This window comes from Rhynchophorus ferrugineus, unplaced genomic scaffold (assembly GCF_030347505.1).
Source record: "Rhynchophorus ferrugineus isolate W39M unplaced genomic scaffold, kcgeb_rfMv2 rfM7, whole genome shotgun sequence".
NCBI lineage: Eukaryota > Metazoa > Arthropoda > Insecta > Coleoptera > Curculionidae > Rhynchophorus > Rhynchophorus ferrugineus.
In genome coordinates, this window is record NW_027472586.1 from 19716268 (window position 1) to 19860446 (window position 144179).

The 144179-nt window shown below is 33.1% G+C and overlaps 1 protein-coding gene, 2 non-coding genes and 1 pseudogene across 4 annotated transcripts; 3 read left to right on the top strand and 1 right to left on the bottom strand.

The window, feature by feature from the left end:
• The first annotated feature begins 14736 nt into the window (after positions 1-14736).
• LOC143199560 (uncharacterized) lies at positions 14737-17564 on the top strand. Of its 2 annotated transcripts, XM_076409445.1 has the most exons (4): positions 14737-15186; positions 15247-15365; positions 15650-16145; positions 16248-17564. In XM_076409445.1, the coding sequence occupies exons 1-4, from the start codon at positions 14865-14867 to the stop codon at positions 17111-17113; spliced, it is 1803 nt and encodes a 600-aa protein (XP_076265560.1). In that variant the 5' UTR covers positions 14737-14864; the 3' UTR covers positions 17114-17564. The 2 variants fall into 2 exon arrangements, with proteins under 2 accessions (XP_076265560.1, XP_076265559.1); XM_076409444.1 differs by having other exon boundaries at positions 14737-15365.
• Positions 17565-35479: 17915 nt separating this feature from the next.
• Positions 35480-36147, bottom strand: LOC143200206 (uncharacterized; annotated as a pseudogene).
• A 3379-nt stretch (positions 36148-39526) lies between these two features.
• On the top strand, positions 39527-39628 carry LOC143200379 (U6 spliceosomal RNA). Its single transcript, XR_013006708.1, has one exon. It is a non-coding gene; the product is annotated as a U6 spliceosomal RNA (small nuclear RNA).
• A 19721-nt stretch (positions 39629-59349) lies between these two features.
• LOC143200382 (U6 spliceosomal RNA) lies at positions 59350-59451 on the top strand. The gene has a single exon (XR_013006711.1). It is a non-coding gene; the product is annotated as a U6 spliceosomal RNA (small nuclear RNA).
• The last annotated feature ends 84728 nt before the right edge of the window (positions 59452-144179 follow it).

A 144179-nucleotide genomic window follows, 5' to 3' on the forward strand; every position in this document is an offset into this window, starting at 1 on the left:
ACACTAACAATAATGGATGTGCAATGAGATCAAGGAAAGCAGATGCACGAGATCTTGTCCTTAAGGTTGGTAGTACTCGCTAGGGTAAAGCTAAAATCTCCAGTATATAAATAAGCAAATATATACTCGTCGGGATTGTGCACTCACTTCTCCTAATTCCGACAACGATAAACGTGCAATACGTACAAGGGAAAAAGCCAGAGGCAAACACGTTTGATACACCGTCATCAAGAGCCGACAGGAACCACATGTGGTGGAGTTTATGTATACTTCAGATTGTCCATAAAATACACATAATGGATAATACCGAAAATAGTGATAATTGATAGTAGTGATAAACTGTACTTTGATGAAGTATTACATATGCACACGCCACGAAGGGAAAGTAACGCATGACATACCAGCTTATATCCTAACACTAACAATAATGGATGTGCAATGAGATCAAGGGAAGTAATGCGTGAGATCTGCTGCCACTAAGGTTAGTAGGTCTCGCTAGGATTAAACTAAATTCTCAAATAAATAAATAAATAAATGAACAGTACTGTTGCTGGTGCACTCACTTCTCCAGCTCCAGCTATGATGAACGTGCAATGCGATAAGAGAGAAAGCTAAAGGCCACATGCTTGATATGCTGCCACCAAGAGCCGGCAGAAACCACTTTCGGTGGCTTTTATGTGTGCTTCATGTTATCCATAGATCATAACTAAACATCAGTAACTCTAGCCACTTTGTCGTTAGTTCCTTACTTAATAAAATTATTATCTTTGATTTGCCATAATTTAAGAAATATGGGGAACATATGACAATTTGAAGAAATAATAAAATTGAGCAGAATAATATAGATAACGATAAATCGATAAATAAATAAATAAGTAGAGGACAATGAATAGAGAATAACAAATAGAACATAATAAATAGATAATAATAAATGATTAATAATAAATGTAAAAAAAAGTAAATAGAATATAATAAGTGAATATATAATAATATATATATAATAATAATAAATAGAAAATAATAAATGTAGATTTAATAAATAATAAATGGGCATTAAAAAGAGAAAACTGAAATATTCTTTGAAAAAATAAATGAATAAGAAGAGCGTAGTGACTGGCCGTCGCATCTTTAGAAATGAACTCTTATGAAGTTCTATGATCTCTAGTACAGTAGTGCCATTCATGGTAATTATTTCTTTTGCTAAGTATTCGCACAGGCGACAAATTCTACAATTATCTATATAGTCGTTGAAACGTTAAAAAAATACTTAAACGACCCAAAGTTAAAAGTTCTAAAATATCGAACTGCCAGATGGAATTCCAGGTACCATATATTCGGAACGATTCATGATTCTCTTGAATGGTATATTCTATTGAAAGTTTTTTATATATATGCGTCATCGAAATGTGTGACGTCAAAACTTTGCAATGATGCTGCATCAACTCTGAGTTTTAGTTCAGTTTGGCTTTAACATACAAAAAAATTCTAATCTAAATAAAATAATTAAACGAAAATACTGTTTTCAAATATAATTTACTTTAACATTATAGTACATCTAATGCATATATTATCGAAGGACTTAAAACGACAATTAAATACAAATGTATAATATTTTGTAGGTTAGAGATATTATATTTACATTGGACTCTTTCCACACCACCCATGAAACAGAGTTCTAAACACATATTTTTAAGTAATGTTATCCCCTGGAGGCATAATCCACCTATATAATAATTATATATCAAAGTTATGTATTTTACTTTCATTCGAGAGCATATTTTTCTTGTTTCTTTCGATGGTCTGTTTACTTGTCAAGTCATCTTGATATCAGTGTATTTTTTTATTTCTTCTGTTACTATCTATGTACACCATTCTTGATAAAATTAATCACTAAATTTTTCCTAATGCATTTACCATATCTACAAAACAGTTAGTATTCATTCTCTCCTCACACATTCAAACCTAATGCTCATGTTTCATTCTGAACAACTACAATCATATCTGTGCATACAAATCTTTCACGCTCTACAATTCCATTTTCTACATTTGTATTCTATTAATTATGTGCATACCTTTAGTTGTTTCCACTCTCATCATTCTGTATCAGGAATTTCCAGCATTATTATATATCCTGAAAGTTTCCTTTAATCACTTTCACTTTCCGAGTCATTGTCCAAGGCAATCATTAAACTGTTAATTTCCAATCTGTCTGAAACACGATCACGATCCACCATTTATCAATTACTTCCTCTGTATGTCTTATCGAGTTTAAAATAATAATTCATGGTACCTCCAGATATTTTAACAATTGATTTTCAATAACAAAAACATGTTACGGTTCATTTCTCCATAGTAGTTGTTATTACTATTGTAACTTCTATCTCTTTCCATCAATTTTTGTTGTCTTTACAGTTTTTTTGTTACTGTCTTTCCAAAAGTGCCCCAATGAATCATTTTGAAATATCCAAGTTTCATCAAGATACACAAATTCAATTTCTCCTTGGTCTTATTGTTTGCCTTTAAAAATTGAATTCTTTTTAAGGCAATCTCTGGAAGTTCCATTAGACTTCTTCGAGGGTTATCATTACATCATTTAAATCCTATGCCCTGTAAGAGTGTATGAAGGGATGTCTTATATCCCTCAAAAGGCTGCATATCCCTAACTGTGTTATGTATACTTTTCAAACTAACAATTTTCTCTAAATTAACTTCAATAAATTATATTTATATCGATAAAATAGTTTGTCTACTTACATATACATTTTACATATTTTATCTCGAATAAAGTCAATATCAAGATGGTCAAGTTTTCTTGGTTTATTCGTATTGTTCTTCATTTTGTAAGAGATGTTATTCACAGTACCTATACTAATATTCGGCGCAGCAGCAATACGCTAAAAACATTTTCAATAAAATTGCAGGAAGTTATAGAATTTAATATCATTAATAATTACCTCTCTAACGGAATTTACAGGCAAAAGGGGGCTTTCGTTATCCCGTTTCTTTTCAAAATAACCTATTAAAGCAGCTAAAATGCCGGTTTATAACCTGTGGTAATTATAACTAATATTTTGAATAATTTAGCGTACATCTAACAACCGGACGGCGTTCAGCTGTAGGACCTATCCAAAATTCTTGAAACCAATAGTGATAAGAATTTTTAACTCTTACCTATAAATTATTCTGGTATAATAATCTGTAGTTTTTAGATCTACTCTAATGTTAAAATAAATTATTTTTGATATCATTTTTGTTCAATTATTTTATTTAGATTAGAATTTTCTTTATGTTAAAGCTAAACTGAACTAATATTCAGCGTTGATGCGGCAACATTGCGATGTTTTAACGTCACAAATATCCATGACGCATTATAAAGAACTTTGAATAGACTACACATGTCTTGTCTGTCTTTTATGAAAAAAAATCGAGAATATATAAACAAATGAAACTCGCATTTACACCAAGGATGCATTTATCGTTTCTAACGGCGCAAAAGGTGCTGTTTGAAGGAAGAAGTCATATGTCGGCTTTGCTCTATTCCAATGTCAATCCAGTACATAAATGGATACAAATCGCCACGTTTAATCCATAGAGAAATAGAGATTTAACTTCATAGGAAATTTTGGAGAAATGTTTTGTAACGTCCAACATGTAGATGTCGCTATCTTTAACATATTACTTGTTTTATGCGCTAAGATAAGAGCCGCGACGGGATCTGATTGGTTCATTTCGTCCTATGATTATTTTGTACGCCATTTTCAATGTGTCCTATATAGAGAACAATGTGGTTAGATTTTTATAACGTTTATATATTAAATTATTATTTTATTAGTATATACAAGTCGGTAGTTGAAATGCATTCTAAGTACCCGGCGATCTTTAAGAAATGAGTCGCAAAACATTAAAAATTCTAAACTGGTTGCATTAAACATGAAACAGATTTTGGATCGTTACCGCGTGTGTCATAGACATTTTTGTAATACATTTACACTTTTCTTTGAGTACTTATGAACAATTTAGTGATGGTGAAAATAATACCACGATAATACCCAGAATATGTACAAATAGAAGTGGATTAAAATGAAATTGATATAGAAGGGAAATTGAAGGAGTCAGTCACATTTCTGTTAATGATTGTTACCATTTATTTCTAAACTTTCTATATTTGTAGTGCCTATTTCCATCGTTCCAGGCTTACAACCAGGGTCTTCGAAGTAAATATCATCGACACTTGAACAAACCCTAGAATTTTTTAATTGAATTTTATTTAATATATGTATTTCAGAAAAAAATGTTTTTTATTAAATTACATTGGTCAATTAAATATGACGTCAAGGCTGTCACCTGCCAAACATTACTAATAAGCCAATCAAAAGTCTTCACAGTAAAATATTTACTTACAGGTGCCTATAATGGAGATTTAAATTGACTAATCAAATTACTTGAATGGTCTATTATGGCGCCCTCTGGATGTTGGGCAAAGCAAAACTTTGCGCCAGAGTCCCCTATTGAGTTGCATATCTATTACTCTATGGTTTAAACTAAACGTCGAGTCCAGCGCGGTACTATCGTCAGAAAACGGGAGTGTATCGTAGCAATATCTCCGCGTCCGAGTCAATCGGGAGGCAATTTGCCGGTCCATTTGCGGGAGCGGCCGTAAAAACGTCGCCCGCTTAAAGGAGCCCCGTTTACGCATTCCTAATGGGCGGTGCGGCGGCGCTTTGTCACCGTGGCGGCGTTCATTTTCCGGTTGGACGGGCGGCCGATAAAAAAACGCGCGCTCGAACAGCGTGAAACGGCCCGCCGCCTCCGCCACCACCGCCGACGCCGCCGTCGGCTGTAGTCGTGGCCCATTTGCCGGATAAGCAGGGTGAGGTCTGCCAAGCCCTCCTCCCCCACGTCTCCAGATCATAGGAATTAATATGTACTAGTGATCGCCCAACCTCTCACGTAATAGAGTAAAGAGAATTATTTAAAAACTAGTGATCCCTGGGTCGAGATTCGTCCACAATTTATTAAATTAATCATGTTTCTCTTATAATAAGGCACTAATTTAAAAAATACATTGTTTTCTAAAACTGTATAATAAAAGATATTGAAATATATGCAAACTATATCAAGAACTGAGTATTAGATAACTTACTAAATTTTTTAATTTACATTTAATTAAATCTAAATTCTATTGACTTTCAATAATTCAACAAATTATTGCATAAGTGTAAATTACTACGCCACTGAACATTGTAATAAAGTATCATAAGTGACATTATTTTTAGAATTGTAACAATTTCAGAGCATCAAATATAAGTATACATGATACGAGGGTCACTATTTATATTTCGGGAATTGGCAACACTGTTGTTATGTGAGTCCATCTGACGCTTCCATCGTAAAGTTTGACATTTTTGACGATATACGTACTGTCATTTTGTCGCACGGACGCTATTTGTTTATTTTATATTTAGTTGCAAGTTTCCTCTCGGCAAAAAATGGAACTGAATCGTGAACATTTTCGTGTGATGATTTTTTACGATTTTCGACGTGGATTATCACAAGAGTACATCAATCAACTTAATTTGACTTTTGGCGATGAAGCTCCATCAACAACCACCATGTATCGCTGGTTTAGTGAATTCAATCGTGGTCGTAGTTCGCGGTCTGACGAGTTTCGTGAAGGTCGTTAATGATCGGTTGTTGTGCCAGAAAACAACGATGCTGTGTGCGAAATGATTAAGCAAGATCGTCATGTTACCTATTGTGAGATTGAGGCATCCCTAAGCATTAGTTCCACCAGCATATTTATTTTATTCAGATTTTACATGAACACTTAGCTGTGCGAAAGTTATGTTCGCGTTGGATCCCACCCAATCTGACAATCGCTCAAAAAGGCTCGTGTCGATTGGTGCAAAGGAATTCTTAAGAAATTTAATGGCAGTGCTTCGAAAGACGTTTATAAAATCGCGACAGGTGACGAATCATGGTTACATTTGAATGAGCCCGAAAATAAGCAGCAGTCGACGGTATGGGTGTTCCAAGATGAACCAAATCCAACAAAAGTTGTTTGCGCACGAACCACTTCAAAGAAAATGGTGGTCTGTTTCTTCGGGAAAACTGGTCATGTTGTAACAGTGCCTCTAGAGGATCGTAGAACAGTAAATTCTGATTGGTACACAACCATTTGTTTGCCAGAAGTCCTCGGTGAAATAAGGAAAATAAACAAGAGAAAATTTTTCTTCATCATGACAATGCGAGTTCTCAAACAAGAGACCATTTGAGCACTCAAAACATCGAATTGATGGGTCATCCGCCGTACAGCCCTGATTTGGCATCCAATGACTTCTTTTTGTTCCCTTCCGTGAAGAACAAACTGCGTGATCAACGAATTGAAGCGTTCAAAAATCATGTTTTGAAGAAACCTTATTCGGAATGGAATAAATGCTTTGAAAATTGGTTTAAGCGTATACAAAAGTGTATCGATCATCGTGGCGAGTACTTTGAAAAACAATAAAAATATATTCGCAGCTTAACTATTTGTTATTTTCCTATTCCCGAAATTTGAGGTAATTTATTTTTACAATTAGGAAATGTTTATTAAAGGAATGTATTTACTATCATTAAATTAACTATAAATTTTTCAAAACTTGGGTCGTTAAAGTAAATAATCAAACTAATCGAAAGTTCAAATAATAAAATGTCATATAGTCACATTTCTTATAATTTTTTAATTATAATCTTATTATGTTCTTTATATTTATCAATGCTTTAAAATGGTTATAATTTTACTGCTAATAATTCATAATTTCTTCTATTTGTCCTGTGTTCCATCTCTGCAAATTATGTTTCATTTCAACTGTTGTATAATTTCATAAATTTCATTATATTTTCATATAGTGTTCATATTTTATCCATATTTCTCACCTAAAATACACCTTTGCAGATAGCTTGTGGCTTTCGTTTATCTGCTGTTTTTTACCTTGTCTTATGTCCCACGCGAGAACTAACAACTCCCTGACAAATGAGGAATTAAAATTCTATGTAGCTATTTTTATATATAGATTATAGTAACAACGTCTGTATAATAAAATACACGCAAACTATCTCAAGAACTAACAGTTACTAACCGTTTTAAAAAGGCAATTAATTAAATCTAATTACCGTTAAGTTTCAATAATCAACAAAATATTGATAAATAAATATAGTATGAATAATTTAAAAATTAATTACAGTAACACCATCTGTATATTAAAATGCATGAAAACTATCTCAAGAACTCACTAAATTTTTTTAAATGGCACTTAATTAAAATTGATTTTCAGTAAGTTTTAATAATCAACAAAGCATTAATACGTTTAAATTACTACATCACTGAATATTATAACAAAAGTATCATGAGTAAGGTTATTTTCAGAACTGCAACAACTTCAAAACATCAAATATATATGATATTTATTTACTTCTTTTATATTATAATCATAAACATGGAATATTAAATGAAGTAATACATATTTGTATATTAATTAGAACAATAACGAACACAATTACACAGGTATTTTAATTATTTATATTAAAGTAAATTAATTTCTCAAAATTTAGGTCTATAAAGTAAATAATGTCTAAAATTGTTACATATTTTATTGCATTCATTGTTAAACATCTTAATATTTATCAGCGGTTTAAAATATTTATCAAATTAATGTTAATAATTCACAATTTCTTTTAATTGTCCCATGTGTTCCATTAGGCAAATTTTGTAGTTAGTTTCACTTTATCTATAAATTTTCTAAAATTTTAAAAACTCACCAACAAATGAGTAATTAAAACACTCATTTTAATTCTTGATACACAAATTAATGTATTTATTACTTGCAATATTTGGTTGTAACCATTTGTTACGAAGTGCATTTTAAATAAACCTGATATGGATTAGAATTTGATACCAATAAAATTTTCAGAAAATCTTAATAAATTTTACAATGACTTCTGATACAATGTTATGCCGTGTCTCCAGAATCAATTACTATTAGTTTTTAATCAAGAATAATTTTCCTTGGCTACTTTGAGCTCGCCAGATATCAAATTAATTAAAATTTTTAAATTTTAAAATGGATTGATTGATGTTTATATTATAAATATAAAAGCGCTGCTTGCGAAAATATAAATACGTTCTAAACCGAGAACAGACGATTTTTGTTATTTTAATTTTTTAAATCTATATTAAGGATTAAATTTAATATTAATTTGTTGTACCTACAAATAATATATTGTATAACTTTATGTAATTATACTCTTCTTAATCGTTAAATCGTAACTACAATAACTCTTTATAGCAAATAGCTCCAACAATATGGGAATCAGCATAAGTAATACAAAATCTTAAACTAAATAAAACCATTTAATAATATATTAACTTGATTCAAATACAAAACGTAAGGAAATCGTAAAGACTTGTTTTCCAAGTTAAAATTGCTCTGCCGACAATTTGCGGTACGTTACGTGTCTGTTATTGATTTACATAAAAGGTCAATTGAAAAGTCCCCGGCCTACCATAGTAAAACACATTTCTTTGGCAAAATTAGTTTTTTTATTCAACATAAATCCCTTCAAGGGTGATACACTGATAATAGCGACCCTTCAACTTTTCGATACGATTTTTGTAGTACGATTTGTGCTTTGCTTCAAAATACGACTCAGTTTCGGCGATCACCTCTTCATTCGACGAAAATTTCTTGCCAGCGAGCATTCTTTTGAGATCTGTGAACAGGAAATAATCGCTGGGGGCCAGATCTGGAGAATACGGTGGATGAGGAAGCAATTTGTAGCCCAATTCATGGATTTTTGCCATCGTTTTTACTGACTTGAGGCACGGTGCAATATCTTGGTGAAGCAGCACTTTTTTTTCTTCAAATGCGGCCGTTTTTCGGCGATTTCGTCATTTAAACGGTCCAATAACGCTATGTAATAGTCGCTGCTGATGGTCCTCCCTTTTTCAAGGTCGTCGAAGAAAATTATTCCATGCGCATCCCAATATACAGACGCCATAACCTTGCCAGCCGAATGTTACGTTTTCCCGCGTTTTGGAGCAGGTTCGCAATCCACTCGGATGACTGTCAATTGGACTTCATAGTGAAATGATGCACCCATGTTTCATCCATTGTCACATATTGATGGAAAAATTCGGGTTTATTACGCTTGATCATCTTCAAACGCTGCTCCGAATCATCAACTCGTCGTGGTCAAAAGTGTGCCCGCGTGGCACCCACTTTACACAGAGCTTTCCCATACCCAAATATCCGTGAATGATATGATGTACACGTTCAGTTGATATCTTTAGAGTGTCTACTATTTCATTCAATTTACGGCCATTCAAAATCATTTTGTGGATTTTTTAAATGTTTTCCTCGGTAACAACCTCTTTTGGGCGTCCACTGTGTTCACCGTCTTTGGTGCTCATTTCACCACGTCTAAACTTAGCATACCAATCCTTGACGATTGATTTTCCTGAGGCACTGTCCGGAAATTCGGCATCAAGCCAAGTTTTTGCTTCAACTTTATTTTTTTCCTTCAAAAAGCAATATTTTATCAACACGCGAAATTCCTTTTTATTCATTTCTTTCACAATAACAAAAGTTGCTTTACTCAGAATGCTATAATTCACAAACTAATGATCCGACAGCTGTCAAATTTATACACGCATCTTTTAAGGGTTAGGGCTAACTAAATAACCTATGGATTTAGAATTAAATCCAATTCTAGTAGCGCCATCTATGTGTCAAGCCGGGCACTTTTCATTTGACTCGATGAGACTCGATGAAAACAGAGCCTAAAATATTTGTTTATATGACCGATCTGACGGCTATTCTGGTTCATAATTTGGGCGTATTTCGTATATTGGAATTTACTTATATATACACACAAATTTTAAGCCTAAAAATTCTTCCTCAATATAGGCTTTAACCATGCCAAATTTCACGCCTCCAGGTGCCCGCGTTTTCCTGAAAAAGGGCAACGTTTTTGCAAAATCGATTAATATACAGGTAGATGGATTAGGAATTCACTGAATCGATTGTAGTAACATGTTAAACTTGATCGTTGTTGCTATAGGGTGGACCACGAACTGTAGGGTTTCCAATAAGGGCGGGTTGAGCTAGTTTGTTATGGCGGCACCTGTTTAGCCTATTTTTTATGATTCATTTACTGATGCCAGCCACAACGACAATTTGATGTAAATTTACTATGAATGTAGTTTATGGACGATGAACGATAAACTACTAAATAAACTACTTTTCTTTACTTTTTCAACAGGACTGCGTAATCGATGCTGTAGGATTCGTTGTATCGATGACGTGGTAGCTCATTTATTTCGATGGTGAGAATTGACAATTCTGCAGCCGCGAGGAAGACATGACCTGTCTACGATGATTGCAATCGGTACCTAACTTCCGGGACTGGTTTGTGACCAATTCATAGCCACATATGTTACGGCACTCGAGGAAAACAAGTAACGATGGTATCCGATCGAAGCTGCCCAAAGCCTTTTAAACCAAAGTGTCTGCCGATAAAACTGAGACTGCGAGCGAAGCAAGACATTCTGATTTAAACATAGGACAAAAATAAATGTGTAGTCGAAATGCTGGTAGTTAATTGGAATTTGGAAAATAAATGAAAAATTTAAATAAAGTTCATGAAATACTTTTGCTGCAGCATTAAAACTGAGTTTAATGAGTAACGAAATCTTATAAGAGAGACAAAATGTATTAAAATGCGAGAAAATTTTGGATCGGAGTAAATATATATATCGGTCATTTATTAACACATCCCGAGACCAAACGCTATTTTATGAAAGATCATGTCGGGATGCCACCACTTTGGGAATTATGTGGCTCGTTGAATGGAGGTAGGATGAAATTAAGCATTGATCGTTGAGATTGAATGATCCAAAGTACTCTTCAATGATACCCGAGATTAACGTCTCGGGGTTGCCAGCTCTTCGTTGTCGTTTACTGGTCATCGTATTTTGTAGACCCTTATCATAAGATGTAAAATTGGGCATGCCTCAACGTCGTTACAGGCGTACTTCAATGAGACAACAATAAAATGACAAGAACGTGCGTGTTGATTTTCCAGAACTGCGCATGCTCATTTATTTTAAACTAGTTTGACATATTTCATAGCTGTTATCATGGTAAAATACGTATCTCATTGTAAGGCTGTAGAAAACGTACAAGTAGCGGTCAACATGATCTACAAATGGACTAGGAACTGGAAAATACAGCTTAATAGCTCCAAATCTGTCCATGTTAGTGTTGCGTTGCGGCGAAATGACAAAAACGTAATTATATAACTTGACAGATGCCCAATTCATCAAGCATAATCAGCTAAATACCTCGGATTATATCTCGATGGTAGGTTAAATTGGAAACATCATGTTGGACAAAAAGCAGAGCGCTTTGGACTCAAAGTCAAGTAACTGAACTGGTTAGTTGGAAGATACTTGACCTAAAATCAAAGATATTGGTTTATCAGTCAGATATAACCAATTTGGACCTATGGGGTGCAAATATGGGGTTGCACTAAGAGACTAAATCAACTAGTAATCCAACATTCCCAAAACAAAGTTCATCGATTAATTACCAATACTTATCGCTACGTAACCAATGAAGAGCTGCACGATGATCTCGAAAACAAATAGATACATGAAGTGATGCAATATATCGCCTTAAAACGTGAAATAAGGTGGCTAAATCACTTGTTGGACTGGTTGGGAAATCAAGAGATTCTGGGATTCTATATAAAGGCAAGTACAACAGAACAGTAGTAATAAATTAATTGTACTAAGCATATCTAATGCAACATGTAATTCATTTAAAAAAAGTTTTCATAGATATGCGTTGTTGTTTATAAAAGTTGTGGTTAGGAAGTATTTTTTAGGTTAATTTTATTTTTACAAAAGTTTGTTAACCCTTTCGCTGCGACCCACTTATTTAAGAGTACCGCGTGGTCCAGCACGCTTAAAGTATACAAAAACATGAATACTTGCTAGTTTTTAAAATGATAACGCATTCAGCGAGGTATTGACTGCGGTGCTGACTCGGACCTTTCGTCTTTTGTTCTTTTATTTCAAAATTGTAGCGTAAAGTAAGCGCACAAAATGAAAATATAACTTAATATAAATTCTGCAAAAAATTATAAAAAAATGATAATATATAAAAAATTAAAATGAAATATGATTCTGAAAACATACATTTACAACAGAAAATAAGAAACAAATTACGCTTACAGGGTGAGAATATCTTGGTTATTATCGTCATAGTTTTTTTCTCACTGGTGATTAACAAGGGCTTAAAATAATCGCCATTACCCTTATTCGACAGCATATCATCTAAGTCAGAGTCTGAACCTTGTAGAACAGCTAACAATTCGGGATCTATTAGCGCACTATTTTCTATCATTGGTTTTCTAATTTTAATTTTCACGTATTTAATATAACAAAAACCAAAAACGGATGGCAATTTTATGTGGTTAGATACCTTTTCAGCACGCTGTAGCAGATACATCCAATTTACAGCGACGCGCACATTGGGCGTGCTATGTGTACATTTGGCTCCATTTATTACATAGTTTAGATCAAATCAAGCGAATATAGTTAAGACCAAACAAAAAAGCCACCAGCATTATTATTTATGATGCCTACTTCATTTTTTGCTACTATTAGCTCCATCATGAGGCTGCAACATTTCCCGGAGTCTTCACAAAATCATCTCCATCTGACTACAGACTTTCAGTCTTCTCAGTGCCATTTCGAAGCTTGCCCAGTGGGCAATACTCTATGCTCTCAACCCTTTTACAAAGAAAAACAATATTATTCCTGATGAATAATTCGGCTTTCGAGCTCATCACTCATCCGTCCATTAGGCTACCCGCCTGGCCGCACACAACCATCACGCTCTTGACCAACGTAAAAAGCTTGGAGTAGTCCTTCTGGACCTAAGCAAAGCTTTCGACAAGGTTTGGCACGACGGTTTGATCGTAAAAAGCGTGCGGTTAGGCCTCCCAGAAGACCCAACCCCTCTCATTAAGTCCTATCTATCGGACAGACCCTTCCAGGTAAAGATCAGGAAAACACTTTCCAGTCGAAAACAAATCGATGCTGGCGTACCTCAAGGTTCTTCGCTGGTTCCAGCTTTAGTTAACCTCTTTATTTTAGGTCTGCCGAAAAAAGAGCACATTGACGTTGCGTTTTACGCTGACGACACTGCTTTCTTCACGGTCGCCAGGTTCAAAGTTACAATTCATGAACATGCGGTCAGGTAGTTCAAATTCTGGAAGTTGCAAATCAACCCCCTGAAAACCCAGGCTATCATTTTCCATAAGAAGCGTTACGCACTGCGCGTTTTGCAACTTAAGATCGATACCGCAACAATCCCATGGCTGGATAACGTCACGTACTTAGGTTTCCACTTCAATCGACCGTTCGGTTGGCATTCCCAAATCCAGAAAGCAATCCAGAAATATTAGGGGATAGCAAATCTGCTATCTTCCCTGGTCTGCCCTTCTAGCAGACTTCAAAAATGCTTATTTTACAAGATGTTAATTTGCTCAGCATTTCTCTACGGATCTAATGTCTTGTATTGCCAGGTCCTCGTGCCTAATAACGGGTTCCCGATCAGCGGGTGCCCTATCCCGAAATTTATGCAGTAGCAATAACGATTCACAGGGGCCAACTGTGAGGCGGTTTCGGTTTATTGTATTGGTAAGCCCAGAGGCAGTCCCAAAAAAAAATTGCTACTATTCTTGATCGGCAAACCCCATTAATGAATTGACTACCTCGAGCTTTTGCTTTACATATTTGTATATTTACTTGTCGAAAACTAATGATTGATCCTACTTTTCAGCTGAAAGAAGTATCCAGTCAATACATCATTATTTTTACAAAACAATAATTTATTTACCTATACTCTTATATAAAAATGCGTTATCTTTTCCTTGTTTGTCATTAGATCATTAGTCACTCTGTCTTAGGAATTTCTAGCATTGTACAGCATTATCACATATCCTGAAAGTTTATTTCAGTCACTTTGACTTTCTGACTCACTGTCCAATTCAATTATTAAACTGTTAATTTCTAATATGTCTAAAACATGTTCACGATTCCACTATTTATTAGTTACTTCCTCTGTATGTCTTATCGAGTTCATCCAAACCGAAGGTGTTATGGTTGACAATTATCCAAACAGTCCACATATACCAACAGTTTTTGATGGAATATCTTTCTCGACCACTAATATATCTGCAACTAATCTTATATATAAAAATGAATCGCAAAATATGTTCCTAAGCGCATAACTCAACAACGCCTGGACCAATTTGGCCAAATCTTTTTTTAAAATGTTCGTTGAAGTTCAGGGATGGTTTTTACGGCGAGAAAAATTAGAATTATTGCTGGAAAAACCCTAAAAATAGCCCTTTTTGTTTGAATTTGTTTCGTGTATCAGTTGACAATTCATCTGTCATCTGTCAAAAGTCATCTGTAACAGACAACTTTTTTTTTTTAAATTTGATATGACTTGAACTCAAATCCTTTTAATCCGTACGAATTGTTTTATTTATTTAAAATTTTTTATTTGTTTAAAATTTAATTCAAATTTTAAATAAATAAAACAATTCGTACGGATTAAAAGGATTTGAGTTCAAGTCATATCAAATTTAAAAAAAAAAGTTGTCTGTTACAGATGACTTTTGACAGATGACAGATGAATTGTCAAGTGATACACGAAACAAATTCGTATATCGTGTTTTGTGCAGAGTGTTTAGTTAGTTAGTGTTTGTTTAGTTCGTGATTAGTGAAAAAATAATTTATATTTGATATGCCTCCTATAAGACGAAGCAATTTAGGTAGAAGAACCAGAAATGCTATAAACCAAGCTAATTACCGATCTAATCGTACTGCACAAGAACGTGACGACGGAAATGAACGTGAAAGAATTCGGATATCACAAACGCGTGAAGCGCGAGCGCGACATTCAACTAATAATCGCGCAAGTTTGAATCCAGCTGCTTTCAGTTACGATGTGTCAATTGACTACAGTAACTACCAATGTGTGGTTATTGGTTCTATGAACTTGGTTTGCTCACACTATAAGGCATTAAAATACAAAAACGAAGCCAATGGATTGTGTTGCGCAAATGGTAAAGTGAAATTGATACAATTGGATCCACCACCAGAACCATTGTACTCATTGGTTTCAGGAATAGGAACAGATTCTATACACTTTTTGACACATATTCAACAATATAACAATTGCTTTCAAATGACTTCATTTGGGGCAACAAATGCAGTTCGGGAAAATTTTATGCCAACTTTCAAGGTATGTATTATAGCAGTTACTCATAATTATTTTAGCGAACAAAATTTTCTGTCACCAAAGTTAAGATGTGTTACTAATCTTCAATTTCTTAATCATTACGAAATATATCACTTAGTCATCATATTATATGGTGATTCAGTTTCAGTGACACTTTTATTATATTTTATATTTGATAGATATTAGTTAAAACTAAATATATACTTTTTAAGATCAAATATTATTTAAGTTTGATCATTGACAATCCATTAATTTATACCACACCATAATATTTTTTTTATTTACAGATACAAGGGCAAATATATCACAGAGCAGGTTCACTGTTACCAGTGTCAGATAGCGACAACAAATTCCTGCAAATTTATTTTATGGGCAATTCACCACAAGAAATTGATCTGCGTTGTGCACATAACAATTTAGTAAAAAGGTCTATTGTAGAACAATTACAAACTTTATTTCATCAACACAATCAATTGATTATATTGTTTAAAACTGCCCTGGATCTGATGCCATCCGATAATCACAAAATTGTAATCAGAGCTGATAAAACACCTGCAGGTCAACATACAAGACGTTTTAATGCACCAACTATTGATGAAGTTGCTATCGTTGTAGTTGGAGAAAACTTGGAATCCCGTGATATTGTTTTACATCGTCGGAATTTTCAATTACAACCTATAAAGGAAACACACCGCTCATATGATGCACTGCAATATCCCATTATATTTTGGCAAGGTGAAGATGGCTACGATTTATCAATAAAAATGATAAATCCCATTACAGGTAACTAAAATATTAGTTTAGCTATGGCGATAATATCTCAGTCACTATATTATGTATTTTAATTTTATATTTGAATGTTATTAAAACAAAATCTGTTTACAGGTTCTGAAACCAACAAAAAAGTCAGTTCAATGAACTATTATTCATACCGCCTAATGATTCGGGAAAATGCAGATAATCACATATTGAAATGTCGGCGATTATATCACAAATATGTTGATGACATGTATGTTAAAATTGAAACGGAGAGATTAACATTCATCAGGTTGAATCAAACCAAACTCCGATCTGAAGAGTATATTCACCTTCGAGATGCGATTAATACTGATGGAAATGCACAGAATGTCGGTCGGATGACTATTCTTCCAGCAACATACATCGGAAGCCCTCGGCATATGCACGAATATGCTCAAGATGCCATGTCGTATGTTCGTCATTATGGTACAGCAGATTTGTTCATCACATTTACATGCAATCCGCAATGGATAGAAATTAAGCAGGAGTTATTACCTGGGAAATCATCCATTGATCGTCATGATATTACAGCCAGAGTCTTTAGACAAAAGTTGAAATCTTTAATGAATTTCATCGTAAAACATAATGTGTTTGGTGAGACACGCTGCTGGATGTATTCTGTGGAGTGGCAGAAACGAGGATTGCCACATGCACACATTTTGATTTGGTTGGTTGAAAAGATAAGGCCAAATGAAGTTGATGCAGTGATATCAGCTGAAATCCCTAATGTACAAGTAGATCCTGGATTGCATGAGGTAGTTATCAAAAACATGATACATGGTCCCTGTGGAACTCTTAATCAAAATTCACCGTGTATGATGGATGGTAAATGTTCAAAACGATATCCACGGACATTAATATCGGAAACAATTACTGGTAATGACGGTTATCCATTGTATCGTCGCAGATCGACAGCAGACAATGGAAAATCAACAATTGTCAAATTAAATTAACAAGATATTGAAATAGATAATCGTTGGATTGTTCCATATTCACCCATTTTATCAAAGACATTCAAAGCACACATCAACGTTGAATCTTGCCATTCAGTGAAATCGATTAAATACATTTGCAAATATGTAACCAAAGGGAGTGATATGGCTGTGATTGGAATTGGTGCAGAGAATTCTAATGATGAAGTTATCCAATACCAAATGGGCCGCTATGTCAGTAGTAATGAAGCAGTTTGGCGAATATTTTCTTTTCCTATTCATGAGAGACACCCTTCTGTTGTTCACTTAGCTGTGCATTTAGAAAATGGACAAAGAGTGTATTTTACAGCACAGAACGCAGTACAAAGAGCTGCTCAGCCACCATCTACTACATTAACCAGTTTTTTTTGAGACATGCCAAAACGATGATTTCGCACAAACATTGCTATATTCTGAAATGCCGAAATATTATACCTGGAATCAATCCTCAAGGAGATTTATACGACGGAAACAAGGAAAACCAGTTCCAGGATATACAGATGTATATTCCACCGATGCGATTGGCCGGATTTATTCAGTACATCCAAGCAATGATGAATGTTTTTATTTACGACTGCTATTAGTCAATGTACGTGGCCCAACATCATTCCAACAGTTACGAACTGTTGATGGTGAATTGTGTGGATCCTACAGAGAAGCCTGTCAACGTTTGCAATTGCTTGAAAATGACGCTCATTGGGATCAAACTCTCAATGATGCTGTAATATCATCACACGCTCATCAAATACGAACATTGTTTTCTATAATCATATCTACATGCTTCCCATCAAACCCAATTGATTTGTGGATGAAGTACAAAGATTATATGTGTGATGATATTTTGTATCAAATACGGAATAGAATGGGTAATCCAAATATACAAATCAGTGAAGAAATTTACAATGAAGCATTGATTTCAATTGAGGACATGTGCTTGATAATGTCAAACAAACTATTAATTCAATTAGGCCTGACCGCGCCCAATCGTCCAATGCATGACGCTTTTAACCAAGAGTTGCATCGAGAAAGACTGTATGATCTCAACGCTTTGAAAGAATAAATTCAAACAAATCTTCCACTGTTAAATGAACAACAGAAGTATGTATTTGAAACTCTTATGAAAGTAACAAATGATGAAACTGGAGGGATTTATTTCTTAGATGCACCTGGTGGTACAGGAAAAACTTTTTTTATTTCATTAATATTAGCAACAATTCGCTCACAAAATAAAATTGCACTTGCACTCGCTTCGTCGGGAATCGCAGCAACTTTGCTTGAAGGTGGTCGAACAGCCCATTCAGCACTAAAATTGCCATTAAATATGCAAAGCAATGAAACTCCAACCTGCAACGTTTCGAAGAACTCTGCAATGGCAAAGGTTTTGCAGCAATGTAAATTGATTGTTTGGGATGAATGCACGATGGCACATAAAAAATCTTTGGAGGCTTTAGACAGAACCTTAAAAGATCTACGTAGCAATAATAACCGATTTGGTGGTGCAATGATTTTATTAGCAGGAGATTTTCGTCAAACATTGCCAGTGATTCCACGATCAACGCCAGCTGATGAACTCAATGCATGTCTAAAGTCCTCCAATTTGTGGAAACATGTTAAAGTACTTCATTTAAGCAAGAATATGCGTGTCGAGTTGCAAAATGACCAATCTGGAAACATATTCTCTAAACAACTCATTGACATTGGTAATGGCAAATTTCCTATAGACATGTTGACGGCTTGCTTTTGCTATGACTATAAACAAGTCCCAGGGGCAATCATTAAGTGTTTGTGGTATTAATCTAGAAAACCCATGTTTCTCACATGGTCAATTGTATGTTGCCTGTTCCCGTGTTGGAAAACCATCAGATTTGTTTATCTATGCGCCAGGTAATCAAACAAAAAACATCGTATACCACAAAGCAATATAATGATAATAATAATAATAATTATGATTCACATGATTAACAATAAAGCGATTACTTACTTTTCAATCCTTATATATGTTTTATTTAATTATTTTTTATTCACAACGCCCTATCACCAGGGTGATGGTTCTGTTCAGGAGAATTTTTTAAAATACGTAGGCACAAAAACTGCCACATTACAAATCTTTTTGACAGGACGAAGTCTGTCGGGTCAGCTAGTTATTAATAAATACAATGACCAACAAAACCTAATCGAAAACTATTGTAACTTTTACTTTTTTCCATCACTTTTTGTTGTCTTTACATTTTTTTTGTTACTGTCTTGCCAAGTGTGCCACAATGAACCATTTTGAAATATTCAAGTTTCACCAAGATACACAAATTCAAATAGTTTATCTTCCTTGGTTTTATTTTATGTTTGGTCTTATAAAATTGAATTCTTTTTAAGGTAATGTTTGGAAGTTCTATTAAACCTCTCCGAGGGTTATCTTTACACCATTTAAACCCTATGCCCTGTAAGAGTGTACGAAAGGATGTCTTAAATAACTTAAATAGTTGCATGTTCCTAATATTTTATGTATACTTTCCAGACATACAATTTTCTCTAAAATAATTTTATTAAATTATGTTTATATCGATAAAATAGTTTGTGTACGTACTGTTCTTATATATTTCATATATTTGGTCTCGAATAGAGCCAATATCAAGATGGTCAAGATCGGGTTTTCTTGGGTGAATCTAACGTATTATTCTTCATTTTGTAAGCGATGTTTTCACAGTATCCACACTAATATTTAGCGCCACAGCAACCTGCTAATAAACATTTTCAATAAAATTGCAGGGACTTATATTATTTAATATCCTCAATAATTACCTCTTTAACGGAATTTACCGGCAAAAGGGGGCCTCCATTATCGTTCTTTTCGAAATAACCTATTAAAGCCGCAATCAATTTGTGACCCTGAATATCTATTGTTTTCGGAATTTTCAAACAAAGTAATATGATATATTACGTAGCGACTTAAAATTTATCAAAATAATCAACGGGCTAAAACAATGTTTGCCGGTTTATAACCTGTAGTAATTATCACTACATAGTATAAAACAAAGTCGCCTTTTCTGTCCCTATATCCCTATGTGCGCTTAAATCTCTAAAACTACGCAACGGATTTTGATGCGGTTTTTTTCAATAGATAGAGTGATTCAAGAGGAAGGTTTATATGTATAATACATGCATAATATACTAAGGCAACATTGCTAATTTTAGAGGTTTCTAACGTGATGTCGTAAATTAACCTATTTTTTTAGGCTTATTTAGCAATTAGCAAAAACGCTGCCTAACCCTACGAGTTAGATCAAATTAATGTACTACAGTATTGTACACCATAAAAAGGTCTACAAAAAAGTCCGCGATGGTATATGTTTATCTTTTAGGGATAACCCACATTAACCATTTTTATTGTTTACTTTTTACGTGAGAAAATGGCTTATTTACGAAGCTATTTTAAGCAATACGGCATTAATCCTTATCGAATTAAGTACCTTAAATACAGTGTGCAATTAATATAGATCAATATGGTTCCTTACAGCATGTAAATTAAACAAATATTTTCGGAGATATTACAAATTTAAAATTTGCGTTTAAAAATGTGTAATGTAATAAAAATTGTATGAATTTAGATATTCCAAAGATAGCAGGAAATCTTCATAGTAAGTATAGGGGAAGAGGAATTGTTTTACTCCAAATTTAATGCGTGCAGGCCAAGGGCAGTAATGAATGAACCAAAAATACTGGATCGATTTTAATCATGTTTTCATTGAGTGACATAGGCATATATATTTTATGCCCGTGCAAAGTCGGAGCGGGCCGCTATGTTTTTATATACAACGTTCATATTTTTTCTGTAGTGTATTTAATTTAGTATCAGCATTGCACCCGTGCGAAGCCGGGGCGGGTCGCTAGTAACTAATATTTTGAAAAATTTAGCGTACATCTGACCACCGGACGGCGACCAGCTCTCAGACGTATGCAAAATTCTTGAAAGCAATAGTGATAAGAGGTTTTAACTCTTACCTATAAATTATTTATCTGTGTAATTAACTGTAGTTTTTAGATATACTATATTTTTAAAATGAATTATATTTCATAACATTTTTGTTCAATTTTATTTAGATTAGAGTTTTCTTGTACGTCAAAGTCAAACTGAACTAAAACTCAGACAACATTACTCAACAACAACTCAGAACTCTTGGCAACATTGCAATGTCTGGACAAAATCACGAATATCATGACGCATTACTAAAAAAACTTTGAATATACTATATAGTCTTAAGAACCAGAACAAACACGTCGCAGGTGTATACATTTTCATTGATCTCGTTACTGAGATTTATGGCGCAACGTATACGATGTAGAAGTGTAGTCCATGCCATTTCGTCCGTTCCTTCACCGTCTTCCGTAGCGATAAGCGACCGATAAGAGCGATAAGAAAAGACCCGGACTTTTTCCGGTTAATGAGGGCCTAGGACGGACGGTCGGACGGGACCCCCTCCCGATAAGGAGACGTCGAATGAGAGACAATTCAATTTGCCGGTTCCGTGGTCACCGACGCGGCGGCGAACTGCTCATTAAACGGTCCATTACGTTCCCGGAAACAACTTCCTTTAAACGTCTTATTTGAAAAATGGTCGTCGGATAATGTCGCTCGGGCCAATCGGCGCCCTCCTGACCAGATACGCTCGATTTTAAATCGATTCCGATCGCACCACCCCCCACCCGCACACACACGTTCAACTTTTAAAAGCCACATTTAACTTTTTTATCACGTATATCTTTATGGAGTTATGTACCGTGACTAACCGGAGGTCTATTGTCTGGATGCAGTTTATTTATTTACAGTGCGGCGAGATAATATGGACTCGTATACTACTAGTTAATGTACTAAAATACTTACCATAGAAAAGTTTTGGTTTTTGTTTAGATCAAGAAATCTTCCTTTACGTTGTACACATTTTCTGTTTCACAAGTTATGGAGTAATAATATAAAAATTGATGACAATGCGTCAGTGTACTAAAAGATGTAGTGTACCGGGGTAAAAATCTACTACGGAAATTAAACATCGTTTCCCAAAGAATGATCTCGCTCCTTTCCAAAAATTGGTTGATCAAGTAAATAGTAGTAAGTTACCTGGATAAACCACAATGCAAATATATCAACATCATGGTGTCTGTCACGTACATTTTAGTGAAAAATTTAGAATTACTCTTCCTTCACGAACAGGTATTAGGGTAAATGCATATCCAACATTGTTTTTATCAGGTATATGTCTGTCTGTTTATATATTGTTTGTTTACAGAAAATCAAAACCTACTTATGAAGATGTTAGTAGTAATAAAATTCAATTAATCTACCAAGTTGTTCGTATGCTGTCAGTGTGATGTCTCTACATAAAGAAGTCTTACAAGAAGGTAATAATTAAGATAAATGGATAATTAGTAGTATTAAATACTACTTTTAATTGTAAAATATCCCTAAAATATTTGTAATACCTTAACTTTTTAGAACAATCAGTGTTCAATAATTTTATAGTAGAGCTATTGTATATTTAAATTTGATTGCCTTGTTAAGAAAATATTTGTTACGGTGCCATCAATTAAAAATTTAATTGCTACTTTTAGGGGATTTATTACCTTAAAGAAATCTATTTTGTCTAAATTTACAAATAACTACATTTGTTTAAGAAATCTTAACCAAGATTGCTTAAAGAATTTTGTTGGATCTATTAGAGGTCATGGAGGTAGGAACAGCATCCTTCACCTAGTATGTTCGAGAAATCTTTAAAAGGCCACATTATCACTTCAATTTTTTCACATCATCCTCCCGGAGAAAATTGTGAAGAAAATGAACATGTTATATAACTTATATTCTTTTTTAACGGGAGATATAGTACCTCTTGAGGTTGTTAAATCACCAGTTGAGTCTATATTTTCAGTTCCAGAGAACTTTGCTCTGAGAAAAACAAGAGTCTAATATTGTATTTTAGTCTTATTTCAGGTTATTTAACAAAACTTCTGAAAAAGAGACAACATGCAATATTTGTCTACATTCTATATTAAATAGTTCCACAGACTAAATACTCTAAAATCTAAATATGTTTAAAAAACACCCAAAAATTTTTAGTGTTTCAACTGTCCAATCCACAATGATTTTCAAGACCAAATTTCAAAAATTATTATGAGGTGTGATTGTATTTTTGGTTTAAAGAACTTAATGCAATATCAACAAGGAAGGATTTAAAGTTTACCTTCAATATATCAAGATAAGTTAGAACTCTAAAGATCCCATAAAATTGATGACTATAAACAAATATGGGAAGGCGTTATAGAAGAATTATAGATATTTTAATTTTGCCTAGAATAGAGTTCATAATTATTTTTTCTTTTTGTTTTTATACATTTATATCATTTACACTTATGTATATTTGTATAGGATTTTATTTTAATAAATTAATTTTAATAATTAAATTTGATTTTCATTTAAATACTATTAACCAATAAATGTGACGTCACAAAGTAATCGGGTGAAATGGCAGACCAATAAAAGCAAAGTATTTTCCTTACAGGTTTCTACATAACTATTTTAAACTCACCAATCAAATTCACGTTGTCAGTGCCGCCACTGATTGGACTAAGCAAAACTTTGCCCCATTACTTACCATTGGAGTTGCACACCCCTGATACTTAATACTAAAGTAAAAAAATAAGGGTTAAAAATTAATTTGATTTACAGGATTGGCAACAGATGGTGTTATTGGCTATTAATCGCATTGGGTACATTTGTAACCAATTTCACGTTGAAGCCCTAATGACAGCAATCGTTATTCTGCAGACACTGCGCGTTCGGGTATAATCGGAATTGCCCTTCGGATATAATCTTGTATTCCTGACCATAGAGTAATAGAGATGCAACTCAATGGGGGACTCTGGCGCAAAATCTTGTTTTTCCCAACATCCAGAGGGCGCCAATACATCTAATGGGCTATTCAAGTAATTTGATTGGTCAATTTAAATCTCTATTATAGGCACCTGTAAGAAATATATTTTACTGTGAAGACATTTGATTGGCTCATTAGTAATGTTTGACCAATGAAATTTTAATAAAAAACATTTTTTTATCTGAAATAAATTTAATAAATAAAATTCAATTAAATATAAATATAACATTTAAAAATAAATAAATATAAATGTAATATAAAAATAAATATATCTCAAAAAACTTTGTTGCATTGTAAATCAAAATTATCTCTTCCGTCTATTTTCTTTTTTATATTTGTTTAGTGTCTTTAATTTAATAGGATCTATGAGAGTCCTGTCTTTTTGTTTTCTTATACTGAAAGCAAACTTTGAGTCTTTCTCTCTTAATATTCTGTTCACTTGTTTTATTCAAAGTTATATAGCACACCTTGTTAGTACTTTTAATATTTCATCCGCGGAGAACATGGGAATGATCCAACAGCTTGGATATTTTGTGCCATTTGAAATGAAGTCAGGATTCATTGAAAGGCATATGGTCATGTGTGAAATGTCGTTTCCAGGGTAGAATCGGAAAAGTATTTTGCATGTTACTGGCAATGGTCATGGTCATTAATCATCGTCAAAGGCAAAATCGAATATTCATGACCCAAAGGTCTTTATGCTATTCAATGTTAAAATGGGAAGTGCTACCCCATCTACCGTATTCTGCATACCTTGCTCCTGATTACTATTTGTTCTGACATATGAGTCGATTCGTGGATAACCACAAAAGATATATCCTTTTTTTCGAGATTGAAAACGAGATCATTCGAGATCCGTAAACTGTCTGGAAGATAGAAAAATGTAGCGGCTTTCGATGGACAATATTATGAATAAAATATATTGTAGCGATTTTTGACAATAAAGCGTCAAATAAAAACTACTTTAAAAACTAATTTATAGGCCTATAATATATGAAATAAATATTAGGTGCTTGCATGTACTGACTATTTTCCAGTTTGAAAAGACATTTAACCAGTACGCATGTATGTATCTCATCTTCATTCTTCGAAAAACATTCTTCCCTAATTCTCTCCACGGTTGGCGGTTGGCGGCGACTGCTCTGGACTCAGACAATGTCAGTCTCATATTTTTCTTGCATCTTCTTGAATGAACAAGTTTCATGCATTACTGCATTGGATACATGCATTAGAATAATAATTGAGAGATGACATCTTCTTGGTCAATTGTGATTCGGGTGTTAAATGGATTTGATAAATCATTTTGTACTCGCACACAGCCAACGGGACCGTTGTAAGAGGCATCTCAGTTTCTAAAGCTATTCAAAGTAATGGCAAATCTGTAATATAATCGAAAGCAGTACGTTTTTTAACACAATCAGCTGGCGTAGCACGAAAATCTTATAGACTATTCAAAATAACAGTGAACTAACGTCATCAAAATATTTAAATACCTGCCGCAATTTGTAAATTTGTTTTAGAATAAGACATTTTATGATTTTATTTTAGTTAAAAAGAGATATCTATATGATACGTTTGAACATGTAACGGTTGTCAAACGTCTGTAAAATTCTTCAAAATAGTAATTATAATATAATTCATATAATACTACAGATTTTAAATGACCAGACGTTGCTTTAACGCTTTGCTTGTTTTTGATACATTTCAAATCGGTGCTTATTATTACTCTGATTGAAAATGCCGCAGTTAGAATAGATTGAGACTCTAATCAGTTGCAGAATAGGAAAGAGATAATGGAGGCCATGTCTTACCAGTAAAATTAGTTAGGGAGGTAAGCATTTTTACTGTTAAATATTAAGTTTCTGCGGTTTTAATTGAAAATATTTATTGGCGTGTTGCAGCTGAACTAAATATTAGTATGGGTACGGCCATTGATATATCTTAAAAAATAAAAAATATCATCTTGGATTCACGGAAAAGACAGTGTCTTCATACGAAGCGGATAATGAATCAAGATTAGTTTGAATTAGCTCTATAGTTAGTCTCAGAACTAATCTCTAATAAGAATATAATTTAATACAACCATCTCACTGGAAACTGAGTCGTAGAACATTCCTTCATTACACCACAATTTTCACTCATGGCAAAATGAAAATACAAATAATGTTAAGACAACAAAAGTTGATAGAAAAACGTTGTATTAACAATTAATTGGGTTTAATTAGTCATAAAATATATAAAACTTCATCAGACGCATCGAGGAAATTGACAAATAATGGAATTGCGAACAAATGTTAGATAGATTAAAAATTAATAGCTTAGTTATTCGCTTGAATTGGCATTTCTTAATATGGAATTATCATGCAATGCTGACAATTTCTATGACAGAGTGATGAGAGTGGAAACAACTGAAGGTGAGTATATAATTAATATAAAATATAGAAAAACTCTAGGAAATCGTATTGTCGAGGATGAAATATTTATGTGTACAGATATGTGTGTAATTGTTCAGAATATACATGAGAATTTGTTTAAAATGTGAGAGAAGAGAAAAAATAATTACTGTTTTGCAGATATGGCAAATGAATTCTAAGTTTTATCAAAAAATATCAAAAAATATGTATACACATAGTAACAGAACAAACTAAGGAGAGATAGAGTGTTATCAAACTGACTCTACAAGGAACTGTACCAAAGCAAACAAAAACTAAGCGTGAAAGATAAGTATGTTCTCTAATGAAAGTAAAATATATTACTTGCATATATAATTGTTAATTAGGTGGATTAGGCCGCTAAGAGATACCATTACATAAATATCGCGCTCAGAACTCTAATTCATAGGTGGTGGGAAAAAATGTTGTTTAATTATTTTATTTATATTAAAATTTTGTTGTATGTTAAAGCTAAAAGGAACTAAGGCTCAGAGTTGATGAGGCAACATTGCAACGATTTAACGTCATCAGTTTAGATGACGTGAGTTTACTGTTTTATTGAATGGACCATACCTACACAACCTCGATTGGGTCTAAATCGTCTGTTCTTCTTGGTTTGTCTCTTCGCAAGCTCTCTCAATTCCCATTTGCATGGTCTTCATAAACACCTTGCCACTGTTGCGGTTACATGTACAATTATCGCTTTCATCCATGCTGACGGTACACTCTCCGTTCTCCAAATGTGTGTTAGCGGCATGCGAAGCCCTTGAATCAATGTTTTCCTACCGGCCTTGATTACATCTTTCATAACTTGGTCGATTATATTTTTAAATAGAAAAAATAGCTGGACTAGACTAACAAACTAACTAGTTCTCTTTTCGTCTACCACTTCTTCGATAGCTCCCATAGCGAACTGCCGTTATTGTTGCTATTCACTCTGCGCCCTGGTTCCTCACAGTTGACAATTTCAGCTAGACTTTTTTGCGAATTAATAAAACACTTTACATTACTTAATTTATTAGCTTTAATTATAATTTAAGTGAACTAAGGCGATCTTTCATATGGATCTTTCTATCTAGAGTTCTCTGCTCTGACTTTAGACTGATAATACATCCCCGTTAATGTAAATTAACATGACATCATGTTCATGCTTTGCATAATTTCCTAAAGCAGAATAAAATGAAAAAAATAACATAAGATGAGCACTTTAAATAATTTTCAAACATGCTTGTTGAGCGATGAATATTTCAGAATCCATAAGCTCTAATTACTTAGTCTAAATATTTTTCTTTAAATAAATCAACTCACTCAAAGTAGTTATTAAATTGTTTAATTGACGGCACTAATAAATTTGTTTTGTTTGGACCATAAAATTGTACTATTTGCACTATTTGATGTATTGAACTTACGGTTAATTCTTCTTTAAATAAAATTTTAAAAAAATCCTCCTTTAAAGGGTTTTCATTTAGGAGCTATTCTTTTAGTGCAGTTGCAACTATCAAACAGTTGATCCAAGTTGGATCCTGTTGGATAGGTCCATTCAGAAAGGGACTAATTTATGGAAAATAATATTTGAAGGATCATTAATATGAATAAACTTACCTCAACTTATAACAATAAAACATGCATTAAAGATCATATATTTCTTTCATACTTGATCCAGTCAGTATCTCTTTACTGTATTTGTATTGAGATGTTGTATTTTTTACTATGCAATTATGCTTTTTACTGTGCATCGAGTTACACAGCACTTCCTAAATTGGTGATGCATATAATATTGTACTATCGACTAATATACTAATGAACTAATGATTAATAATTTAATCACAAAACAGTTTAAGAAACTAAACACACTCTTCCATATGTAAGTCACCCTGAAAATGACCAATGAAATCGAATGCCTTCGCTGCTCTTAGCATAGCGATTAAAACAAATAACAAGTTAGTAACATTTAGATATTGGGCGTCGTGAAACATTTCTCCAAAATTGTCTATAAATCTTTATTTTGTCTGTGACTAAAATTTGCCGACCTATGACTATTCAGCTTGATGGTAAATCCGCCACAGCTAAAAATAATTAATATCCTTAAACATAAGGGGGTCTATAAATGTTGGGGGTACAAACGAGCGGTTTTAGTTTGTCCGTATCGAACTATACATGAGTAGTTTACATAAATATTAACTCCGAACATGGCGGTAAGCATCTGAGCAAGGATTTATTAATTGTCCGCGTCTCGGGACCAGTTCCTTCCTCGCTTACCGACTCTCCAGATAAATCCCGACCTCGACCGCAAATAAATGGCGCTTTTCTTCGGCCCGAAACGGAATAGTAGATCCTCCTAATGGGCCAATAAGTTAGGGACGGCCCCTCTGGGCGGAATAGTTACGGAGAACCCGGCCGATACGAAAATAGAGCACGGGCCGACGCCCCCTTCCCGCCCCCGCGGCTCCGCTCGTCTTCCGACGGCAGCCGCCTCCCCCGCCGCGGCGAAACCGTCGCCATCCGCTCGCCGCCCCCTTCCCCTCCCGCGCGCACGCCGCGTCGGGCTAATTCTCGACCGCCCTAAACGCAAGAAGCAATTAATTCAGTTTTAAAGTTAATTTATTTGTGTACACAAGCTCGGTAGCGCCGCTACACGAAATCACCTTAATTAAAACGCTCTCTCTCCCGCCGACAAAGACGTATGCAAATATAGAGAGAACGGGAGTTCCGGTCCGGATTGTAATCTAATTATAAATTGCAATTAATTAATTCGGGACGTTGTTTTAATTGCTTCGGGTTTTCGATTTATCTCCAAACAATTACTTATATTATTAGGTCGTTCCGGAATTAATGGGGGGGTTTCGGATTGTGTTCTTTCTGCTGAAAATAATAGCAGAATCTATATAAGATATAAAATTTGAAACGGTTTAGAAAACAAAAACTATTGATTGACTTTAAAAAACTGTTTTATTTTACGGGAAGAAGAGGCGACTGATTGAACGGTTTGAAAGCGACATTGAGGGTAAAAACGGACCAATCCGCCTCACGGTTAAGAAAGTGAGCTATTTCAATCCACATTTGGTGAACCTGAACTACAAGCTTCTGTTCAAATACCAGTAGATTTTGTTAATTAACAGTCTTCTTCAGCCTTTGGTGGCCTTACACCTTCAACTGTGGTGTATGTGCCAGGAATCCACGGACTAGGTATTTTTCAAAGCTTGACTGTTTCTTACTTGGAATAGAGTAATAATCAGTTCGTACGGTAGTTTGAGCCTATGCACTACACTGTCATCGCGCACATTTAACTGTTTGGCGAGTGCATTGGGATGCACTAATAGTCTTTCAGAGTACTTCGCACTAACACTTTGAATCACACTCGTTATGTGCTCTAAGGGGATATCGCGCTGAATCATTTTGCTGGAGACGTAATATGGGGCATCGACGATGACTCGCAATACTTTATTCTGAAACCTCTGGAGGATAGCTACGTTAGATTTGCTAGTTGTACCCCAGAGTTCAATATCATAGGTCCAAATAGACATATTGACTTATTCAGCAAAACCTTGTTATCTAATGATAATTTAGATTTACGCCCTATTAGCCAATAAATTTAGTTTAGTTTAAACCCAAGCTGTTTGCGTTTGCTGTCACTATATGCTTTTTTCATGTCAAATGTCGATCAGAATGTATTCCCAGATATTTAACGTTGCCTGCTTGCGAAAGTTCATGATTATTTCATTTTAGTTACAAGTTCTTCTACAAAGGGTGAATATTATATTGGTAGTTTTTGTCTCATTTGCTTTGATACACTACGTTTTCAACTACAATTCGACTTAGTTAAGATGAAGTTGGAGGTTTTTGTGGCTGATATTGATATATGCTGTCGGCAGCGTATATTGCAACTGTAGTGTTTCTTGAGGTCGGTAAGTAAGCTCTAAGATATAAGTCCTTAAATAATATAGTCCTTAAATTCGATATTCTTCAAGGTTCCTACAGTGTTAAATGCTTCGAAAACCTGTCATTGTATTTTAACTTACTTGCTAATCACCTAAATGTGAGTGTTGTTTAATGGACAGATATACAGAATTCTTTTTCAGGGGATCACTTACTGAAGTAATTTACTACATGTTATCTATATAATAATGAGCATAAAAATATTTATAGGTTCCCGGACAGATTTTAGAACCACTAAGGGAAATAATAAAAAGTTAGTCTAATTTAATTTTAATTTGTAATACATAAGTGTACAAAGTTAAATAAAAACTAGTAATTTATTAATTTATAATTCAGATCGTACTAAGCGTATATAATAAATGATGTTACATAAAATGAAGTCACTTCGAACAATACCTACATATAGACAATGTATGAGCTCAAATATTGTCACTGAAGTCAAGCAAATTAAAAGAAAAGAAAAAGAGATTTAGTTTAAGAATTCATAGGATAATTGAATATGTTAAAGCATGTCTAAAGTTAAGTTATTCAAGTTCGCAAAGTTATTACTAAACTAAAATCCAAAATTAAACTTTGTGCATTTTATCCACAGAGCTGCTAAAAGTTTACGAAAATTAACATTTTGGTATCTGTATCTTCAAATTATCATCATTAAATTTTTCAGTAGGTTTACCATTCACCCAATGATTTGTTGTAGCAAATATGGGAGACTTGATTTCAATAATACTATTCTCACAATTCCCAACCATGTTATTGTGCTATTATTGGGTACTCTTTAGAGTTATTACCTGCACTTATTAATATTCTTGCTAAACGTTATAGAGATAGTATTTTTACTTAATGTTCTTCAATATTCTACCGCATTTCATGGTTAGTGTGTCTCGAATATTCACACATTTCAATTCTATAAAAATTCCAGTATTCATTACAAAATTATTATTTCAGTTATAGTCACATAATACAGTAACCACCCAAGTATCGTTTTTGGTAATTTAAATATTTGCCATAATAGATCCTAGTTCAATTTTTTCGTTTATTTTATCTTTGTGATAGTAGCACAAAACCAATTAACCAAATGAAATATAAATAAATACTCAAAATAAAATAGAAGCGCGCTAAAAAGTTTTAACATTGGAATGCGGAAATAATAATTAGGAAACTTTGAGTGCTTTTGTGTGAAGTTTTCGACTATTATTTCTATTAAAATCTTTGTAATAACACTTGTATTTTTTATTATTTATTATATCAAACTAATAATTAACACTAATAAATTATTTGTTTTTTTCTTAATTTGCTACGGTTTAATTGCACTTAATTACTTTTCCACGATAAATAGTTTGGGCTTAATATGTCACTGTTTTCAATGTGCACCGAGTTTTACTTATAACTTCACCGTACCAGATCATTGTTTTACTCTCTTTAATCTTCTCACTAAGCCATCATTATCTAGGAGCTGTAGAACCTCGATATTGTTGTGCCGATGGAGCCTCTGTTCATGTCTTTGACCATAATCCTTGATAACTAATTAATGTAAGTAATGATATTGGCAATTAACGTTAATAGTTGAGTATCAACAATATATCGCAGTACCTTGTTTTGGAATTTTTATAACCTCAGAGCCTTTACAACCACCATAAATCCACATTTGCTGCAAGACTTTTTGGTAAATTAAAATTTATTATATACTGACATGGCTACCGGTACTTTTTTTGTATTTCAGCTTGAGTTCTTCGTATTTTTTCTTAACTGGCTTCCATTTGAGTTTAATATCAAGGGTCATGCCAATATATTTGGCTCTATTTCCATACGGGACCACTTGCTGATTTATATATACTGGCTTGGGCTTGATTATTTTGTTGGTAAGATCAATATATACTAATTTATTTTGATACGCTATCTTGCTGACCAGCATTACTTGTAATTTAAAAATAGATTCGGTTGGATTTTCTACCCTTCTACTGTAGCGATAGTCGCGGGTTCGAATCCTACTGGGGCATGGGTGTACTTTATGTTTGTGATTGTAATTGTAAATGTTTTTATCCTACAAGGAATAAACATCCCAGTCACGTCAGTAACCAGACTGGGTAAGACCGGATGTCATCTGGGACGGTCTCTAAGTTGGTCACTGGCCAGTCGGTAGGCTTAATGATTACTGTCAAGATAAATAATTGTCGGTAAAAAATAGACTTATTATTATACATATAAATATTAAAAAAAATCTTTCTTCCAGATATATAGCGACATCTGTCTATCATATATTATTATAAATCAGTATATTTTGATTATGTTATTACAGTCACCATGCCTACTACCTAATATCGATGTTCTACCCCCATCAAATTACAATTGTTCGCTAGCACAAGTGGAGCATTAAAAATGATAATGGATTGTGTTTAGCAATCGATTACGATACCCGAAAACAACCGGGCAGGGGGTGCCTCGAAACAAACAAATCCTCGGTCGACCGAGCCACTTATTCAATTCAATTAAAAATAAATCTTGTCGCTGGGATCGGAGCGCGGGTCTCTCGGGATAGCGTCCCGGTCCCGGCGGCTCGTGGGCTCGACCATCATTTATCCAACAGCTGTTCACATATCGTCGGATTGCGTCATTACACACCTTGCATCAGTCAGGTCCCAGGATACATTAAAAATCATCGTGGTCTGGAGATTCGGCTGCTTTCGGAACTATTCGTCGGCGCAACATATCTCGCGGCAAACCAAAATGATGGAAGTCGATGACTCCAAATATACCGCTAGGCTACTTGCTTTATGGATTTAATTTATTTCAGAAAACTATCTGAATCTTCAGATTGTCTGAATTTAACATATATTTTGTTTTCGAATAAAAAAGAATAATAGAGTAGATAAAAGGTTTTATTATATAGTATTTTTTATTATAAGTTTATATTTGGCAATACTACAGAGTACTGCAAGCTAAGCAACTCTTCAAAAAAAAGTGACATCTCTCTGTTTTAATGTTAGTCATTTATTTGGTTAATTATTAAAGGGTTTGCTACGAATTTTTATAGTCTTTTTTACGTTCATTTTTATTTAAAAGAACGCCTTTTAATAATATTTAGCATTTCAGCGTTTTAGCGTGATTGCAATGATATGGAGGGTCAAAGGAAAATATAGTGTCAGTTATTAGAAATAGGATAAATTAATTAAATGACTTTGCAGTGAAAGTAAATTAATATGTCAAGTTTGTAATAAGACTTACTCAGCAGCAAGAGAAAGAAACTGATGCGATGAAATTTTTTCCTGGGCTTATTGTACAATCAAAGCCGATGACAAAAATGGTCATATACCCTCTGTGTCCTCAAATTAATGATTGTACTAACCATACTGAATTTCGGCGGCATAATTGTTAGATTCATAATATAGATGTTAAACAATTTGATCTATATTTTCAGAATTAGGAAGAATTTAGGAAGTCGATATAGAAAAAAGACATATTGTCTAAAGAATTTTTCAGAAGACAATGTTGGAAGTTTAGTATAGCTGTATAGCTGTATAAGGAGTAATTGTCAAGGTAGTAATTTTCATAAAAGTATTGATGTGATTAATATCTTACGAATTAGTTTTAGTAGGGTAAATAAGGATACGATAAGTCAAAGAAGAGTTACAGGCAATGGTGGAGTCTATCTACATATATATATATATATATATATATATATATATATATATATATATATATATATATATATATATATATATATATATATATATAGACTCAATATTAAAGCAAGTACAAGTAGCCAACATGAATCTCAGAATAATATCCTACAATTGAACTTTGACTAGGGAATAAGGAATAATATATTAAGTAATTCCAATTAATCGCCTAATTTCTAGATATTGCAGAAGCGCAGAAAAATATTTCATACCATTAATCCTGAAAAGGTAAAAGCAATTTGGGAAAGTATTGTCATGTTACATCTATACAATTTTTTGATAAGGAACATCGATCTGCCAAATTATCAAAGAAGAGAAAGGCAGACCTACTTTCCTAAGAAGAAATAAAAGAAAATACTTAAGAGGTATATATTTACCAACAAAAAACTGTAAATTTTAACATTATTGAATTTTTAGGTACCCAATTAATTTCGTTAAGTGTGGTGGTGGTTTTTTATTCGGTAAGTCCTTTTTCCATGAAATATATTAATTTAAACTCTATTTGGAATCATATTCTATCGCAACTATTATTGTATAGTAACTAATTAGTAATTAGTATGGGATGTATAAAGGAATTTATTTACAAGGAAGTTGTTATAAAATGTTATTTATATATAATACATGTAAAAAAATAATACAGAGTATACTTTACTCCTTGAAGAGAATTAATATTACGCAGATATCAATAGAAGTTTGGTTATAAATAAGACAGGGAGCTGCCTTGTTGACCCAGCCTCACAAATAAGAATGAGTTTATTCAAATATATCTAACATTCAGAACGCGCGCGCCGTCGCAGTATGTTCAATCTAAAGGTGCGTACTAGCCAAAAGAGCGAGTTTGAGCAGACAAGAACAAATCGTCGCTCTACGATCATGTTCGTTGTTTGTGTAGGTGTCAGCAAGCGAGCAAATTCTTGTTTGCTCGTGTTCGTAAATGATCAAGTCCATGTCGGTACATCAAAGATAGATCGCGTTCTTGCTGGTTTTAGTGTAGATGGGAATTATACTTTCTGCACGTTCTGTGTTCGCTTTATGTGTTTCAAGGTAAGTTAGGTTAGTTTTCTATTTTTTATAATTTTTCATAATAAATTCGTTTTTTAATGCCATTCTAGTATTTCTACACAATATGGAATTGTCAAATTGTACAGTTTTACAATTAATAGAAGCATACAGAGAACGGCCTATCTTATGGAACTCTAATAGGAATCGAAAAGAGGATGTCTGGAATTGGTGGAGATTTTCGGGACGGACAGCTCTGAAATTAAGAAAAAATCAAGTCTTTGTTAGCGTCATTTAGAAGGGAGAAACAAAAGCTCATGACCACTCCAGGAATAGGTACAAATGAAATATACAACACAAAATTGTTTGCATTTAGTAGTTTGCTCTTCATAATTGATAAAAATAAACCAAGATTTCGTTTTGTTGCTGTGATCCTGATGCTGCATTCATATAAATACTACGAGATGATTTACTTTTCCGCAAATAATTATGCAAATGAATGCATGCTAAATCAATTTTTTGAGCTTTCGCCGGTTCCAGTAACATTGGTTTTCTTAAAACCCTGAACACTAATGACATAATTCCAAAGACATTTTCCACTATTCTCCTACCTCTTGTTAATCTATAATTGAATGGTCTCTATAAATGCGGATGATGCATTTACTTGCGACTAATACGTAAGGTAGTGATTGATCTGTAGTTGGTAAAGTTTTGTTTGAAGGTCATTTCAAAGTATCTTCTTGTAGTTTTTAAAAAAATGCTGTATTTCTAACGACATCTCCATCCGATCCAACATCAGCGTATCTGAAGCTATAGTTTACGTCAACAAGCTCCATTAAGACTGTACTAAATGTTGATTTATAATTGAAAAAATCACTGCTGCTGTTCATGGGTGTTTGTATTAGTATATGTTTCCCATATATGGATCCCACACAGTTAGGAAATTTTCATACTTCTCCAAAGTGCTTTGCAATACATAGCCATTTATCTTCGCTTTGTGGCAACTGAAAAAAAAACTAAATATGAATATTTTTTCAGTTTATTTTTACAGGCATATGACCTCATAGAAGATGATGAATCACAACATGTTGATATTGACCAGCCTAATAATCAAGAGGAGAACAACAATGTAGGAATCAAAAGTGAATCTCCGCAAAGTTCTTGTGAAGAAAATGATGATAGTATTGGTTCGAGATCCATAAATAAAAATTATGCGCAGAAATCTCAACAGAGACCACTTTCTATTCTATTCTATCATATTCTATCAACAGTCTATTCAGTCAACTTTAAAGAAAAATGTTTCTGCTAATCCTCGAGATGACCGTTTTGTTTATGGGCAATTGTCCAACATCATATAAATAACATACTATTTAATGCGGATATGGGAATGTATTAACAAAATCAACCCCAATATCAGCGATCATTTAATGGGACTAATTCTATTTCGACACGCCATGAAGATAACTACGAGAACCCCAGCACCACCGCCTCTCCTGCTACAGAAGGGACGAACTCGGACTCAAACAAACTCAATAAGATACTCCCCAAGATTCGTATGCACTTAATAATATGTCACACGGAAGAGGGAATTTTCAAGCAAACATCCTTGAACAAGAGCGAATGTTTGTTTTTGTTTAGTCTTGTTCACTCTTTGGCTAGTACCCACCTTTATAGACCACGATGATTTTTAATGTATCCTGTCTGGTCCCCCGGTTACTTTAAGAGATCTGGCGCAGTTGAGCGAAATTCCCTTTAATTACCGCTAAAACGTCGAGCGGGCGACTGGAAAAAAATCGGCGGCTGCGGGGGCAGTCTCAGCCACGGTCGCCCCCCGGCTACGTTTACCTTTGGGGCCGCGGCTGCCCCACTTAATTTCGTGAGTGGAGCAGGGCAAATATTTGCTGCGGTCCGTGATGGGGTTCGGCAGTCGTCTGCCCGCCGGGCTTGCCATTAATCCAACTTAAAATAAGCGACGTGCCGCGTTTTGTTCTGCCGTTTGCCATATGTACATCCAAATGGTAGTATAATTGGATGTAAATAACATATTGTAAAAGAGAATGGAGAAGTATGTATTTAGTTTATCCGACGTCCTAAACAATTCATAATTTTTATAATTAAAATTATCAGAAAATTTAAATAAAATGTTAAATACTAGGTGATTGCATGTATTTTGATCAGCTATATCTATTGGCCAAAATCCGAAATATTATCATCAAATAATAGCCCTAACCAGGGCTACCAGGCGAGTGCTTACTTCTCAACTATTATGCTGTTGTTGGTGTCTCAGGATTTCGAATATTATTCACTAAAGCGGCCGCAGCTGTTCCGGCCCCTGACAATGTTAGTCTCCTCTTTTCAGTTCTTTTTCGATGATCCTGATCCATGACTTTTATTTAAAAAAATAATTCAAGATATGTTTTAGGCCTTGAAGACAAATTTATATTATGCAGATAGTTGCCTTGTTGACACAGCGTCATAAGCAAGAATGAGATTATCAAATATATCTAACCCTCGGGACCTCGGGACAGAAAGAAAGACATGGTATAATTAGTCCTAAATATCAGATCAATTATTGAGAACCCCGAAGATAGCTCCGAAGCGGACTGCTGATGTCTTTTAGTATTATTATCAATATCCTATGCTCTTTCTCTATATCTAACCTATTTCTCCTATAATTTATAGATTAGAAATTTAATTACATTACAAGATTAATTTCTTAAGTTACTGTAAGCAATACGAATTGTGCTGAAACTACAAAATGTTAGAAGATGTTCTGTTCAACAAGTGTTAAATAAAAAGGTCAGATGGTGACAACCCTTAGTCATCTTAAAGCCAGAAATATAAGTAGTAACCCCCGTAAATCACTGCAAGGATACATATATAGATCGCGCATAGAGTAAGTTTAATTCATAGTCGGTGTTAGAAATCAGTATTTACCTTTCGACCATTATGTTGTTGTTGATCTTGAGTATTTTTTTTACACTTTAGAGGATAAGTGTCGTTGTGTTGAACGACTAGTTAGTCACGTCTTTTGGTCTTTTGGTATATCTGAATCTGTTCTATACTGCCCATATCCAAACAAAAGAAACAGAACCTTTTCCAGCAACACAGTTATCATGGCAAAAGATGTATTTCTGTCCAAGTCTGTAGAAAAAGTACAAGTAGCGGTCAACAATATCTACAAATGGACTAGAGACTGGAAAATACAGCTTAATAGCTCCAAATCTGTCCATGTTAATTTTGCATTACTACGAAATGACAAAACCTAATTATATCATGCCCGATTCTTAAAGCAGAATTATCTAAATACCTCGGAATATATCTCAATGATAGGCTAAAATTATATTCATCATGTTAGACATAAAGCAGAGCAGATTAGTCTCAATGTCAAACAACTGTACTGGTTAGTCAGAAAATATTCTCAATTTGACCTAAAATCAAAGAGATTGGTGTATTGGTCCATCATAAATCGAATTTGGACCTATGGGGTGCAAATATGGGGTTGCACTAAAACATCAAACCAACGTATCCAAAAGTTACCAATACGATTAATTACCAATACTTATCGTTACATAACCAGCGAAGAGCTGTACGATGACCTCGAAATCAAATGTATATACGAAATTGTAAAAGATAGCGCTTTAAAACATGAAATTATATTGTTAAATCACTGCAACGTGGAAGAAATACAGCTACTGTACAACATGCAGGAAATCAGAAGATTGAACCGAACCAAATCCGTGAACTTATATAGTGTATAAAGGTATTCTTAACTTTAGCTTAACCCATTTCTTCCCAATAATTTATTTCAAGGAACAATATATATATATATATATATATATATATATATATATATATATATATATATATATATATATATATATATATTATAGTATTAGTGAAAAAACCAAAGTGGAACTTTGATAATAGATATCATTATAACAACAAAGTATTCGCTGTTAGATGGCTTAGAACTTTGGTACCCTTGAGCCAATAATGAATGTAAAGAGATACAACCGGAAGGAAAAGAAGCACAACATAGTCCTTCAACCAAATGTTATCCACCAGTACAACCAAGATTTGCATGAAAATGCCATTGCAAACTATAGAATCAGAATTATACAGGGTGTTTTGCCAAATTCCATGAGTAATGCCATCAACTTTGGTCAGTTTTTTCGTTTAATCAACAGTTTTGTACATTCTGAGCAAATAAAAGCATGTGATCGACATATCAAACATTTCTTACTTTTTACCATGAAACTCTAATTGTGAAATAACTAATATTTCACAATTTTTATTTTTGAGAAGAAATGGGGTAAGTAGTTTCGTTTTATTTTAATTTGGGAAATACATATGGTATTAATGCAGTTTTTGACTTACTTCTGTATTAATGCAAATGCAACAGAACAGTAGTAATAAATTAATTTGTAAATTGTACTTGGCAGTACATATACTAAAATAGGAACGATACAGAGAAGATTAGCATGGCCCCTGCGCGAGGGTGGCACGCAAAATCGTGAAGCGTTCCACATTTTTGTGCTTTTTTGATAGACAACCGGGCATTCCGTTTCAAGCTCCCTGAACAGGGTTCAGTATTGACCGCTGAATTATCGCGACATTCAAAGCTTTATCCTACATCACAACATAATCCTTCAAAGAATGGCTAATCCGACCGACTCCCGAAATTCTCTCGAATGTTTCTTGGAACAGAAGTTCAACCATCCCCTTCAGTGTGAATCATCCGTACCCTCTATCTGAATGTGATCGGGGCATGTTTACTGTTTTATCCCTTCTCATGTTGGTATACCGGGAAAGGAGCTCGCGGACAGTGCGCCTAAATCGGCAGCTTCCTCTACCTTCTCCATCACTGATGTTTGTGTCCATAGTGACCTCATTCAATTCGTTTTTTGTTTCATAAATAACGCCGTTGGGCCCAGGAGGCCAACAACAACAGACTCTTTGGGGTTAAAACTGATATTTTCTCCTCTCCTCGCATTCCATCCCTTTGTCACCATGCCGTAGCTTTGAATAGACTGAGATTGGACCACTATCGTTTCTCGCACGGTCACTTGATGACTTCGAGTCCGTCTGATCACTGTTAGTTTTGTCGCCGTGTCCCTATTTCAGTTTACCACACACTAAACGACTGTCCACGGCTCATCCAGATTAGAAGTAGGTATGGGCTTCAAAATTTTAGAAATGTCTTAACAGGAGAAAGTACAGACACACTGCTCGTATCCACCTTATGCTAAATTTAGTGTTACTGACCAAATAATCATTACCACTTCGGTATGGGAGCTGACGTGTGTTGTCTGGATAGAACCTCTACTTCGTTATGGTTGTGTTTATAGTCCTATATTTGTGTTCATTTTTAAATTGTATATACACCAGATATGCCTTTACCCCCTGTTTGTATTATTAATTTTATTTATTTATTATTTTATAATTTTATATATACAGTTTATGTCTGTCTCGGTCTCCTGTATCTAATCTGTATCTACTGTATAGTCGCAAAGTGACTACGCCAGCCAAAGCGATAAAAAATTTAAATTAATATTGTACTACACATATTTAATGTAAGATGTAATTAATAAAAAAATACATCTGCGAATTTTGATAACAGTATAGTGAGTAAAACGTTCGTGTCCCAGCTATTGGGAACTTTAAAAATAGCTTTCAAATGAAGTGCTGATATCTTAGTATTATCTGTAGTTACTTATACATTTGAGATTAGAGACTTACAATGTGGTATCCACTGAATGATCATGTTTAGCTTCAATATTTAGCTAACGCATTGGTTGTTGATAATTAAATTTCGACACAACCCAAAGTATTCATAGTATTCAACACATTTATTTCTAATTATGTATTACTGTTACAATAAAATATTCTCGCTCTCCGTTTAATTTTGGGCTCATGTTTTCTGTCTCGAATGTTAGCTTCGATTGAATTAATTTTTTACCCATTATATTTATTACATTGTTACTAGTCGTTTCCGTCTAACCTACAATTTGTCTTTATGATAACTTAATCTAGGTATATAACTAGGAGGATCCGTCGGCCCTATCTCAGTCTCTGATGAACTAATCTTTATACATGTCACTGCTGTATTTTTTATTTTATACACATATACATATATACATACATCATATACACCTCACTATACAACTCTATAAAAGATCAGATGGTTTGATTCTTTTGAGTCTGTGTCCTGGTGGTATCCAAAAGCTACAATACTATAATATTCTCATGATAATGGAGTCTTTCCTCATGCCCCCTTGCAATTCTTTTGATTTCTTGACCGACTGTAGGGATCTGAAGGTCTCGATGTAGGTAATCAGTCCTATAGTATTTGGGTGCGCCCACAATGCCTCTCAGGATTCAGAAGAAAAATTTGTATTTTATTTATGCTACTTTTTGCAGAACATTCCCATAATTGAACTTCGTATGTCCATGTAGGTTTCAGTATTTGCAGTTCAGTAATAGCAATTTATTATGTACTGATAATTGTGATTTTCTTCCAGGTCTTTGCTTTTCTTCTTTATATGTTCCTTCCAGCGAAGTTTTGCATCAAGATTCATCCCGAGATATTTAGCGTTGTTGCTATATGGAATGATAGTATTATTTAATGATATTGTTGCTTGTACGGTCTGTTTATAGCTGAACTGCACATGTACAAATTTACTTTGATTAATTCTTATTTTCCAAGCTTGTATCTAATTATTTGTATTGTCTCTTGCTTTTTGTAATTTTCGTGAGGCTTCTTTACCATTGTCTCCGACAGCTATAATCGCAGTATCATCAGCAAATGTAGCCATTATACTATTTTCCATTTGTGGTATATCACAAGTGTAGAGTAGATAAAGCATTGGTCTCAGTACACTTCCTTGTGGTACACCTGCTTTAGCTTCTTTCACTATAGAGTAAGCTTCTTCTTGTTTGACTCTAAACATTCTGGTTTTAATGTACGATTTTAATAGTTCGGTGTGTTGCTTTGGTAATCTTTTCTGTAGTTTATGAACAAGGCCTTCATGCTAAATCTAATCGAAGGCTTGTACTACATATAAGAATATAGCTGAACGTACTTTTTTACTTTCGTAGGCTTTTTCAATAACATTTGTAATTCTGTAGACCTGGTCAATTGTTGAATGCTTGTTAATAAACCCAAACTGGTGTGTTGGTATAAGGTGTTTTTTCTCTATGATCGGTTTTATTCTTTTCAACAAGAGTTTTTCAGAAACCTCAGATATTACTGGCAGCAATGATATAGGTTTATAGGCTTTTATTTCGTTTGATGACTTCCCAGGTTTTGGGATAATTATAATTTCCGCCATCTTCCAAATGCCTGAGACATGTTTTGATCGAAATGCTGTATTGATCAGGTTGGTGAGTTTTATAATTCCTTTTTTGGTAGTTTTTGCAGTAATTCTCCTGTTACTAAATCGCAGCCTGGTGATATCCTGGGGTTAATGTCATTTTTAATAACTTTGGTTAACTCTGTCGGCCTAAGTAATTCAATCATCGAATTTTCAGCTTCTATGTCCGGCAAATTATATTCTATATTAGTTTCCTTTGGTTTTAAAGTTTTTTCTATATATTCAGCAAATGTTTCTGCTTTTTGGTGATTGTCACGTGCCCAATTCCCACATAGGTCTCTTATAGGTGGACTCTGTAGACATGAGCGCTTTAGATATTTTGTGGATTTCCAGAGTGAGTAATCAGTTTCTTTATCACCTGTTAAATTTCTCAGATAGTCATTTATTATTTTGTTTTTAATTTCCAGTATTTCCCTTTTCAGTCCTTGGGTTATATTGTTTAAATTATTTTTATTTTCAGGTGTTCTGTTTTGTTGCCATTTTTTTTAATCTTCGTTTTTCAGCTACCATTTGCTTCACTTCCTTTGGATAATTAATTCCTTTAATTGTACTCTTAATTTCTGGAGTATTATTCGAAGAGGCTTGTTGAATATCTACTACGAATTTTTCTGCTTAAAAATTTAATTGTTCAGTTGTCTTGAGGGGTACATTTAGTTGAAATCGTTTGTTCAATTCTTCAGCAAATCCTTTTTCGTCTGTTCTCCTGTTTGTTAACGTTGGATTTCTTTCTTTTCTTATTATATATTTGCTCAACGTCAGAATCACTGGGGTATGATCTGAACTTAGCTCAAAATTTTCTTCGACTTTTATATAGTTGGATGTTATGTTTCTTACTATGAAGAAATCTAACAGGTTTGGGGTTTTCTCTTGATCAGTCATCCAATAAATTGGTTTTCCAGCTGACATGTAACTACATCTTAGTTCAGTAGCTGCTTGATACAGGTCATTGCCTCTAGTTGTTGTTATTCTGAATCCCCATCTTGTATTTTTTGTATTGAATCCAATTATAAATTTTTCTCCCAGGTTGCTTAGGACATTCAAATAATTTCCCTTTTTTTATTTATCTTGGAAGACAATAAATTGCGGCTCCTGTAACCCTGTATCTGCCTGATTTAACAGTTACTGCTGTTACGTGATTTTCTGCTGTACTGAGTCCAGGTTCATGATGGTGGGAAATGTTCTTTCTTATTATTATTGCATTACCTCCTCTTGATTTGTTAGCTGGATGTATGGTGTGATGAAATGTATAACCTCTAAATTGTATAAAGGATTCTTTTATCAAATGGGTTTCTGAGATTAGGCAAATATATATTTTTTGCATATCTAGGAATACTTGTAGGGTAGCTTGATGTTGCCGGATTCCATTAACATTCCAAATTGCTATTCGAATAACTTTATTTGTCATTTCTGGTTTTTGGTGAAACAGGCCTAATGTTTTTCAATTCTTTCGGAAAAATATTCTATATCCAGCTTTCCTATTAGTTTAAGTAGTAATTCGTAGGTGGTTGCTTCATCTTCCTTTGTGTCTCTTTGGTTATTTTGACTTATGTCCAACATAAGTCATTTGACCATTAACTTGGTTATTTATTTTCGGTTGTTTCTTTTCAACCATTGCTTCTTGAGGTTTCTACTCTCATGAAGAAATTATAAGATGTTTCGAAGAAGGTTATGTTAAAACGTTAGATAGACACTGTGCCGACAAAGCCAGGAATATAATTAGTAATCCACGTACATCATTGCAAGGGTAGTTGAGTGAGTTTCTTCTCGCGGGGTTTTGCATTAAATCAGTAACGTACAAGTTACGATAATGCTCACACGATAATCCCGACATAGGAAACTGTTCGTTGTGGTTGAACGAGAACGGTTGGCGGTCCCGGGACCGTGGGGCGGCGACCCCCCGAACCCGCCCCCTCTATCCGCAGTTAATCCAACTTAAAATGCCATTTCCCGGAGCTCGTAGTGCCGTCCTGACGGATTTGCCGTCGAGGAATTTTAAATTCTTAAGTGGTGTGCCGTTCGGCGTCCTCCTTCCGCTCACGCCCTCCCGTCGCGTTGTCGTCTCGCTCGAAATAGCACCAGATTTTTTAATTCCCACAGTCTCCTGCCGGCTACATATATATTTTTCTTGCTCTTGCCCGTTGGCGGCAGTTTCTCTTAGTGGATTTTACCGGCTGGAGTTTTCGCGCCTGAATTATTTAGGGTGGTGTGCGGCTGCGATTCCCCGCCGCCGCGATGCAGGTCCGGATTCACCAACGACGAGTTATTCATGAACTATTTGTTCACGAAACACGATTGATTGAAGTTATAAAATATGACAGGGTTTAGAAAACAAAAACTATTTTATTTAATGGCAAGAAGAGACGATTGGTTGAACGGCGATACAAAGCGACCTTGGGGATTTTTATCTATAAGAAAACAGGCCAACCCATCGCAATCGTTCATCATTCAGATAGTTTTAATGCTTAGTGCTGTAACCAGCATTACATAATAGCTCCCTCCTAAAGAAATGGCAACAGGTATATACGAGGTCGTTATTCCATCTGGACAGCTTATAGCTGTTGCAAAATTGTTTATGAATATCGATCTTCGTACGCCAGTGCGCCATTGCAGATCTTCCAAATGTTTCTATTTCTACCCGCATTTCCATGCTGCTTCTTTATGGAATGGTTTTACAAGTTTTGGTAATTCTAGATTTCAATAGTCTATAGTTAAGGAACTGAACTACTACAATGCGCCTTTAGTGACCGTTCACCCTCAACTGCAACCTTCTGTCAAATTCCAGTAGACTATGTTAATCCATAGCAACTTAAGCTTTCCGTTCGTGGCCCTACACCTTGAACTATGATGTATAATCCGTCGGTAATCCATGGACTAGGAGTATTTTTCAAAGCTTCAATGTTCTTTTTTAAGTCCACTTAATTACACTAAATAATACTTCGAGTAACTGCGGAACTATTACCAATCCAGCGTCTATCTGTCTTTTATAATGAACTTGATTCCGGTTAAATGAATAAATTCAAGAGACAACAGCATTATGATCTCTCCGGAATTCTACCAACTGCACCAGCTATAAAATGTAAAAGGGTTTAGAAAATAAAAACTATTAATTTACTTGAAAAACTTTTATTTTACGGAAAGATGAGGTGACCTGTTAAACATCGATCCAAAGCGCCACTGAAGGTTTTTATCTATTAAAAAACAGACCAAACTCAGCTCACTCGTTCACTATTCATTTAGTCTTATAATTATAGATAGTCAGGGCTGTAACGCTGCCTTACATAATAGTGAATAGCTTGAAGTTCGATGGAGCTAAATCTGTGAGAGAAGGCGCCTTATCTCGATAACGAATCAAAATATTGGACAAATAATGAGCCAATTGTATTGCACATTGGGCACTGCACATGCATAACTCCTGGTGCCAAGTCGGTGAATTATAAGACCTGTGATAAATTGTACAAATATTTTCTCAGTGTTTTTCTGTTCAAGTGGCCTCGAAGTCATGAATATGTGGCATTGCAGTCTTTGGTGGCCCAAAAGAAGGTCCAATGAAGACCCAACGCAAATCTAACAAGAGCTTGTACTTAAGTAGACATTTTGAATTTCAATATTCAACATAACGCACCCAAAACAAAGTTCTACGATTAATTACCAATGCTTATCGCTACGTAACAAACGAAGAGCTGCACCGTGATCTCGGAATCAGATGGATACACGAAGCGATCCAAGATTTCGCCCTAAAACATGAAACAAGTTTGCTAAATCACAGCGATGTGGAAGCAATACAGCTGCTGGACAACACGCAAGAAATCAGAAAAATGAAGCCAATCAAACTACACGAACTAGTTTCAGTCAGATATTCATGTAATTTTGTCCATCCCTTGTATCTCTACTATCAGTAAAACTCCATTATTAACTTACGCTATGATAATGTATTGGCTATTTTCTAGGTGTTGAGAAGGCAAACATACGAAAGCTGCATTTTTATGTACAAAGATCGTAGGTTAACAATCTGAGGATATGCTAAACTTCACCCTTGGAGTAGCATTTGTTTCAAGATGATAGATTCATAACAGATCAATTGAAAAGTTCCCGGCCTACCATAGTAAAACACATTTTTTGGCAAAATTAATTTTTTATTTAACATAATTCCCTTCAACGGTGATACACTGATTATTGCGACCCTCCAACTTTTCGATACCATTTTTGTAGTACGATTTGTCCTTTGCTTCAAAATAGGCCTCAGTTTCGGCGATCACCTCTTCATTCGACGAAAATTTCTTCCCAGCGAGCATTCTTTTGAGATCTGAGAACAGGTAATAGTTGCTGGGCACCAGATCTGGAGAATACGGTGGATGAGGAAGCAATTCGAAGCCCAATTCATGAATTTTTGCCATCGTGGTTACTGACCTGTGACACGGCGGATTGTCTTGGTGAAGTTGTCCTTTCTTTTTCTTCAAATGCGGCCGTTTTTCGGCGATTTCGTCCTTCAAACGGTACTATAAGGTTATGTAATAGTCGCTGTTGACGGTCTTTACTTTTTCAAAGTAATCAATGATAATTATTCCATGCGCATCCCAAAATACAGACGCCATAACCTTGCCAGCCGACTTTTACATTTTCCCACGCTTTGGAGCAGGTTCATCGTGTGCAGTCCACTCGGATGACTGTCGATTGGACTTCGGAGTAAAATGATGGAGCCATGTTTCATCCATTGTCACATATCGACGCAAAAACTTGGATTTATTACGCTTGATCATCTTCAAACACTGCTCCAAATCATCAACTCGTCGTTGTTTTTGGTCAAACCGCGCGGCACCCACTTTGCACAGAGCTTTCTCATATCTAAATATTCGTGAATGGTATGATGTACAGGTTCATTTGATATCTCTAGAGTGTCTGCTATTTTATTCAATTTCAATTTACGATCATTCAAAATCATTTTGTAAATTTTTTAAATGTTTTTGTCGGTAAATACCTCATCAGGTCAAGTTTTGCTTCAACTGTGTTTTTTCCTTTCGAAAAGCAATATTTTATCAACACGCGAGATTCCTTTTTATCAATTTTTTTCACAATAACAAAACTTGCTTCACTGAAAAAGTTATAGTTCACAAACTGATGATCCGACAGCTGTCAAATTTATACACGCATCTTTTGAGGGTTAGAGCTATCTGAAAACATTTGGATTTAATTCTGGTAGCGACATCTATGCGTCAGGTCGGGGACTTTTCAATTGAACTGTTAAGTGTAGATAATAACTTAGAATATTTATAGTAATACAGTATACGACACAGAGATATATTGCTTTCAAAATATGATAATATATAGCATTGTTTAAATGATAATAAAACGTCTCTAAATTTACAGATGGGCAAGCTCCATATAAACAGAATAGCCAAACGTACGATATCTAATTTATCTTTTTTTAACGTGAAAAACATTTCAAGTAACTTAACATTTTATTTGTCACAGATGAAATCACATATTGTAAACTATTTAGATGTTCGAACTTTGTTAGGCGTTTCCGCTGTGAAACTTTTTCCAATTTTGTTTCCATTCACTTGGGAATATTTCTTGGCAAACTTTACGTTTGAAATATAAAAGTATGCAAATATATTGTTTATGTTCGTTCCTTTATTATATTAAGTTGAGTGATGCCTATAGATATAAATTGTTTAATTATTTTGTATATGTAATAGTTGCACTTTTGATTTTTATGTTTATTTGAAATATTCTAACAAGATATAGATAAAATAATCTATTTTTTCTGAAGCTATCTCAGATTTATGTGGAAAACACCAGTCATTAATATCATTAATAGGTGAATTAGCTGATACAAAATTATAGAGTAATATATAGAGTATTAACTTATAATAATAAAATAATACATATAATTTCAGAATTTCATTGGTTAGTTTAAATTACCATTACAGGCACCTGTAATGAAAATATTTTATTAGGTGAGCATTTCATTGGTCGACTATTCGCATTACGTGATTAACCTCTGACGTCTACTGACCAATTAAATTTCAAATAAAATCAAAATGCAATTTTTCAAAGCCATTTAACATATTAATATAAAATTCCATATTAATACAAATATTATACAATAACGAAAAGCTAAAATATAAGTATATAATGAATATATATAATGTGCAAAAATAAAAAATTATGAAATGTGAATATATAAATAAATAATAATTAAATGTAGATATAAAAGTGGCTGCAATCTAACTAAAACATATCTCGTTGCGAATATAATCAAAATTGCTCTTTTTCTTAATCTATAGCTCTTTTTCCCTAATTCATATTTCTTTAGTGCTATCAATCCAAATAAGATGTATTAAAGTCTCTAGCTTTTTGTTCCCTCATACTGAAAGCAGAGCAGGAAAGCTGAAAGTCTGTCTGTTAATCTTTTACTTACCTGTTCAACACAAAAATGTATTGAGGCAAGATATAATTATTACTACAATGTTATTGTGGAAATTATGGAACGTATAATTAAAAGTTTAATCGATATACGTCACAATGAAGAAAACATACAAAAAGCAATACTTAGCAACAAAAAACTAAAATGTATGATATATATCAAAATTATTTCTGTGCTCTTATTATGGTCAAATCGATGGGTTAAAAAGACAGATTAAGCATCTATTATTAACAATATAATAAAACAGGCTTGATAACCTCTTGTCTATAAAATCAAGCTCATCTTGTTGGTCTATAAATTGTATTATATTATTTTGTATTAATGTATTTTATTAACATCCTTGTTGAAAAGGTTATTTCGGTTAAGAAGCTTTAGGCCAAAATATTAATTATAAGTATCTTGCCCAATAAACTAATGTGCCAAGTAAATGAACCCCTTCGAAATAATTAGATTTTTCATTGATGGCACTTCACAAACAACTTTTTAAAGGGTGACAAAATCTTTTCATGTAGTATAATCACATTTACCTTCAATGTCATTTTGCCATCTCCCCATTTGGACACAGTTTGTGTTTAAACTGTGTATAATATTTCATGATTTATTTCTCTTGTAAATTGTAAATAATATAAAATGTAAAATAATAATTTCTCTGTAAATAATAATATATATATGAACTCAAAAGCTATATAGAAATAATTGTATACGTACCAGGTAAACGTCATGCTAAGTCACTCTCACATCCTTAATCTAGCTAACTTGGGTTGTTTCTTCCAAAGAAAACTATGTCTGATTTTCTATTTCGGCACCTACACTGGATAGACAACACTTTTGGGGATGAAGATACACTATAATTAAATAATTATGATTATATTTAAGACACAAAAATGCTAACTGTTTTTTTATGTTAAACACACAAAAATGGCGTCGTAAACAAACTGAAACAAATAATCGCTTTATAGAAATGAACTAATCAAAAAAAGTGCTTTCAGTGCTGACCACGCAAAAAATTTCCTCGGTTTCGCCTATTTAAGCAAAAACCTCTATATATGCCCTATATACAGAGTTTCTATAATGTTTGTCAAAACATTTTTTGACATCAAAAACAGTATTTCTATAACAAGACAATATTTAATCAACATACACATTTTTTTATCAATTATCTTAGGAATTAAAAGAAAATGATTCACTAAAACCACTATAACTTTAAAGTAGTAGCTTAAATGTAATGAGACTTTTAAAAATATTTTCTAGAGGTATTAATTCTCATTATCAACATTATTCCCAACTTATTATAAATATTCTTATTATAAATATTATTAATATTCTTAACTTATTAAAAAGTTTTTTAACATTACATCAAATTTCTCATCAAAAAAAAAACTAAACTAAGAGAGTATTACAAAAAACAAATCTATCTTTATAACAGCAAAGAAAATAATTCTGAGGGAAATTCCGTCGAACGTCTTTATACGGCAGCTTTCCAGGTTGTTCCCTCCTTGTTTTGCGGGGATTCTTAAGCGCCATCATCGTAATTAGGCAATTTCTCCGTAAGCGTTTCGAAGTTGGTAATTGGCGTCGCTTAATTTTGTTTTGCTCGTCCATAAACTGAGAATCCGAATTAGCTTCTGCGTGTTGGTTTACAGGTTTTGTTGTGTTGGATATTGAGGGTAGTTATGGTTTATTCCGCGGTGTTTCTTCATGAAATTTTGAAATGGCTTATAAGAGTTACTATGTGAACAATACATTATTTTGTTCATAATGGTATTAATATTAGTTAAATGTGGGGTTTTACATAAAAAATGTTAACGTTTAATGCTGAATTACGATCATTATGTGCTAATATTAGCTAGCACGTATTCTGAAAATTTTATCATTTTAAAAAGGCATTTATTGAGAAAAATTGGTAAAACATATTTTCATTTAATCTTTTTTATCTATTTTTATCAACTTTATTTTATTTTTTCTGGTGAAATCGCGATACCGTGTTGAATAAAGGATGCTAGTTAGGCAGAAATTCAATCATCATTTTTTTACACTGCTTAATGCCATGCTGCATCGACCTGAACAAGTTGTAATCAGAAACAGCACCTTCTAGATATAAACCAACAGTATCAACTAACAGATGCAAAGTCATATGCTTGTGTAAATCGTAATCTAGTTAAAGTACTTGATGATTAAAGAGTTGCAAGGTATACATACATAGTACCTTCTGATTACCACTTGTTTAGATAAACGTGATATAAAAGAAAAGCGAATATGGATGCATAAATATCGTTTTTGCGATACAGAATCGACTTGTTGGTAGAAATATGTGCGATAATTGTTTAAAATAATATATGATACCAATTATCCTGAATAAATGTCTTTTTAATGTGAAAAAATGATCAGAGTAAAATCAGACATCAGAAAAATAAATACCGGAATATTTTATGCCTTGGAACTGAATGCAGGAACGAATCTCTTAAAAGCGTTTGCAGATTTTTTTATTCCATTAAACAAAAAGTTAACTGCGAGTTTAAATATAGAAGTGGCTAATTTCGTAGCGACTGTTTCGCATTTAAATTTCAAACCTTAAAAATTGCCGGAGTATTGAAATTGGGATCGTTTAAAAAGTATTTTCTAAGTGGATCACGAGGAAGCGTGTGGAAGATATGAACTTGGAAAACAATATCGCATTTTTATTCTTGTATATTATAATTTAGGTTGTTTTGTTATGATTTTTTACACAAATATTAATTATTATATAGTATGTACAAATATATTTTGAGGGTTTTTGTAACTTTCGATTCAGACAAATTAATTCCAAGGCAATCCAATATTTTCTTCTTCTTTGCTTCTTTATGCAAAAGGTAGCAATAGAGTAAAATATGTTAGTAAGCTTAAAAGCTTTAGGAGCAAATTTGAGCATAAAGCTACAATTTCTTCGGACACCTGGATAGATATCCTGAGAATCTAGAAAGCTGTAGTGAGGAATAAGGAGAGTGTCTCCACCAGAAGCTAAAAGCGACGGAAGAAACTTATCAGAGAACATGGAATTTTAAAAATATGTTGTTATTAACAAAGTGATTAATAATTATTTTCAATAAAGTTTCCACTTCCACTTCGACCGCTATTAAAGTCACTCCATATAACTTCATCTCGATCTTGTGTTGCGTATAGATTTTATATTTCACTGTGTACATAATTCCACTGAGATTAAGCTAAACATAGGTTGTAATTTCTTATAAAGTATCTGCTACAGTTAATGAAAACAATATTTATATAACTTTTAATGTTAATACGTGAAGGAAAGATTTTAAAAATTATTTTAAGTGTTTTGAGTTTAATTAAATTATAGCTTATTTTAAAGACTACTAGTATTTCTATTGAAATTTTATTATTTTACAATTCTGCTGAATAAAATTCTTCGTTTGACGATATTACATCAAGATCAACAAATCAAATCTTGAAAAATTAGTATTATTTTTCGGTAGTAAATCGTTGGTTTATGGCTAATTTTTTTAACTAAAAAATAAAAACTCTACATGTGCTTGTAAAACTGATCAAAACACAAAATACCGGTTGCTTTTGCCGTTCTGAGTATTGATGTTCGATTTATCATGAGCGGAGTGCTTCATTTTCTAGTTATATTTTGTTAAATAAATTATCAAAATCGACCTAAATATTCAAATTAATAAACTTTTGTAAGACTAATAACTAGATTTCATCAGGTAAATGGGTTAAACAAATATCAGTGAGAAAAATTAAGCTCAAAAAGCTAATTGAGTTAATAATTAAAAAACTATAAGAATCATCAGAGAAAAAAATGAGATCAACATTCATATTTAATATAATGTCAGGTAATTATTATTTATTAGTAGTATTTATAGTAGAAATATCTCAATTCATTTTAATTCTCAAATTTAAAAAAACATAAAGATAATTTTATCCAGATTAGGGTGTAACAGGCCTATAAGTATGTTGTTTGTTTATTATTATTATTAATAATAATTGTAATAATAGTAATAATATAATAATAATTATAATGTATAAACTTCAAATCAAAAGTATTCCACTGCTACTATAATGCGAGACAATACTACGAGCAATGCCAACAATCCGCTGTGTTATCAACAATTTCCTGCCTTTTCTATATATTTCTACACTTCTAATAGCCCCAGACTTCTTTTTTCGTAAAAACAACTAATTGTTGAGAAAGTTGTGCAGGAAGACAGCGCCCACATACAATTGATAAAAAAGTGTAAAAAAACAGTGTCCATAAGCGCAATTACACCGTTAGAAATGTAGAATAGAAAATATTCGGGTTTTAACCTTAATATAGAGAACGAGCAGCTGTTCAATATACTACCATCTGATTTCTTGAATGGAGATATATAGAGTTTAGAGATTTAGAATATTTTGCAACAGGAGATCATTTACTTGAGATCTTCCACATTTGATGCACCAGGTGTACCGGAAAGTCATTACCGGTTTTTCTAACAGCTGTCGCTATGGCTTAAGTATGAAATGTTATGAATTGACACATATGTCATTTTATTCTACTAACATCAAGCATCAAAGCTGTACATGTAATATTTTGCGAAAGTAACACCATCATAGATTTATACCTCTTTGAAAATGTCAAGTTTCATGCCTGGAAACGTGCATTTGCAGTACGCATTACTTTTCTCATTTCATCAAAAAGAAAAAAACAGCTGAAAGTCATCGTTTGCTGATAGAAATGTACGGTGCGTGGTGGTTACGTTATGTACATGACAAAGAAAGTTATGGTAGATCGAGAAAGTTTGAACATGTCAAACTGCAAGAGTTATTGAATGAAGATCCAACTCAAACTCAAGTACTTTCTGCAGAAGCGTTAAGTAATTTCTGTATCGAATAGCGATGGGTAATGAAAAAATGAAATCTGGTGAAAAAGTTTATAGTGATAGATACCGAAAACGAAATACGTTAAAGTGATTTTATAGCACGATAACGCACCGTCTCATAAAGCAAAACCGGCCAAGGAAGCGTTGACATTTCTTGGATGGGATATATCTCACCCGCCGTACTTTCTAGATGTTGCCCCGTCCGACTATCAACTCTTCGCATCAGTGGGATAGGCGCTTGCAGAGCAGCACACCATGAATGGTTTTGCTCAAAGGATAAACAGTTATTTAGTCATGGCATCCATAAATTGCTTGAAAGGTGGTCAAGATGTATATAGTTAAATAGAACAAATACATTTTTTCATTTTCTTGAAAATTATATAAATATTTTTTCGAAAAAGCGGTAATCATTTTCCTGTACACCTGGATAATAATAATAATCACAAGAAATACTTATTGCCTATTCGACAGATAATTGAACTATTAAGGGCAATAAAAATAGATAAATACTTTCTTTTCTGATAACTCTAACCATGCTTATTGCATGGTTGGTTCCAAACCAAACAAAAGATATTAGTCATAAGTTGTTTACGTTGGCCTGACTGGAGTTGTACACGGGCTGCTGCGAGATATGGCCGATAAGAAACGACGGAAATGGAAATTGCCCGGGATGCTTAAAAAACAACAACCGAAAGAGAGAGCGGGATAGCGGGAAAGTCGGGGAAAAAACACCGAGAGGCGGTCGAAAGCGGAGTCCCATCATCGATTGCGAGGGCCCCTGGAAACGCAGCCGGCCGCAAACAACGTTGGCGCGTTGTTTGCTCAGGCCGCATCAAAAATGCATTAATCCATTTTGGTAGCGGCGCACCACCGCAATCATTTCGTCATTTCCACCCCGATCAATCTCTATCGTTTGCCGCTCAGCGGGCTCGACGACCGCCCTCCGCGCCGCCCTTTATTAGTTTAACTCGCTATCGTTTCGGTGTTAACACGACTATAAAGCACCCCCCGGAACTGTAGGGGCCGCAGGTTTCGGGACGCGGTTGTTTCGACGTTTCCGTCCCCCTCTCGGTAATAATATGGTAAAGACTTTATTAAGCCCTGATAATTCCGCAGCGAGTTTTACGGGATGAAGACGGATTGTTAACATTCCCTTGCCTAAATCATTTTCTCTCATTTTATTTAGATTATTATTATTTATACTACCCTTAAGTTCAAGTTATGACAATCTGCATGATGACTAATTTTAATGAATATTTCTACAATTCTGTGAATTTAGATTAAAACAAAAATTAAAGAAAGAGATACGTTCAAAATATTTTATCCGCTGGGTTGGTTGGCTCAGTTGTCCAAAATTAAATTCGCCTTAAAATATGAAATAAGGTAATTAAAGTACAGCAACGTATAGTCATTTCATTAAAACAGCCAATGCATGTCATTAATGCTGACGAATGTATTATTGTACGAGAAACCTAAAATTAGTTTCAAACTCGGAGCGGATTTCTCCTTCACATTTTACTAATAAGCATTACTTTAGTTGAATAGAAACATAACGAAGTTTAGTGCGTCCGAACATGTAACCGAAGCGGCTTATAAAATTCGATTTGTATTGGTACTGGTCGACTAGTTGGTTGTCATATGTCAGCAAAATTATCCAAAACATCAATAATAATAATCAGAGGTTATAAACTGGCAAATCTTCTTTTGGCACCTGTTTTGATAAATTTTAATTGTAGTTGTTTAAAATTTGTAATAATTCTGATTAAAATTATCAAGGCCATTAATTACTCAGAGTCTCGAACTGATAACTGATTGCGGCACTAATATACTGAATACAGAAAATAGCAGTGCTAACATATGGGACTACTTTAAAATATTATCATTCTACGCTTTATTCCCAATGCGTTTAATTAAGAGGTGTTATTTAAGAGACCATGTTGTAAACCTGGGTGTAAATGACTGTGAATGTCCGGAGCAACGCAATGAAGGTCTTTGAGCTAATAAATTGAGACAACAAGAGGCATGTCACGTTCGAGTACGCCGGTGAATCGGTCGGTTTTTGCTGCGCATCTGGAAAAGTTTCACTTCTATCATTAAATATGCCACAAGAACAATTGAAAACACTGTTAGCTGGAGCCTCATCTCAATTGAAGTTGTTTTTGCAAAAAATTCTTGAATTTTCACCTCCTTCCTTCCTTCTTCTTATTTCCAAGTGACGTCATATAGAGCAACAAGAATCATTCAGATGAGGATAGTTGTAATGTTGAATCAAGATCAGCAATGTAGGCAATTGCAGTATATTAAGTTTAAACAAGCGAATTCATTCTGACGACTACATTTGCCTGATGTTATTACCCTTAACGTGGATGGTACATACCAACAATGTCGGTACCATAACTGTGCGTGCATACTGTCGACCAGATATGTTCATTACATTTACGTGCAATCCAAACTTGAATGATATAAAAAATTGTTGTGGTCCTGCCAACATTCAGAGCCAAATGTGGAGATTTTTGCAACTATATTGTATGGGTAAGAGGAGTAAAACGTAACACATGTTGTCTATGCAACAACATCGAGCAGACGGAGGGGAGAGAGGAGAGATATCACTTAAATATTAAACAAAAAATACAATGGCAAGTACAGTATATACAAAACGTTATTTTTGTAAAAATTGTTTGTTTTGTACAAGCAATTTTATTGCATCTTATTTATCTTTTCTCTTGTTCAGGTGGGCATTATTTGATAATAGTACGGATCAAGATAATAATATTCTCCGATGCAGCCACCTATTTCATCAATACATTGTTGATATGTGCGCAAAAACTGAAAGTAGGCAATTGCAGTATATTAAGTTTAAACAAGCGAATCTTCATTCTGACGACTACATTTGCCTGATGTTATTACCCTTAACGTGGATGGTACATACCAACAATGTCGGTACCATAACTGTGCGTGCATACTGTCGACCAGATATGTTCATTACATTTAGGTGCAATCCAAACTTGAATGATATAAAAAATTGTTGTGGTCCTGCCAATCCTCAAAGCATCTCCAAGATATCCCTACACGTACGTTCAAACAAAAATTAAAGTCGTTGATAAACTAGGTTATATATCGGCGATTACACGCGGTATAAAAATCACGTTTGAACAGGATGTTTGTCTGGTCTAGTAATAGAATAGACTTGCACTGATACATATAGCCCTTCAATAAAACAGTGCACTCACGTCATCTAAATATATGACGTTAAAACGTTATAGTGTTGCTGCATCAACTTTGAGCTTTAGATCTTTTTTGCTTTGACATACAACAAAGTTCTAATATAAATAAAATAATGAAGCCAAAATGATGTTAACAAATATAATTTATTTTAGCATTATGGTACATCTAATGCATATATTGTCTTGTTCAAAACAAGTAAAAGCTCAAGAGCTTTTCAAAGAAACCAAAAAAAGGCCGAACCGTAATCTCAAAACAAAGCAGAAGATACCCCAATGGCATAATCAACTCCAAATACCACCTTAACACGGGACAGCAAATACAGGCCCGCAACGATGAGTTTAAGTGAGAATTATTAAGAGAGCAAATCAGGAAACAAGAAACATAAAAATTATAGGCACTACAGAAGAAGAAAAGGGAGGTAAGTTCTACTGTTTCCTCATGTAGTGAGGAGAACATGGAAAAACAAAAAACTGCCGAAACTACAAACACACCAACATAGGCCAACACAAAATCACAAAAGAAGGAAGTATCCCGTCGATAGTACTCTGGGGTAAAAGTCCGTATATTTAAAAAAAAGGTCAATCGAATTCGGCAACACGAAGACAAGATCCGAGGGAGTGGTATTCTAAACCAAAATAGCTGAAGACTATTAACTGGTAATCAAGATCCTGGAGGACAGGAAGTATCCTGTCCACTCCTTTACATCCTTACAGGAGAGAAAACTGAAGGGTGTCATCAGAGGACTACTGGAATCCATAACAGACTACCATGTTAGAGAAGCACTCCATGAAAAGGGTTTCCATCCATGCCTCGTAAAGAGATGGCGACCAAAGTTGGAATCGCCATCCCACTCAAAATTGAATATCTCCTAAACCAGAGAGTAACAGTTCAATCTTAAAGAGGCATCGCACCGGGCAACCGGCATAATGCTTCAACTGCTAGCTGTATAGGCACTCCTTTACCTTTTCATATTTCGCCGTTCTAACGGCATCTCTTTTACGACAATTAGCATTTATCCAAAAATGTGAAATTTCCCACTAATGTGTTCACGTCAGTAAAAACCCGCACAGGGCTCTCGCGTCCCAAGACGGTTTCTCGGTCTTCGGGTACCATACATTAATTCACTCTTGTAACGTATCATTGTATTCTTAACTTTAGCTCAAGAAGTTTAGTTTTATTTTAGTTTTGGAAATACTTACTGATGTATTAATCCCGTACTCGCCTTGCTTGTATATTAATGCAAATACAACATAACAGTAGTAATTAATTTGTAAATTAAGTTTGTACTAAGCATATCTAATGTAAGATGGTTTGATAACCAGGCTAATTTAGTAGGCTGATTTGATTACAATATAATCATTACATGTTCGAACGTATTAAGAAGCATTGTATCTCTTTTTAACTAAAAATATTGTCTGATTTTAAAAGGAATTCACAAATTCCGATAAGTATACATTCGACATCGTGATGACGTGGTTAACTGTTATTTTGAATACAGTTGAGTTTGATAGGGAGTATTTGATTGTTCTTTAAAAAAGTCTGAAAAGTGGCGTTGACACTAACCATAAATAGATCTCTCTTTACGATTTCCACGTTCAAAGCAAGCTTAATAGGTCGTTTCCGTTGTTCAAAGGCGACCGTCGTCTCGCATTACGGCCGCGGTATTAGTCACACATGTGCGGCTCGTGCGCCGCCGTCTCATCCCCTCGCACGCCCGCCTCCACCGTCGCCCCCCTGGCCCCCCGATCCGGCTTATAATGGAGCAAATTTCTCGCGCTGGCGTCTAATCACGCGGAAACGTTCTTTCAAAGACGGCCGAGTCGCAAACTTTCCGTCGCACGGTTAATTTAACCGCCGCCCCCGTCGCCCCCCGCCGCCCACCTGCCGCCGTAAAGCGAGATAATGAAGTGCCGCTGCGGTCGTATAAACTTTTCTTGTTTTGGTATGATGCGCAACGGGATGGCGGGGACCGGGTTACAATTCCGCCCCCTTTTATCCATGGACGTACTCTTTCGGAATTTCGGTCGACGCCTTTGGGGCGTTTAATATGGTTTAAGCGATATTTGAACTAATACTTTTTATTAACCTTGATTTATCGTGTATTTTGGTGCAATTTGTTGTGCATATTTTCAAAGATTAAACCTTTAAGAGTATGTCATCAAGAGGATTTTTCCTAATTGTTCTATTTTCTTGAAACCACTTATTTTGGAGACTGTTGACACGATTTCTTACCCAAGTAAACCGGTAAAGATTTACTTCTAATAATACCATTCTAATATACCAACGTAAAACTATAACAAACATTTTAATCGATCATTTTGTAAATAATATAAAATAAAACTATAATAGAATAAATAAATAAACTTGCTTAGGCGGTACATATACTAAAATTGGAACGATACAGAGAAGATTAGCATGGCCCCTGCGCAAAGATGACACGCAAATCGTGAAGCGTTCCTCATTTTTATGAGATTGGTACTGAATAATTATAATAACACTCTAGTCGACGACAATAGTGACCAGTTGATGGGATTTTTGCGAGAGATTATTATTAATAAATTTACCTTATATGGATCGTTCTCTTAACTGTCAATAATTGTCGTTTGTTTTTGTATATTTTAACTGTTCACCCCTTTTCCTGTCACCCTGAACGTTCACAGTTCGCTGTTGACGTTCATTTTATCTACATCAACAATTTTATCGATACACACTTTGTCTTTATTTATTTTATTTAATTTATCATAAAAAAATTATTTAAACACATAAACATTTTCTATTTATTCACGTCCTTTGTCTGGAATATCTTGTTTTACGTGCAAAAGCATAATTGTATAGTCGCGAAATGACGACAAAATCGTCGATATTTATCAGCGATATCTATTAGTGAAAATTTGAAGTAGTCGATGGTCTTGGCACGTTTCTACATAAAATAACAGTTTTCCATTCAGTATTATCGACTTATTCAGTATATTGACTTATATAGACGATAATCATGGAACGCTCAAAATTATGTTTTCAAGAAATCTGTTGTCGAAGACCATCAAACACTTTTATATACTCATGTTAATACCGCTCCATCATATCTCCATTGGTTGGCCCCAATAGTTTTGGCTTCAACAATTTATAAGTGGCGATATTGATGCTAATGACAAAAAATGACCTAGATATAAAATAAGTGTGAAGATACTGAACTGCAAAACTTATTGGACGAAAACCCAGCTCAATAATTTAAATGACTTTTTCGGATAGCTGACGGGTTAATGACTCTAATATTTACAGATGTTTACAGGCAATGGACAATACCCAAAATAATGAAATGGCTACCACACGAATTCACTAAAGTGACTCACTTTTTTGGATTAATATTTTTTGTAATACAGAAATCTATTATATCTGGTTTTTTATTTCTGTCTGAAGGCTAATGTGTTGGTTCACGAGTGGAGATATGTTGTAAGTTATCTGTCTTTATTGCTTTTAGCAGTTCTCTACCTTTTGAGGTTATTATTCTTGAACCCCACATTAAATGTTTTGTATTATAATCTCCTCCGGCTATAAATCTATTACCTAGCGTATTGAAGAATTCTTGAAATTGTTCTGCCTTGTTGTTATATTTGGGTGGGCAATAAATCGCAGAAATTCTTAATGGTCCATGGACTTCCTCTATGGTTATACTGGTGGCTTGCAGGTAGTCTTTGCGGAATTTTTCTTTTTCGAAATGCTTTATATCATCTCGAATTATTATGGCTGTACCTCCATGTGCTTTATCATCAGGGTGATTTGTATGATAAAGTTTATATTTAGGAATTTTCAAATAATGTTTGTCCGTAAAATGTGTTTCGGAAACCATCATAACGTCAATATTTTGTTCAGTTACGAACATTTTTAGTTCCCTGGCGTGTTGTTGGAGCCCATTGGCATTCGAGACGGCGATTTTGTAGCTATTGGTTTCAGGCATTAGGCAAGTTTGCTGACGACGGTTGTGAGTAGACCAAGCATTGTACTCATTTGATCCATTAATTTGGCCATCATGTTTTCTAATCTAGAGATGTTGCTAGATTTAGTAGGTTGAGATGTCGTCTCTCGATTATGTGCTGAACCATTTTCAACCATTTGCGCATAAGTTATGTCTGGTTGACTTGGTCTGGTAGCTAGACTCTTAGGTGTGGATTGTTTTTGTTGCTGTTGATGCCTTTTTCCCTTAAGACATGATAGAGTTTCTGTTGTAGTTGCTTGTGAACTGCGCAACCCTTGTAGTTCGCTGGATGATTTCCATTACAGTTAGCACATTTCACTTTTTCATCGCGAACTTTACGAGTACAATCTCCTGTTTTGTATTCTCCTGCACATTTTACGCATCTATATGATTTGCGACAGTAAATATTTGTGTGCCCGTGCGCTTGACACCTCGTGCATTGTGGTATAGTTCTTTTTATATGTGGTGCTTCGCATTTAATAATATTATTTTTCAATTTGGTGATTTCATACACCGCATTATTATTACCATTAGGTTTAATATCAATATAGAACATAGGCAGAGGTTGTTTTGTCGTGCGATGTCGTGTATTGTGAACATTTAGGACCTCGTGGCCTTTTTCAGCTAGTGCTACCTTGATGGTGTTAATGTCCGTCCCGTGATGTAATCCTTTTAATACGAATTTAAATGTTCTGTCGGATTTTGGCCTGAATGTATGGTATTGGGTGTCTCTTTCATCTAATTCTTTTACTAGAACTTTAAAATGCTCCGCTTCGAACAATTGGATTTTTATTGTTTCATAGCTCACTGTTTTAATTGTGTAGTTCATAGTAATAGTTTTCATCAGGTCATGGATGTGTTTTATTACTCCTACCTTGTAGACTGTTATTTGTGGTGGTTTGGGAACAACTTTTTCAGGGCTTGGTTGTATATTCTCTTCAATTTCCTCCGACAGTTTGCTAAAGCTGTTTTTGTCTCTATTGGTTTCTGTAACCAATAGTCACTGATTCTTGTTTGTTTACTCGCGATTCCTTTTTGTGGACTTCTCAATCGTTTTTTGTTAATGACTGTAGTCCATTCTGATGGTTGAGTTTGCGTTAATGCTGGTTGTTCTAATCTTATATCAAAATGTGCAGGTGATTTGGTTGAATCGCTATGGTTTGCCATTTTTAGATTTTTAATATTTTATTTTATTTACTTCCAGAGGATAAAAAAATAAAATAAATACATTGTTTATTTCACGCACTTCATTTTTCACTTACATTATTTTTGCACTAGTTTTTGACCAAAAATACTGTAAAGGAATTTCAAAAGGACTATTGTAAAATAAGGGGAAATAATTTTAAAACACTAATAAAAATGAGATGCAGTGTTTTTGTCTGGTCACGTAAACACGTATTTTTATACATATATACGATTACACACTGTATTATCACCTTTTTCTTATGGACATGAAGATGAACATCATATCACTTATTTTTAACAACATATATACTGGCAATATCGATTTTCTGTAATTTTGTTTTTCCCATATTATCGAACACAATGGTATATAACTAAAATTGATGCCTTATAGAATTTTATGTCTCAAATGTTATGAACGTACACATTACATGAGCATACAAAAATAATGAATGATAGACCTATTTGGTAAAGTGGTATTGTGGTATAATAATAAAAATTTTATTTTATCTATTTGGTCTTACTTGCTTCAATTGTTTAAATCTAATTTCACAAAACCAACACTCTAGCCTACTCAACGTCATTTGTAACTTCATTTCTCAAACATAAGTTCTCCCAACATATATCGTTATATTATCTGTGGACAATACTGCTGTTGTTGTAGTAATACGTACTAAATACGTTACTATTGGCATTTTCGTTATTACTAGTACAATATTATTTCTATATTAATGGAAACAATAAGGGACCCAATATTGAAAATGAGGATATAGCAGCCAAAGGTTTTACCAAGGCATAAAAAAGATGGAGAAATGTTACCACAGATCAGGAGATATCAACATGATAAGCAAATGTACTACACAAAATCACGAAAACAGAAAGATTAGCGTAATACAATAGCCGTTTTGGAATAACGGAAAGATAATAGAGGTAGGTTTTTGGTTGGGAATAGTCTGATATTGCATTAGTACTTAATTGCACAGTCATTTTATATAAGATTTCTCTTAAAATTAAGCTTATTAAATTAAATTTTTGTTATCTATTATTATATAATCAAAATAACTCACAAAAATGACATGAAAATTGCATAAATTGAAAATGCATTTTTCATAAGAAACAAAATTGTAATGTTATCTACTTACACACTAATACCAGTTTATTATAAAGCGTATTTGAAACTTATGAGACTCAAGTAATCCAATGATGACAAAACAATGTTGTTCGATTAATTGTCAATGTTTAACTCTACGTAATCAATGAAGCACTACATTATGATCTTGAAATTTAAGGATTTACGGATTTCCACTTAAAACATGAAATAGGGTTACTAAAATACAGCAACGTAGAAGCCATACAGCTACTGGACAACATGCAAGAAATCAGAAGATTGAAGCATATTGAAGCTTATACATAGTATAAGTGTTTAATAACTTTAGTTTATGTAGTCTAATATAATTAAAATTTGGAGAATACATATTGTTAAATTTATCTCAGGCTCGTCTTGCAAATTACTTATTAATGCAAAACAAGAGATCAATATTAATAAATTACCGACTAAAGGCGACAGGATGGTCCACCTACTGTTTGGGCCATGGTGTAAATATATGTTTGTGATTGTCCTGTTGGACATTCTTGTTTGTTAGCCAAGAGTGCAAAATCCAAGGAAAAATACGAGTAAAATAATCCTGGTCACGCCAGTAACAAGGCTGGGTAAAACCGTATGTCTCCTGAGATGATCTCCAACTCGGTTACTTGCCGGTTGGTAGATTTAGTGCCGAGAATCGTTGTTTAGTAACTAAACTGGTCTATAACCTAGATGGTAAAATGGAGATTAAAACGTAACAAAAAATAGTAATACATTAGTTTTATAAATTACGATCGCACTAGGTGTATCTCTCAAAAAAAACTTACATACTTACAAAAAGCTTAATTCCATCAATGAACAAGGTCCTTCCGGCCGTTCTTCTTCGACGGCGGCGACGTTCCGCAGCTCACCTCCCTCGCCCCGCGATCCCGCTATCGATCAGCGGCAGAGTTTATCCTAATAGGATTTCCTAGTAGTTGATTACCATTTGAATGGAGGGATTTGTCGTTTTCAATTAAAGTTGAGTCCTGCATCTCTCTACGAATATCGGGCATGTGGGGGGTCGGAGGGGCGAGGAGGAGGCGACAGCGGACAAAGAAGGGTGTCGCTCGATTCGCGCGCGATTCTTCTTCGACGATCCCGGCATCGGGGCTGGGGACTCGGCCTTTTTTGTTCCCGAAACGAGAGGTCCGAACGGCGATAATATCAATAAAGCCTGACCGGATTGACGAATTAATCAGCTCGGGCGTTTTTTTGTTTGTTGACTTTTTATTTACGTTTAATTTATATGCTTTTATGTGTGTGCTTTCTCTGTGTAGGAAGCAATTAATTCGGAACTGGGAATACTCTTGAATAGTTTATGATTAATCCGCAACCTTTGTTATAGTTTTTATATTTTGGTAATGTTTTCGGATATCATGAAATAATATACTAGGTTCTATAAATGCTTTCACATGCATGGAGATTATGGCTATTTTCCACTTGACTGAACAATATCAGTAAGTATATCAATGGACTTAAAGTACAGGTGATGGGCAAAACAATATGAATACCTGACATATACACAATATTTATTAATTACTTTGGCGTTGAGCCATCATTTGCTTTTAAAACAGCTGCAATTCTTCGAGGAATAGATTCGTAGACTATCTGAATGGTTTCCGATGGAATGTTGTCCCATTCTTGTACCAAACCAATTGTTTCATTGATGTTGAAGATGGAAATCTACTCTTCACACTCTATTATACTCCCTATAACGGTTCAATTATGTTGAAGTCTGGCGATTGTGCTGCTTAGGGAAATATTTCGTTATATTCTGATGTTCCTCGAGCCAAGACTGGGCCTTTTAGGACTGTATATAAGGGCGCTTTATTATCTTAGAATATAGCAGTGTTTGGCAGCAATATGATGTAATAGTAAGACATTCATCATTGAAGATGTCTAGATATTCAATCGCTGTAATCCAGTCAGTGATGTGAATGGACGGACTAGTTAACTACCACAATTTTGCCGCCTAAATCATAAAGGAACCTTCCCCATGTTTGACGTAAGTACGCTATTACTAACTTCTTTGTTATAAAGGGGTTTTCAATTACAATCCTTCCATTAATGTTAGATTTGTGGAACTCCCGTCATACGGTTTTTGTCGAAATTTATTACCCATGTGAGTGTTGATTTCTGTCGTTACTGTTGCCGTGATAGTTTTATTTTATCTGGTCACCATCATCGTTATCATTCTCGATCTCTGTTAATTAACTTTGGGTTTTATCTAATATTTTTCTTCGTCGATGTTGTTATGCCATGTTTTGTGTATGCTGTCATTAGTGTGGACACTGTTGCTCCTAAAACGTTAAACATTTCAACTCTTTTTACACAGCTCACTCATCGCAGAATAAAGCATATACTCTAAAATAGAACCAATAAAACTCTTATAAATATAAATTGAGAAATAAATACGCATAGCGTTATTTACACGAAAGTAGTGTTACCAACCTGAAACAAGATGTACAATAAAGTGTTCATATTATTTTGTCTATGCCCTATATATTTATATTTGACCTAAGAAGAGTTTGTAGCTTAAAAATGAACATCTTTAATTCAAATATGCTCCATGATTATTGACAGACAATTTTCGTGTAGTATTATGTTGCTATGGATAAAGATAATCTGAGGTTTCTGGTTGAAGAACGAGGAATTTTAAGAGTCTTTGAGAGTTTCTTTGGAAAACATTATAATGTTAATAGGAGAGTTTTACAGAGGTTTGAACAAATCATGATCAGAGTGCGATATAGTACAGATTACTTCAGACGTATATGTTGGTTGCATCAAAACATCACATCGAAGCTTTGGAGTTTTTGATGAATGTGTGGATGAAAGTTAACATATTTTTGTCCTCTCTATTATTTAATTCGGACCGTTTTTTACAGTTGCCTGGCGTAACCCTTTAGTTGCCGAATAAGAACAATTGCGCCTGTCTATAATTAGTTCAAGCGAAATTGTCCATTTGGAAGTAGCTCATTTTTGTCACAGGGTCAAGTTAGGAATTGTGTAGCGACAGAGCCAATCTTATTATTATTATTAGGAAAAGAAAATGAACCTTCATTTTGCTGTCTTTGTGCTATTTACCATATATACAGTATTCTTTCACTTTGAAATTTGATAAAAAATATACTTAAATATTTATATTTTAAGTTTTCCGAACCGACAAATTTCTTATTATAGGTCTCGACGGTTACGTTTCAATTTATAACCAATAGGGGTATAGGGTACAGTAACACTTTAACATTAGTGTATTTCATCTTCTTTTAACAATCATCAAACAAAATAAAATTTGCAGGAATAGAAAACCTAACGATAAACAAATTAGTAATATGAAAATATTATCATTTCTAAACCTATTTCTCTGAATGCTCAACACGACAGTATTCTGATAATTTTTTACTTTAATAAGGCATTCGTTATGAACAATTGGTACAATATATATTAATCAAAATATTTTCCATTATTTTATTAAAGTTTTTTCCATTTTTATGGCAAAATGTCTCCTTTTACCAACTATGGGTTTATCTGGACTGGGCCTAAAGTTTAATATGGCCTCCGAACCACGGTCCTCAGCATGAAGACCTAGAAGACATCCGATCTTACCCAGCCTGGTTACTGGCGTGACTGGGATCATTTTACTTGTTGGATTTTACACTCTTGTCTAGAACAATCACAAATTTTAAACAATCACAAACATACATTTACGACCATGCCCCAGCAGGATTCGAACTCGCGGCTATCGCAATAGTTGGAGGACCCTCCTATCGCCTTGACCACTGCTCAACCAAGCCGGTAAAACGTCGATACTGTATTGAAAGAACGATGTTGGTTTAGCAACGATTCAATCGTTCGTCTATTTTCGCATTTCTTCGAAACAGTGTGCGAGCTAAACTATGCAGTATTGATCTGAACAAATTTTAATTAGAAGGCACTTTGTCTGGCGAGTAGGTTGCGTGTGCCAGAACTTCCCATTCTAATTACCACAAAGAATTACAATACACATTTTGAAACGTGAAACTTTGGGCCTGTTATTCCACGCAAGCAAGCAATATGTCGTTGAGTTTATTCAATTGAAATCGATAGATATTTGCAGTAATAGTATATCATTCGGTTTTAGCAGCTCGCACTACACCACACTTTCCTGATGCCACCTCAGTGAGTGGCTTCCCTGGACTAACCCATGATTTTTCGCGCTTAAGGTTGTCGTAGTAGATGTATTTTTCGTCGGCAGTCATAATACGCCAAAGAAAATTCTTCTTTTGTTTGACTGACAGTCAAAACGGATTTGTTGAATGAATCCCAGACGGCATTTTCGGTCAGTTCGTGTGGTAGCCTTCCTTAGGATCGTTATAATTACGTAGGAACGTCTCAAAATAGATGATTCACCAGATCTCTGAATGTCCTTGAGGGGTTGAGCTGGCTTTTTATCCAATAAGTCTTGCAATTCAATGTCTCTATTTTACCTTCAATTTTGTCAACACTGTTGACACAGAAGCCATGTTAATTTCTTGGTGTTTGATCGCATATTATTGTTATTGCTGCTTTAATGAATGAACATTTAAAAATGTCATATTGTTTAAAAATATGCGTTAAATTTTATAGATTAGAAATTCCAATAAACTTTGTTTATTACTATTTAAACATCATCTAATTGAAGATTAATGAAAGTCGATAATTACTCGCTAAAAATTAATTTCGTTCGATACAGTTTCATCAAAACCCAACTTCGATATACATAAATATATTTATTGTTGTGTCCGGGGTCGTATCGAAAGACGATTACCAGCCAACTGACGAATAACAAAACGCATCGTCGGATAAAAAGGCAATTTCGATGTCTTTAGGGACAACAATGGCAACGGCTCGGATGATCCCATCCAGCGGAAGGGCAATTTATCACCGCGTGACAAGAGGACGACGTCAACGGACGAGTGTGTTCGTGGCCGATACGGCCTATTTGCCTTGGATAATGGCGGTACCTTACCTGACTCGAGCTTTAGTTCCGATCTTAATTAAATCATAACACCCGAAACTATAACTGAATAGGGTTTAATGGCTGCCAGATATATAGTATTTTTTGTTGTTGCATGAACACCTAGTGTGCGTATCTAATATTTCGAAGATAACCAAAAGCGTTCTTAATTTAGACTAAGTGTTAAAATCGTAAACTCAACTTACTCAAGTAGTAATAATTAAATGAAGTTCAATTTTAATTTTACTATACTTTTAATTTAATTCATATCATGATATAGTATTCATTGAAGAGCCTAGGCTTGAGATCTCCTATTTTTGTAAGCTTCAATGGGATTCAGTTGGAGCAAGATCAGGTGTTGAAGTATTTGGGACCAGTAATACAGGTGAAGAAAGTGTCATCTACCATTGAAGTAATAAGGTAAATTGGCCAAACATGGAAATTCTAAATAAAATAAATTCTAAAATATTCCCCTTTCAATGCTTATCTTGGCAATCCTTCTATATGGCTCCGATATTAGGATAGGGAGTATCGTAAGTATCCTAGTATATATATATATATATATATATATATATATATATATATATATATATATATATATATCACTACATAGTATAAAACAAAGTCGCCTTTTTTGTCCCTATATCCCTATGTGCGCTTAAATCTTTAAAACTACGCAACTGATTTTGATGCGGTTTCTTTCAATAGATAGAGTGATTCAAGAGAAAGGTTTATATGTATAATACATGCATAATATACTCAGGCAACATTGCTAATTTTAGAGGTTTCTAACGTGACGTCGTAAATTAACCTATTTTTTTAGGCTTATTTAGTAATTAGCAAAAACGCTGCCTAACCCTACGAGTTAAATCAAATTAATGTACTGTATATATTATAGTATTGTACACCATAAAAAGGTCTACAAAAAAGTCCGCGATGGTATATGTTTATCTTTTAGGGATAACCCACATTAACCATTTTTATTGTTTACTTTTTACGTGAGAAAATGGCTTATTTACGAAGCTATTTTAAGCAATACGGCATTAATTCTTATCGAATTAAGTACCTTAAATACAGTGTGCAATTAATATAGATCAATATGGTTCCTTACAGCATGTAAATTAAACAAATATTTTCGGAGATATTACAAATTTAAAATTTGCGTTTAAAAATGTGTAATGTAATAAAAATTGTATGAATTTAGATATTCCAAAGATAGCAGGAAATCTTCATAGTAAGTATAGGGGAAGAGGAATTGTTTTACTCCAAATTTAATGCGTGCAGGCCAAGGGCAGTAATGAATGAACCAAAAATACTGGATCGATTTTAATCATGTTTTCATTGAGTGACATAGGCATATATATTTTATGCCCGTGCAAAGTCGGAGCGGGCCGCTATGTTTTTATATACAACGTTCATATTTTTTCTGTAGTGTATTTAATTTAGTATCAGCATTGCACCCGTGCGAAGCCGGGGCGGGTCGCTAGTATATATATATATATATATATATATATATATATATATATATATATATATATATATATATATATGACAGAAAGCGATCGGAATAATAGGAGACTAATATCGTCTGAAGAAAATCAGAGCAGAACTGTTTAGAGGTTTAACGAATAATATTTGTTCTGTGACATCAATAAGCAGCACATTGGTTTAGAAGTAGGCTCCTTGAATGCCATTTATGGATTTATGATGATTACTATGCCTAATGTATATTATATATTACCTTAACAAGTGAACAACTCCACTGGGCCATACTCATTTTGATTTTGCAGGATTTTGCAAAATGTAATCGGATATTCTTATGTTATAAATTCAGTCGATGGTATATTATTTCTATAAGGACAGTTTATATTTAGTGCTTGCTTATAGCAATCTCTCATTAATATTTAGCTCTATTTGAAGTTTAAGTTACAGATTTCTATAGGTTTTAAGCTTTCAAAAATGTTAATCCATTTCCATGGCTTCCGGAGTCAAATAGGCCCCGATATTAAATTAATTCTAATCGGTCTTCGTTCGATAATGATCACATTTTCATAATATCGAGTGATAGTTCTTCATTCGAGATGATGAGCGCATATACTATGAATAAAATTAGAAACGGCTTATAAAATACTCGTTTCTATAAAGAGCGATGACCAGAATAAGAAACTCCAATCACTGATTTTTTGATGCGAAAACCCTGTGATATTTAGGCCCCACTCCACCCTGAACTCCAAACACTGATTTCTTTATGCGAAAACCCTGTGATTGTTAGGCCCCACTCCACCCTGAGTTATTATCCACCCTGACAGTTGTCGGGTGTAATAACTCACTCTTTTATAGATGATGAAATAATAGTAAACCTAATTTGGAGTGGATGGACTGAGAAGAATCACTCAGACCAGAGATGGAGTAACCACCTCACCTCTACGGATAGCGTCCTCTTGTATCCTTCTTTTAAAAGTTCTCCCAGAAAGAGTTAAATTTGCTTATCTCTTGCTGTTTGTTCGTGCCTATGTCCCGCCCCCATTGCGTTGCTTCAAATGCCAACAATTCGGACACACCTCAACTTCCTATTGCGCCAACCCTACCTGCCCATCATGTGGAACTGAGTGCATGAAAATTCCTGTACCAACCCTTTAAAATGCTCCAACTGTAATCTCAGTCACTGACCTAGGTATAAGGCTTGCGAAAAATATAACTCGGAAATAGCCATTCAATGCATAAGAACAATTGAGCACGTATCTATCCAGAAGCTATATAAAATTTAATATACTACAACTAAAAACCACATTAAATTATCACTCCAAAAGTCGCAAGACTTCATGTAAATTCAAGCCTCGCAACTCGGCGTTGGAATCATTCCTCTCTGAATCCGAGAAAATGACCCTGTAGAGATAAAATCTTCTTCCCATTCAACCCTATTATTCAATGGATATGGAATGGAATGAGATCTTTCCCTCCAGTTATATCTCCCTCGATGAACTTTCTAATTCCCAACTACCTTCGCCTATCATATTAGGAAAAGACTTTAATGCTCGCCACCCTCTTCGGGATTGTAATGCTTCAAATAGGAAAGGATTAGTAACCCCTGGACCCCTAGAGTATATGGACCTTCACCTTCTTAATACTGGGGCCCATACCCACCTCTACCTTGCTTTGGGTACCTTTCTTGCATTGATCTCATCCTAGTCTCACAAACTCTTTTCCTCTCACTGGCATGCTCTCCTATACCTGACCTTCGTGGTAGCGAACACTTTCCTCCTCCCTCCTCCACTATCCTCCCTCTAGATAATCGTAAATTGTCACCAAAGCCGATTGGCCCTCATATCAATATTCGTTCACTTCGCCTATTATGGTTCCAGCTGATCTTTCCATAAACCTAACCAGATTCATAGCTGCAATAAACCACGCCCTCCCTCTCAAATCCACTACATCGATACGTACTCATCCTATACGTAATCCCGTTCCTTGGTGGAATGGACATTGCTCCCATTGCTCCCCATCACTCTCTCCAATCCCAAGTTATCAGAGAGAGGAAACAGGCGCTATCACGCTTTAGATCCTCTCCAACATTATTATTAATAAATCTTATTGCCTTCAAGCACATACGTGCCTTAGCTAGAAGAACCATTACTAACGGCAAATTGTTATCCTGGTCAATCTTCGCCAAAAGCCTCAACTATAGTTCCTCTTCAACAGATTTTTCGAACAGGGTTGGAAAATTTAAAAGTCGCTCCTCCAACTCTATCGCTGGATTGTATTCTGAAGGCGCTTGGAATTCCAACCCATCCGTTATTCCAAATATTTTAGCTAAGCATTTTGCCTCAGTCTCAAGAAATGATAACCATAGTACCTCCCAACCCTTCTCTGGTTTTACTGGATCCACATCCAACCCTTTCTAATGTGGAATCCACCAATTCCTCATTCTCTTACGCAGATCTCACTCCTGGATCTGACAACAATCCTTTCCTCTTAATAAAGAATCTCCCTCTCCAAGCCCTCTCCCACCTTCTGAACATTTATAATGATATTTAGTAGCTTAGATTTTTCCTCTCTCCGGGTCCCACTCTATCCTAATCCCAATATGGAATAAGGGTAAACCCCGGATATCTCCCTCAAGCTGTCGTCCTATTTCCCTCTCCACCGTGCCAACCATTTGTGTAAGGTATTCTAGCGTATGGTTCTCAACCGCCTATCTTGGTCTCTGAAAACCCATTCATTACTATCTGATTTTCAGGGTGGGTTTTGCTCTGGTTGGTCCACAGTAAATCATTTGGTGGGCTTAGAGAATGACATAAGAAATGCTTACTCCGACAGAAAATACCTACTGGCACTATCACTGGATTTACAAAATATATTTGATAGAGTCAATAGGTCCTATCCCAATAATCAACAATCTACACTGCTTCGGATTCATGGGTAATATCCTGGACTTTGTAAAGAATTTTCTCAGCAACAGATCTTTCCGAGTCTATTCGGGGGGTTTTCTCTCCTCCACCTACCCGCTGCCGACTGGAGTGTCTAAGGGCTCAGTTCTAAATCCTACTTTATTTGTAATAGCCCTTGATTTAATAACTAAATTTCTTGACTTATGGCTCACATACCGAATTTTTGCGGACGACATACTTATTTATTTGCTCGGTCATGTCTCCAAACTTTGGAGAAAGGCTCCTTCAAGGAGCATTAACCCGATCTGTCTTCTTGATCCTCCTCCACCGAATGCCTTATCTCTCCTTCAGAGTCTTCTATAATGGGAGGCGTAACTGTACCTATGTCCATGTCTTCTCTCTTAATGATACTCCAATCAAAACTGTTGATCGTATAAGGTTCCTGGGACTTTCGACGGCTGTCCTAAAAGCATCACATCAACGAACTTAACACTCGCTGTTCCAGATACATGCAAATGCTGCGTTGTCTATCTAACCGGCACACAGATGTAGGCTAGGAAACCATACTCGAATTATATTCCTCTAATATCGCTGAGTGACTTTCGATCCTCCCCTGCAATTCAATTTGATTCTTCCACTTTCTTACCGTAGGGATTTACTTTCACTGAAGTTCGCTGTGAGATCGCTTGCTCTACCATCTTTCTTATATCTGACCTCCAGTTGTAGTCATCCACCCGCCCTGGGCCGTCTTATCCTTAACTATACCACTCGCACCTCTCACATAATTGGAGATCTCCTAGCTGGAATTGGCTTCTTGCATCCCCTCCTTGAACATTACCCTAATTTTCCCTATAGGATCTTCACTGCTCCCTTTATAAACATATCATTATTTTAATTTAAAAAAGAGAACATTGTCCATATCTTATTCGGTCCAAGTTCTGTAAACTTCCTCACTGTTACCCTGGCCGCAAGCACATACCGATGGCTCCAAATCTCAGCTGGCTTGGCAGTACATTTGCGATGGACAACCGTACATCTCAACACAATACTTAAAATAATGGCTAACCCTGACCGACTCCCGAAATGCTTTCGATTGTTTCCTGGAACAGAAGTTCAACCATCCCCTGGTCACCGACTCACTATCAATTATACGTACCTTCTATATTAATGGAATCATGACAAGTTTATTGTGGATCCCTTCTCACGTTGGTATACTGGGAAATGAGCGTGCCGATAGTGCGGCTAAATCGGCGGCCTCATCTCCCCTCCCCATCACGGATGTTTGTGTCCATACCGACCTTATCCCATTCGTTTCTTGTTTCACAAATAACGAGGTACAACGTCGTTGGGCCCAGGAGGCCAACCACAACAGGTTCCTTGAGCTAGCTGATTAAAGCTGATTTTTTATCCTGTCTTCGCGTTCCTTCTCTTCGTCGCCATGCCGTAGCTTTGAATCGACTGAAATTGGGCCACTATCGTTTCTCGCACGGTCACTTGATGACTTCGAGCTGGCCTGTTTACTGTGAGTTTTGTCAGCGCTTCCCTATTTCAGTCTTTCACATATTGAACGACAGTCCACGGCTCCAGATTACAATTAAGTATCGGCTGCAACATTTTAGAAATGCCTTAACAGGAGAAAAGACAGACTCCTTGGATTTCTACGAATAGAAATCGATTTTCTTCATAGAATCTAGGGTATGTTAAATTTAGTGTTACTGATCAAGTAACCACTCCAACTTCCATATGGGCGCTGATGTGTACTGGCCGGATAGAACCTCTACTTTGTTATGGTTATGTTTGTAGTTTTGTATTTGTGTTCATTTTTAAATTGTATATACACTATTTATACATTTAACCCCCATGTTTGTGTTATTAATTTTATTTATATACTTTATTTCTGTCCCCGTCCGTATTGGATCAATACCGTACTATATTATAGTCGCCAAATGACGACACCCGTCAAAGCCACAAAAAAATCGTAAATACATAAAATCAACAGTCAAACATGGTGGTGACAATTTTAAGGTTTGTAGGTCCTTTTTTAGAATTATCTTGATATCCCTAGGAGTACAAAGAAATCTAAAACCCAGCTCAAAATCTCAAAGGACTTTCAGACAGTTTAGAATATAATGAAGCAACTACTTCCAGGCGTTTACACCTTTTGACTTTTAACTTATAAGTATAACATTCGTAAGATCAAATCTATTTATAAATAAAATATAATATTTTTTAATGTTATATTTGCTTGTAGTTGGTAACTTCATTTTGTGCAACCTTACGAAAATAATAATATATTTAAGACATCCGACATGACAATCTTACGGAAAATTGTTCTAAAAGAAGTTGCGCAAATGAAACGTAATAAAATTCCTTTTTATTTACACCTTATTAAAACTTCCGTCAAACTTCTCCAGTTTTCCAGCAGAAGGTTTTTGGCTCCGGCTATTTCTGCGAGTGATGTTTGAACTTGATTTTTCTCCTTATTTTTCAATGGATTTCGGAGAACCTCTGTAAACGCGCGATAAACAAAATAGACTTTGGAAATAAAACACAAACGCGTTATTTATTTTTTCAAATTTATTTCGTACTTTTAAATTAATCTCTTTTAGATACAATGTGACGGTTTTGTAACCTGTGTAGTAGTAATTCCATATTATATCAGACTTTTGATGGGTGGCAGTTTTTAATAACATATATTGATTGTAATATCATGGTCTGTGGTTCTAATATATAGTCAGCTTAAATGCATTGCAAATTTGTACATAGCGACTCTGTTATGTATGCAAGGTCCATGCAAAATTATATGGGGTGACTTTAACAGTGGGTCCAGTGCCAGGTACATAATTCTATAACTGTAACTTTTCACAAGGTTATTATACATATGTTATAGCATTTCTCATGTGGATATCTTATCCACCATTGATATATTTTTTTAATTTTTCGTCATATTTTCCTCTTTTAACTTTGAACATTGTATGGTGTTTATAGTGATAAGTACTAAGTAACGAAAGCCAGTGTCAAAAATTGTTTGTTCGTTTTTGTTCTGAAAATTTCGATGTTAAAGCTGAACCTCATCATGGCCGCCTAATAGTTAAATAGGTTGAAGAAACTCTTCGACCGATATATTTCATATTGCTATACCTCTATGGAACTAAATATTGATATTAAAACAATTTTAAAAATACTGAATAGTAAAATAAGCTCGATAGTTGGGTTCAACATGAATTAAGTGCACCATTTAATGCGCAAATTCTTCTATTTGTCAAATGATTGTGAAACGAAACAAAATGGAGCTATTTTTGGACCCAATGATTACGACTAGTGAAAAATAAATCACATATGACAAAAATTGTGGTCGAAGCCCGGAGCAGAGTCACAAATGGTTACACGATCTGTACCTAACTTATGAACTGTTTGAAGCTCGTAAATCCATTATTTCAACTCTATACTATCAAAAGCTAATGCTATATAAGTCGATTATTAAAAGAAATGGCTAGAATTGATCAATAAGGAAGAAGTGATTTTCATCAGGGAAATATTTTATACGTCTTTAGTGACTTGGGAAAATTGGGAGAAATTGGTTAGGAAGTTTTGGCGCAGCCCGAAATTTGCACCCTTCGAATATTATTCGTTAAGGTGTCCACAAATTTTTCTTAATAGTGTAAGGATACTTTCAAAACAAGTTTAGAAATTCCCTTTGAAAACATTAAAAAACTGACATTACCTTTTCTCCAACTCATGTTTTCACAATCGTTAATTTTTTGTACTAATTATAATACATAATTATTCGTCCTGTCAGATAGAGGCAGCTAGTATTTGAAATTAATGTATAACCTCCATAACATATTACTTAGTATTAACCTGCTTTCCTTTTCAGCTTCAGTGGTTTAATAGCCTGCTCAGAGGGTAAGTATTTCTTCTAAAAACTATTATAAACATGCCATGACATTTGTGACCGACATTTGTCACCATAGAGTAATATATAGAGCGTTAACTTAATACATATAATTATAGAATTGTTTTGCGTAGTCTTATCAGGAAGTATCAGGAATTAATTTAAATTGCCATTACAGACACCTGTAGAAAAAATATTTTATTAGGAAGGCATTTATTTAATTTATTGAGTTGATTTAATTGGTTGAGGATTTCATACGCATCACGTGACAAAACCCTGACTTCACATTTTAATGACCAATTAAATTTGAAACAAAACTCAAATGTAATTTCTCAAAAAAATTATTAAAATAAAATTCTGCATAAATACAAATATTATAATATATTAAAATGCATAAAAATATTAACAAAATAATTACCATAAATATGTAAATAAAAAATAATTAAAAACAAATATAAAAGGCTGCATACTAATTGATCTAGCAAATATAATCACAATTGTTTATAGCGCCTTTTCCCTTTTTCATATTACTTAGGTGCTATCAATTTATTAAATAAGAAGTATTAGAGTTCTTATCTTTTTGTTCCTTCCTACTGAAAGCAGACTATGAAAGAAAGCAGTCCGTATCTGTTAATATTTTATTTATCCGTTCAATATAAATGTATTGAGGAAAGTTATAATTAGTTTTACAATGTTATTGGGAAAATTATGGAACGGATAATTAAAGAGGTTGAATTGTATGATATACGTCAGAATGGAGATAACATACCAAAAAGTAATAATATAAAGAACAGCAGCAACGAATTCAAATGTATGATATATATATATATATATATATATATATATATATATATATATATATATATATATATATATATATATATATATATAAATTTTGGCTGTGCTCTTATTATGGAAAAATCGAGTAGTTAAAGAGACAGCTTAAAGATCTATTAATAATATAACAAAACAATCATGGGATACTATCTTTTCTATAAAATCAGTCTCAACTTGGTGATCTACGAGTTGTATTATTTTAGTTAGTACTAGTGTATTTTTTTAACAAACTTTTCATGTAGCATAATCACATTTATCTTTAATATAATTTTGCCATCGCCCTTTTTGGACACATTTTGACTTTAAACTATGGGTAATATTTTCATGACTTCTTCGATTCTATTCCTGTAAAAAAACAATATACGTATATAGATGAACACAAATGCTCTATATAAATAATTATACACGTACCAAGTAAAAATGATGCTAGGTAGACAACACTTTTGAGACTGAAAATACATTATAATCAAATAATAGTAATTATAATTAAGTCACAAAAATGCTGAATGTACTTTATGCCAGGCATACAAAAATTCGTCATAAACCAACTGAAACAAAAAATCGCGTTATAGAAATTAGCGAGTTAAATGCCATTGTAGAGCAGTTCAAAGAAACCAATAAAAAAAATAGTTTCACTGCCGGCATTGGTTTGACCACGCAAAACTTTTCCTCAGTTTTTCCTATTTAAGTTACACCTTTATATAATATTCTAAGTTTGTGACAAATTTAGCTGATTAGCAAGCACATTGGGGTGCACTAACACTCTTTCAAAGTGTGTGAACACTTTGAGTTACACTTCTTGTAGGTTCTAAAGAGATGGCACGTTGTATCACTTCGTTATAGACATAGTATGGAGCATCGACAATGCAAAGCTTTATTTTGGAACCATTATGTGATAGCTACATTGCTGGCAATACCTAATAGTTGGATCCCATCCGACCAGATAATTTTAACTATTAATTCGTACCTCAATACATTGTTTCATGGCAACTCGGATTTGTATCCGATTAAACAATTGATATAGTTTAAATCCAGGATTTAGTAAATATATGCTCCTTTTCAGTTAGGCGTCTGTCTAGATGCATGCCAAAATATTTAACACCCGTCGCCTGGGGGAGTTGATAATCACTAATATTCACTGTTGGACATCTTCGGCATGCAGTGTAAAAGTTACATGAGTATAACGTTTAATTTTCTTGTAATTTATTAACGAGTGGATGTTTCTTGATTCTGTTATTGACTTGACGTGTAGTTTGCATATATTGAAGAATAAATAACGTAATTTTTACAACTAGAAAACTCAAATATTAGATTCAATGTACTAGTCAATCGATATAATGGCATCTTTTGATGGGACTAAACACGATAAAAAGGACAGTCACAATATATGATTCCTGTTAGGGATCCTCCTTGATTCTCCGCGAATTGGAGAAGCAATTCATCATCAGAAGAGACAACGCGTCGATGGGAACGGCCGGCGTGTCCGCCACCGATACCGCCTGTTTGATTTCGACGGTGTCAGGCGTCGGGTACCGTCGGCTCGCCTCACACTCCTCAACCGTACTTTCGATCCGATGCCTTAGACCGTCTCCGAACCCCCCACCCCACCCGGACCATTTGCATAATCAATTCGGAACGGCGGCGCTCCGAATGCTAATTCGCCGCCCTCCTCATCGGAAACCGGTTAAACTGCACAAACAGCGTCTATTATCTGCGCAATAAGACTCTTGGACTATAATGCGATCTCAATTTAGTTTAGTTCCGCTCTGTTACGCGGTTCGCGTGGCGCGGACGGGCCTACAATAAGACCCATCGGCCGGAACGTCGGGCCGAATGGTTTTTTTTCAAGAGGGATGATTCCGCTCTGACGACCAAGCTCGGTCATAGGAATTTGGTTCTTTTGTTTTTGATCTGCGGAATTTAATCTGGTATTTATTATTATTGAAATGTAGCATTTCGATTAAAACATGTCCCAGATGTTTGGAAAATGGCCGAAATTATCATGATCCCAAAACCTGGAAAATTACCAATTTAAATAAAAACCTATAACAGGTCAATTGAAAAGTCCCCTGCCTGACACATAGATGGCGCTACTAGAATTAAATCCATATGTTTTTAAGTTAGCCCTAACCGTCAAAACTTGCGTGTATAAATTTGACAGCTGTCGGATCATTAGTTTGTGAATTATAACATTTTGAGTGAAGCAACTTTTGCTATTGTGAAAAAATGAATAAAAAGGAATTTCGCGTGTTGATAAAATATTGCATTTCGAATGGAAAAAATACAGTTGAAGTAAAGACTTGACTTGATGCCGAGTTCCGGACACTGCCCAGGAAAATCAACCATTAAGGATAGGTATGCTAAGTTTAGACGTGGTGAAATGAGCACCGAACATGGTGAACGCATTGGAGGCCCAAATGAGATTGTTACCGACGAAAACATTAAAAAAATCCACAAAATGATATCTATATATCAACTGAACGTGTACATCATATCATTGACGAATATGTGGGTATGAGAAAGCTCTGTGCAAAGTGGGTGCCTAGCGGGATCACTTTTGACCGAAACCAACGACGAGTTGATGATTCGGAGCAGTATTTGAAGATGATCAAGCGTAATAAACCTGAGTAATTTCGTCGATATGCGACAATGGATGAAACATGACTCCACCATTTCACTCCGAAGTCCAATCGACAGTCATCCGAGTAGACTCCACAGGATGAACCCGCACCAAAGCGTGGGAAAAAGCAACAGCGACTATGACATAGCGTTATTGGACCGTTTGAAAGACGAAATCGGCGAAAAACGGCCGCATTTGAAGAAAATGAAAGTGCTGCTTCACCAAGACAATTGCACTGTGTCAAAGATCCATGAATTGGGCTTCGAATTGCTTCCTAATCCATTGTATTCTCCAGATCTGGCCTCCAGCGACTATTTCCTGTTCTCAGATATCAAAAGAATGCTCGTCGAATGAAGAGGTGATCGACGAAGCTGAGGCCTATTTTGAAACAAAGGACAAATCGTACAACAACAAATTTTCAATTGACCTGTAAGACTTATTTCTCTATTTTCAGTAATATCTAAGTTGTTTAAAAATTTTTTGTTAAAACCGATAATAAAGAGAACAAACATAAGTTTGGGTTTATTAACACTTAACAATTGATCAGGTCCACAGAATAACAGATGTAGTTGAAGGATCCTATGAAGGTAAAAAGGTATGTTCAGGAATATTCTTAGATGTAGCGCATGCCTTCGATATGGATAGCATGACGTAATTGTTCGTAAGCTACAGAAAATGTTGCCGAAGAATCACACCGAATTATTAAAATCTTACATTACAGCCAGTACATTTAGAGTTAAAGAAGAGGAACCCTATTCAACAATAAAAGAAGATGAAACAGATGTACCGGAAGGAAGTGTGTTGAGAGCAATTCTTTATCTACTCTACACATGTGAATACCACAAAATGAAAATATCATGATTTTTTCTATCGGAGATAATAGTGAAGAAGGTACGCGAATATTACAACAGGCGAGTGACAATATAAATAATTAGACTCAAACCTGGAAAATAAAAATTAACGAAAGTAAATCTTTGCATGGGCAGTTCACATATAATTATACCTCACATGCCCCAATAACAATAAATAATAATACTAGCATTCCATATAGTAACAACGTTAAGTATCTTGGAATTATTCTTGATGCAAAAGTTCGCTGGAAAGAACACGTAAAAAAGACAAAGAACTGTAGTTCAAATACAGGAAAATGTATTGGTTAATTGGTACGAAATCACAAGTATCAGTACATAATAATTTGCTATTATACAATCAAGTATTGATTGGACATACGGAATTCAGTTACGGGGATGTTCCGCGAAAAGTAATATAAATTCAGTACTCATTTAGTTTTCCAGAAAAAAAGTCATTTTCATTGTCAAAAAGATGTATTGTAGGTGTTCCCAGACACTATAGGACTGATTACTTACACCGAGACCTTTAGATACCGATTGTCAAGTTGAGCGTTGATTCAGATACCTTCCCATATATTTACCATTATATGCTTGAGGGAGTTCATGACTTTTAAGATTTACCGATGGACAAGTGCTTGTACGCAGGGCGAACGTCACGTAAAATATCAACTAATGTACATCGTAACTTTTTTTCTTACAGAAACATCATCCGTAGCTGAAGATATAGCTTAAAAGATAATATATTAAATATATAGACCCAAATCAATATATTTAAGCTTTTCCTTTCTGAGCTGCCCAAAGATAAAGAAAACACAATTAGCAGTTTTCTAAATTCGCTATTTGAAATGGACCTGCCACATGAAATAACTTATACTCTAAGAAGTTTAACAATTTTTTTTAAATTAATAACATCTTACATTAGATATGCTTAGTACAATCTTAATTTATAAATTAATTAATTACTGTTTTATTGTACTTCTATTTAAGCTAAGTTGTACCAAGCAAGGCCAGTAGGAATTAATACATCAGTATATATTTCCCAAATGAAAATAAAAATTAACTATTTAAGCTAAAGTTAAGAATACACTTATACATTAAACAAGTTCATATGGATCTTGAATTACTTCTTTACATTTGTTACGTAGCGATAATTATTGGTAATTAATCGTAGAACTTTGTTTTGAGTGCGTTGAATTACTAGTTATTTTTATGTTTTAACCTCAAAGTTGCATCCCCTAGGTCCAAATTAGCTTTAAAATTGACTAATAAACCAATCTCTTTGATTTTAGATCCAGTTGCCAGTATCTTCCGACAAACCAGTACAGTTGCTTGACCTTGAGTCCAATCTTCTCTACTTAAGCTACCATCGAGATGTATATCGAGGTATATAGCTGATTCTGCTTGAGCAATGGGCATCTGTTAAATGATATAATTAGTTTCTTGTCATTTCGCTGCAATGCAAAATTAGCACGGATAGATTTGAAGCTATGGAGCTATATTTTCCAGCCTCTAATCCATTTGTAGATTTTGTTGACTGCTACTTGTACATTTTCTACAGCCTTAAGCGGATATATTTCTTTTGCTATGATAACTGTGTCGTTGGTAAATATTCCAAGTACTATTTCTTTTGTTTTTGGGATAACAGCAGTATAGAGCAGATACAAGAGTGGTCCCAAGACATCGTGGGAAACTCCAGCTGAAGTTGAACAAACAATGAGCGACATAGCGCGTTACTGGACATATTTCATGCTTTTGATAAAATATAACACACAGAGTTGCATGTTAAATCGAAGGAACTCCACGATACACATTTTCAATTACTGAAACCTTATTTCACAGGTAGACATTTTACTATAAAACAAGACGATAAAATCACTGAATTATTTCTAATATATACAGGAGTTCCGTGAACTGGATTCTATATCGTATTTCCTATATACCTCTCTTATATACATCTTTGCGTAGAACATGCCCACCTGTGGGTATCAATAATCCAAATTGAGAATATTAAACATTTTTGATGGCATCTAGACGAAGGGTTCCCAACATTTTCTTGGTCAGAGACCTCTTTCATATTATTATTGTTAGCAGGGACTACTATGTAGGTATAATAAAAATAAACTGTAATAATCAAACTGAAACTTTAATTAAAAACTCAATAGCAAATTACATAAAAAAGAAATAGTAATATTTTTAGGATACACTTCTCTAATTTTGTATTAATGTGATTTCTGAGCTTGCACGACTTTGGCTATTCTAGGACTAATATTGTTACGTTACAAACGATTCCTCGCCTTGTTAATTACTGTCGAAGTAGAAAATCCTTGTTCACATAAATATGTTCTTGAGGCAACCATAAAATAGCGCAAGGTGACTTCTTTAAGTTTAGAAAAAGAATTTGTTTTTTTACATCAAAACGACTCAAGTGAATTCGATTCAAGAGCATGCCTCCAGTTTCTGTTATTTTCGAATTAAACGAGTTCTTTCAACCAGAGTCCGTGTTAAAAGGATTACGAATTCGTTTTTGATCAACTTTAGCTTCTTCGGTATATTCGGAAGTAATGATTGAATGCATCAATCAACACTTGTAAATGAGTCTTGATATTTTCTTGTATATTTATTTTACTAGCGTCATACTCTTTGTCTTCCACAAATGCTTTTAATGTCGCAAACGCAGAATAATATATATATATATATATATATATATATATATATATAATATAATTTTCCCAACATATTACCTTTCGACTGCCTGTGCCTGTGTGAAGGAGAATGCGTGTATTTAATGTGCTGTTTTTGATAACATTTACAACTGTTATGGCCATTTGCAGTGTATGATTAATGAATCCACGAAAAGTTTTAAAAGCTAACGCCTGGTGTTATATGATACAGTGCGTTGTTTTTACATTAGGGATTTTCTGTTTTACTAACGTTGCTAGCCCAACGTGGTACAAACATGGTCTCAACATAGCAGGGGCACCACCAGTACAGAGGGCAACGAGTTTACCCCATATAAGATTTTGATATTGTTTTCTAATTCTCGTGAAATCAATTATTCTTCATTAATTATGTTGTCTAAAAAGTTAACAAATACAAGTAGTTGACAACAATTCGAAATGTCAGTCAATTCATCAATCTGCAAAGCGAGAAATGGCGAGTTTTTGATTCTTGAAACAAGTTGCTTCTCTATATAATATGACAAGTTTAACTTGAGCTTTGGCCATGTTATTGGATAAAATATATCTATCTAATCTATCTAATGTATATTTTTTTGGACCCTAATCCCAAAACTGCTTCGATGGCTTTGATCAAACATGGTTCAGCGATATTCCGACTGTGTGAGATTTCTCAGATTATGCTTTTAATATAGAAATCAAAAGACGTTACTAATGATTTTTGCGATGTTTCGCTTTCTTTTCGTACCGATTCTAAGTGGTGTTTTAATTTCGCTTGTTTCAGCGCGCCATTTGCAAGAACTGTTGCGCATATATCGCGCTCTGATTTGATTTCTATCTATTTATTCTTTCGTTATTCATCTATTTATTCTTTCTATCGAGGTAATTCCAAATTTTATAAAACTATTGTCGTATTTTCTCTTAGGCGGCATGTTCTGAAAATAAGATACCCAAAATGAAACCGAATACAAACCAATAAAAGAATATAATATGATGGTGTAAGCTAGCTTCAATAAAAATATTTATTTTTGAACTAACGTTCTTGACTCTCACTCTTCGACCCTTGTGGGTAAATCTTGACTCTTTTGATTATTATGGGTAAATCTAATTGTTTGTACGTTGCTTATTATTTTAAGAACCCGAAGCTATACAAACACAATAGACATTATAGAGAGAGACATTATATTTTCCCTCAATTAACAACAATTTTCTTAAATACAAATAACTATAATTACGTCGCGGCAAGTACTTTAAAATATTGTTAATGCATCCCGATGACACATAGTCGTGATTCCAAAAAAAGGAGCAGATTCTTCGCATTCAGACTACAGGCCCATGAGCCTGCTTAGTTCAATGTCCAAGATTGCTGAAAGAGGGATCCTGTTTGCACTCAGCCGGTTCACTGAGCATAACCATATCATACCAGACCACTAGATGGGCCGCAGAAATTCACTTCGCCATGAAGAAAAAGCACAAGCTGTCTTTTCGCGGTCTTTTCAAACTATCCTTAAGAAACATATATATAAACATATATCTATAATATCTAACAAAAGCCTTTGACAAAGTTTGGCACGACGGTCAAATACACAAAGCCATCGAAGCAGGTTTACCTAAGCAGGATAGATCCTTTCAAGTAAAGATCGGTAATACACCCTCCAGTCCTAAATCAGTCAAAGCAGGAGTCTCCCAAGGTTCCCCATTAGCCCCAGCATTATTCAACCTCTTCATGTCAGACATCCCAATGAAGAAAGATATGGAAACCGCCCAATACGCGGATGACACAGCTTTCTTCACCAGTTCCCGTTCTGTAGATACCGCTCAGAGAAAACTTCAAATTCAATTAAATGCTATAGTCCAATGGTTAAATTTCTGGAGGTTGCAAATCATCCCCCAAAAAATCCAGGCCATAATCTTTCACAATCAGAGAGACATCCGTGCCTACCAGCTGAGAGTGGATAAAATCTCAATCCCGTGGCGACAAAAAGCTACATATCTCGGCCTCATCTTTGACCATAGATTTCTATGGTCATGATAAATAAATAAAGCAATCTCCAAAGGCTACGGTATCGCCACAGTGCTTAACCCTCTCATCTGTAGAGAAAGTAAATTGTCTCCGATGATTAAAGTTTTGCTTTACAAGCTGCTTATCAGACCAGTCCTGTTACATGGATCTAATACTTGGTATGGGCTTATCAGGCCGGAACTACTGGAAAGGTTTCAGGTAATGCAAAACAAAGTTCTCAGGTAAACTCTGAGCGCACCATGGTTTGTCAGAAATACCCAAATTCATCGGGAAATTGACACACTAGAAATAAGACGGTTCGTTTTCTCCTTATACAAGAAATTCCATGCAATCTCAGGTCTCTCCAACAATTCCCACATCAGATCCCTGTCAGAGGCGTTCCCAATCAGGTAACCCCGAAGACTATCTCCCAAAAGCGATTCTTCATGCCGCCAAAGGTTCTGATACCCCAAAATAAAGCGCCTTTACGGGCAATCCTCTCTTATGAATTGAGTTAACACCAAGGAAACCTTTTCAGCTGGTAAATCAGGCTCCAAAAAACATCACGATGTGCTCGCTAATCAGCTAAATGTCAGATGTTATGCCAAATGACACAGATCACTTAGTGAAGTGGTTTTCAAGTTGTCGTGAACATAATATAATCATAAGGAATGCTTATTGCCTATTGGGCTGTTGAACCACTTAGATAACAAAAAAATATTAACCTATTGCAAAACTATCAACATCCTATAATCTAGAAAATGAAGTCACTTTTATGTTGTGCAATATAAGGGCACTGAGAAATTAATTATATCCGTGAAACTAATACGAATATAAAGCGGTTGTAACTGATACCAAGATGGTCCTCTTTTCTTGAGGGATTTTATTCACAGTGTTCATACTAATAGTATTATTATAATGTAACATGTATTACAAAACTTTTAATGCCGGTTGGAGCAATTTGATGGCAGCCCTTAATAGGGGTTAAAATTAATTATTTATTCCTGTCGTGGAATAGAATAATAGCAGTTAAGTCAATCACAAGGAAGTGAGATCATAAATTCTTCAAGATTATATGGTGTATAAATAAATATAGATATGTATGGTCTTTTAAAAATAAGAATGAACTTGTCTCATCAAGATGTTTAATGTATTACCCGCAAGTTGTAAATTAATTTTTGTACCAGACAATATTTTTCTTCTCATTTCAAGCTAGTTAAAAAGAGATACAATGCTGTCTGATAAGTTTGAACATGTAACCAAATTAGCCTGCAAAAGTTGTCCGGTTGTAGAATGTTTTCAAAATATTAATTATAATAATTGCAGGTTATAAACCGTCTAACGTTTTAATGCTTTGCTTGTTTCAAGAAATTTCAAATCGCTGTTTATTATTACTCTGATCGAAAATGCCGAAGCCAGTCAGAACAGATTGTGTCTCTAATGAGTTACTTGGAACAGGAACGAGATAATGGAGGCCCCCTCTTCCCAGTAAAATTCGATAGAGAGGTAAGCATTTTTACTGTTTTAACAGATTTTTTTTTGGTTTTTATTGCAAATATTTTTAAGCGTGTTGTTGCTGCACTAGTATACACACGGTCACTGAAATATTTCAACAAAAAATAAAAATTATAATCTTGGATTCACGGAAAAGAAATCATCATCATACGAAGCGGTCGATGAATCAAGATCAATTTGATGTTAGCTCTTTAACAGAGATAAAATATATGAAATGTATAACAACACTGAGTAGTTTTATCAATATAAACATAATTTAGTATAATTATTTCAGAACAAACTGTTAGTATAAGAATTATCGAAGAGGTCTAATGAAACGTCCAGGCATTGCTTTTAAAAGAAGACAAAGAATATTTTTTAAAAGCATATAATAAAATAATGAAGAATTGTTATTCCAATTTGTGTATCTAAATGAGACATGGATATTTCAGAATGGGACCAATATATCCAATGGTTACTCATGGCAAGACGATAATAAAAATAGTGTTAAGACAAAAAAAGTTAATGGAAAAAGGTAAATGATGGAATAACAATTGATTAGGTTTTATTATTCATAACAATTATTAATAATTCACTGTAGATATATTGTTGGAATTGTATGCTGGAAGCAGGTGTGGTTATTAATACCCTCGGTTTCGATGAACTCAATCAGACACATTGAAGAAGAAATTGACAAATGATGGAATCGTGAAAAAATGTTATAATGATAATTAAAAGCTTTTTTACTCACACGAATGAAACTTTTTGAATATGGGATTATGATAAACCATTTCAAAAACAAAACAATTTCGAAGATAGGGTGATGACAGTGGAAACAACTAGAGGTGAGTATATAATTAATATACGATAACTCTAAAAATTTTTATTGTAGAGTGTGAAAAATTTATGTGCATAGATATGTGTGTAATTGTTCGATATATACATGAGCATTTGGTTAATATGTGAGGAGAGGAAGAATACGAACTGATTTGCAGGTACGACAGATGTATTAGGAAGAATGTAGTGATTAAATCTAGTTTTATCAGGAAAGATATATACAGGTAGTAACAGAATAAACTAAGGAGAAATATCAGTAATATTTAAAATTACTTTACAAGAAAACACTGTACCGAAGGAAACAAGAACTTGGCGTAAAAAATAAATATGCTCTCTAATGAAAATAAAATGTATTACTTGGATAAACTACTGTTAACTAGGTGGATTAGGCTTCCAGGGGATAACAATACATAAGAAACGCGCCTAGTACTCTAACTCGTACGTGTTATGGAAAAGCTTAATGTAAATAAAACACAATTTTAAACTATAAACTATTACAACTGTACAATTAATTGAAGTTTTAAGTCCATCGATAATATATGCATTAGATGTACTGGAAATACTAGTTAAAACTAGTTAAAATAAATTACATTTGATAACAGTATTTTTGTTTAATCATCTTATTTAGATTAGAATTTTGTTGTATATCAAAGCCAAAATGTACTAAAACTCAGAGTCGATGCGGCAACATTGCGACGTTTTGACGTCATCACGTCAGATTACGTGGGTACACTGATTTATTGAAGGGACTGTACATACTCTTTAAAATTACAGTAGGTGGTTCAATATGTTTCTGAAGTGCCATCTATATTCCAATGCTTCTTATCTAATACCAAATAAAAATACGAGCGTTTTCGTAGAAAACGATTTTCATTAAACAAAAAAATGTTAACTTGTTTATGTTTTTAACATGTGTATACTGATAAATTAATTATATCCGTGAAAGTAATATGAGTATAAATCAATTGTAAATGATATGGTGATGGTCCCCTGTGGGTGAAAAACGAAATGACAAACGTTGCATCTCTTCCGTTACCTGGCGCACGACGACGTTAAATCCTGACGTCTTCAGGCCGAAGGGGGTTGCCGGGCGGCTGAGCAACGATCAGTTCGTGGTCGGCTGCACGCCCGTCGACCCGAGAGAGTATAACGACGTGAGGTACGCAGGTGTGCGACGCCTTTGAGTGGCCGTCGCGACGCGAACAGACGCCGCTCGATCGGGCGCAGCCAATTTGCGGCCTGAGGATGAGTTTTTCGTCGTTCGTTAGCGTTAATCCTCGGTCACAATGCCCGCTGCCGCTGGTGTCCTCCGCGCGGCGGGTGCTGGTGGGGGGTGGGTATCCGTTGCTGGGGCGCTTGAGTTTTTGTCGCTCGGGCGTGAACAGACGATGATGCTCTTACTGCTGCCGCCGAGAGCAATATTTCGACTTCGTTACATTGGCGTCGTTAATAAGCATTTGCTCAGAAAAAAAATTGTACATTTAAAAGGGGTCTGTGAAGAAGTATAACTTAAACTTCGTCTCAATCTTAAGTCTTCTTAAACAATATAATAATATAATATTAACACTAATAATTGATATATGCCCTCAAAAAGGCACGACGACTTTTACTATTTTTCTGGTAGGCCATAATTCCACCACTGTAGTACCTCCGAGATTTCTGGATAACAAAATGAATCAGGTGTTTTTCACGAAATAAATAAAATACAAAACAAAAAAATTCGTTCATCTTTTATTCCACAGACGTCTCCAAACTATTGCAATCTGCGCCTTTAGTTTTTTCCTCGACTGCGCACTGATTGTCGCATCTTAATTGAATAACTTCATTTCTGATACTAACTTCCCCGCTAAATTTATCTCCTTCTGGCTTCCATTCTCCATTCTATTCTTAACTATAATATAACTTATAATAAGAGCATTCTAATATAAATAAAATAATGAAACAAAATTATTAAAAGATATAATTTATAGCCACATATAATACCTTTAATACATATTTTATGGAAGGAATTAAACCTCAATTAATTATCCAGACACAATAGTTTGTAGGTTAGAGTTGTTACATTATATTTACATTGAACTATGTTTTAAATCTAACCCTTTTTTAACAATTCCACCATTTGTCAATTTCTTGTTGTGTGTATCTCATGGCGTGTATCCAAACTATTTTATTTATGTTTACCAAGTAACTTTTTAACAAATTTAAAATGCTTCACTATTTAACATAGTATATTCAAAACTAAATTTATGTTTTGCAAGCCATTCCTTAATTACAGCCTTTGCCGACCACTGTTGGATTACTGTTTCTAGCTGAAGAACAATATATCTGCAATTAATTATTAAAACATATTATGATTTACAAAAGCTAATCAAAAACTTTTACCATTTTTCATCGATTTTTGTTGTCTTTATACTCTTTTTATTAACATCCTGCCAAGGGTGGCATAATGTTCCATTTTAAAATACTTCTGTCTGTCTGTACACAAATTGAAGTAACAAGTTTCCTTTAATTATTATATGTTTCCAAAAATTGTATCCGTTTAAAAGCAATGTCTGGAAGATGCATTGAACATCTTCGTGGGTTATCTTTATTCTATTTAAATTCCATGTTTCTAGCAGTGCTTGAAGTGATTACTTATACACCTCAAAGAGCTATCCCTAAGTTTTCTATGGACGCTCTCTCTAATAGCAGATATCTCTGAAATAATTGTATTAAGTTATGTTTATGTTACAAAGCTACTCCACCGTTTTTATACATTTGATAAATATAATATTGAATAGAATGAATATCAAGGTACTAGCATTGTGTACGTTTTTCTTGATAAAATTATACTTAATCACTGCTTTCTCTCTAATGCATTTGTCGTATCTACAAAACAGAAACCATTGATTCTCTCCTTATTCATTTTAACTAAATGCTCATGAATATTCTGAACAATTACACACATATCTATGCACATAAATCTTTCATTTTCTACAAATCAATTTTCTACTATCTATATTAATTATATATTCACCTTTAGTTGTTTCCACTCTCGTCACCCTGTCTTGGTAATTATCAGCACTGAATCATGCTGCCACATCGAGAATATGTCATTCAGTTACTGTCACTTTCTGAGTCACTATTCAAGTCAATAACTAAGCTCAGTTATTGTTAGTTATTAACAGCTGTTAATTTCCAATCTAACATTTGTTCACAATACCACCATTTGGCAGTTTCTTCTTCTGTATGACTGATGGAGGTCATGCAAACCGAAAGTTGTTAATGCCAACAATTCTTCTTACCGCATATTCAAATACTTCTTGTTTGTGTATATTTTTCGATCTGCATGTCTACTGTGGTAATTCTACCACACAACAATTAGATTTGAGTTTTTTTGTTCTGGCCTAAAAACCAGGCGGTGGAATGCATGACGCATACCTGGTCTCGGAGACTTGCCCTGGAGTGACAAGTTAGACCGGGTTATGTGGGACTGCCTCTGGGCTTACCAATACACTAAACCGAAACCGCCTCACGTTGACCCCTGTGGATCGCTACTGCTACTGCATTAAATTTGGGGATATGGCACCCGCTGATCGGGCAGCCGTTATTGGGCACGAGGGCCCGGCGATTAACACACAACTGGATACTGTTGTATGGGGGTAAAAATTATGACTGTAGCGACGTATGAGGCCGTTTCAGCCTGGAAAAGGGGGGAGCTTAGCGGTGACGCGGTGCTAAGCTCCCAGCATGTCGACTAGCTCGCGAACAAGCGCATTTTCAGAAGAACTTGAGCAGAGTTGTTGTTTGTGGAATGATTGAGATATGAAGTGCTTGATTTCTAGAGTGTCAGTTTCCCTATAAATTTGATTATTTCTGACAAACCATATTTTGGAAAAATTGAAGCCGTTTGACCTATTCGGGTGTAACAAACTTGAAGTAGACATTAGATCTGTAGAGGAGTACGGACCGAATTAACATCTTGTAAAATAAGCATTTAATGGAGATGGGAAGTCTACTACAGGGGCAGATCAGAGAAGAGAGCAGGTTTGTTATCCCTGAACCTTTTTGGATTGCTTTCTGGATTTGGGAATATCAACCGAGCCGCCGGTCGAAGGGGAGACCTAGGTACGTGACATCCAGCCATGGAATTATTGCAGTGTCGATTTTAAGTTGCGAGACTTGCAGTGCGTAACGTTTCTTATGGAAAATGATGGCCTGGGTTTTCAGGGGATTGATTTGCAACCTCATCGACCTCGCAACCTCGCATGATCGAGCTGCTTCTGTAAACGTTCACGAATGGTAACTTCGAACCTGGCGGCCGTGAAGAAAGCAGTGTCGTCAGCGTAAAATGCGACGTCAATATGGTCTTTTCTCGGCAGATCTGAAATAAAGAGGTTAAATAAGGCTGGGACCAGCGGGGAACCTTGAGGTACGCCAGCATCGATTTGTTTACAACTGGAAAGTGATTCACTGATCTTGACCTGGAAAGATCTCTCCGAGAGATAGGACTTGATGAGAGCGGTTAGGTCTAATTCGATTTGATTGAATATGCAGTGGTAGAAAGACGTAACAGTCTGTAGCCATATTGTTTAGCCGTATGATTTAGTGTGTATCTTTTTTCAGGCCTATTTCTAAAAAACCAAATTACATAAATTACATAAATATCGAGTAACAATTTGAAATACTTCACTCTTTAACATAGTATCTTCAAAATATTTATGTTATGTAAGTCATTCTTTAATTACAGGCTTTGGAAATGGATTTGTTTGAATCTTTTCTGCTATAGAATGGAGCATTATCCATAACAATAACTGTTTATAATAATGTTTTCCTTTAGTCCTTTAACATCTGAGTTTCAAGCCTGAGCAAAAATATGTTATGATTAATTTCTCCATGTCATTCGCTCTTGGATTTTTTTGGAAGAAAACATTAACTCTGCTCCAGAGATAAAACCATTCTGATTTCCAGCATGTATAACAATGTATCTACAATGAATTATTAAAAAATATTAGGACTAACATGACCTAATAAATGTTATTCTAACTTTTAAATTTTTTCCATCAACTTTTTTTGTCTCTACACACTTTTCTCTCCAAGAGTGATCTAATGTTCCATTTTGAAATATCTATGTCTATTTAAATGTGTACGAAGGGATGTGTTACATCTCTCAAAGAGCTGCATATCTTTTTCTATGGATAGTTGCTAGACTAATAGTTATCTCTGAATTAACTGTATTAAACTAGGAATATATTGAAAAAATACTAGCTATTTTTATACATTTCATAAATCTATTCTAAAGATATCTAACATTAAGGTAATTTTCATTCGTCACCTGCTTCTTATAACACTTTCTTTTCTGTGAATCCATTATCTTATATTGTTTTTTAGGTATTTTAATCGCAATTAAACATACAAAAAATACAAAAATTCACAGTCACATTATAAAGGTTTTAATGCCGGTTAGGTAGGTAGTAATTTCCATAATATTTTGTAGCTTTTCTGTAAAAAGCTTGTAACTTACTCAAAATAAAAATCCATTTCTTAATTTTGGGAAAATTCCGTTTCAATATGGCGAATTTATTGAACAAAGTAATGTTTGCATCAAGATATTTGAGTAGGATCTAAATTTTAGCGAGAAGAGATTAACGCAAGATTGACTGTATGATGGAGATAAACTATCTGAAGTCATTATTATTAAAAAAAAAATATATCCATATTTTTCATACGGCCAAAAATTTGATAAGATAGAGGCACGCCACTGGGAATCGTGTAAAGTGTCGCACGTCCTTACCATGGTTACCAGAACGATAGTGTTTATATGTCCTGTGGGAACTTCTAATAACGTGGCAGAGCGACCGATAAGGCAGATATGATATTGTGCAAGAAGGGCGGTTGTACTCCTACGCTATTTCTATCACGCCAATTATGACACTCTTCCCAAGCTAGATCCCGTGTTATTAATTGGATACATGACAAAACTCGACATATGCCGTCTGGTAGTTTGCAAATATCTCAACCCTTACCGATAATTCTGTTTAATATTGAAGTTAAGTTCAAATCAAGTTGATCTATGCATTATATCATAGCAACATTGTAAACACGTTTTCAATTACTTAAGTAACAAAAATCAAAATAAAATAAAAGACATATACAAAGATTACTGTAATGTTAGTTTTTATACTAACAAATTTCTCTGCGTTAATATCAACGTTTTTTCAATAAGGATAGATCGATGTTAGCAATCTGAGCGGGAAAATTAAGTAAGGCAGTTGATATTAATTAATAAGACTTTTGCAAGTTGTGTTTATACAAGTTGAATTACTGGGACATGACTGCTATAAAGCAATTATCGCAAAAATGGATCTGGATATTGGATTTAGGTCAGTGATGCCCATACGAAGTATGAATGTAAATGACAATTAAATAACTTAACCTAACTATATTTTATTTAATTTTGTTAATAAGTTTAATTTTAGTAATTCAGTAAAATTTAAAATTACCCGAAACTCTAAATTAAATGATAATTACTAGGCGATTGCATGTATTTTGAACAACGATATCTATTGATGAAATACGAGGTATCAATAAACATAACTGTTAAATACGATCTGTTTTGGCATTTCTCTATATAAAGTACTAATTTTCCAATTAGTATTCTTGAGGTTGGTTTGATTTCAAGGATGTTAAGGCAAATAATTGCAAGTTTTATTGGAGAAGAATCCAAAGTCGCAAAGAACTTGTAGTTGATGTTTCAACTGTTTTCATGCGTTTGCTTGCAATACAATAAAGATATCCAAAAGGGGATAAAGTGGCTTGCCGGGTGAAAAAAAAGAAGAACTTTGTGCCGCGTATTGTAACTGGTGACCTACTACGACAATCTTTAGCGGACAAAATCTGAATAATCAAATAATTTAATAATTCGGAATACAATCTAGCTGTGCATATGATAGGATTAACAAGTTGTGGTATACTACGAGCTGCTAATATATCTACTTCTGTCAATAGAACACATTAAGCGACGTATTGGATCGCTTCTAAACCATTATCGACCTTTCGATACGGTATCGCCATGTCGCAATCCCATCGAATTATGTGAAGAAGTTTTATAATTAGACATTTCTATAATGTAGGTCTGAAATAAAGAGGTTAAATAAGGCTGGGGCCAGCGGGGAACCTTGAGGTACGCCAGCATCGATTTGTTTACGACTGGAAAGTGATTCACTGATCTTGATCTGGAAAGATCTCTCCGAGAGATAGGACTTGATGAGAGCGGTTAGGTTTAATTCGATTTGATTGAATATGCAGTGGTAGAAAGACGCAACAGTCTGTAGCCATATTGTTTTGCCGTCTGATTTAGTGTGTATCTTTTTTCAGGCCTATTTCTAAAAAACAAATTACCTAAATTACATAATTATCGAGTAACAATTTGAAATACTTCACTCTTTAACATAGTATCTTCAAAATATTTATGTTATGTAAGTCATTCTTTAATTACAGGCTTTTACAGACAATGTTTAGCGGACAAAATCTGAATAATCAAATAATTTAATAATTCGGAATACAATCTAGCTGTGCATATGATAGGATTAACAAGTTGTGGTATACTACGAGCTGCTAATATATCTACTTCTGTCAATAGAACACATTAAGCGACGTATTGGATCGCTGCTAAACCAATATCGACCTTTCGATACGGTATCGCCATGTCACAATCCCATCGAATTATGTGAAGAAGTTTCATAATTAGACATTTCTATAATTACGTCATAGGGATGATCTCTCTTGATCTCGCCTAATTTAATAATGTTTTTGCAATTTATTTAAATGATTCGTTAAGATCAACTAGTTCTGGTTTAATTAAAATATTTTTATGAAGTGACATTTCCATTTAAAATACTGATTAAAAACTATTATTTTAATAAATAATGTAATTTTGACTACGATCTAATAGTAAGGAATATGATTTATCTGAAGTAGTTGTTAAACCACATATTTTTCAAAAATGTGTTCCCAAAGTTTTCACAAAAGGAGTTAAACTCAATAAGTAATTATGTTTTTTAACGGGCAGAGGAATAGCATGTAATATTATTACATATAACATTTCTGATAGAAAATTAAAGGTTGCAATGGGGACCATTTCCCGGTGACTGGTCACGGAGCATTCGTTTCCAGAATTGAGAGTAACTGTGTAACTAGTAGCTGTTATAAAATAATGAGCAATATATTTTAATCTATATAATAACTAATGTTTAACTTTTTTCCAATTCAAATCAAAGAGCCTCTAAGATCTTTGTAGAACTGTTATAATTTCAATGAATCTGTCAAACCAGTTACCGGTCAAGCTAGTTTGGCAAAAGTACAAAAAAATTGAAGATAGTTGATTATTATTGTATAACTAGTTATATTATTTTTTATCATCTTAGTAAAGCAGTTATAGTCTATCCAATAAAAATGTCGATGCACGTCATCAAAATTTGTGACGTTATCACGCCGCAATGTAGTCGCATTAATTTGGACTTTTGCTTTACAACCTTTGCTGGTTAAAATCCTTAAAATAAAATATCCTCTAATTATTATGTTTAACGTTTTGAAGATATTTCTAAATATTTGAAAACTGGATCGACCAGTACCAATACAAATCGAATTTTAGAAATTGATTTGGTTATATATTTCGAGCGCATTCAGAGGATATTCTATCTCATTTTAACTAGCATAAAATGAGAAGGAAAAATCTGCCCAGAGTTTACCCTTTGATTTACTTTTTCAGTCAAAATAAACCAAAAGGGATTAAAGAGGAATTATAAATTTTATCATGCAGGCATTTAATTGCGATTTTTATTAAAACATAATTTATCTATATATTAACCGACTTAGCGGAAAATTGACCTCCCTTTTTGAGGATAATGGGGGTACCCAGAGGCGTAAAATTTGGCTGGTTAAAGCTTATACTTTATATGTATGTGTAATATGCGCTACAAATGAATAAATTCCAATAAATCAAAAAGCGTCCAAATTAAGCACCCAGCAATAGCCGCCGTATCGGTGACACAAAATATATAAACAAACATTTTTAGGCTCTGGCAGACGTGCTGAGTATACATTAAAAATCATCGTGGGTTCGAGATTCGGCTACTTTCGGAATTATTCCTATATTCGTCGGCGCAATCTACTCGTCGCAAGCTGAAATGCTAAAAGTTGATGTTGCCAAATTTACCGTTGGGTTATTGGCCTTATGGATGTAATTTATTTTAGCATGAAATTTTTTTGTCTTGAAACTTTTTAATAATATTGATATATATATATATATATATATATAATATTATATTATTGATAATTTAATTAATTTATAATAATAATAGATTAGATACGCTTTTTACTATATTGTATAAAATATTGTGCTTGCATTACATTTGGCAACACCGCAGGTTGCTGCAAGTTAAGCGTTCATCATAAGAAATAGCGATAAACACTCTGATTAAATCTAATTAATCTGATAGTATTGCTCTGGTTTAATGTTAGGCTTTTATTTGTTTAACTATTAAAGCGTTTGATATGGCTTTTTTAAAGTTTAACATTTCAGCGTTTTAACAGGATTATAAATAAGAAGAGTCAAAGGTAGGTTTAGTGTCAGTTATTACAAATAGGATAAATTAATTACATACATACATACATATATACATTACATACGTACATACTGAATTTCGTCCATCTATAGATGTTAAAAAATCTAACTATATTTTAAGAATTCGTAAGGCTTTGAAAGTTGGAAGCCACAGGACGATAAAGAAAAAAAAATTGCTTAAAGAATTTCTGAGAAAACAAGAAGCCAAGAAGCTTATATACCATAAATCACATATATCAAGGTAGTATTTTCCATAAAACTACCGATGTGATTATTACCTTAGGAATGAATTTTAGGTAGGGTACGAGTAAAGTCAAGAAGAGTTATGGGCAAGAAATTAATTTGAATCTGTCTATATAAGTTTTTTTTTGTTAAGAATGTTATAACACTCAATATTGAAGCAAATACAATTAGCCAATATGAATCCCAGAATAATATTCTACAATTGAATTTTGGAGGGTTTTAAGCCATTTTCCATGAAATATATTAAACTAGTCTTTATATGGAAAAAAATTCTATTGGAACTTTTATTGTTAGTAATTAGGGTGAGAAGTATAAAGGACTGTATGTACAAGAAAGTTGTACAAGAACATTGAAAATATTCAAATATTTCACTGGGGATGAGACACTGGGGATGCGCAGGCCGGCGCAGTATTTTCAATATAGCGGAACACGATGATTTTTAATGTATCCTGACGTGCTGCCAGTTTCAACTTTTATACGGCATTGTTATTCGTCGTTTCTGTTGCACATAAATCAACAATAAAGGGGTAAATAAAAGAAAATCTGGCGATGTTGTATCGCAAAATGCCGGCGGGTAATTTTAAATCGGAAGACAAACCGCTAAATTTTTACATTTAAAATAATAATAAAACGGAAAGTGAGTCTCTAAAAGATTATCTGTAAGGGTGACATCGAAGAGTGAAATAAATAAGCAAGGAACAATGCAATTTTATTTAAAATAATAGGTAAACAAATTGTTCTTTTAATTAGCCTGGTGTATTTATTGTTTTTGTAATATATATTTTAGGTGAGAAATTTGGATAAAATATAAAAACTATATGAATAGATAAATGAAGTATTGAAATTATGCAGCAGTTACAATGAAACTAACTATATAATTACCATGGATAGGATACATATAACAAATTGAAGATATTATAAGTTATTCGCAGTAAATTTGTAAATAGTTTAAAGCGGTGATAAAAATTAAGGTAATTATTTAGTGTGTATAGTAATGATTAATGTTATAAGATATGTGACTATATGACATTTCGATGTTTATTGATTTACGGACGCATATTATTTAATTAATCCCATATATATATATAAAATACATTTCTGATCTTATATTGAAAATACCTTGAAAACAAGTTTTAGTAATATATCATTTTTAAATTATTCCTTGTTCTCCGTTATGAGAAAAACATGATTAACTTAATAAGTTGTGGTCGAATTTCGACCACAGGGTGATCACTAGTACACATTAATTATTAAAAACAGTTACCTAAAAGAGTAACACTCGGATACGCCACTGGAGAGCGGCAGAGGCTGTCGCACGATTTCGCCATGGTTACCAGGACAATGGTGTTTATTTGTCCTGCGGGAACCGCTAACAACGTGCCAGAGCGGCCGATAAGGCAGAGATGATATTGCGCGCGGTGGGCGGTCCCACCCCCGCGCCGCCTCCCTCGCCCCGCCGCCGTATCCGGCAAACTGCCGTTCGCAAAGCGGGGGGGTCGACACGATTAATCGCTAAAGTGGCGGATCTTTGAAAGCGATCCCTTTCGTAGCCTGCAGTGTGAATGTTTAATGGCTCTAAGAGCGTGAATTAGAGGCTGCGGTCAACGGGGCACGGCCTGCGGTCCGAGAGGGGGGCCACGGTCTCCCGTTTCGCCTCCGATCTATTGCTGAATAATTCAGCTCTCGACGGAGGTGGAGAGACGAGGTGAGGCGAAAGCGGAATCGGCGATGATGATGATGGCGAACCGTGTAGAACGGTGTTCGAGAATTTTGATAAACAAGATCGCTCATCCGAAATGTTATTTTGTAATCGCATGAAATCAGATAAAAGATCGTACGACTATGTCACAGGCATACGTTTGTATCTATAGAGTTTTACATTTAAGAGAAGGACCGAGCTTGCGAGATAATTTTTTTATTTTATTGAGAGAAACTATAAGTGATAATTCAATTTGGCGAACGAGTACGTACTCAGCGTGCTGCAGAATACTTAATGTATGAATTGGACCAAAATCTATAAGTCATAAGACTATTTTTCAATTTAGTTGTATATGGGAAAACAAAGGCTACAGTTGATATATGTAAAATTTCGATAGCCTATAACTGGGAAACTATAAGAGATAATTTAATTTCGCAAACAAGTATGTATTTCGCAAATCAGCATGCTGAAGAATACTTAGTATATGAATTGGACCAAAATCTATAAGTCATAAGACTATTTTTCAATTTAGTTGTATATGGGAAAACAGAGGCTACAGTTGATATATGTAGAATTTCGATAGCCTATAACTGGGAAACTATAAGAGATAATTTAATTTCGTAAACGAGTACGTAATCAGCATGCTGAAGAATACTTAGTATATGAATTGAACCAAAACACATATGTCATAAGCCAATTGATATGTGACAGTTGAGATGACAGTTGGTATATGTAAAATTTCGATAGCCTATAACTGGGAAACTATAAGAGATAATTTAATTTCGTAAACGAGTACGTAATCAGCATGCTGAAGAATACTTAGTGTTTGAATTGAATAAAAATACATATGTCATAAGACTTTTAATATGTGACAGTTGATATGTGTAAAATTTCGATAGCCTATAACAGGGAAACTATAAGAGATAATTTAATTTCGTAAACGAGTACGTAATCAGCATGCTGAAGAATACTTAGTATATGAATTGAACCAAAATACATATATCATAAGACAATTGATATGTGACAGTTGAGATGACAGTTGATATATGTAAAATTTTGGATAGCCTATAACAGGGAAACTATAAGAGATAATTTAATTTCTTAAACGAGTACGTAATCATCATGCTGAAGAATACTAAGGGTGTGAATTGAACCAAAATACATATATCATAAGACAATTGATATGTGACAGTTGAGATGACAGTTGATATATGTAAAATTTTGGATAGCCTATAACAGGGAAACTATAAGAGATACTTTAATTTCGTAAACGAGTACGTAATCAGCATGCTGAAGAATAATTAGAGTTTGAATTGAACCAAAATACATATGTCATAAGACTTTTAATATGTGACAGTTGATATGTGTAAAATTTCGATAGCCTATAACAGGGAAACTATAAGAGATAATTTAATTTCGTAAACGAGTACGTAATCAGCATGCTGAAGAATACTTAGTGTATGAATTGAACCAAAACACATATGTCATAAGCTAATTGATATGTGACAGTTGAGATGACAGTTGGTATATGTAAAATTTCGATAGCCTATAACAGGGAAACTATAAGAGATAATTTAATTTCGTAAACGAGTACGTAATCAGCATGCTGAAGAATAATTAGAGTTTGAATTGAACCAAAATACATATGTCATAAGACTTTTAATATGTGACAGTTGATATGTGTAAAATTTCGATAGCCTATAACAGGGAAACTATAAGAGATAATTTAATTTCGTAAACGAGTACGTAATCAGCATGCTGAAGAATACTAAGTATGTGAATTGAACCAAAATACATATATCATAAGACAATTGATATGTGACAGTTGAGATGACAGTTGATATATGTAAAATTTTGGATAGCCTATAACAGGGAAACTATAAGAGATAATTTAATTTCTTAAACGAGTACGTAATCATCATGCTGAAGAATACTAAGTGTGTGAATTGAACCAAAATACATATATCATAAGACAATTGGTATGTGACAGTTGAGATGACAGTTGATATATGTAAAATTTTGGATAGCCTATAACAGGGAAACTATAAGAGATAATTTAATTTCGTAAACGAGTACGTAATCAGCATGCTGAAGAATACTTAGTGTATGAATTGAACCAAAACACATATGTCATAAGCCAATTGATATGTGACAGTTGAGATGACAGTTGGTATATGTAAAATTTTGGATAGCCTATAACAGGGAAACTATAAGAGATAATTTAATTTCGTAAACGAGTACGTAATCAGCATGCTGAAGAATACTTAGTGTATGAATTGAACCAAAACACATATGTCATAAGACAATTGATATGTGACAGTTGAGATGACAGTTGATATATGTAAAATTTTGGATAGCCTATAACAGGGAAACTATAAGAGATAATTTAATTTCGTAAACGAGTACGTAATCAGCATGCTGAAGAATACTTAGTGTATGAATTGAACCAAAACACATATATCATAAGACAATTGATATGTGACAGTTGAGATGACAGTTGATATATGTAAAATTTTGGATAGCCTATAACAGGGAAACTATAAGAGATAATTTAATTTCTTAAACGAGTACGTAATCATCATGCTGAAGAATACTAAGTGTGTGAATTGAACCAAAATACATATATCATAAGACAATTGATATGTGACAGTTGAGATGACAGTTGATATATGTAAAATTTTGGATAGCCTATAACAGGGAAACTATAAGAGATAATTTAATTTCGTAAACGAGTACGTAATCAGCATGCTGAAGAATACTTAGTGTATGAATTGAACCAAAACACATATGTCATAAGACAATTGATATGTGACAGTTGAGATGACAGTTGATATATGTAAAATTTTGGATAGCCTATAACAGGGAAACTATAAGAGATAATTTAATTTCGTAAACGAGTACGTAATCAGCATGCTGAAGAATACTTAGTGTATGAATTGAACCGAAACACATATGTCATAAGCCAATTGATATGTGACAGTTGAGATGACAGTTGGTATATGTAAAATTTCGATAGCCTATAACAGGGAAACTATAAGAGATAATTTAATTTCGTAAACGAGTACGTAATCAGCATGCTGAAGAATACTTAGTGTTTGAATTGAAACAAAATACATATGTCATAAGACTTTTATATGTGACAGTTGATATGTGTAAAATTTCGATAGCCTATAACAGGGAAACTATAAGAGATAATTTAATTTCGTAAACGAGTACGTAATCAGCATGCTGAAGAATACTAAGTATGTGAATTGAACCAAAATACATATATCATAAGACAATTGATATGTGACAGTTGAGATGACAGTTGATATATGTAAAATTTTGGATAGCCTATAACAGGGAAACTATAAGAGATAATTTAATTTCTTAAACGAGTACGTAATCATCATGCTGAAGAATACTAAGTCTGTGAATTGAACCAAAATACATATATCATAAGACAATTGATATGTGACAGTTGAGATGACAGATGATATATGTAAAATTTTGGATAGCCTATAACAGGGAAACTATAAGAGATCATTTAATTTCGTAAACGAGTACGTAATCAGCATGCTGAAGAATACTTAGTGTTTGAATTGAAACAAAATACATATGTCATAAGACTTTTAATATGTGACAGTTGATATGTGTAAAATTTCGATAGCCTATAACAGGGAAACTATAAGAGATAATTTAATTTCGTAAACGAGTACGTAATCAGCATGCTGAAGAATACTAAGTATGTGAATTGAACCAAAATACATATATCATAAGACAATTGATATGTGACAGTTGAGATGACAGTTGATATATGTAAAATTTTGGATAGCCTATAACAGGGAAACTATAAGAGATAATTTAATTTCTTAAACGAGTACGTAATCATCATGCTGAAGAATACTAAGTCTGTGAATTGAACCAAAATACATATATCATAAGACAATTGATATGTGACAGTTGAGATGACAGATGATATATGTAAAATTTTGGATAGCCTATAACAGGGAAACTATAAGAGATCATTTAATTTCGTAAACGAGTACGTAATCAGCATGCTGAAGAATAATTAGAGTTTGAATTGAACCAAAATACATATGTCATAAGGCTTTTAATATGTGACAGTTGATATGTGTAAAATTTCGATAGCCTATAACAGGGAAACTATAAGAGATAATTTAATTTCGTAAACGAGTACGTAATCAGCATGCTGAAGAATACTAAGTGTGTGAATTGAACCAAAATACATATATCATAAGACAATTGATATGTGACAGTGGAGATGACAGTTGATATATGTAAAATTTTGGATAGCCTATAACAGGGAAACTATAAGAGATAATTTAATTTCGTAAACGAGTACGTAATCAGCATGCTGAAGAATACTAAGTGTGTGAATTGAACCAAAATACATATATCATAAGACAATTGATATGTGACAGTTGAGATGACAGTTGATATATGTAAAATTTTGGATAGCCTATAACAGGGAAACTATAAGAGATAATTTAATTTCGTAAACGAGTACGTAATCAGCATGCTGAAGAATACTTAGTGTTTTAATTGAACCAAAATACATATATCATAAGACAATTGATATGTGACAGTTGAGATGACAGTTGGTATATGTAAAATTTCGATAGCCTATAACAGGGAAACTATAAGAGATAATTTAATTTCGTAAACGAGTACGTAATCAGCATGCTGAAGAATACTTAGTGTTTGAATTGAACCAAAATACATACATCATAAGACAATTGATATGTGACAGTTGAGATGACAGTTGGTATATGTAAAATTTCGATAGCCTATAACAGGGAAACTATAAGAGATAATTTAATTTCGTAAACGAGTACGTAATCAGCATGCTGAAGAATACTTAGTGTTTGAATTGAACCAAAATACATATATCATAAGACAATTGATATGTGACAGTTGAGATGACAGTTGGTATATGTAAAATTTCGATAGCCTATAACAGGGAAACTATAAGAGATAATTTAATTTCGTATGCGAGTACGTAATCAGCATGCTGAAGAATACTTAGTGTTTGAATTGAACCAAAATACATATATCATAAGACAATTGATATGTGACAGTTGAGATGACAGTTGGTATATGTAAAATTTCGATAGCCTATAACAGGGAAACTATAAGAGATAATTTAATTGCGTAAACGAGTACGTAATCAGCATGCCGAAGAATACTTAGTGTTTGAATTGAACCAAAATACATATATCATAAGACAATTGATATGTGACAGTTGAGATGACAGTTGGTATATGTAAAATTTCGATAGCCTATAACAGGGAAACTATAAGAGATAATTTAATTTCATAGACGAGTACGTAATCAGCATGCTGAAGAATACTAAGTGTGTGAATTGAACCAAAATACATATATCATAAGACAATTGATATGTGACAGTTAAGATGACAGTTGGTATATGTAAAATTTCGATAGCCTATAACAGGGAAACTATAAGAGATAATTTAATTTCGTAAACGAGTACGTAATCAGCATGTTGAAGAATACTTAGTGTTTGAATTGAACCAAAATACATATGTCATAAGACTTTTAATATGTGACAGTTGATATGTGTAAAATTTCGATAGCCTATAACAGGGAAACTATAAGAGATAATTTAATTTCGTAAACGAGTACGTAATCAGCATGCTGAAGAATACTAAGTGTGTGAATTGAACCAAAATACATATGTCATAAAACAATTGATATGTGACAGTTGAGATGACAGTTGGTATATGTAAAATTTCGATAGCCTATAACAGGGAAACTATAAGAGATAATTTAATTTCGTAGACGAGTACGTAATCAGCATGCTGAAGAATACTAAGTGTGTGAATTGAACCAAAATACATATATCATAAGACAATTGATATGTGACAGTTGAGATGACAGTTGGTATATGTAAAATTTCGATAGCCTATAACAGGGAAACTATATGAGATAATTTAATTTCGTAAACGAGTAGGTAATCAGCATGCTTAAGAATACTAAGTGTGTGAATTGAACCAAAATACATATATCATAAGACTTTTAATATGTGACAGTTGATATGTGTAAAATTTCGATAGCCTATAACAGGGAAACTATAAGAGATAATTTAATTTCGTAGACGAGTACGTAATCAGCATGCTGAAGAATACTAAGTGTGTGAATTGAACCAAAATACATATATCATAAGACAATTGATATGTGACAGTTGAGATGACAGTTGGTATATGTAAAATTTCGATAGCCTATAACAGGGAAACTATAAGAGATAATTTAATTTCGTAGACGAGTACGTAATCAGCATGCTGAAGAATACTAAGTGTGTGAATTGAACCAAAATACATATATCATAAGACTTTTAATATGTGACAGTTGATATGTGTAAAATTTCGATAGCCTATAACAGGGAAACTATAAGAGATAATTTAATTTAAACGAGTACGTGATCAGCATGCTGAAGAATACTAAATGTGTGAATTGAACCAAAATACATATATCATAAGACAATTGATATGTGACAGTTGAGATGACAGTTGGTATATGTAAAATTTCGATAGCCTATAACAGGGAAACTATAAGAGATAATTTAATTTCGTAAACGAGTACGTAATCAGCATGCTTAAGAATACTTAGTGTTTGAATTGAACCAAAATACATATGTCATAAGACTTTTAATATGTGACAGTTGATATGTGTAAAATTTCGATAGCCTATAACAGGGAAACTATAAGAGATAATTTAATTTCGTAAACGAGTACGTAATCAGCATGCTGAAGAATACTAAGTGTGTGAATTGAACCAAAATACATATATCATAAGACAATTGATATGTGACAGTTGAGATGACAGTTGATATATGTAAAGTTTTGGATAGCCTATAACAGGGAAGCTATAAGAGATTATTTAATTTCGTATGCGAGTACATAATCAGCATGCTGAAGAATACTTAGTGTTTGAATTGAACCAAAATACATATATCATAAGACAATTGATATGTGACAGTTGAGATGACAGTTGGTATATGTAAAATTTCGATAGCCTATAACAGGAAAACTATAAGAGATAATTTAATTTCGTAAACGAGTACGTAATCATCATGCTGAAGAATACTTAGTGTTTGAATTGAACCAAAATACATATATCATAAGACAATTGATATGTGACAGTTGAGTTGACAGTTGGTATATGTAAAATTTCGATAGCCTATAACAGGGAAACTATAAGAGATAATTTAATTTCGTAGACGAGTACGTAATCAGAATGCTGAAGAATACTAAGTGTGTGAATTGAACCAAAATACATATATCATAAGACAATTGATATGTGACAGTTGAGATGACAGTTGGTATATGTAAAATTTCGATAGCCTATAACAGGGAAACTATAAGAGATAATTTAATTTCGTAAACGAATACGTAATCAGCATGCTGAAGAATACTTAGTGTTTGAATTGAACCAAAATACATATGTCATAAGACTTTTAATATGTGACAGTTGATATGTGTAAAATTTCGATAGCCTATAACAGGGAAACTATAAGAGATAATTTAATTTCGTAAACGAGTACGTAATCGGGATGCTGAAGAATACTTAGTGTTTGAATTGAAACAAAATACATATGTCATAAGACTTTTAATATGTGACAGTTGATATGTGTAAAATTTCGATAGCCTATAAGAGGGAAACTATAAGAGATAATTTAATTTCGTAAACGAGTACGTAATCAGCATGCTGAAAAATACTTAGTGTTTGAATTGAAACAAAATACATATGTCATAAGACTTTTAATATGTGACAGTTGATATGTGTAAAATTTCGATAGCCTATAACAGGGAAACTATAAGAGATAATTTAATTTAAACGAGTACGTAATCAGCATGCTGAAGAATACTAAATGTGTGAATTGAACCAAAATACATATATCATAAGACAATTGATATGTGACAGTTGAGATGACAGTTGGTATATGTAAAATTTCGATAGCCTATAACAGGGAAACTATAAGAGATAATTTAATTTCGTAAACGAGTACGTAATCAGCATGTTGAAGAATACTTAGTGTTTGAATTGAACCAAAATAGATATGTCATAAGACTTTTAATATGTGACAGTTGATATGTGTAAAATTTCGATAGCCTATAACAGGGAAACTATAAGAGATAATTTAATTTCGTAAACGAGTACGTAATCAGCATGCTGAAGAATACTTAGTGTTTGAATTGAACCAAAATACATATGTCATAAAACAATTGATATGTGACAGTTGAGATGACAGTTGGTATATGTAAAATTTCGATAGCCTATAACAGGGAAACTATAAGAGATAATTTAATTTCGTAGACGAGTACGTAATCAGCATGCTGAAGAATACTAAGTGTGTGAATTGAACCAAAATACATATATCATAAGACAATTGATATGTGACAGTTGAGATGACAGTTGGTATATGTAAAATTTCGATAGCCTATAACAGGGAAACTATATGAGATAATTTAATTTCGTAAACGAGTAGGTAATCAGCATGCTGAAGAATACTTAGTGTTTGAATTGAACCAAAATACATATATCATAAGACTTTTAATATGTGACAGTTCATATGTGTAAAATTTCGATAGCCTATAACAGGGAAACTATAAGAGATAATTTAATTTAAACGAGTACGTAATCAGTATGCTGAAGAATACTAAATGTGTGAATTGAACCAAAATACATATATCATAAGACAATTGATATGTGACAGTTGAGATGACAGTTGGTATATGTAAAATTTCGATAGCCTATAACAGGGAAACTATAAGAGATAATTTAATTTCGTAAACGAGTACGTAATCAGCATGCTGAAGAATACTAAGTTTGTGAATTGAACCAAAATACATATATCATAAGACAATTGATATGTGACAGTTGAGATGACAGTTGATATATGTAACATTTTGGATAGCCTATAACAGGGAAACTATAAGAGATAATTTAATTTCGTAAACGAGTACGTAATCAGCATGCTTAAGAATACTTAGTGTTTGAATTGAACCAAAATACATATATCATAAGACAATTGATATGTGACAGTTGAGATGACAGTTGGTATATGTAAAATTTCGATAGCCTATAACAGGGAAACTATAAGAGATAATTTAATTTCGTAGACGAGTACGTAATCAGAATGCTGAAGAATACTAAGTGTGTGAATTGAACCAAAATACATATATCATAAGACAATTGATATGTGACAGTTGAGATGACAGTTGGTATATGTAAAATTTCGATAGCCTATAACAGGGAAACTATAAGAGATAATTTAATTTCGTAAACGAATACGTAATCAGCATGCTGAAGAATACTTAGTGTTTGAATTGAACCAAAATACATATGTCATAAGACTTTTAATATGTGACAGTTGATATGTGTAAAATTTCGATAGCCTATAACAGGGAAACTATAAGAGATAATTTAATTTCGTAAACGAGTACGTAATCGGCATGCTGAAGAATACTTAGTGTTTGAATTGAAACAAAATACATATGTCATAAGACTTTTAATATGTGACAGTTGATATGTGTAAAATTTCGATAGCCTATAACAGGGAAACTATAAGAGATAATTTAATTTCGTAAACGAGTACGTAATCAGCATGCTGAAGAATACTTAGTGTTTGAATTGAACCAAAATACATATTTCATAAGACTTTTAATATGTGACAGTTGATATGTGTAAAATTTCGATAGCCTATAAGAGGGAAACTATAAGAGATAATTTAATTTCGTAAACGAGTACGTAATCAGCATGCTGAAGAATACTTAGTGTTTGAATTGAACCAAAATACATATGTCATAAGACTTTTAATATGTGACAGTTGAAATGTGTAAAATTTCGATAGCCTATAACAGGGAAACTATAAGAGATAATTTAATTTCATAGACGAGTACGTAATCAGCATGCTGAAGAATACTAAGTGTGTGAATTGAACCAAAATACATATATCATAAGACAATTGATATGTGACAGTTGAGATGACAGTTGGTATATGTAAAATTTCGATAGCCTATAACAGGGAAACTATAAGAGATAATTTAATTTCGTAAACGAGTACGTAATCAGCATGCTGAAGAATACTTAGTATATGAATTGAACCAAAATCTATAAGTCATAAGACTTTTAATATGTGACAGTTGAAATGTGTAAAATTTCGATAGCCTATAACAGGGAAACTATAAGAGATAATTTAATTTCATAGACGAGTACGTAATCAGCATGCTGAAGAATACTAAGTGTGTGAATTGAACCAAAATACATATATCATAAGACAATTGATATGTGACAGTTGAGATGACAGTTGGTATATGTAAAATTTCGATAGCCTATAACAGGGAAACTATAAGAGATAATTTAATTTCGTAAACGAGTACGTAATCAGCATGCTGAAGAATACTTAGTGTTTGAATTGAACCAAAATACATATGTCATAAGACTTTTAATATGTGACAGTTGAAATGTGTAAAATTTCGATAGCCTATAACAGGGAAACTATAAGAGATAATTTAATTTCATAGACGAGTACGTAATCAGCATGCTGAAGAATACTAAGTGTGTGAATTGAACCAAAATACATATATCATAAGACAATTGATATGTGACAGTTAAGATGACAGTTGGTATATGTAAAATTTCGATAGCCTATAACAGGGAAACTATAAGAGATAATTTAATTTCGTAAACGAGTACGTAATCAGCATGTTGAAGAATACTTAGTGTTTGAATTGAACCAAAATACATATGTCATAAGACTTTTAATATGTGACAGTTGATATGTGTAAAATTTCGATAGCCTATAACAGGGAAACTATAAGAGATAATTTAATTTCGTAAACGAGTACGTAATCAGCATGCTGAAGAATACTTAGTGTTTGAATTGAACCAAAATACATATGTCATAAAACAATTGATATGTGACAGTTGAGATGACAGTTGGTATATGTAAAATTTCGATAGCCTATAACAGGGAAACTATAAGAGATAATTTAATTTCGTAGACGAGTACGTAATCAGCATGCTGAAGAATACTAAGTGTGTGAATTGAACCAAAATACATATATCATAAGACAATTGATATGTGACAGTTGAGATGACAGTTGGTATATGTAAAATTTCGATAGCCTATAACAGGGAAACTATATGAGATAATTTAATTTCGTAAACGAGTAGGTAATCAGCATGCTGAAGAATACTTAGTGTTTGAATTGAACCAAAATACATATATCATAAGACTTTTAATATGTGACAGTTGATATGTGTAAAATTTCGATAGCCTATAACAGGGAAACTATAAGAGATAATTTAATTTAAACGAGTACGTGATCAGCATGCTGAAGAATACTAAATGTGTGAATTGAACCAAAATACATATATCATAAGACAATTGATATGTGACAGTTGAGATGACAGTTGGTATATGTAAAATTTCGATAGCCTATAACAGGGAAACTATAAGAGATAATTTAATTTCGTAAACGAGTACGTAATCAGCATGCTTAAGAATACTTAGTGTTTGAATTGAAACAAAATACATATGTCATAAGACTTTTAATATGTGACAGTTGATATGTGTAAAATTTCGATAGCCTATAACAGGGAAACTATAAGAGATAATTTAATTTCGTAAACGAGTACGTAATCAGCATGCTGAAGAATACTTAGTGTTTGAATTGAACCAAAATACATATTTCATAAGACTTTTAATATGTGACAGTTGATATGTGTAAAATTTCGATAGCCTATAAGAGGGAAACTATAAGAGATAATTTAATTTCGTAAACGAGTACGTAATCAGCATGCTGAAGAATACTTAGTGTTTGAATTGAACCAAAATACATATGTCATAAGACTTTTAATATGTGACAGTTGAAATGTGTAAAATTTCGATAGCCTATAACAGGGAAACTATAAGAGATATTTTAATTTAAACGAGTACGTAACCAGCATGCTGAAGAATACTAAATGTGTGAATTGAACCAAAATACATATATCATAAGACAATTGATATGTGACAGTTGAGATGACAGTTGGTATATGTAAAATTTCGATAGCCTATAACAGGGAAACTATAAGAGATAATTTAATTTCGTAAAGGAGTACGTAATCAGCATGCTGAAGAATACTAAGTTTGTGAATTGAACAAAAATACATATATCATAAGACAATTGATATGTGACAGTTGACATGACAGTTGATATATGTAAAGTTTTGGATAGCCTATAACAGGGAAACTATAAGAGATAATTTAATTTCGTAAACGAGTACGTAATCAGCATGCTGAAGAATACTTAGTGTTTGAATTGAACCAAAATACATATGTCATAAGACTTTTAATATGTGACAGTTGATATGTGTAAAATTTCGATAGCCTATAACAGGGAAACTATAAGAGATAATTTAATTTCGTAAACGAGTACGTAATCAGCATGCTGAAGAATACTTAGTGTTTGAATTGAACCAAAATACATATATCATAAGACAATTGATATGTGACAGTTGAGATGACAGTTGGTATATGTAAAATTTCGATAGCCTATAACAGGGAAACTATAACATATAATTTAATTTCGTAAACGAGTACGTAATCAGCATGCTGAAGAATACTTAGTGTTTGAATTGAACCAAAATACATATATCATAAGACAATTGATATGTGACAGTTGAGATGACAGTTGGTATATGTAAAATTACGATTGCCTATAACAGGGAAACTATAAGAGATAATTTAATTTCGTAAACGAGTACGTAATCAGCATGCTGAAGAATACTTAGTGTTTGAATTGAACCAAAATACATATATCATAAGACAATTGATATGTGACAGTTGAGATGACAGTTGGTATATTTAAAATTTCGATAGCCTATAACAGGGAAATTATAAGAGATAATTTAATTTCGTAGACGAGTACGTAATCAGCATGCTGAAGAATACTAAGTGTGTGAATTGAACCAAAATACATATATCATAAGACAATTGATATGTGACAGTTGAGATGACAGTTGGTATATGTAAAATTTCGATAGCCTATAACAGGGAAACTATAAGAGATAATTTAATTTCGTAAACGAGTACGTAATCAGCATGCTGAAGAATACTTAGTGTTTGAATTGAACCAAAATACATATGTCATAAGACTTTTAATATGTGACAGTTGATATGTGTAAAATTTCGATAGCCTATAACAGGGAAACTATAAGAGATAATTTAATTTCGTAAACGAGTACGTAATCAGCATGCTGAAGAATACTAAGTGTGTGAATTGAACCAAAATACATATATCATAAGACAATTGATATGTGACAGTTGAGATGACAGTTGATATATGTAAAGTTTTGGATAGCCTATAACAGGGAAGCTATAAGAGATTATTTAATTTCATATGCGAGTACATAATCAGCATGCTGAAGAATACTTAGTGTTTGAATTGAACCAAAATACATATATCATAAGACAATTGATATGTGACAGTTGAGATGACAGTTGGTATATGTAAAATTTCGATAGCCTATAACAGGGAAACTATAAGAGATAATTTAATTTCGTAAACGAGTACGTAATCATCATGGTGAAGAATACCTAGTGTTTGAATTGAACCAAAATACATATATCATAAGACAATTGATATGTGACAGTTGAGATGACAGTTGGTATATGTAAAATTTCGATAGCCTATAACAGGGAAACTATAAGAGATAATTTAATTTCGTAGACGAGTACGTAATCAGAATGCTGAAGAATACTAAGTGTGTGAATTGAACCAAAATACATATATCATAAGACAATTGATATGTGACAGTTGAGATGACAGTTGGTATATGTAAAATTTCGATAGCCTATAACAGGGAAACTATAAGAGATAATTTAATTTCGTAAACGAATACGTAATCAGCATGCTGAAGAATACTTAGTGTTTGAATTGAACCAAAATACATATGTCATAAGACTTTTAATATGTGACAGTTGATATGTGTAAAATTTCGATAGCCTATAACAGGGAAACTATAAGAGATAATTTAATTTCGTAAACGAGTACGTAATCAGCATGCTGAAGAATACTTAGTGTTTGAATTGAAACAAAATACATATGTCATAAGACTTTTAATATGTGACAGTTGATATGTGTAAAATTTCGATAGCCTATAACAGGGAAACTATAAGAGATAATTTAATTTCGTAAACGAGTACGTAATCAGCATGCTGAAGAATACTTAGTGTTTGAATTGAACAAAAATACATATGTCATAAGACTTTTAATATGTAACAGTTGATATGTGTAAAATTTTGATAACCTATAAGAGGGAAACTATAAGAGATAATTTAATTTCGTAAACGAGTACGTAATTAGCATGCTGAAGAATACTTAGTGTTTGAATTGAACCAAAATACATATGTCATAAGACTTTTAATATGTGACAGTTGAAATGTGTAAAATTTCGATAGCCTATAACAGGGAAACTATAAGAGATAATTTAATTTAAACGAGTACGTAATCAGCATGCTGAAGAATACTAAATGTGTGAATTGAACCAAAATACATATATCATAAGACAATTGATATGTGACAGTTGAGATGACAGTTGGTATATGTAAAATTTCGATAGCCTATAACAGGGAAACTATAAGAGATAATTTAATTTCGTAAAGGAGTACGTAATCAGCATGCTGAAGAATACTAAGTTTGTGAATTGAACGAAAATACATATATCATAAGACAATTGATATGTGACAGTTGACATGACAGTTGATATATGTAAAGTTTTGGATAGCCTATAACAGGGAAACTATAAGAGATAATTTAATTTCGTAAACGAGTACGTAATCAGCATGCTGAAGAATACTTAGTGTTTGAATTGAACCAAAATATATATGTCATAAGACTTTTAATATGTGACAGTTGATATGTGTAAAATTTCGATAGCCTATAACAGGGAAACTATAAGAGATAATTTAATTTCGTAAACGAGTACGTAATCAGCATGCTGAAGAATACTTAGTGTTTGAATTGAACCAAAATACATATATCATAAGACAATTGATATGTGACAGTTGAGATGACAGTTGGTATATGTAAAATTTCGATAGCCTATAACAGGGAAACTATAACATATAATTTAATTTCGTAAACGAGTACGTAATCAGCATGCTGAAGAATACTTAGTGTTTGAATTGAACCAAAATACATATATCATAAGACAATTGATATGTGACAGTTGAGATGACAGTTGGTATATGTAAAATTTCGATAGCCTATAACAGGGAAACTATAAGAGATAATTTAATTTCGTAAACGAGTACGTAATCAGCATGCTGAAGAATACTTAGTGTTTGAATTGAACCAAAATACATATATCATAAGACAATTGATATGTGACAGTTGAGATGACAGTTGGTATATTTAAAATTTCGATAGCCTATAACAGGGAAACTATAAGAGATAATTTAATTTCGTAGACGAGTACGTAATCAGCATGCTGAAGAATACTAAGTGTGTGAATTGAACCAAAATACATAAATCATAAGACAATTGATATGTGACAGTTGAGATGACAGTTGGTATATGTAAAATTTCGATAGCCTATAACAGGGAAACTATAAGAGATAATTTAATTTCGTAAATGAGTACGTAATCAGCATGCTGAAGAATACTTAGTGTTTGAATTGAACCAAAATACATATGTCATAAGACTTTTAATATGTGACAGTTGATATGTGTAAAATTTCGATAGCCTATAACAGGGAAACTATAAGAGATAATTTAATTTCGTAAACGAGTACGTAATCAGCATTCTGAAGAATACTTAGTGTTTGAATTGAACCAAAAAACATATGTCATAAGACTTTTAATATGTGACAGTTGATATGTGTAAAATTTCGTTAGCCTATAACAGGGAAACTATAAGAGATAATTTAATTTCGTAAACGAGTACGTAATCAGCATGCTGAAGAATACTTAGCGTTTGAATTGAACCAAAATACATATGTCATAAGACTTTTAATATGTGACAGTTGATATGTGTAAAATTTCGATAGCCTATAACAGGGAAACTATAAGAGATAATTTAATTTCGTAAACGAGTACGTAATCAGCATGCTGAAGAATACTTAGTGTTTGAATTGAACCAAAATACATATATCATAAGACAATTGATATGTGACAGTTGAGATGACAGTTGGTATATGTAAAATTTCGATAGCCTATAACAGGGAAACTATAAGAGATAATTTAATTTCGTAGACGAGTACGTAATCAGCATGCTGAAGAATACTAAGTTTGTGAATTGAACCAAAATACATATATCATAAGACAATTGATATGTGACAGTTGAGATGACAGTTGGTATATGTAAAATTTCGATAGACTATAACAGGGAAACTATAAGAGATAATTTAATTTCGTGAACGAGCATGTAATCAGCATGCTGACGAATACTTAGTGTTTGAATTGAACCAAAATACATATGTCATAAGACTTTTAATATGTGACAGTTGATATGTGTAAAATTACGATAGCCTATAACAGGGAAACTATAAGATATAATTTAATTTCGTAAACGAGTACGTAATCAGCATGCTGAAGAATACTAAGTGTGTGAATTGAACCAAAATACATATATCATAAGACAATTGATATGTGACAGTTGACATGACAGTTGATATATGTAACATTTTGGATAGCCTATAACAGGGAAACTATAAGAGATAATTTAATTTCGTAAACGAGTACGTAATCAGCATGCTGAAGAATACTTAGTGTTTGAATTAAACCAAAATACATGTGTCATAAGACTTTTAATATGTGACAGTTGATATGTGTAAAATTTCGATAGCCTATAACAGGGAAACTATAAGAGATAATTTAATTTCGTAAACGAGTACGTAATCAGCATGCTGAAGAATACTAAGTGTGTGAATTGAACCAAAATACATATATCATAAGACAATTGATATGTGACAGTTGAGATGACAGTTGGTATATGTAAAATTTCGATAGCCTATAACAGGGAAACTATAAGAGATAATTTAATTTCTTAAACGAGTACGTAATCAGCATGCTGAAGAATACTAAGTGTGTGAATATATCATAAGACAATTGATATGTGACAGTTGAGATGACAGTTGATATATGTAAAATTTTGGATAGCCTATAACAGGGAAACTATAAGAGATAATTTAATTTTGTAAACGAGTACGTAATCAGCATGCTGAAGAATACTTAGTGTTTGAATTGAACCAAAATACATATGTTATAAGACTTTTAATATGTGACAGTTGATATGTGTAAAATTTCGATAGCCTATAACAGGGAAACTATAAGAGATAATTTAATTTCCTAAACGAGTACGTAATCAGCATGCTGAAGAATACTTAGTGTTTGAATTGAACCAAAATACATATGTTATAAGACTTTTAATATGTGACAGTTGATATGTGTAAAATTTCGATAGCCTATAACAGGGAAACTATAAGAGATAATTTAATTTCCTAAACGAGTACGTAATCAGCATGCTGAAGAATACTTAGTGTTTGAATTGAACCAAAATACATATGTCATAAGACTTTTAATATGTGACAGTTGATATGTGTAAAATTTCGATAGCCTATAACAGGGAAACTATAAGAGATAATTTAATTTCGTAAACGAGTACGTAATCAGCATGCTGAAGAATACTTAGTGTTTGAATTGAACCAAAATACATATATCATAAGACAATTGATATGTGACAGTTGAGATGACAGTTGGTATATGTAAAATTTCGATAGCCTATAACAGGAAAACTATAAGAGATAATTTAATTTCGTAGACGAGTACGTAATCAGCATGCTGAAGAATACTAAGTGTGTGAATTGAACCAAAATACATATATCATAAGACAATTGATATGTGACAGTTGAGATGACAGTTGGTATATGTAAAATTTCGATAGCCTATAACAGGGAATCTATAAGAGATAATTTAATTTCGTAAACGAGTACGTAATCAGCATGCTGAAGAATAATTAGTGTTTGAATTGAACCAAAATACATATGTCATAAGACTTTTAATATGTGACAGTTGATATGTGTAAAATTTCGATAGCCTATAACAGGGAAATTATAAGAGATAATTTAATTTCGTAAACGAGTACGTAATCAGCATGCTGAAGAATACTAAGTGTGTGAATTGAACCAAAATACATATATCATAAGACAATTGATATGTGACAGTTGAGATGACAGTTGGTATATGTAAAATTTCGATAGCCTATAACAGGGAAACTATAAGAGATAATTTAATTTCGTAAACGAGTAGGTAATCAGCATGCTGAAGAATACTTAGTGTTTGAATTGAACCAAAATACATATATCATAAGACTTTTAATATGTGACAGTTGATATGTGTAAAATTTCGATAGCCTATAACAGGGAAACTATAAGATATAATTTAATTTCGTAAACGAGTACGTAATCAGCATGCTGAAGAATACTAAGTGTGTGAATTGAACCAAAATACATATATCATAAGACAATTGATATGTGACAGTTGAGATGACAGTTGGTATATGTAAAATTTCGATAGCCTATAACAGGGAAACTATAAGAGATAATTTAATTTAAACGAGTACGTAATCAGCATGCTGAAGAATACTAAATGTGTGAATTGAACCAAAATACATATATCATAAGACAATTGATATGTGACAGTTGAGATGACAGTTGGTATATGTAAAATTTCGATAGCCTATAACAGGGAAAATATAAGGGATAATTTAATTTCGTAAACGAGTACGTAATCAGCATGTTGAAGAATACTAAGTTTGTGAATTGAACCAAAATACATATGTCATAAGACTTTTAATATGTGACAGTTGATATGTGTAAAATTTCGATAGCCTATAACAGGGAAACTATAAGAGATAATTTAATTTCGTAAACGAGTACGTAATCAGCATGCTGAAGAATACTTAGCGTTTGAATTGAACCTAAATACATATGTCATAAGACTTTTAATATGTGACAGTTGATATGTGTAAAATTTCGATAGCCTATAACAGGGAAACTATAAGAGATAATTTAATTTCGTAAACGAGTACGTAATCAGCATGCTGAAGAATACTTAGTGTTTGAATTGAACCAAAATACATATATCATAAGACAATTGATATGTGACAGTTGAGATGACAGTTGGTATATGTAAAATTTCGATAGCCTATAACAGGGAAACTATAAGAGATAATTTAATTTCGTAAACGAGTACTTAATCAGCATGCTGAAGAATACTATGTTTGTGAATTGAACCAAAATACATATATCATAAGACAATTGATATGTGACAGTTGAGATGACAGTTGATATATGTAACATTTTGGATAGCCTATAACAGGGAAACTATAAGAGATAATTTAATTTCGTAAACGAGTACGTAATCAGCATGCTGAAGAATACTAAGTGTGTGAATTGAACCAAAATACATATATCATAAGACAATTGATATGTGACAGTTGAGATGACAGTTGGTATATGTAAAATTTCGATAGCCTATAACAGGGAAACTATAAGAGATAATTTAATTGCGTAAACGAGTACGTAATCAGCATGCTGAAGAATACTTAGTGTTTGAATTGAACCAAAATACATATATCATAAGACAATTGATATGTGACAGTTGAGATGACAGTTGGTATATGTAAAATTTCGATAGCCTATAACAGGGAAACTATAAGAGATAATTTAATTTCGTAGACGAGTACGTAATCAGCATGCTGAAGAATACTAAGTGTGTGAATTGAACCAAAATACATATATCATAAGACAATTGATATATGACAGTTGAGATGACAGTTGGTATATGTAAAATTTCGATAGCCTATAACAGGGAAACTATAAGAGATAATTTAATTTCGTAGACGAGTACGTAATCAGCATGCTGAAGAATACTAAGTGTGTGAATTGAACCAAAATACATATATCATAAGACAATTGATATGTGACAGTTAAGATGACAGTTGGTATATGTAAAATTTCGATAGCCTATAACAGGGAAACTATAAGAGATAATTTAATTTCGTAAACGAGTACGTAATCAGCATGTTGAAGAATACTTAGTGTTTGAATTGAACCAAAATACATATGTCATAAGACTTTTAATATGTGACAGTTGATATGTGTAAAATTTCGATAGCCTATAACAGGGAAACTATAAGAGATAATTTAATTTCGTAAACGAGTACGTAATCAGCATGCTGAAGAATACTTAGTGTTTGAACTGAACCAAAATACATATGTCATAAGACTTTTAATATGTGACAGTTGATATGTGTAAAATTTCGATAGCCTATAACAGGGAAACTATAAGAGATAATTTAATTTCGTAAACGAGTACGTAATCAGCATGCTGAAGAATACTAATTGTGTGAATTGAACCAAAATACATATATCATAAGACAATTGATATGTGACAGTTGAGATGACAGTTGGTATATGTAAAATTTCGATAGCCTATAACAGGGAAACTATAAGAGATAATTTAATTTAAACGAGAACGTAATCAGCATGCTGAAGAATACTAAATGTGTGAATTGAACCAAAATACATATATCATAAGACAATTGATATGTGACAGTTGAGATGACAGTTGGTATATGTAAAATTTCGATAGCCTATAACAGGGAAACTATAAGAGATAATTTAATTTCGTAAATGAGTACGTAATCAGCATGCTGAAGAATACTAAGTTTGTGAATTGAACCAAAATACATATATCATAAGACAATTGATATGTGACAGTTGAGATGACAGTTGATATATGTAACATTTTGGATAGCCTATAACAGGGAAACTATAAGAGATAATTTAATTTAAACGAGTACGTAATCAGCATGCTGAAGAATACTAAATGTGTGGATTGAAACAAAATACATATATCATAAGACAATTGATATGTGACAGTTGAGATGACAGTTGGTATATGTAAAATTTCGATAGCCTATAACAGGGAAACTATAAGAGATAATTTAATTTCGTAAAGGAGTACGTAATCAGCATGCTGAAGAATACTAAGTTTGTGAATTGAACGAAAATACATATATCATAAGACAATTGATATGTGACAGTTGAGATGACAGTTGGTATATTTAAAATTTCGATAGCCTATAACAGGGAAACTATAAGAGATAATTTAATTTCGTAAACGAGTACGTAATCAGCATGCTGAAGAATACTTAGTGTTTGAATTGAATCAAAATACATATGTCATAAGACTTTTAATATGTGACAGTTGATATGTGTAAAATTTCGATAGCCTATAACAGGGAAACTATAAGAGATAATTTAATTTCGTAAACGAGTACGTAATCAGCATGCTGAAGAATACTTAGTGTTTGAATTGAACCAAAATACATATATCATAAGACAATTGATATGTGACAGTTGAGATGACAGTTGGTATATGAAAAATTTCGATAGCCTATAACAGGGAAACTATAACATATAATTTAATTTCGTAAACGAGTACGTAATCAGCATGCTGTAGAATACTTAGTGTTTGAATTGAACCAAAATACATATATCATAAGACAATTGATATGTGACAGTTGAGATGACAGTTGGTATATGTAAAATTTCGATAGTCTATAACAGGGAAACTATAAGAGATAATTTAATTTCGTAAACGAGTACGTAATCAGCATGCTGAAGAATACTTAGTGTTTGAATTGAATCAAAATACATATGTCATAAGACTTTTAATATGTGACAGTTGATATGTGTAAAATTTCGATAGCCTATAACAGGGAAACTATAAGAGATAATTTAATTTCGTAAACGAGTACGTAATCAGCATGCTGAAGAATACTTAGTGTTTGAATTGAACCAAAATACATATATCATAAGACAATTGATATGTGACAGTTGAGATGACAGTTGGTATATGTAAAATTTCGATAGCCTATAACAGGGAAACTATAACATATAATTTAATTTCGTAAACGAGTACGTAATCAGCATGCTGTAGAATACTTAGTGTTTGAATTGAACCAAAATACATATATCATAAGACAATTGATATGTGACAGTTGAGATGACAGTTGGTATATGTAAAATTTCGATAGCCTATAACAGGGAAACTATAAGAGATAATTTAATTTCGTAAACGAGTACGTAATCAGCATGCTGAAGAATACTTAGTGTTTGAATTGAACCAAAATACATATATCATAAGACAATTGATATGTGACAGTTGAGATGACAGTTGGTATATTTAAAATTTCGATAGCCTATAACAGGGAAACTATAAGAGATAATTTAATTTCGTAGACGAGTACGTAATCAGCATGCTGAAGAATACTAAGTGTGTGAATTGAACCAAAATACATATATCATAAGACAATTGATATGTGACAGTTGAGATGACAGTTGGTATATGTAAAATTTCGATAGCCTATAACTGGGAAACTATAAGAGATAATTTAATTTCGTAAACGAGTACGTAATCAGCATGCTGAAGAATACTTAGTGTTTGAATTGAACCAAAATACATATGTCATAAGACTTTTAATATGTGACAGTTGATATGTGTAAAATTTCGATAGCCTATAACAGGGAAACTATAAGAGATAATTTAATTTAGTTAAGTTTGTGAATTGAACCAAAATACATATGTCATAAGACTTTTAATATGTGACAGTTGATATGTGTAAAATTTCGATAGCCTATAACAGGGAAACTATAAGAGATAATTTAATTTCGTAAACGAGTACGTAATCAGCATGCTGAAGAATACTTAGCGTTTGAATTGAACCTAAATACATATGTCATAAGACTTTTAATATGTGACAGTTGATATGTGTAAAATTTCGATAGCCTATAACAGGGAAACTATAAGAGATAATTTAATTTCGTAAACGAGTACGTAATCAGCATGCTGAAGAATACTAAGTGTGTGAATTGAAGTAAAATACATATATCATAAGACAATTGATATGTGACAGTTGAGATGACAGTTGGTATATGTAAAATTTCGATAGCCTATAACAGGGAAACTATAAGAGATAATTTAATTTCGTAAACGAGTACGTAATCAGCATGCTGAAGAATACAAAGTGTGTGAATTGAACCAAAATACATATATCATAAGGCAATTGATATGTGACAGTTGAGATGACAGTTGATATATGTAACATTTTGGATAGCCTATAACAGGGAAACTATAAGAGATAATTTAATTTCGTAAACGAGTACGTAATCAGCATGCTGAAGAATACAAAGTGTGTGAATTGAACCAAAATACATATATCATAAGACAATTGATATGTGACAGTTGAGATGACAGTTGATATATGTAACATTTTGGATAGCCTATAACAGGGAAACTATAAGAGATAATTTAATTTCGTAAACGAGTACGTAATCAGCATGCTGAAGAATACTTAGTGTATGAATTGAACCAAAACACATATGTCATAAGCCAATTGATATGTGACAGTTGAGATGACAGTTGGTATATGTAAAATTTCGATAGCCTATAACAGGGAAACTATAAGAGATAATTTAATTTCGTAAACGAGTACGTAATCAGCATGCTGAAGAATACTAAGTTAGTGAATTGAACCAAAATACATATATCATAAGACAATTGATATGTGACAGTTGAGATGACAGTTGATATATGTAACATTTTGGATAGCCTATAACAGGGAAACTATAAGAGATAATTTAATTTCGTAAACGAGTACGTAATCAGCATGCTGAAAAATACTTAGCGTTTGAATTGAACCAAAATACATATGTCATAAGACTTTTAATATGTGACAGTTGATATGTGTAAAATTTCGATAGCCTATAACAGGGAAACATAAGAGATAATTTAATTTCGTAAACGAGTACGTAGTCAGCATGCTGAAGAATACAAAGTGTGTGAATTGAACCAAAATACATATATCATAAGACAATTGATATGTGACAGTTGAGATGACAGTTGGTATATGTAAAATTTCGATAGCCTATAACAGGGAAACTATAAGAGATAATTTAATTTCGTAAACGAGTACGTAATCAGCATGCTGAAGAATACTAAGTTTGTGAATTGAACGAAAATACATATATCATAAGACAATTGATATGTGACAGTTGAGATGACAGTTGATATATGTAACATTTTGGATAGCCTATAACAGGGAAACTATAAGAGATAATTTAATTTCGTAAACGAGTACGTAATCAGCATGCTGACGAATACTTAGTGTTTGAATTGAACCAAAATACATATGTCATAAGACTTTTAATATGTGACAGTTGATATGTGTAAAATTACGATAGCCTATAACAGGGAAACTATAAGATATAATTTAATTTCGTAAACGAGTACGTAATCAGCATGCTGAAGAATACTAAGTGTGTGAATTGAACCAAAATACATATATCATAAGACAATTGATATGAGACAGTTGACATGACAGTTGATATATGTAACATTTTGGATAGCCTTTAACAGGGAAACTATAAGAGATAATTTAATTTCGTAAACGAGTACGTAATCAGCATGCTGAAGAATACTTAGTGTTTGAATTGAACCAAAATACATGTGTCATAAGACTTTTAATATGTGACAGTTGATATGTGTAAAATTTCGATAGCCTATAACAGGGAAACTATAAGAGATAATTTAATTTCGTAAACGAGTACGTAATCAGCATGCTGAAGAATACTAAGTGTGTGAATTGAACCAAAATACATATATCATAAGACAATTGATATGTGACAGTTGAGATGACAGTTGGTATATGTAAAATTTCGATAGCCTATAACAGGGAAACTATAAGAGATAATTTAATTTCGTAAACGAGTACGTAATCAGCATGCTGTAGAATACTAAGTTTGTGAATTGAACCAAAATACATATATCATAAGACAATTGATATGTGACAGTTGAGATGACAGTTGATATATGTACCATTTTGGATGGCCTATAACAGGGAAACTATAAGAGATAATTTAATTTCGTAAACGAGTACGTAATCAGCATGCTGAAGAATACTTAGTATTTGAATTGAACCAAAATACATGTGTCATAAGTCTTTTAATATGTGACAGTTGATATGTGAAAAATTTCGATAGCCTATAACAGGGAAACTATAAGAGATAATTTAATTTCGTAAACGAGTACGTAATCAGCATGCTGAAGAATACTAAGTGTGTGAATTGAACCAAAATACATATATCATAAGACAATTGATATGTGAGAGTTGAGATGACAGTTGATATATGTAAAATTTTGGATAGCCTATAACAGGGAAACTATAAGAGATAATTTAATTTCTTAAACGAGTACGTAATCAGCATGCTGAAGAATACTAAGTGTGTGAATATATCATAAGACAATTGATATGTGACAGTTGAGATGACAGTTGATATATGTAAAATTTTGGATAGCCTATAACAGGGAAACTATAAGAGATAATTTAATTTTGTAAACGAGTACGTAATCAGCATGCTGAAGAATACTTAGTGTTTGAATTGAACCAAAATACATATGTCATAAGACTTTTAATATGTGACAGTTGATATGTGTAAAATTTCGTTAGCCTATAACAGGGAAACTATAAGAGATAATTTAATTTCCTAAACGAGTACGTAATCAGCATGCTGAAGAATACTTAGTGTTTGAATTGAACCAAAATACATAAGTCATAAGACTTTTAATATGTGACAGTTGATATGTGTAAAATTTCGATAGCCTATAACAGGGAAACTATAAGAGATAATTTAATTTCGTAAACGAGTACGTAATCAGCATGCTGAAGAATACTTAGTGTTTGAATTGAACCAAAATACATATATCATAAGACAATTGATATGTGACAGTTGAGATGACAGTTGGTATATGTAAAATTTCGATAGCCTATAACAGGAAAACTATAAGAGATAATTTAATTTCGTAGACGAGTACGTAATCAGCATGCTGAAGAATACTAAGTGTGTGAATTGAACCAAAATACATATATCATAAGACAATTGATATGTGACAGTTGAGATGACAGTTGGTATATGTAAAATTTCGATAGCCTATAACAGGGAATCTATAAGAGATAATTTAATTTCGTAAACGAGTACGTAATCAGCATGCTGAAGAATAATTAGTGTTTGAATTGAACCAAAATACATATGTCATAAGACTTTTAATATGTGACAGTTGATATGTGTAAAATTTCGATAGCCTATAACAGGGAAATTATAAGAGATAATTTAATTTCGTAAACGAGTACGTAATCAGCATGCTGAAGAATACTAAGTGTGTGAATTGAACCAAAATACATATATCATAAGACAATTGATATGTGACAGTTGAGATGACAGTTGGTATATGTAAAATTTCGATAGCCTATAACAGGGAAACTATAAGAGATAATTTAATTTCGTAAACGAGTAGGTAATCAGCATGCTGAAGAATACTTAGTGTTTGAATTGAACCAAAATACATATATCATAAGACTTTTAATATGTGACAGTTGATATGTGTAAAATTTCGATAGCCTATAACAGGGAAACTATAAGATATAATTTAATTTCGTAAACGAGTACGTAATCAGCATGCTGAAGAATACTAAGTGTGTGAATTGAACCAAAATACATATATCATAAGACAATTGATATGTGACAGTTGAGATGACAGTTGGTATATGTAAAATTTCGATAGCCTATAACAGGGAAACTATAAGAGATAATTTAATTTAAACGAGTACGTAATCAGCATGCTGAAGAATACTAAATGTGTGAATTGAACCAAAATACATATATCATAAGACAATTGATATGTGACAGTTGAGATGACAGTTGGTATATGTAAAATTTCGATAGCCTATAACAGGGAAAATATAAGGGATAATTTAATTTCGTAAACGAGTACGTAATCAGCATGCTGAAGAATACTAAGTTTGTGAATTGAACCAAAATACATATGTCATAAGACTTTTAATATGTGACAGTTGATATGTGTAAAATTTCGATAGCCTATAACAGGGAAACTATAAGAGATAATTTAATTTCGTAGACGAGTACGTAATCAGCATGCTGAAGAATACTAAGTGTGTGAATTGAACCAAAATACATATATCATAAGACAATTGATATGTGACAGTTGAGATGACAGTTGGTATATGTAAAATTTCGATAGCCTATAACAGGGAAACTATAAGAGATAATTTAATTTCGTAAACGAGTACGTAATCAGCATGCTGAAGAATACTTAGTGTTTGAATTGAACCAAAATACATATGTCATAAGACTTTTAATATGTGACAGTTGATATGTGTAAAATTTCGATAGCCTATAACAGGGAAACTATAAGAGATAATTTAATTTAGTTAAGTTTGTGAATTGAACCAAAATACATATGTCATAAGACTTTTAATATGTGACAGTTGATATGTGTAAAATTTCGATAGCCTATAACAGGGAAACTATAAGAGATAATTTAATTTCGTAAACGAGTACGTAATCAGCATGCTGAAGAATACTTAGCGTTTGAATTGAACCTAAATACATATGTCATAAGACTTTTAATATGTGACAGTTGATATGTGTAAAATTTCGATAGCCTATAACAGGGAAACTATAAGAGATAATTTAATTTCGTAAACGAGTACGTAATCAGCATGCTGAAGAATACTAAGTGTGTGAATTGAAGTAAAATACATATATCATAAGACAATTGATATGTGACAGTTGAGATGACAGTTGGTATATGTAAAATTTCGATAGCCTATAACAGGGAAACTATAAGAGATAATTTAATTTCGTAAACGAGTACGTAATCAGCATGCTGAAGAATACAAAGTGTGTGAATTGAACCAAAATACATATATCATAAGGCAATTGATATGTGACAGTTGAGATGACAGTTGATATATGTAACATTTTGGATAGCCTATAACAGGGAAACTATAAGAGATAATTTAATTTCGTAAACGAGTACGTAATCAGCATGCTGAAGAATACAAAGTGTGTGAATTGAACCAAAATACATATATCATAAGACAATTGATATGTGACAGTTGAGATGACAGTTGATATATGTAACATTTTGGATAGCCTATAACAGGGAAACTATAAGAGATAATTTAATTTCGTAAACGAGTACGTAATCAGCATGCTGAAGAATACTTAGTGTATGAATTGAACCAAAACACATATGTCATAAGCCAATTGATATGTGACAGTTGAGATGACAGTTGGTATATGTAAAATTTCGATAGCCTATAACAGGGAAACTATAAGAGATAATTTAATTTCGTAAACGAGTACGTAATCAGCATGCTGAAGAATACTAAGTTTGTGAATTGAACCAAAATACATATATCATAAGACAATTGATATGTGACAGTTGAGATGACAGTTGATATATGTAACATTTTGGATAGCCTATAACAGGGAAACTATAAGAGATAATTTAATTTCGTAAACGAGTACGTAATCAGCATGCTGAAGAATACTTAGCGTTTGAATTGAACCAAAATACATATGTCATAAGACTTTTAATATGTGACAGTTGATATGTGTAAAATTTCGATAGCCTATAACAGGGAAACATAAGAGATAATTTAATTTCGTAAACGAGTACGTAGTCAGCATGCTGAAGAATACAAAGTGTGTGAATTGAACCAAAATACATATATCATAAGACAATTGATATGTGACAGTTGAGATGACAGTTGGTATATGTAAAATTTCGATAGCCTATAACAGGGAAACTATAAGAGATAATTTAATTTCGTAAACGAGTACGTAATCAGCATGCTGAAGAATACTAAGTTTGTGAATTGAACGAAAATACATATATCATAAGACAATTGATATGTGACAGTTGAGATGACAGTTGATATATGTAACATTTTGGATAGCCTATGACAGGGAAACTATAAGAGATAATTTAATTTCGTAAACGAGTACGTAATCAGCATGCTGACGAATACTTAGTGTTTGAATTGAACCAAAATACATATGTCATAAGACTTTTAATATGTGACAGTTGATATGTGTAAAATTACGATAGCCTATAACAGGGAAACTATAAGATATAATTTAATTTCGTAAACGAGTACGTAATCAGCATGCTGAAGAATACTAAGTGTGTGAATTGAACCAAAATACATATATCATAAGACAATTGATATGAGACAGTTGACATGACAGTTGATATATGTAACATTTTGGATAGCCTTTAACAGGGAAACTATAAGAGATAATTTAATTTCGTAAACGAGTACGTAATCAGCATGCTGAAGAATACTTAGTGTTTGAATTGAACCAAAATACATGTGTCATAAGACTTTTAATATGTGACAGTTGATATGTGTAAAATTTCGATAGCCTATAACAGGGAAACTATAAGAGATAATTTAATTTCGTAAACGAGTACGTAATCAGCATGCTGAAGAATACTAAGTGTGTGAATTGAACCAAAATACATATATCATAAGACAATTGATATGTGACAGTTGAGATGACAGTTGGTATATGTAAAATTTCGATAGCCTATAACAGGGAAACTATAAGAGATAATTTAATTTCGTAAACGAGTACGTAATCAGCATGCTGTAGAATACTAAGTTTGTGAATTGAACCAAAATACATATATCATAAGACAATTGATATGTGACAGTTGAGATGACAGTTGATATATGTAACATTTTGGATGGCCTATAACAGGGAAACTATAAGAGATAATTTAATTTCGTAAACGAGTACGTAATCAGCATGCTGAAGAATACTTAGTATTTGAATTGAACCAAAATACATGTGTCATAAGTCTTTTAATATGTGACAGTTGATATGTGTAAAATTTCGATAGCCTATAACAGGGAAACTATAAGAGATAATTTAATTTCGTAAACGAGTACGTAATCAGCATGCTGAAGAATACTAAGTGTGTGAATTGAACCAAAATACATATATCATAAGACAATTGAATGTGAGAGTTGAGATGACAGTTGATATATGTAAAATTTTGGATAGCCTATAACAGGGAATCTATAAGAGATAATTTAATTTCTTAAACGAGTACGTAATCAGCATGCTGAAGAATACTAAGTGTGTGAATATATCATAAGACAATTGATATGTGACAGTTGAGATGACAGTTGATATATGTAACATTTTGGATGGCCTATAACAGGGAAACTATAAGAGATAATTTAATTTTGTAAACGAGTACGTAATCAGCATGCTGAAGAATACTTAGTGTTTGAATTGAACCAAAATACATATGTCATAAGACTTTTAATATGTGACAGTTGATATGTGTAAAATTTCGTTAGCCTATAACAGGGAAACTATAAGAGATAATTTAATTTCCTAAACGAGTACGTAATCAGCATGCTGAAGAATACTTAGTGTTTGAATTGAACCAAAATACATAAGTCATAAGACTTTTAATATGTGACAGTTGATATGTGTAAAATTTCGATAGCCTATAACAGGGAAACTATAAGAGATAATTTAATTTCGTAAACGAGTACGTAATCAGCATGCTGAAGAATACTTAGTGTTTGAATTGAACCAAAATACATATATCATAAGACAATTGATATGTGACAGTTGAGATGACAGTTGGTATATGTAAAATTTCGATAGCCTATAACAGGAAAACTATAAGAGATAATTTAATTTCGTAGACGAGTACGTAATCAGCATGCTGAAGAATACTAAGTGTGTGAATTGAACCAAAATACATATATCATAAGACAATTGATATGTGACAGTTGAGATGACAGTTGGTATATGTAAAATTTCGATAGCCTATAACAGGGAATCTATAAGAGATAATTTAATTTCGTAAACGAGTACGTAATCAGCATGCTGAAGAATAGTTAGTGTTTGAATTGAACCAAAATACATATGTCATAAGACTTTTCATATGTGACAGTTGATATGTGTAAAATTTCGATAGCCTATAACAGGGAAATTATAAGAGATAATTTAATTTCGTAAACGAGTACGTAATCAGCATGCTGAAGAATACTAAGTGTGTGAATTGAACCAAAATACATATATCATAAGACAATTGATATGTGACAGTTGAGATGACAGTTGGTATATGTAAAATTTCGATAGCCTATAACAGGGAAACTATAAGAGATAATTTAATTTCGTAAACGAGTAGGTAATCAGCATGCTGAAGAATACTTAGTGTTTGAATTGAACCAAAATACATATATCATAAGACTTTTAATATGTGACAGTTGATATGTGTAAAATTTCGATAGCCTATAACAGGGAAACTATAAGATATAATTTAATTTCGTAAACGAGTACGTAATCAGCATGCTGAAGAATACTAAGTGTGTGAATTGAACCAAAATACATATATCATAAGACAATTGATATGTGACAGTTGAGATGACAGTTGGTATATGTAAAATTTCGATAGCCTATAACAGGGAAACTATAAGAGATAATTTAATTTAAACGAGTACGTAATCAGCATGCTGAAGAATACTAAATGTGTGAATTGAACCAAAATACATATATCATAAGACAATTGATATGTGACAGTTGAGATGACAGTTGGTATATGTAAAATTTCGATAGCCTATAACAGGGAAAATATAAGGGATAATTTAATTTCGTAAACGAGTACGTAATCAGCATGCTGAAGAATACTAAGTTTGTGAATTGAACCAAAATACATATGTCATAAGACTTTTAATATGTGACAGTTGATATGTGTAAAATTTCGATAGCCTATAACAGGGAAACTATAAGAGATAATTTAATTTCGTAAACGAGTACGTAATCAGCATGCTGAAGAATACTTAGCGTTTGAATTGAACCTAAATACATATGTCATAAGACTTTTAATACGTGACAGTTGATATGTGTAAAATTTCGATAGCCTATAACAGGGAAACTATAAGAGATAATTTAATTTCGTAAACGAGTACGTAATCAGCATGCTGAAGAATACTTAGTGTTTGAATTGAACCAAAATACATATATCATAAGACAATTGATATGTGACAGTTGAGATGACAGTTGGTATATGTAAAATTTCGATAGCCTATAACAGGGAAACTATAAGAGATAATTTAATTTCGTAGACGAGTACGTAATCAGCATGCTGAAGAATACTAAGTTTGTGAATTGAACCAAAATACATATATCATAAGACAATTGATATGTGACAGTTGAGATGACAGTTGGTATATGTAAAATTTCGATAGACTATAACAGGGAAACTATAAGAGATAATTTAATTTCGTGAACGAGTATGTAATCAGCATGCTGAAGACTACTTAGTGTTTGAATTGAACCAAAATACATATGTCATGAGACTTTTAATATGTGACAGTTGATATGTGTAAAATTTCGATAGCCTATAACAGGGAAACTATAAGAGATAATTTAATTTCGTAAACGAGTACGTAATCAGCATGCTGAAGAATACTAAGTGTGTGAATTGAACCAAAATACATATATCATAAGACAATTGATATGTGACAGTTGAGATGACAGTTGGTATATGTAAAATTTCGATAGCCTATAACAGGGAAACTATAAGAGATAATTTAATTTCGTAAACGAGTACGTAATCAGCATGCTGAAGAATACTAAGTTTGTGAATTGAACCAAAATACATATATCATAAGACAATTGATATGTGACAGTTGAGATGACAGTTGATATATGTAACATTTTGGAGAGCCTATAACAGGGAAACTATAAGAGATAATTTAATTTCGTAAACGAGTACGTAATCAGCATGCTGACGAATACTTAGTGTTTGAATTGAACCAAAATACATATGTCATAAGACTTTTAATATGTGACAGTTGATATGTGTAAAATTACGATAGCCTATAACAGGGAAACTATAAGATATAATTTAATTTCGTAAACGAGTACGTAATCAGCATGCTGAAGAATACTAAGTGTGTGAATTGAACCAAAATACATATATCATAAGACAATTGATATGTGACAGTTGACATGACAGTTGATATATGTAACATTTTGGATAGCCTATAACAGGGAAACTATAAGAGATAATTTAATTTCGTAAACGAGTACGTAATCAGCATGCTGAAGAATACTTAGTGTTTGAATTAAACCAAAATACATGTGTCATAAGACTTTTAATATGTGACAGTTTATATGGGTAAAATTTCGATAGCCTATAACAGGGAAACTATAAGAGATAATTTAATTTCGTAAACGAGTACGTAATCAGCATGCTGAAGAATACTAAGTGTGTGAATTGAACCAAAATAAATATATCATAAGACAATTGATATGTGACAGTTGAGATGACAGTTGATATATGTAACATTTTGGATAGCCTATAACAGGGAAACTATAAGAGATAATTTAATTTCGTAAACGAGTACGTAATCAGCATGCTGAAGAATACTTAGTGTTTGAATTAAACCAAAATACATGTGTCATAAGACTTTTAATATGTGACAGTTGATATGGGTAAAATTTCGATAGCCTATAACAGGGAAACTATAAGAGATAATTTAATTTCGTAAACGAGTACGTAATCAGCATGCTGAAGAATACTAAGTGTGTGAATTGAACCAAAATAAATATATCATAAGACAATTGATATGTGACAGTTGACATGACAGTTGATATATGTAACATTTTGGATAGCCTATAACAGGGAAACTATAAGAGATAATTTAATTTCGTAAACGAGTACGTAATCAGCATGCTGAAGAATACTTAGTGTTTGAATTAAACCAAAATACATGTGTCATAAGACTTTTAATATGTGACAGTTGATATGGGTAAAATTTCGATAGCCTATAACAGGGAAACTATAAGAGATAATTTAATTTCGTAAACGAGTACGTAATCAGCATGCTGAAGAATACTAAGTGTGTGAATTGAACCAAAATAAATATATCATAAGACAATTGATATGTGACAGTTGAGATGACAGTTGGTATATGTAAAATTTCGATAGCCTATAACAGGGAAACTATAAGAGATAATTTAATTTCGTAAACGAGTACGTAATCAGCATGCTGAAGAATACTAAGTGTGTGAATTGAACCAAAATACATATATCATAAGACAATTGATATGTGAGTGTTGAGATGACAGTTGATTTATGTAAAATTTTGGATAGCCTATAACAGGGAAACTATAAGAGATAATTTAATTTCTTAAACGAGTACGTAATCAGCATGCTGAAGAATACTAAGTGTGTGAATATATCATAAGTCAATTGATATGTGACAGTTGAGATGACAGTTGATATATGTAAAATTTTGGATAGCCTATAACAGGGAAACTATAAGAGATAATTTAATTTTGTAAACGAGTACGTAATCAGCATGCTGAAGAATACTTAGTGTTTGAATTGAACGAAAATACATATGTTATAAGACTTTTAATATGTGACAGTTGATATGTGTAAAATTTCGATAGCCTATAACAGGGAAACTATAAGAGATAATTTAATTTCCTAAACGAGTACGTAATCAGCATGCTGAAGAATACTTAGTGTTTGAATTGAACCAAAATACATATGTCATAAGACTTTTAATATGTGACAGTTGATATGTGTAAAATTTCGATAGCCTATAACAGGGAAACTATAAGAGATAATTTAATTTCGTAAACGAGTACGTAATCAGCATGCTGAAGAATACTTAGTGTTTGAATTGAACCAAAATACATATATCATAAGACAATTGATATGTGACAGTTGAGATGACAGTTGGTATATGTAAAATTTCGATAGCCTATAACAGGAAAACTATAAGAGATAATTTAATTTCGTAGACGAGTACGTAATCAGCATGCTGAAGAATACTAAGTGTGTGAATTGAACCAAAATACATATATCATAAGACAATTGATATGTGACAGTTGAGATGACAGTTGGTATATGTAAAATTTCGATAGCCTATAACAGGGAAACTATAAGAGATAATTTAATTTCGTAAACGAGTACTTAATCAGCATGCTGAAGAATACTATGTTTGTGAATTGAACCAAAATACATATATCATAAGACAATTGATATGTGACAGTTGAGATGACAGTTGATATATGTAACATTTTGGATAGCCTATAACAGGGAAACTATAAGAGATAATTTAATTTCGTAAACGAGTACGTAATCAGCATGCTGAAGAATACTAAGTGTGTGAATTGAACCAAAATACATATATCATAAGACAATTGATATGTGACAGTTGAGATGACAGTTGGTATATGTAAAATTTCGATAGCCTATAACAGGGAAACTATAAGAGATAATTTAATTGCGTAAACGAGTACGTAATCAGCATGCTGAAGAATACTTAGTGTTTGAATTGAACCAAAATACATATATCATAAGACAATTGATATGTGACAGTTGAGATGACAGTTGGTATATGTAAAATTTCGATAGCCTATAACAGGGAAACTATAAGAGATAATTTAATTTCGTAGACGAGTACGTAATCAGCATGCTGAAGAATACTAAGTGTGTGAATTGAACCAAAATACATATATCATAGGACAATTGATATGTGACAGTTGAGATGACAGTTGGTATATGTAAAATTTCGATAGCCTATAACAGGGAAACTATAAGAGATAATTTAATTTCGTAGACGAGTACGTAATCAGCATGCTGAAGAATACTAAGTGTGTGAATTGAACCAAAATACATATATCATAAGACAATTGATATGTGACAGTTAAGATGACAGTTGGTATATGTAAAATTTCGATAGCCTATAACAGGGAAACTATAAGAGATAATTTAATTTCGTAAACGAGTACGTAATCAGCATGTTGAAGAATACTTAGTGTTTGAATTGAACCAAAATACATATGTCATAAGACTTTTAATATGTGACAGTTGATATGTGTAAAATTTCGATAGCCTATAACAGGGAAACTATAAAAGATAATTTAATTTCGTAAACGAGTACGTAATCAGCATGCTGAAGAATACTTAGTGTTTGAACTGAACCAAAATACATATGTCATAAGACTTTTAATATGTGACAGTTGATATGTGTAAAATTTCGATAGCCTATAACAGGGAAACTATAAGAGATAATTTAATTTCGTAAACGAGTACGTAATCAGCATGCTGAAGAATACTTAGTGTTTGAATTGATCCAAAATACATATGTCATAAAACAATTGATATGTGACAGTTGAGATGACAGTTGGTATATGTAAAATTTCGATAGCCTATAACAGGGAAACTATAAGAGATAATTTAATTTCGTAGACGAGTACGTAATCAGCATGCTGAAGAATACTAAGTGTGTGAATTGAACCAAAATACATATATCATAAGACAATTGATATGTGACAGTTGAGATGACAGTTGGTATATGTAAAATTTCGATAGCCTATAACAGGGAAACTATAAGAGATAATTTAATTTCGTAAACGAGTAGGTAATCAGCATGCTGAAGAATACTTAGTGTTTGAATTGAACCAAAATACATATATCATAAGACTTTTAATATGTGACAGTTGATATGTGTAAAATTTCGATAGCCTATAACAGGGAAACTATAAGATATAATTTAATTTCGTAAACGAGTACGTAATCAGCATGCTGAAGAATACTAAGTGTGTGAATTGAACCAAAATACATATATCATAAGACAATTGATATGTGACAGTTGAGATGACAGTTGGTATATGTAAAATTTCGATAGCCTATAACAGGGAAACTATAAGAGATAATTTAATTTAAACGAGAACGTAATCAGCATGCTGAAGAATACTAAATGTGTGAATTGAACCAAAATACATATATCATAAGACAATTGATATGTGACAGTTGAGATGACAGTTGGTATATGTAAAATTTCGATAGCCTATAACAGGGAAACTATAAGAGATAATTTAATTTCGTAAATGAGTACGTAATCAGCATGCTGAAGAATACTAAGTTTGTGAATTGAACCAAAATACATATATCATAAGACAATTGATATGTGACAGTTGAGATGACAGTTGATATATGTAACATTTTGGATAGCCTATAACAGGGAAACTATAAGAGATAATTTAATTTAAACGAGTACGTAATCAGCATGCTGAAGAATACTAAATGTGTGAATTGAACCAAAATACATATATCATAAGACAATTGATATGTGACAGTTGAGATGACAGTTGGTATATGTAAAATTTCGATAGCCTATAACAGGGAAACTATAAGAGATAATTTAATTTCGTAAAGGAGTACGTAATCAGCATGCTGAAGAATACTAAGTTTGTGAATTGAACGAAAATACATATATCATAAGACAATTGATATGTGACAGTTGACATGACAGTTGATATATGTAAAGTTTTGGATAGCCTATAACAGGGAAACTATAAGAGATAATTTAATTTCGTAAACGAGTACGTAATCAGCATGCTGAAGAATACTTAGTGTTTGAATTGGATCAAAATACATATGTCATAAGACTTTTAATATGTGACAGTTGATATGTGTAAAATTTCGATAGCCTATAACAGGGAAACTATAAGAGATAATTTAATTTCGTAAACGAGTACGTAATCAGCATGCTGAAGAATACTTAGTGTTTGAATTAAACCAAAATACATATATCATAAGACAATTGATATGTGACAGTTGAGATGACAGTTGGTATATGTAAAATTTCGATAGCCTATAACAGGGAAACTATAACATATAATTTAATTTCGTAAACGAGTACGTAATCAGCATGCTGTAGAATACTTAGTGTTTGAATTGAACCAAAATACATATATCATAAGACAATTGATATGTGACAGTTGAGATGACAGTTGGTATATGTAAAATTTCGATAGCCTATAACAGGGAAACTATAAGAGATAATTTAATTTCGTAAACGAGTACGTAATCAGCATGCTGAAGAATACTTAGTGTTTGAATTGAACCAAAATACATATATCATAAGACAATTGATATGTGACAGTTGAGATGACAGTTGGTATATTTAAAATTTCGATAGCCTATAACAGGGAAACTATAAGAGATAATTTAATTTCGTAGACGAGTACGTAATCAGCATGCTGAAGAATACTAAGTGTGTGAATTGAACCAAAATACATATATCATAAGACAATTGATATGTGACAGTTGAGATGACAGTTGGTATATGTAAAATTTCGATAGCCTATAACAGGGAAACTATAAGAGATAATTTAATTTCGTAAACGAGTACGTAATCAGCATGCTGAAGAATACTTAGTGTTTGAATTGAACCAAAATACATATGTCATAAGACTTTTAATATGTGACAGTTGATATGTGTAAAATTTCGATAGCCTATAACAGGGAAACTATAAGAGATAATTTAATTTCGTAAACGAGTACGTAATCAGCATGCTGAAGAATACTAAGTTTGTGAATTGAACCAAAATACATATGTCATAAGACTTTTAATATGTGACAGTTGATATGTGTAAAATTTCGATAGCCTATAACAGGGAAACTATAAGAGATAATTTAATTTCGTAAACGAGTACGTAATCAGCATGCTGAAGAATACTTAGCGTTTGAATTGAACCTAAATACATATGTCATAAGACTTTTAATATGTGACAGTTGATATGTGTAAAATTTCGATAGCCTATAACAGGGAAACTATAAGAGATAATTTAATTTCGTAAACGAGTACGTAATCAGCATGCTGAAGAATACTAAGTGTGTGAATTGAAGTAAAATACATATATCATAAGACAATTGATATGTGACAGTTGAGATGACAGTTGGTATATGTAAAATTTCGATAGCCTATAACAGGGAAACTATAAGAGATAATTTAATTTCGTAAACGAGTACGTAATCAGCATGCTGAAGAATACTAAGTTTGTGAATTGAACCAAAATACATATATCATAAGACAATTGATATGTGACAGTTGAGATGACAGTTGATATATGTAACATTTTGGATAGCCTATAACAGGGAAACTATAAGAGATAATTTAATTTCGTAAACGAGTACGTAATCAGCATGCTGACGAATACTTAGTGTTTGAATTGAACCAAAATACATATGTCATAAGACTTTTAATATGTGACAGTTGATATGTGTAAAATTACGATAGCCTATAACAGGGAAACTATAAGATATAATTTAATTTCGTAAACGAGTACGTAATCAGCATGCTGAAGAATACTAAGTGTGTGAATTGAACCAAAATACATATATCATAAGACAATTGATATGTGACAGTTGACATGACAGTTGATATATGTAACATTTTGGATAGCCTATAACAGGGAAACTATAAGAGATAATTTAATTTCGTAAACGAGTACGTAATCAGCATGCTGAAGAATACTTAGTGTTTGAATTAAACCAAAATACATGTGTCATAAGACTTTTAATATGTGACAGTTGATATGGGTAAAATTTCGATAGCCTATAACAGGGAAACTATAAGAGATAATTTAATTTCGTAAACGAGTACGTAATCAGCATGCTGAAGAATACTAAGTGTGTGAATTGAACCAAAATACATATATCATAAGACAATTGATATGTGACAGTTGAGATGACAGTTGGTATATGTAAAATTTCGATAGCCTATAACAGGGAAACTATAAGAGATAATTTAATTTCGTAAACGAGTACGTAATCAGCATGCTGAAGAATACTAAGTTTGTGAATTGAACCAAAATACATATATCATAAGACAATTGATATGTGACAGTTGAGATGACAGTTGATATATGTAACATTTTGGATAGCCTATAACAGGGAAACTATAAGAGATAATTTAATTTCGTAAACGAGTACGTAATCAGCATGCTGAGGAATACTTAGTGTTTGAATTGAACCAAAATACATGTGTCATAAGACTTTTAATATGTGACAGTTGATATGTGTAAAATTTCGATAGCCTATAACAGGGAAACTATAAGAGATAATTTAATTTCGTAAACGAGTACGTAATCAGCATGCTGAAGAATACTAAGTGTGTGAATTGAACCAAAATACATATATCATAAGACAATTGATATGTGAGTGTTGAGATGACAGTTGATTTATGTAAAATTTTGGATAGCCTATAACAGGGAAACTATAAGAGATAATTTAATTTCTTAAACGAGTACGTAATCAGCATGCTGAAGAATACTAAGTGTGTGAATATATCATAAGTCAATTGATATGTGACAGTTGAGATGACAGTTGATATATGTAAAATTTTGGATAGCCTATAACAGGGAAACTATAAGAGATAATTTAATTTTGTAAACGAGTACGTAATCAGCATGCTGAAGAATACTTAGTGTTTGAATTGAACCAAAATACATATGTTATAAGACTTTTAATATGTGACAGTTGATATGTGTAAAATTTCGATAGCCTATAACAGGGAAACTATAAGAGATAATTTAATTTCCTAAACGAGTACGTAATCAGCATGCTGAAGAATACTTAGTGTTTGAATTGAACCAAAATACATATGTCATAAGACTTTTAATATGTGACAGTTGATATGTGTAAAATTTCGATAGCCTATAACAGGGAAACTATAAGAGATAATTTAATTTCGTAAACGAGTACGTAATCAGCATGCTGAAGAATACTTAGTGTTTGAATTGAACCAAAATACATATATCATAAGACAATTGATATGTGACAGTTGAGATGACAGTTGGTATATGTAAAATTTCGATAGCCTATAACAGGAAAACTATAAGAGATAATTTAATTTCGTAGACGAGTACGTAATCAGCATGCTGAAGAATACTAAGTGTGTGAATTGAACCAAAATACATATATCATAAGACAATTGATATGTGACAGTTGAGATAACAGTTGGTATATGTAAAATTTCGATAGCCTATAACAGGGAAACTATAAGAGATAATTTAATTTTGTAAACAAGTACGTAATCAGCATGCTGAAGAATACTTAGTGTTTGAATTGAACCAAAATACATATATCATAAGACAATTGATATGTGACAGTTGAGATGACAGTTGGTATATGTAAAATTTCGATAGCCTATAACATGGAAACTATAAGAGATAATTTAATTTCGTAAACGAGTACGTAATCAGCATGCTGAAGAATAATTAGTGTTTGAATTGAACCAAAATACATATGTCATAAGACTTTTAATATGTGACAGTTGATATGTGTAAAATTTCGATAGCCTATAACAGGGAAATTATAAGAGATAATTTAATTTCGTAAACGAGTACGTAATCAGCATGCTGAAGAATACTAAGTGTGTGAATTGAACCAAAATACATATATCATAAGACAATTGATAGGTGACAGTTGAGATGACAGTTGGTATATGTAAAATTTCGATAGCCTATAACAGGGAAACTATAAGAGATAATTTAATTTCGTAAACGAGTACTTAATCAGCATGCTGAAGAATACTATGTTTGTGAATTGAACCAAAATACATATATCATAAGACAATTGATATGTGACAGTTGAGAGGACAGTTGATATATGTAACATTTTGGATAGCCTATAACAGGGAAACTATAAGAGATAATTTAATTTCGTAAACGAGTACGTAATCAGCATGCTGAAGAATACTAAGTGTGTGAATTGAACCAAAATACATATATCATAAGACAATTGATATGTGACAGTTGAGATGACAGTTGGTATATGTAAAATTTCGATAGCCTATAACAGGGAAACTATAAGAGATAATTTAATTGCGTAAACGAGTACGTAATCAGCATGCTGAAGAATACTTAGTGTTTGAATTGAACCAAAATACATATATCATAAGACAATTGATATGTGACAGTTGAGATGACAGTTGGTATATGTAAAATTTCGATAGCCTATAACAGGGAAACTATAAGAGATAATTTAATTTCGTAGACGAGTACGTAATCAGCATGCTGAAGAATACTAAGTGTGTGAATTGAACCAAAATGCATATATCATAAGACAATTGATATGTGACAGTTGAGATGACAGTTGGTATATGTAAAATTTCGATAGCCTATAACAGGGAAACTATAAGAGATAATTTAATTTCGTAGACGAGTACGTAATCAGCATGCTGAAGAATACTAAGTGTGTGAATTGAACCAAAATACATATATCATAAGACAATTGATATGTGACAGTTAAGATGACAGTTGGTATATGTAAAATTTCGATAGCCTATAACAGGGAAACTATAAGAGATAATTTAATTTCGTAAACGAGTACGTAATCAGCATGTTGAAGAATACTTAGTGTTTGAATTGAACCAAAATACATATGTCATAAGACTTTTAATATGTGACAGTTGATATGTGTAAAATTTCGATAGCCTATAACAGGGAAACTATAAGAGATAATTTAATTTCGTAAACGAGTACGTAATCAGCATGCTGAAGAATACTTAGTGTTTGAACTGAACCAAAATACATATGTCATAAGACTTTTAATATGTGACAGTTGATATGTGTAAAATTTCGATAGCCTATAACAGGGAAACTATAAGAGATAATTTAATTTCGTAAACGAGTACGTAATCAGCATGCTGAAGAATACTTAGTGTTTGAATTGAACCAAAATACATATGTCATAAAACAATTGATATGTGACAGTTGAGATGACAGTTGGTATATGTAAAATTTCGATAGCCTATAACAGGGAAACTATAAGAGATAATTTAATTTCGTAGACGAGTACGTAATCAGCATGCTGAAGAATACTAAGTGTGTGAATTGAACCAAAATACATATATCATAAGACAATTGATATGTGACAGTTGAGATGACAGTTGGTATATGTAAAATTTCGATAGCCTATAACAGGGAAACTATAAGAGATAATTTAATTTCGTAAACGAGTAGGTAATCAGCATGCTGAAGAATACTTAGTGTTTGAATTGAACCAAAATACATATATCATAAGACTTTTAATATGTGACAGTTGATATGTGTAAAATTTCGATAGCCTATAACAGGGAAACTATAAGATATAATTTAATTTCGTAAACGAGTACGTAATCAGCATGCTGAAGAATACTAATTGTGTGAATTGAACCAAAATACATATATCATAAGACAATTGATATGTGACAGTTGAGATGACAGTTGGTATATGTAAAATTTCGATAGCCTATAACAGGGAAACTATAAGAGATAATTTAATTTAAACGAGAACGTAATCAGCATGCTGAAGAATACTAAATGTGTGAATTGAACAAAAATACATATATCATAAGACAATTGATATGTGACAGTTGAGATGACAGTTGGTATATGTAAAATTTCGATAGCCTATAACAGGGAAACTATAAGAGATAATTTAATTTCGTAAATGAGTACGTAATCAGCATGCTGAAGAATACTAAGTTTGTGAATTGAACCAAAATACATATATCATAAGACAATTGATATGTGACAGTTGAGATGACAGTTGATATATGTAACATTTTGGATAGCCTATAACAGGGAAACTATAAGAGATAATTTAATTTAAACGAGTACGTAATCAGCATGCTGAAGAATACTAAATGTGTGAATTGAACCAAAATACATATATCATAAGACAATTGATATGTGACAGTTGAGATGACAGTTGGTATATGTAAAATTTCGATAGCCTATAACAGGGAAACTATAAGAGATAATTTAATTTCGTAAAGGAGTACGTAATCAGCATGCTGAAGAATACTAAGTTTGTGAATTGAACGAAAATACATATATCATAAGACAATTGATATGTGACAGTTGACATGACAGTTGATATATTTAAAGTTTTGGATAGCCTATAACAGGGAAACTATAAGAGATAATTTAATTTCGTAAACGAGTACGTAATCAGCATGCTGAAGAATACTTAGTGTTTGAATTGAATCAAAATACATATGTCATAAGACTTTTAATATGTGACAGTTGATATGTGTAAAATTTCGATAGCCTATAACAGGGAAACTATAAGAGATAATTTAATTTCGTAAACGAGTACGTAATCAGCATGCTGAAGAATACTTAGTGTTTGAATTGAACCAAAATACATATATCATAAGACAATTGATATGTGACAGTTGAGATGACAGTTGGTATATGTAAAATTTCGATAGCCTATAACAGGGAAACTATAACATATAATTTAATTTCGTAAACGAGTACGTAATCAGCATGCTGTAGAATACTTAGTGTTTGAATTGAACCAAAATACATATATCATAAGACAATTGATATGTGACAGTTGAGATGACAGTTGGTATATGTAAAATTTCGATAGCCTATAACTGGGAAACTATAAGAGATAATTTAATTTCGTAAACGAGTACGTAATCAGCATGCTGAAGAATACTTAGTGTTTGAATTGAACCAAAATACATATATCATAAGACAATTGATATGTGACAGTTGAGATGACAGTTGGTATATTTAAAATTTCGATAGCCTATAACAGGGAAACTATAAGAGATAATTTAATTTCGTAGACGAGTACGTAATCAGCATGCTGAAGAATACTAAGTGTGTGAATTGAACCAAAATACATATATCATAAGACAATTGATATGTGACAGTTGAGATGACAGTTGGTATATGTAAAATTTCGATAGCCTATAACAGGGAAACTATAAGAGATAATTTAATTTCGTAAACGAGTACGTAATCAGCATGCTGAAGAATACTTAGTGTTTGAATTGAACCAAAATACATATGTCATAAGACTTTTAATATGTGACAGTTGATATGTGTAAAATTTCGATAGCCTATAACAGGGAAACTATAAGAGATAATTTAATTTGGTAAACGAGTACGTAATCAGCATGCTGAAGAATACTTAGTGTTTGAATTGAACCAAAATACATATGTCA

What these genes read in the sequence shown, in the direction of transcription:
- LOC143199560 (XM_076409444.1), top strand. Translation starts at nt 14,865, where the DNA reads ATGCCTCCTATAAGACGAAGCAATTTAGGTAGAAGAACCAGAAATGCT. An exon ending in ATTTTATGCCAACTTTCAAG is followed by an intron (nt 15,366 to 15,649) that starts GTATGTATTATA and finishes TTTTATTTACAG; the next exon opens with ATACAAGGGCAAATATATCA. An exon ending in AATGATAAATCCCATTACAG is followed by an intron (nt 16,146 to 16,247) that starts GTAACTAAAATA and finishes ATCTGTTTACAG; the next exon opens with GTTCTGAAACCAACAAAAAA.